This window comes from Lytechinus pictus, unplaced genomic scaffold (assembly GCF_037042905.1).
Source record: "Lytechinus pictus isolate F3 Inbred unplaced genomic scaffold, Lp3.0 scaffold_19, whole genome shotgun sequence".
NCBI classification, from domain to species: domain Eukaryota; kingdom Metazoa; phylum Echinodermata; class Echinoidea; order Temnopleuroida; family Toxopneustidae; genus Lytechinus; species Lytechinus pictus.
The window spans coordinates 2176032-2320210 of NW_026974140.1; the positions used below are offsets into that span (position 1 = coordinate 2176032).

At 36.2% G+C, this 144179-nt stretch overlaps 5 protein-coding genes and 1 long non-coding RNA gene across 10 annotated transcripts in view; 3 read left to right on the forward strand and 3 right to left on the reverse strand.

Annotated features, from left to right (window-relative positions):
- Window positions 1-325, forward strand: part of LOC129260044 (trace amine-associated receptor 7d-like) — an 8931-nt gene extending 8606 nt beyond the window's left edge. Inside the window, exon 3 of one of the 2 annotated variants that reach the window (XM_064114382.1) lies at window positions 1-325. This exon is cut by the window's left edge and continues 2283 nt beyond it. The gene's annotated coding sequence lies outside the window, so the exon portion shown is untranslated. The other variant, XM_054898137.2, reaches the window with a different exon arrangement.
- Window positions 326-3397: 3072 nt separating this feature from the next.
- LOC129261207 (uncharacterized) lies at window positions 3398-25077 on the forward strand. Of its 4 annotated transcripts, none has more exons than XM_064114116.1 (7): window positions 3398-5808; window positions 13346-13592; window positions 15657-15860; window positions 16238-17156; window positions 19274-20060; window positions 20662-20758; window positions 21540-25077. In XM_064114116.1, exons 1-7 carry the CDS (start codon window positions 5751-5753, stop codon window positions 21634-21636), a joined length of 2409 nt encoding a protein of 802 aa, XP_063970186.1. In that variant the 5' UTR covers window positions 3398-5750; the 3' UTR covers window positions 21637-25077. The 4 variants fall into 4 exon arrangements, with proteins under 4 accessions (XP_063970186.1, XP_063970188.1, XP_063970187.1 ...); XM_064114117.1 differs by lacking the exon at window positions 3398-5808 and adding an exon at window positions 9468-9592; XM_064114118.1 differs by lacking the exon at window positions 15657-15860.
- Window positions 25078-25135: 58 nt separating this feature from the next.
- LOC129261042 (zinc finger matrin-type protein 2-like) lies at window positions 25136-38028 on the reverse strand. Its single transcript, XM_054899085.2, has 5 exons — window positions 35282-38028; window positions 34423-34626; window positions 33979-34124; window positions 28430-28568; window positions 25136-27797 (listed from the first exon to the last, which is right to left on the reverse strand). The coding sequence occupies exons 2-5, from the start codon at window positions 34502-34504 to the stop codon at window positions 27793-27795; spliced, it is 372 nt and encodes a 123-aa protein (XP_054755060.2). The 5' UTR covers window positions 34505-34626; window positions 35282-38028; the 3' UTR covers window positions 25136-27792.
- An 8930-nt stretch (window positions 38029-46958) lies between these two features.
- Window positions 46959-80540, reverse strand: LOC129261041 (heat shock protein 75 kDa, mitochondrial-like). Its single transcript, XM_054899084.2, has 16 exons — window positions 80386-80540; window positions 70800-70997; window positions 70129-70211; window positions 66037-66183; window positions 64128-64199; window positions 63317-63480; window positions 60932-61041; window positions 60006-60359; window positions 58452-58521; window positions 57541-57688; window positions 56696-56823; window positions 55916-56106; window positions 55296-55381; window positions 53970-54115; window positions 51918-51990; window positions 46959-51086 (listed from the first exon to the last, which is right to left on the reverse strand). Exons 1-16 carry the CDS (start codon window positions 80522-80524, stop codon window positions 50985-50987), a joined length of 2211 nt encoding a protein of 736 aa, XP_054755059.2. The 5' UTR covers window positions 80525-80540; the 3' UTR covers window positions 46959-50984.
- Window positions 76642-78717, forward strand: LOC135157691 (uncharacterized). The gene is made up of 2 exons (XR_010296653.1): window positions 76642-76729; window positions 77435-78717. It is a non-coding gene; the product is annotated as an uncharacterized LOC135157691 (long non-coding RNA).
- Window positions 80541-83706: 3166 nt separating the features above from the next.
- On the reverse strand, window positions 83707-119732 carry LOC129261040 (TBC1 domain family member 1-like). The gene is made up of 16 exons (XM_054899083.2): window positions 119614-119732; window positions 112170-112261; window positions 108763-108879; window positions 107160-107264; window positions 99731-99787; window positions 98845-99251; window positions 98054-98205; window positions 96990-97178; window positions 96224-96385; window positions 94969-95127; window positions 93351-93502; window positions 92698-92790; window positions 91140-91299; window positions 90472-90641; window positions 89748-89978; window positions 83707-89166 (listed from the first exon to the last, which is right to left on the reverse strand). Exons 1-16 carry the CDS (start codon window positions 119723-119725, stop codon window positions 88753-88755), a joined length of 2772 nt encoding a protein of 923 aa, XP_054755058.2. The 5' UTR covers window positions 119726-119732; the 3' UTR covers window positions 83707-88752.
- Window positions 119733-144179: the final 24447 nt, after the last annotated feature.

Consider the following 144179-nt stretch of genomic DNA (forward strand, 5'->3'; position numbering starts at 1 on the left):
AAAGTTTATGGATATGGTTTATGAATTATGGACATAGGGGTAATCAAGTATCACTGACAAGTCTTAGGTCACATGATCAAGGTCAAATGTCATTTAGGGTCAATGAACGTAGTCGTTAAATGAATGGTGTTTTTGTTAATAATTATTTTATAGTAGTTTTCAAAGTCACCACTGCTGCTATATTGAATCGCGTATTGCAGGTGAGACTGCCATATAGGCGCTCCACTTGTTTGTAGAACTAATTCATATTATATAATAGCGCTTTAGGTTAAAATTATATTGTGTTGATAATTTCAAATTAATAAATTATGAAAAAGTCAACATTACCTTGAGCATAATTAAGAAAATCTTTGATTGAAGTGTGAGTAAAAAGGGACTTAAAGATAAATTTTGTAAGTGGGTGAGGGTGCATGTGGAGACTGGGATGAAAATCGAGGTGTGTGTGTGTGTGTGGGGGGGGTATGCGTGTATATATACAGTAAGTTTGTAATCATGCTTCTGGGGACATTTTCTTACCTATCAACCGCGAGATGTCCTACAGCCGGGGACGTCCCCGATTTTCAGATAACATTGCCAATAATTTTCATCTCATTTAAAATCGTTTCATCTAATCATCTCATGATTTGTAAAAAGCTCCCGTTCAGTCGATTAACCTCAAGTTGTGTATGTAAGGCGGTATCTAAGCGTCCCCCGTTTTGCGGTATATATATGCTCACATAATTTCAAATTCTAATTTAAGAGTGTATAGACCGGAAACACATGTCCCCATACACCTTGGCGATTGACAATGGGTCCCCGATTGCCAAGACGATGTGTTGTCATTAATAAAGAGAGAAAATATGCTGATTAAAAAAGAATGATAATTAAGCCAAAATGAATTTAAGGAAATTGATAGGAGCAAAATTCGGGAAGAGTAATTATCCTTTCGTTTTATTTAAAGACACAGACTAGAGTTGGTGAAAGTATTTTTTAAACAATAACTACCTCACACCCACATATACCCTCCCACAAGGCACACACGTACATACATCACTAAACATAGGCGTCATCAATTTTTACATCGTCCATCAATTTCTGAGAACTATGCGCACAACATCGTATTGAAATAGAATATCCCTCCATTAAAAGAAATTAGTGAAATATTATTCAGTTGGAATCTCCTGTATTTTACCATTCCGTTTGCTTATATTCATGTGTTATCAGAATAATCCGGTGTTCATGGGGTTACGGTTATCTTTTTGGTCTGTTTCACAAACTACATACAACCAGATAATCCGATGTTCAATCGGTCATATGCTTTTCGCTCAAAATAGTGTCGTTAATATTAGTCTTCTCATTTCATAGACCTATACTTGTCAGATATCGGATGTTACACCAGCCGGAAATGCATATTGAGGTGAGAGCATTAAATACTATTTCCGAATAAATAAGATAACTTTAATGTGAACCTTTTTTCCAGAACTACCATATATGCATATGCAATGACATGCATAATGTGTGTATTAGCATGATTAGTGTTGTGTTAAAGAGAGTCTCGGACGAGATTCTTAATAAAAGTCCCGAGCGACCGAAGCGAAAGAAAATTGGTTCATATTTTCACTAAAATCTTTCCTGCGATAGATTTTGACACGATATTCAGAAAAGAACATTATATTTTACACTTTTCAGGTCTTTTTTTCCCCGAGGGGGGGGGGCACTCGACCAAAAAAGTGGTAGGGGTGTGCCGCGGGCGAGACAAAAAACGGGGGCCTTGGAGCGGGCTTATTGTAAAAAGGAGGGTCCTCGGAACGGGCTTCGGAACTACAAATGTTTGTGAAAACGGGGGTCCTATTGGAACGGGTCGCCTGCGCGCGTGTGCATCCCAATGGAACGGGCATACATGCATGCAGCTAGTACGGCGCACGGGCGCCGGCTGCGCTAGCGCAGAGGCGATGGTCGGACAGCGCTCTCCGGCCGCTTTTCACCAAAATTGCGGCATCGTAGCAGATCAATGCGACCGGAACGGCGTAACGGAAAATATGCGAAGCTTTGGAGCGGATATCTTTCTTCTTTTTTCTCGATAAGAAGAAAATGCTATGCTTTGGAGCGGCTTTCTTTATTCTTTTTCTCAATAAGACAAAAATGCTATGCCTTGGAACGGAAATTTGAGTGTAAAAATGGGGGTCCCCTCCGCGGCACATACCCACTATGCATTATATACTGAGTGCCCCCCCCCCGGGTTTTTTTCCTCCTACTCTTTTTGTTCTTGGTCTGACAACTTTTGGTTGCCTTATTTTGTACGACAGTGGCATGTTGGGGCGGATCGAGCCCCCGCCCTCTCGAGATTCAGTCCTTTTGAACCTTAAAGATGGCCGCTATTTTTCAATCAAAATAATCACGGGTATATAGCATTTTCTTTTTTTGCAAAACACATTACTTCAACAAAGTGGCGTAATAAACCAAACATTTTTTTTCGGGGGGTGAGCACAAAACGGGAATATAAAACGGCACGAGCAAGCGAAGTGAACGAGAAAATTGTTGGCCTAGAAGAAATGAGAAATAATCTAAGTAATTTTAGATGAAAGAGGAGATTCTAAGCTTGACAATGGTATAGGTAATTTTTGAATTGCATTTGTGATTAAGTTATGATAAATCATCGATAAATCTCGGTTTCGTTTTTTGTGGGACGCACTGAATATATATATATTATATGTGAAAGAAATGGATGAAGAGAACAATGGTAAAGGTTCCCCAGAGCTATCTGCCATTTGGAAAAATTGGTGATGCCGAAAAAATGTCTCTGCCGGGAGTTGCCAAAGCTGTTGTACATGTATAATTTAGGAATTCATGAAGAGCATACATATCTCACCATATGCTGATTTTGTTAGAATTACAACGAAACACATGAAGCACTTTTTGAAGTCATTGCTATCATGAACATGGTATGCATCTCTCTAATCAAATTAATATTGAGAGCGCGAGCTGAAAATTTTTGAAATTCAGACCTGATGAGGGGTATTCTAAGGCTTTATCTTAAGAATTCCCTAAAACCATACGTATATCTAACAAATCAAAATTGATGCGAGCTGAAAATTCTTGAAATTCAGACCTGAAGAGGCGCATTCTAAGCAGCGGCGTAACAGGGGTCGGTGGCCAGGGGGGGGGGGGGGGGGGCAAGAGCCAAAAAATTCCCGGTCATATCATGGAACAGGCAATGGCGTCATAAGGCAAAAATTTTGAGGGGGCGATATGGCGTATCTGGCAAATATATATATAATAGCAAGCGAAGCGAGCGAGCAAAAAATTTTGACATATTTTTGTGCATATATCAAATTTTGTGATAGATTTTGACATATAAAAAGATGATATATTTCACCCTCCTTTCTTTCCTTTTTTCTCTCTTTTTTTTTGTACGCCACGGGGAACAGGATTTTTGTTATGATTCTGAGCATCAGGGCGAAGCTCTATATGCTCGAGGGGGCCGAGTATGGCGCTTGTGGCAAGAAGTAGCTTAATATAGGTCCCGAGCGAGATAAAAAAAAATCACCTTTTCATGAGAATCTAACATGAAGATAGATTTTAACGTGATATTCACAAAAATATAATATACTTTCCTTTCTTTCCTCATTTTTTGTTTGGTTGTAGAACTTTTGGGGGCCATGGTCCAAACTCATCCATATAACAGTGCTTTATGGGTGGGGTGACCAGGGCAGAGCCCCGGAACTTTTATATCAAAGCCATTTTAAACCTTACAGATGGCCACTTATTTAATCAAATTGCGTGTATATTCATATAGCTTTCACACAACACATAATTCCAATGCAGTTGTGTATCGTAATCATCCAAATATTGTGAGGGGCACACCATAGCAAATGTGGGAAAATTTGTAAAAAAAAGTCGCCAGCGAGCGAAGCGAGCCAGAAAAAATGGCCTGTTAAAATGAAATTCTAATTTGGTGATAGATTTTTACATCATAGCAAATATCATGTCATATATTTTTTTTTCATTCATCTCATTTCGCTGCCTCTTTTATTTCCCCTTGGCTGCGTGGAACCACCACCCTCGTACGCCAGTGCTTCAACGCAAAGCTTATAATGCAGGAAGGGTCCATATAGGGGCCCGTTATAGAACCCATTAAAGGTTACAGATGAAGAGCCTCCACTGCACGGGGTCTTGACTCTTGGACAGAGCCTTTGGAGATTTAGCAAGTTTATGACAGACTTCCATACGACATTATGCTATATACCATCCATTTTTCTTCCCGCTCGTTATATCGATCCTCGGCAGCCCGGTAGTGAACGTTATCTTGTCCCTATTCTTTATTTTCCAATTTAGATTTTGGCTAATTCCATTCTGCCTTTATTTTCCAATTTTGTTTGCCTTTTTGTCATCTTTAATTTATTTCCCTGTCTTACTAATCATGCTAATGTATTTGTATATCGGGGAGAATTGTTCTTCTTTCCTTCCTTTTCCCGTTATCTTTCCGTTTTCCCCTTTTTTATGTTTTCTCTTAGTTTTCTTTTCCCTTTTCCTTTCCCTTTCCCCTTCCCCTTTTTTCTTTCCTTTCCCTTTCCCTTTCTTCCCCCTTTTATTTTTATTTTTCCCGTTTTTTTATTTTCCCGGTGAGCTCCGCCAGGGGGGCAGCTTGCCCCCCTGCCCCCCCCCGCCTGTTACGCCACTGATTCTAAGGCTTGTTTTAAAGAATTCATAAAGAGCAAACATAATCTCACCAATCCAATAATATAATGCGAATGTATTTGCGGACTGGAAATGTTTTTATATTCAGACCTTAAAAGGGGCAATCCCCATCGGAGGCAATCACTTTTAGTAGTCGTGTAAAAAAAGCATATGTCACGAAAAAAATCAATAATAACTCGTAGTGGGAGGATATATATTTGGTATATATTGACATAGAGCTATTAATAGCTCCATGATATTGACGAGAAAAAGGGATGTTTTGTAGTACTGCAGGATCATATCTTATTGAACACCAAGAATGATGAACACAGGCCATAAGCAATAATATTTCATAAAGTTATGAAAAAAAATCTGATGTAAAAATATATAACGTAACATATTGTAATATCCAATAATTTCTTCTTCTCCCACTAAGTTTCTTTTTCTTCACTCTTCTTTTTTCTCCCGGTTTTTATGTCAGCCGATTTGGGGGCACGCGCCCACATGCCCCCCCCCCCCCCGTAGTTACGCCACTGCTTCCTCCGTTGTAATCGGAGATCCTATTTTGTGTTAGATATTTTGACGTGAGAGTATCGAGGCGAGAGAGATGAATCTCATGCAAGAACTTTAGAACAAAATTTTAGGGGTAACGTGAATTTCGTGAAACCCCCTCAAAATACTGGTAACGCTGATCGATTAATTGTAAAATTGCAACATAATATTTGCAATTGATTGCACACATTTTCTTGCAACAGCTCCTAAGTCTAACAATCTATCGATTTCACGGGTAGCCAATCCGAGCCCAATGGTGGGTATATTTGTCTCTATTATAGAAATTAGAAACGTCCCGAGAAACGTGCTGATTTTTTGTGCTTTAATATGATAAGATCATTCAATCACAAGTCATCGTCAACAATAATAAAACACCATTAGGGTAACTGCAAACAAACTGGGTGGGCCTATCAGAAAAATGCCGTTGAACGAATTGCTTTAACATACCGTACGTATACCGGAAACAGGCCACGCCCCAATTGTTTGGCGCGTTTTTAGTAAAATCAGCATGCAGCGCATACCGGTACATATATGCATATTATATGCTCACAATCCAGATTACCCCAACTGAAGCAAGTGAAACTATTTATATCGGGGAAGGTAAGATTTTCCCTTTTAATTATATTTTTAGACCAAAATTGATTTTTGTAGTTTAAGCTATTGTGCAAGTTTAAAGCTAAAATTTAAAAGTGAATGGGTGTATAGCGACTATAGGCCTAATCAGCAGAAGTTTATCGGTAGATCATCTAAACGTTAGACATTAGAGTTAGAACTGGCGCGCGGGCCAACAAGTTAGTGCTACTGTAGTGTTAGGCTAGCCATGGACCTATTGTACCCGGTACTGGCTAGCGCTAGCAGTAGCATGGCTAGACAGGAATAACCGTCGTTTCTGGGGATTTATTCAACAATTTCTGACATTTTACTGTAATCCCCATTAACCGACGGTAGGGTATACGTGTGGGCTCGCATGTTTTCTCATTCCCACCCTTTTGTCAATTCACAGTCCAAAGTTTGATGTAATTTTACACATCGAATTTACAATCTAAGGATGTATAGCCATCAAACTTTTAAACCATGATATTTAGTGAAGACAATATTTTAAACGATATAGATTTAAAAGGCATGAAAAATTATACTTTACCGATGTTTAATTGGGTTGAACACGATCAAAATAGTCAATATGGCAGCCAAACTGTGAAATATTTACAAATGAACGGAGAGGGCGTCAACAATCACGAATGTGATATCGATATTGCTTTCGATATTATACGATCTGCTCCTTATGCGAGCGAAACCGCTACGATCACAAGTAGCAGACGACAATCAAACGATCACTTTAGTTCAAGCAGCATAAACGAAAGGCCTGCATGATGGATGCTGTAGCCAAGGGGATATTTGGGGAACACTTCACTCTCAAGCCTGACCAGCGGGAAGCGCTACAGTGTTTGGAGGACGGGAGAGACCTGTGGGTCCAGCTCCCCACTGGACATGGAAAGTCGGCGATTTTCACCGTCTTTCCGATATGGAAATCAAAGGTTATTAATTTTTTAATAGGCCTACTTTATTATAAAATATTGGGAAAATGATAACTACCGTAGTATTAACTTTGACATTCAAAATGCAGCTTTCATCGTTTAGACCCAGATCTAGGTTTGTGGATCACTTAAATTCAAGCAGTATAAACATATGGCCTATTTATACTACATAATCGTTTCAATTGAATATCAAATGGCACTAAAACACTTATATGATGCTATATCTGCATACTAGTCTAACACTGAACATAAAATGAGTGAAAAAATGATTTTAACAGAAAATATTTTTATAGGTTAGAAGTTCCCATAGACCACTACTCCAACTGACCAGACATACAGTCCCAGTTAAATCAAATACACAATTTATTACGTTTATTTACACCTTATTCTTTCTATTCTTCTTTCATTTTACACTATTTATTTTGTGTTGGGCTATTCTGATGACTGGCCACATTGAATGCATTTGTTTATTTCAATGTTTTTAAATCTTTTCTATGTGAACACTGACTGAAATTAAGTATAACGTCGATTATTGCAATCCACACAGTCAAGTCCTGGATCTTCTCGTATAGGCCTATACGTTCAAATCGCTGTACAGAGTTGCTATGATTGTCGTCTCAGGGGGATATGAGTCAATTTTGAAAAGACATTTCCAACATCTTTATACCTATCATATTTAAATGTCTGATTAAGAAACCTTCAAACACCCCCCCCCCCCCCAAAAAAAAAAAGGGGGAACAAACTCTAAGAAATGATGTTAAAATTCTGCAATAGCTATATCTATTCAAAGTGTTATTTGAGGGCTCCAATTATAGGCTTTATCATCGAACCATTCAAATTTGAAGGAAAGGGGAGTGTCTCCTTTGCGTCGCTATTATCACCACAATAGAGGCTATACTGCTTGTTTAAGACGACTCGTAATATTAGATCCATATTGACCTTTATACTCTCATGTAGGACCTTTAGGTCTAACTATTCTAAAAACGCAAAACTTTAAAGACAATCAGACCAATTAATGCTACACAGAGTGAACGCCAATTCAGATCCACCCAATCGGCTGGCAAGAAAAAAAAGGAGAGAAAGAGAAAGGAAGAAAGAAAGTGGGGTTAAAGAAGAATTATTGTCGACCTATGTTATAATGATAATAATAATGGATGTGTAATGCGCCAAATCCACTCGGCAGGGTGCCCGAGGCGCAGTGAAAGAAAGAAAAACACAGAGAGAAAAATACAAAGTATGTTATAATATATGAAATTATATTACGTGTATTTTTATTTCAGAACTATTTATGAAACATAATTTGCTTAAATGTTAGTCCCTACTGGTGCTTGCGTTGTCTGTTTGATGAGATAAATAATCCTGTTTAAGGAGATTAAATGGTTCTAAATCATCCCGTTTCCAAGTCCATAAATATACACCAAATATATTTCCTTGTATTCGGATTTTTCAAAATTATTGTATGTAGTGACATTGATTTTTTTTAATGACTACTACATTTGCCGCATTTAAGGTCTAAATATAAAACATTTCCAGTCCGTGCTTACGTTGACATTAGTGCATTGGCCATACAGTGGCGTACCGTGTGTCACGGCATGGGGGGACCAGCAAAAAAAAATGAGTATACTAATAGAGGCATTTTAAGGGCAGTGCCATTAAACGGATATGTATATTACTGATAAAAAATAATGCTAGCGCCAAGCGCGAGCTGAAAATCTTTGATATTCAGACCTAAAAAGGGACACAAGCATTTTTTTGTAATTATGATACGTGCCCGTCTCGCTAAACAATGCAAAACTGCTGAAATGTTTGTATTTATTGACCCCAAACAGGGACATTTTAAGGACAATAGGCCTATTTTAGGAATCCATATCCATGTACATATCTCAAAAGCTACGTTTCTCTTCCCTTCTCCCTCTTTTTCTCCTTTTCCCGTTTTTTAAATATTTTTGCCAGCCGAGGGGGGGGGGTGCCCCCATGTCCCCCGTAGTTACTCCACTGATTGGTGAGATATGTCTACTCTTCATGACACGAGCGTAAATCCAGAGGGGGGTGGGGGTATGCATCCCCTCCCCCCCACACTTTTCAACACAGAAAAAAAATATTCTTTAATTATCAAATGGTCAATAACTTTTAGTATGTGGATTTATCTTTAAATGCAGTCAAGGTGCTTAAATTGGCCAAGTTTTTCCATTTTAAAGATGAAAAATTTCTCACTCGGCCGCTCTGCCCCGCGCTTAATCTAATTTGGCCTTGACAATCACTACGTTTAGCTTATTGCAGAGGTTAATTTATATCCACTGCATTGATTCTACTAATTTTCTTTAATTTGGATTTATTTTCAATTACATTTGAATTGCTTTCAGATAATTTTGAAATTATTCTGCAACATCTGTCGCAAATGAATTTTTTTTATTTTTGATCTGGTGTCACTTTAATTCCCAATGATTCGACAGCGTCAGCAGTGGTGTAATCACGGTGATCCAATTTTGCATTCAAAGATCTTCTTTTATTAGGATGATTATTCAAATTACGGTCACAATTACAACACCAGTAGTCAGCCATAATTACTAAAATGAATTAATGAATCAAATAAAATTACCACCAGCAATCAGCACACCTAACGTTATACATGGCAATATACGAATAAAATAATACGATACGATACACTACACGAAGATAAACGATACTAGTTATAATCGCGATAAATCGAGACATGAAAAAGTTAATAACGATAATGACGTCATTCAAGATGGCAACTTGCAAGAAAAACCGTCAGGTCAGGTGAAAATGTCTTAGATGACAGATTTCTCAATCATCCAGAGGATTTTTTTCAATAACTCCGGCCCAAGGTATGCAATTAGCTTAAGTTATCTATATTACACTGATAATGGAAACCATGAAAATGTCAATTTTGCCTAAAAAAAGTTTTAAATCGCGATCTATAAAACGCTAGTTCACTATACGTTGGCTGTAGCCAGGGGCCCCCTCCGCTTCAGTCTATGTATGGTGAGTGAGCCAACGCAGTTCAGCGGAACAACCAAAATACAGAGACTGAAGCTTTTGGTCTATAGCATGGCTAGCAAACAAGCAGCGCAGCACAATTAATTACATGTATATAAGGCTAAGGTAGCCTTAATTTAGATTTAACGTTAGTTAGATCTAGTTAAGCTCTACTTTAGCCTTTAGCTTAACTAAGTACCGTATGTATAGATCTATACAGGAATAACTGTCGTTTCTGGGGATTTCCTTAACAATTTCTGACATTTCACTATTGTGAGTGAGCCAACGCAGTTCAGCGGAACAACCAAAATACAGAGACTGAAGCTTTTGGTCTAGTATAGATCTAGTCTATACATCTTTACTTAGTTACAGTCTAGATTAGATCTAGTCTAGGCCTGCCCTAGTCTAGGGCAAGTCCAAGAAAAGGTCACCCTGTAGAAGACAAAATTTCATCTTCAAGAAATTATCTTTGGTGGGGTAGGTCTAAGAAAGCCCTAATTTGCATAATTGGTAAAATGGGCGTTATATGTATGGGAAAATTACAAAAACTCATAGAAAATCGAAACAAAACTTATGAGATTTAAACATACAGTCAGTCTGCAAGCCCTGAAAAAGTAGCTTCTTTTATCCAAATGATATTCATGACTAGAGGGTTTTTGCATAGTTAATGAGCTTGGTGCGAACCAAAACACATCTTTTTATTCAGCCATTGCTGCTCTAAATATTGACCAAATTTCATGTTTTTGGTATCTTTGTAAAGAAGAAGAATCATTCTTTCAGGTCATGTGTTTGGATTTTCAAAAGAATGTTGTAATATAGGAAAAACTTTTGATCTAAAACATGAAACAAAATATTTTTTTCATGCAACAAAAGTTGTTGTTTTCACACTTAATTTCTGTTTGGGCACAAATGATATTTAAATCATGATAAAGCTGAAGATCTAAGCTTTAATATGATATAATCTTTATAAGAAGATGTATTTTAGATGGGTCAGCAGCCAGCTTTTCATAGGCCAAGTACATTTTGCAGCTCAAAAACAAGAATACTGCGCTCTGATTGGTCATAGAGCCACACACCCACGCAAATTCCAATGTTCCCCACACTGGGCCTCTGCAAGGTCACACTCACCATGTGGTAATCTCTTCAAATTACCCGCACCTGTTTGTTTTGAAAACAGTATTCAGCCAATCAGAACTCTGGATTTTATGTTACTCAGAAATTTCAGAAATCTCGTCTTGCATCTTGATGGACAAAGCTGGCTGCTGACCCATCTAAAAGATGCCACATATCAAGAGTGACATTGTAAGAAAGTATAGAGTTTGAGCTTTCTGATGATATAAATAATGTTGGTGCCTAAAACACAAAATGTTGCACAATTTGCAAGTGAAAACAGAGGAAGAAAATTCTGTTTGATGCATCTTTTCAGGTAAAAAATTCACTTATTTATCAAAATATCTCATTCAAAAGAAATGACCAATATAAAAGAGTAACATTTACTCTTGCCCATGGTACAAAAATAATCAATATTACTCAAGGAGAAAGTGGTTAAATTCTTTGAGAAAGAAAGTCTCACAATTTTACGAGATTTTGCAGGGACCTGAATTCAGCCACGAGAGGACTTGGATAAATCTTGCTCATTTGCTCATTAACACAGGGGCTTGCGGACTGACTGCATAGGTGGGACATGGACCCCCTCATAACATCTAATTACTTTTTTGGGAAAAAATTGGTGTCATTTAATTAAGTATGCAAATTAGGTCTTGTCCAAGGATGAAATGTCCCATACGTAACATTTTGAGGATTTAAAAAAAAAAGTTTCTTAGAATACAATACTTGTAATTTATTTACCTTTTCTTTAGTTTCTAAAGACTGATTTGTTATAAATACTGATAAATTAAAAAGAAGCAAAACAAATTTGAAAATTGAAAAATATGAAGAAAAAAACAATAGAAACACATAAGAAATTCATCAAACCATGAAAAACAAGGAAAAAATGGTTGAAATGGCTAATTTCCTTCTCAGTCATGTAATATATCTCAATAGAACATTTTAATAGAAAATAATTCTTTTTGTTATTTCCATGTTTAGACTATTAGAGTTATTCTGAATTTTAAAATTATGGGGGAAATTGTTAACGTTCTCTATCACTATGGGGACAAAATGTCCCATACGTAACTGTCCCATAAGTAATCATTAACTTGTTTAATTACCGTCTGTAATTAGAGGGTTTTGGCTTATTACATGAAACTTGCCATAGTTATAATAGAGTGTTGTGACTTTTATCACACTAAGTTACAAATTGTCAAATGAAATACTTTCAGAAAATTCTAAACTTGAACATTTTTTGGAAAAAATGTCTTTTTTCTGCGTCCCATACGTAACGGCACGTCTTTTCTTTCTAAAAGTTCAAGGTAAACGTCATATGTCACCATTTTTTGCATGATTGTTCTAGATATTTACCATCATGAGGGTATTCAATCTAATCAAAGTCATTTAACACTATTTTTAAGGTCATTAAAGCCTCTGAAATGTTCCAAACATAACGCGCGCGAATTCTTGGACTTGCCCTCTCACGTAGAATTCCCGGAACCTGCCAATTCTTCGGATGTTACTGTGTCTGTATCCCCAGGAGCTGGAGTATGACATAGACTAGGGTCTAGGACTAACCAAGATGAGTGCCCGGCGGACTTAGAGGACCAGAACAAAGATCCTGCATCCAGGGCTGAACCTTATCATAGGCTAGAGATCTAGATTCTAGATAGATTTTTTCTAGAAAAGACTTTGAATAGATCTAGAATCTAGATGCTATTTAAAATTTAGAATAAGATCTAGGCTAGATCTAGACAATTAGGTAAAATTAGGCCTAACATTATTGTCATTCCCGGGGTTAGCCTAAGATAAGACTCTAGTCTAGATCTAACATTAGTTTTAGATTATTCTTAGATTTGCTCTAGGACTAGGCTAATCTCCATAGTCTTCCACAGATTCAGAACAGACAATTAGATCTAGATCCTAGGCCTACCCAATTTTTATAAGTGTTCTAGATCTAGACCATAAGTTAGAAAAAAATCTAATGATAATCAGATGGATATTATTTCATACTCATAGGTTAGATCTAGGCTGGGCCTGTATGAATTTTGATGCTGACCAATAATCCTGCCAACCTATCTAGATCTTGTTCTCATGATCTAGGTTGAATTCCGGGGGCTACTTTTCACACTACTGCCTGAATCTGCATCTTGCAATGAATGTGGATTTTCCAGGGCTCCTTTTTAGTTTCCTGGGCTCAATAGAGCATTTTGGGGGCATAATTGCCCCGAGCCCCCATGTATTTTGTCCCTGTGCCTCTGGATAGCATTTAAGTTTTTAATCTTCTACATCTTGGCTAGAACTATTTCTATCTGTGTAGGTTAGACCCAGATAGGAAAAATCCATCTACCGGTATTTTGTCTTTTGAGGAGCTTGTTAGAGACATTTTTTTTTTATAGTAAAGTTATATCTAGGATTAGACCTAGATCTAGTAATGTTTTCCCCATTTAGACACGTCCTGATCCCTTGTTGGAAAGAAGCTTGCAATTACATGAATGTGCTTCTTCAAACAGATTCCAAGGCAAAAGGTTCAAGAAAATCCAGCATAAAGATGGCGCCTCCATTGTATCAATCACGAAGGAGACGGTTAGACCAGACCAATTCTGACACAAACTATAACATCTTCTACAACATCAAGAAGACCAAACTGTCTGCCAGGTATCCATTCCTGCCTAAGAAACAGATTGAGAGGAAGATAAAGCATCTATGGGAGAGAGCTTCAGCGGAGAAAAGAGCAGTCCTTTGCTTAACATCATCTGGGTAAGGATTATTCATTGACATCTTTAATATAAACCTGTTAAAGAAACCTTTGCCATCCCTCCAAAATTCACTTTTTAATGATCCTGATCTGCTTTATGTAGTTTTTAGATGATATTGCAACAACTATTTCATTTCATTTTTACAAAACTTGAAGTACCCAATGTTATTTTAAAAAGTATTGTAAAAAGTAATTAAAAACTAACTTAATACTCTTCAGGTCCTAATCTTTTTCTTCACATCTCAATTTCTCCAAAGAACTATTACTCTCCAATTTTAGTTTTACTTTGAATATTAAAGCATTAGCATGCTTCTGAGATGAGAAATAAATTTACAATTATCTGTGCTAGGGGTGGTGGAGCGAAGTTGAAAGTGGGGGGGGGGGGGGGGGGTGTCACAGGGAAAAAAGGGCACCTTTTATTTTAAAAAGGGCACTATCTTAAAACAGAAAAATTTGAATTCTACAGTGGCGTCATGAGGGCAAACATTTTGAGGGGGCTAGATATGTTGTATCACGTAAATTTATAAGCTCTGAGCGAAGCGAGCGAGCAAAATTTCTGACATTTCTATAACGAAAATCAAATTTTGTAGTAGATTTTGACAACTAATATTCAAAATATATCGTATTTTACCCTTCTCTTTTTTTTCTTGGTTTTGAAAAATTTGGGGAGGCCGCAAGAGCCCCCCATTTGTACGGCTTTGCTTAAAAATGAGAATATTGTTTTCTTGTCTCAAAGGGGCACTCGTTAACACGTAAAATAGGTCCTTCTCAGGTGAAAGGGGCACAGAACATGTTCGTGTGGGGCATTTTTCTTGGGTGAAAAGGAGGTACTGATACAAGTAGGCCACTTAATACAACAAGGCAAGGGGCACTTGCTCACAAATAAAACGGGGCACCTTTCTTCGGTAAAAGGGGGCACTGATTCTAGGAAGGGCACTCACAAGAAGGCAAGGGGGCACTTTCTCACACATAAAATGGGTCCATCGTATGTGAAAGGGGCACAGTACATGTTTGTGAGGGGCATTTTCTTGCGTAAAAAAGGGTACTTTTTCAGTGCTTCAAAAAGTGGGGGGGGGCACAGAACCCAACCCCCCCCCCCCCACCCTGATCGCCGCCCCTGTCTAATGTCTGTGTTACCTCACTAAAAACGATTGGTTTAAATGGACATGTTCTTTAAGGATTTCCCACAGTTAAGTTGATATCAATGTAATTTTCACCAAACTTTGCAGAGTTACTTTCGAACCTAGATATAAGCCAAATATGCAAAAAGAAATTTCATGACCATGTGCTTTATGAACTATTGATATATGAAGTTTGCCAAATCGACAGAAAGGTGAAGGAATCAAGGTTTGGACCTCGGATCTTTAGACCTAACAAGATAACAATGTTGACTTAAAAATCCCTACTTTACTTCCAAAATACACGGGGGCATTCTACTTCTTTTGTTAGCAGAGCTGTAATGTCTGGGGGAAATTTTTTTGAAATATTCTTCAAAAGTTTGAAAAGTATAAAGAAAGTTGTACTTCATTCAAAATCCATGTCATTCTCAACAATAATTGCCACCTTGCAGAGAAAGATAAACATATGTATAAGAGGCAGAAGCATTCAAGCATGTACTCGTTTACAATCTATTGCCCCAAAATGCTTGATATCTAGATCTAGATAAATGTGAAATCACTCTCTTATGTATTTTAAATCCTTGTCATGTTACAGAATGTAGAAGCATTTAAAAAGGTGGCTTACACTTTTTTGCCACTCACCAGCTTCATATTTTAACGTAACAGATTGTTAGAATACAAATATAATCATAAGCTAATTCTTACAGCTGATGCTAAGTCATTGTGACATCAACTCATCAGGGTGGAAAAAATATGTGCAGATATTAAGTGCACAATTAAAAATTAGGCCTTCACGTGTTCATTTCTTAATTGTTATATATCTATATTCTGATAGTTAAAAACTCCTTAAGAATGGACATAGAGGGACTTCTGCTTCATCTGAATACTTTGCTAGAAATTTCTGGTTCATTCATGGTGTTTAATTTAAATCTATCTGATTCCTTGTAGCTCTACTGCTAAATCCCCCTTCAAAGGTTCTATACTTCAAGGACTTTGTAAGAAGAAATTACCCCTGGAGCACATCATTTCCAACAGTGCCCATATCCACAATAGTACCCCCACAACAAGCATGGCTGGTTCTGGTCCTGTGCGTACCCTGCATTCAAGCATGAAAGATCCATGGTCTCGAACAAGCAGAAAACAAACTCTCAGGTATCAACTCTCAGGCATTCACTCTCAAAAAGACAATTAGTTTCCCCTCTGGTCATAACTAATCAGCTGTGTTTCATTAAATTGCTATCAATTATAGCTACATGTAATGGAATTATGAGAATGTAATGATGATAATGGTATAACCAAGATTCATTCTGGTGGGCACTGGGCAGGTCATTCTTCTCTTTTCTAAAGAAAAAAGTATTGTCACTTCTAGCAATATGAAGTTATGTTTGGAGACAATCTATGATACTTCTCTGGTGGGATGGAGTCTTAATGAGAGATAGAAGATTTTGTATTTTAAAGAAGACATTTGGTTACAAATCTCTTAACCATGCAGGAGATGAATAACAACTTTCCTCTGTAAATCTTTACAGGAGCTCTTCAAAGAAACATGTTTCAACCAGAAGAGTAAGTTTCAACTTTGATCAATCTCCATTGCCACCAAGACCAAATACAAGGAGCTCTATTAAGGAACAGAAGTCAGAGGAAAGAAAAGTTGAAAAGAACAAAAGAATGAAGCACATATCAACCAAGGATGGTCATTTGAGGAAAAGGGAACTGTCATTTGAAGAGAAACAGATGTATGAGTTTCAGGACGAAGGTTCCAAGTCATGGAATCACTCTGTAGGTAAGGCTCAAGCGGAGTCTGGAAGATTGTCCCACTCAAATCCTGGCATCAAGGAGCACGTGTTTGCACCTGAACAGTACAACATTGAAAGCAGTGCGAATACCAACATATTTACTGGTGACAGTCAGTCTCCCACCATAACACCAGATCAAAGACCTACAGAAACCACACTTAATGATAAATCTTCACAAAACCTTGGCAAAAAAACAAAAACTAGCATCAGGAGGAATACTAAGAGCCTTAAAAATTCTAACAGAAGATTACAAAAGAGCAAGGATGTAAAAAACAATCCCCATATAGGTGAGAAAGGAAAGAAAAAAGATGGTCCTTCCACAGTTGGTAACCTTGATTCCTCACAGAGTGATGATGCTTTGGAAGTACCGTGGCTTGTCAGTGCTCACCGAGACAGTTCCTCGGATGATGCCAGAGATGATTCTTCCGATGACCAAGACCAGGATGCCTTCTACGACTACTATCACAAGAGCAGCAGTGAAAGCAGTGCCCCAACTGTTCCTTCTCTTTCTCAAGAATCTGATGATGCTGGTCCCTCAGAGAACAACACCATGTTCAGTTGGAATGGAGCTTGTTTCACAAAGAAGACTTCTAGTCTAGGAATAGACACATTTGACAGCCAACTGTCTCAGGTTTCAATGGATGCAGCTGAGGTGAGGTTCATACATGTAATGTCTTTATTGTGTTTGGGAGCAAGTTTATGGGGGGTGTGGGTAAAAAGGGAGGGTGTGAGATCTATGGTAGATGTGAAAGGATCAGTTACTAAATACAGCAAAAATATTAAATCATTTGCCTTCCAAAACATAAAGAAGCACATTTCTTTATTAGAACTTTATGCCTATGGAGACTGCATTTAACCAGCTTGGAAAGCTTTTAATGTAATTACTGATACAGGGGGCCATATGTCTTCAGTCTCCATATATCTATGCCCCCGAATATAGAGCACCTGCCTGACCTTGAGATTGATTTCACATTCATTGTACATTGTGTCAATGCAATCAATCATGAGATCATAAGATCAATTGCTAGGGTTTGTGTAAAAGACCTAATATCTTCAGTAGATGTAGAACAAGTAGAAACTTGAAATTCTTTCCTACAACTTCCATGTAAATCATAGATTTGGACCCACTTATACTTTCAGTCATCTCAATATATTTTTTTTCTTGAATGCAGTGTACATGTAGTAATCGCAAAGGGAATGCATGTAGTTGACAAACATATTTTCCTCGATAAATTTGTTCTTTATTGCCACATAGCTATTTTGTAATACTCTGCTTCACATTTTTAGGGGGTAAAATTCATATCCATGTTTTACATGCCTGTCTCTCTGTATGGAGGTTGCTTATGGTAGACATAAATTAATCCCCACCCATCTTTTTTAATCATGATTTCTAGTATCAAACCAAGGAGATATCAAACCTCTAGAGTGGTGTTTCATAATGTTAGAAGTTAGGCACAACTTTATTCAGGAAAATATTCTTACATGTAGGTTCTATCCAGCTACATATTAGCTTAAAAACATTAGTCATGCACAAAGCTGTATGTAATTTACAAACTGCTTTGTGAAACTGCCCATATCTGATCAGCAGTAGATATGAAGTCATCAAGAATTACTCAAAATCAGTGACGTTGTAGATTGATATCTTATTGGCAAATTTGATGATGTTCCGAGTCAACAAAGATCATATTCTACATTATGTTTTCCAGATGGTTGATTTTTGTCTCTCCTGCACAACAGCTGGATATTAGTGTCACTTTTCTGATGGCAACGGCAGTTGCATAAGATTAAGTTATAAGGAAAAGGTTCCTTTTTGTACATGTTATCACTTTGAAAGTACTGTATTTATTGTGTTGCTGATAATTTGGCATGAATTTCAGGTCACCAAAGCAAGGTCAAAGGTCATTTGATATTTGAGGTCATTTGATATTTGAGGTCATTTGATATTTGAGGTCACTAAACTTTGACAAAGTAATGGTAGTTTTGCCATAATTTTGAAATTTTAAGATAATATTGAAATTTGTACTGGTTAAATAAAGTGTCAGCAAAACTACACCTGTACTTGTATGTGAGCTGAACTAAAGGTTGCTGTTTCCATGTACATGATTTCACATGCAAATTTGATTGTGTTAAAAAGGATTAATAACAAGAGAGAATTGTCAATATTTCAGTGTCATTAAGTCAACAATGCTAATATATAAAATGCAAAATACAGGCAAGACAGTGATCGACTTGTATGTATGTAGTTAGGAAGTGATCTGAAGGCATCATTCTAGTAATTGATATTATGAAGGAAAAAAAATGCAATATTTCTTTGTGGTGTATCACTGTCGGATTCATGTATAATTCATAGTAAGACAGGGAACCCCTGCAAATGTATTTCACAGGGGAACTGTGTTGCGTGTGCAAGGGTTGATAAATCCAGTGGCCCGTATTCTGAACTCCGGTTTAAATTAAACCCTGGTTTAAAGTTGTGGTTTAACTATGGAGAGCCAATTGGAGCACAAATATCTATTAGTACATGCTCAGTTTTAATTAACTCTTATGAGTCATAAGAGTATGGCACTCAAAATCATTTATAAATGTCTCAGAATGATAACTGAAATATCTTCATTATGAAAGCAAAGGGAAACAAAATATTAGATATAAGAAATATACAATATAAGCAAAATTTTTGGTTTTTGGCTTAACTTAATTTTAGCAGCAGAGTTAGACCATGGTCTAAGTTAAACCTAACTTCAAATACGGGCCTATGTGTCTTAACTTTGACAGGTTATGTCCGTGTCATCAACCGAGGCCAGCCTGTCTTCCGATAGCCCTCAATTCATATTTGGATTACCAGGGGAAATGATGATGTCCTCACCTCGAGGGTCTGTGACACAAACAGATATCAGAGCAGACTCACCAATGTTACAAAATCAGGAGATGCATCTAGAAGATGGCATGATGATGGAATCACTAAAGAAATCTGGACGTCAACGAGACTGTCATCCATCGCCAGACATCAGAGAAGATTTAGTACCACAGAAACGAAAGAGGCGTCTGCAAGATGGCATATTGATGGACTCGCCTAAAAGCTCTAGACTTCAACAAGACAGTCAAATATCGCCAGACATGAGAGAAGACTCGGCAGTACCACAGAAACGAAAGATGCGTCTACAGGATGGCATGAAGATGGATTCACCTAAGAGCTCTAAGCTTCAAGGACTTGTTTCTCCCACAAGCAGGAAGAGACAAATGAAAGGGCTAGAAGGAGAGGACATGGTTTCCATGACTACTGCAAGAAATACCAAAGAGAACCAGATACAAGTATCACCACCGAAGACTGTAGCATCTCGAGAAGACTCAGTGGTATCAAATGAAAGGAAGGTCTTGGTAGAGATGAATTCAAAACCTACTAAGCCAGCAACGAAGACAAACAGCACCGAAAGAAATAAAGAGGATCATGCACCAAAGGTTCAAAAGAGGACGTCAGGAAGACTGAAAAACAAGGAAAGCTTGGTGAACAGATCCTCGGCAAAGGAAGGTTGTACTGATGAGGGAGGAAATATTGCTCAGGGTAAGAATGATTATATGAAGAAATCCCTACCGTATCAGGGGAGGAGGGGGAGGTAGACCTGTTCTATTAGACCCGCCATTCTAAAGAGAGAAAGTATTCTTATTTTTGAAAAACTTTCCTTTGTTTATATTCACTTTGTCTACAAGCAGGTTTACTTTCTAATACCACATGGGCTAAACTAAATGTTTTTGATCTATCAATTTGATCATGCTATTTGGTCTTCACTACACTTGGTCCAATACCTATTCATCTTATTCTCACTTAGTCTAATGCCAAGATTGACTAATCTCCACTTTGTCTAATCATTCTTTTACAATTGTCAAATGAAAATCTGAATCATTAACAGTTCATCTTACCAGGAATAGGTTGTGTCATACTGAATAGGTATTTTTAGACAAAATGTTTACACTTTACAGCCTTTCTGGAAAATGGAAAGTGGGCCAAATAGCAATTAGACCAAATGGTTAGTAGACTGGGCGTAAATGAACTTGGATTAGACCGTGTGGGATGAAAGGAAACCGAAAGCAGATGAAACTGGTGTAAACCAATCGTCAATTTACCATGACTTGACTACTACTGCTACTGCAATTTGTTTTTGTAGAAATCAAGAAAACCCAGACAACTGAGCAGGAAGAAATCTTGATGAGTGATGGAATTCTTTGTGATCTCTTCCAACCAAACCTTTCTTCTGAAAAGAGGTATGTTATTTATGGTACTACAGAATTATTACAGAACAAGATACATATCAGCAAAAACAATTTGAAATTAATCAGAATCAAAAGAAACTATAGGAAAGTTTGAAATACAATTCAACATTGAATGATTCTTGACTGCATACATTTATAATTTATATATCTGCCATTGCTAGATCTGAAATATATTTGCTTATAACATTAAGAAAACAATCTGATCAGATTATCACTTCCATGGTGATCCATGAATTCTTCTATAGGATCTACAAATCTATGACCTGTGACCATGTGAATCTCTAATCTGATCAGATCATTGTACTCCATTGCATAGAACATACATGTTTGGTTTTAATTCATGTATTAACTGGAGAAAGTCAATATCTAAGTGTACTACTTTCTTAATTCTATGTATGATCAACCTGCGCTTTAACATAATGACCATATTGTTTATCATTCCCCAACTCTCTTATCTCCCATCACACTTTCTATTTATCTTTCTTTCTTTCTTTCCTTCCTTTTTTTTTCTTTATTTTTCTCTCTCTTTCCAACTCTCCCTCTCTTTGCCTCTTCTATCCTCCATACTTTCCTCCACTCTCACAAACCATCTATTCTTGTTCCTCTATCTTTATCCCCTCTATCTGTCTCCTACCCATCTATATACAATAATTATCCCTTTTGTCTCCCTCTCTCTCTCTCTCTCTAACACATTCATATACACTTTCCACATCTTCCCTATATCTGGTCTAACAATATATCCCATTTAATTCTTAATTGTTTATCAATGCAGATCATTCAACCCTCAAGGTGAGACAGAGTTTTATCAGAGTTGCATGGATGATCCAGTTTCAAGTCACTTGTTCCTGGAAGAAAACTTTTTTCTCTAAAGTCTAACCAAGACGTCCAAATGACTATTAACTCTTCCATGGACTGTTTATCCTGAGAAAATACCGTAGATCTCAGGATACTTCCTTAGCTGAGTGTGTGCCGTGTAACGTCATACTAAGTAGACACAATCAATTAGGCCTTTGCAGTCTTTTGATGAGAATCGTACTTACAGATATGTTCAAAAGTTAGTGAACCCTACCATAAAATGCATGTAGACAACACAGGTCCTACGATGTTCGGCGAGCCCAGAGAAACAAACTTTATTGAATGAGATATTTTATCACCTGACTTCATAATTAAATATCTAAAACATGGCAGAACTTGGACACTTTAAAATGTTCATTTTCTAATGATGTTCACTAACATTTGAGCACCACGGTATGTCTCACTTATATCTTTATCAGACTTTATGAACCAATTCTCAGAGAGATTATGTACTAACTGCTACTAAATTCATTGTACCCAAAGCTCTCGGAGGGGAGACTCCCTGAAAATTTCATATACAAAATGTCTTCTCGATATTGTTGCCTAAATTTGTCATGCCTGTTTTATATACGTTTGTTCTTTGAAAAATTCTGTGTTATTTCTCCTGAATTCTCCCTTGAAAGATTTTGCTGAAAGTTTAGTAATTTTATTTTAGAATCGGCAGGTATGCCCTACCGTTCGTGGGTGGGTGCTACTTTATTTGTACACATTTCTTAGAAAATGAATACTATGTACCAGCACTCATTCAATATATCCTAAAACTTTGATAAAGTTTTACAATCAGAATTGTGACAATCGTTTGGTAAAATATATCAAAACTATTAACAAAGATCCATCAATGTCTCATTTTTGCGATGAATATCATTTCCCAAAATGTTTTCCATGCTTCTTACCGGCCCTTTCTATTCAGGTAAATGTAATGTTTTGATGCTGGCCGTTAAATTTTCAAACAGGGTCCTGAATATCATGCAAATACTTCTACGACGATACTCAGCAGGATCCATAGTCAGAATGTAGTGCTAATATCACAAAAGGATAGGGGAATATGTTACACATACTGAACAATTATTATCGCATCAGTATTTTTTAATCAGTGTTGTGTTCCTAAAGGAAAATAATCAATGGAATTCTTAAATTGGTAACACTGGAAATTTAAAAGTCATTGCTTTTAATGATTTTAATGCAAATTGGCAGATTCATCAGTCTATGTTTATTTCTTATGAATGAGGGAAAAGTTTAGCATCGATAGAAAACTAACAATGTACCAGTAAATGCTCGTCAAATAAGGCATTTCATCATTTGCTGTCCCAAATGTGAATAGGGTCTCTTGTACATCTTTTGAAAAAAAATACTGTGTTAAAGAAAATTGTCTTTCTTGCCAAGACAGAGTTGCAATACTGTTTTAAAGGTCTCTTATAATATCTCTAGTTTTAAAATTGAAATACATGTATGTTAAAGGAAACAGACTCTGAAGTGACATATTTGCATTTGGCATATGCACTATGCAGTTTTACTTTTATATATTGCACATACTTCAGACTTCTTGTGAGTAAAGACAATTTCTTTAGGATTGAAAAGTTGTTTTTGCAAGTTTTATTTCATCTTGATCTTACCATAGGATGGCACAACTCTTATTATGGCTGCACATATACCATATGTAATCTTTGGAATACATGTACATGTGATTGTATAAAAAAAAAATGTGTGTTTTTTTTTATAGACTTGAACATTCCTTAAAAAATATTGATATGTGCAAAAGCAATTATTTTTATGTATAAAATATGACTAAATTACGATGTGATTTCTATTGAACATTTCCTTTAGTTTTGTATATCATTGATACAGTGCATCCCACAAAAAAGGAAACCAGTATTCAGAGATAAATTTCAAAATTATCAAAATATTTTTACTATAAATTTAATACTTTTGGTTAGAGTGGAATCTCATCTTTAATTTGTGACCAACAGCATAGCAAATTATTCATGCATAGCAGATTACAAACAACAAATATCAAGGCTTATCACACACAATTTGCAAAAAAACAACTAACATGTTAATCTGTACCCACTCTCATTTCAGGGATCAGTGAGAGAACCTTAAAAGAAGTGCTAATGAGTCAAACATTGAATAAGCAAGGTTGTCTATCGCGAACCAATCTTGTCAAATTTTTGTGCACAATCTGATATTGTCATATTGACATTAAAATTTCAAACTCCTCTTGCTCACTAATGTGTGAAGTGTTTGTCACATGTATATTAGGCATCAAAATGTAGAGGAATAATTGAATTGTATGATATAAATGAAATGTCATTATTAAATCGCCTTTGAAGAAAAAAGATGTGGGAGTCCCAGTTTCCTTTTTTCTGGGACGCACAAGTTTTGTGATCCACCTTAAAGTTAATGAATTATGTTTTCATAATAACATTAAAACTTTTCTATGAATTATTTATTTAATAATGAGCAGATTGAACCCTTTTTTTAGCACTTTCACTTTATTTTTCCCTCTCTCCTAAGCATTTTTCAAGCACTTTTAAACTGGACCTCTCCAGAGAAATTGCGCCCCCCTCCCCTTCAAATGTAAGTTGCTTTTTACAACAGACTATTGTTTTAACATAAACAAAGACCTTTTTACTATTTGATTTCAATGTTTGTCATACAACATTATAAACTTGTAAATTGTTCATGCATTTGTTTTGAAGTTGGTTATAACATTCAGTGTTCGCTTTATAAAATGGAATGAAATAAAATTTCACATTGAAATGTTTCTTCAACATAGCAATTTATGTTCTGCTTGATAAGTTAAGGCTCAGTAAGCATCATCAACAGCGTGAAATTTCATAATTTTATTTTTAAGTGAGCTTCCAAAAAGAATTTGAATAAGGTACTTTGCCTCAGTCAAATATTTTGGGATAACGGCAGATTGCATGAAAGGGTCTTTCCAAGGACCGTCTTTTGTGTCGCCCGTCTTTTATGATGCCCTGTATGTGGGATATTTCTTAAATTTATGACACAATTTGTTAGCTAGCTTTTAAATCAATTTTTATGCAATTTCATGAGATATCACATAATTTTATAAACAATGATTTTGTTTACTTTAATGGACAAATAAAATCTGTTTGCAGGTAATTTATTGAAAATGTGAAAAAAAGAGGTTTGGGGTATTTCACGTAATACTAATAAAGATTTTTTTTTGGGGGGGGGTGTTTCACAAAGAATTTTGTATGACCAAGAGTCTTGCTTAAGTGCCAATGTGAACATTTCATTTAACATTAATTGATGACTTCTCCACTGCATTCACCCCCTCATCATGATCTGACTAATATTGCAAAGTTTATACTTGTAATATAAGTATTAGACTTAAATCATTGTGAAACAACCCCAATCAGACAAACATTTTTCTTAAATAAAAAAAAAGAATTTATCAATGTTAGTGGGGTGGTCAAACCAGAGACCTTCCCCCACAATAAGTATCAGGTTTAATTTGCATTTAAAATAAAACAAGTAAAAAAGACATTAGGGTTTTGTTATTATTTTTATTCTACAGATATTTACACATTTAATATAAACAATAGTTATTAGCATGACGAATGAACACATTGGATGACACTTGGAACAAAAGACCTGACTTAAAACTTGTGGTTTAAAAACAAAAACTCTCAGCAATGTTGACATTCAAACATGCATCCTTAATGCTCACATGGTCAAGCCCCCCCCCCCACCTTCCAAATTAAACTTATTCCACGTATCATTATTTTCAAATATAAATTTAATAGAGAGGGATATGTTGGTGAAAATCATCTCTTCCAGATTTCAATTAGTGGCTCATTTATTAGACTGGAAAAATATCAAAATGACATCCTTGAACCTATTCAAGGATATAAGGTTTAAAAACAATATATAAATGAGTCCCTTAACATACCACCTAACAGCAATTCTAGATTGCACAAAATGTAAACCAGAATGGGGGAGGGGCAGTAATGGAAATGTGTTGTAAAAACTCCACAAGCACTCTCATTTAAAAATAATTCTGAGTGACCTTTTTGCTTTTTGACGTCCTAAATTTAGTCACACCTGGGTAATTAAACAAATCAATCTAAAAGAGAAAAACACTAAAGGATACATAGAACCATCCAATTAAAGGTAGGGTATTGTAATGAAACATGGGGATAACAAAACTATATGGCCTGCATTCTGATGTTCATTTTTATTTCATTTCTGACCTAAAGTGATTTATGCAAGGATAACCAATTAGAATGATATTAGAATTTCATTCCAAAAAGTTTAACCAAAACAAATTTGACCATATGATTCCTGGTAAAGAGATGTTTACTCATTTGGGCCCTGTAATCCAAAAGTCAGAACTAAAAATATGATTGGTCGATATGGGGTATGAATTATCTGCAAATTTAATGATGCAACTCTCATACAATGGAGCCTAAATATTTAGTTTTCTCTCATCTCCAATATAAAAAATGTTTCTTACCAATTTAAAAGTTAGTTACAAAAAAATACCTTGAAAATTTCTCAGAAGTTTCTCTTGAGATAATAGAAAGTTGAATAAAAATTTAGGTCTGTCTAAATACAAGAGACTAAGATTATTTGGTGTATTATAAAAGTGTCTGACTATCAAGGCTTCAAATGCTAGTCTAAAATTGTGCTTGTATTATGGATGGCCAATTGTGACACAAAAACTTAAATTTGACACCCAAAATCATTTTTATCTGGAAATAATAATATAGTTTTCTCCACATGGAAAGAAGAAACTGCATAGACAAAGTTTGACCTTATTTTTTAGCACAGACCTACGCAGTGGCCTCCCAAGTTAAACCGGTCTTCAGAATAACTGCCTGCATGTTTATTGTTCAAAACCTGGAGTAGATGTGGTATTGGTGCAGAATCAAAACCAGTCACAATGACCCACTTCAAGTGAAGCTGGAGTTGGGACTGACATTGTCATTAAGTGCAAAGCTATAGATCAACTAATTAGTATCATATTCTAATCTCATATGGCCATGTTCTTAAGTCGGGTAATAACTGTTAAGAAATAGGGCCCTAAACCATTCTGCCATACTTTGGCAAAAGGAAGCAAGTTGTAAAAGTATAATTTGTTGTAAATGAGCAATCTATGTTTGTCATGTACATGTCAATGCAATTTCACAGCACATTTTCTTCAATATCTTTCCATAGAACGATCATTTCTTCTTCAAATTTTGCCTGAACATGCTACAAACAAAGGGTGTTTTAGAAGGAACAATAACTAAAATTTGACTGATGTGTCACTTGCTTCCTTTTGCCAAAGTTGGGCAGCATTGTTTAGGGCCCTATTTCATAAAAGTTATCATCAGTAACTATGCAATCCAATGATCATTTCCCTGAAATCCTTGATTCTGATTGGCTACTTGTAACCTTGGCAGTTACCTTTGGATGGCAAACATTATAATAGTATTTTTTTATGCAACAAGGACCATCTCTGATACAAAACTAATGACAGATGTTTTAATCATCAGCATGTTTGCAGGGATGCCAGTTTTTTTAGGCAAAAGCCTGAATTCAGGCCCTGGCAATTTATTTTAAGGCCATAGTTTTAGAATTTTTGTGTACAAAATATTATATTCTAGGTGATTTTCATTCCCTCTGATAGATCCAACTGGCATCCCTATGTTTGGCACTAAAACTTTTACTACTCAAGAATGGTAACTATAATCGGTTTTTAAACATAAATGCATTCAGAATCTCAAACCCAAGTGAGAAACCTGAGTGAAACAATCTTCGGACACTGACTTCCGAAGATTTGAGCAGACATGACCATAGCTTGACTTAACTACCAGAGGTCAGAATATCAGCCCGAGTTAGTGTTAGAATTTGGGGCAGCAATCCATGAAACAAGTCAGTGATTTTCACAGCCTATTTGTTATAAGCTACTAATTATCCTTGCATAAATGATTGGCTCAGATTAAATTCGTTTGAAAATCACAGACACAATGCTTCATGATACACTTTCTAGCTCAGTAATCTAATTTATCATCTCATCATCACCCATATCATACTTCAATCATGCAATACTAAGAACATGACAGATTGCACTCTTACAACTGGACTTGGAGCCACCGCTATGCTTGCTTTGTCTCTGATGTTCCACAATCGGATGTGTTCTGTTCTGCAGGTGTTCTTCAGACTGTATTTCAAGAAAAAAAAATCACATGAATAATGTTCGGAGAAATGAACTTGAGTTCATAAAAAGATATACGGAGTATCCCAGAACAAGGGGAAACCTATTTTCAGAATAATTATCACAAACAAACATGTTTGATTAAAGAAACTTGACAATGAGGGTATACAGAGTGAAATATCTTCTCTGCTTTAAAAAACAAGTTCTTAGTGACATGTTCACTTTGGTAGATCACAAACAACCCAGTCTGCTTTTCACCTCCCAGGCATGGGTGATGCCAAACACAAAAAATATATTTTTTTAAAAACAAAACAGAATCTTGATTTTCTTTCTGAGACCCACTATACATGTTATTGATTTTGGATCGTCTGTGACGATATTCAGTCATTAACTTGAAGAGATAAAAAATTATCTCAAGTTTAGATAAAATGCAGGTACTTAAACATAACTATGCCAGTTATTATACCCAAGCATGCTAGCGAGCAAACTAACTCGTTGGCAATAACTACCGCTAAAGTGCATTTAAAAGCTTTAAAAAAGAATTATAAAATGTAGCAAATGCACAACAAATCATGATTTTTGAACTATTCTTTTAATGTATTTACCATGATTTGTTTTCTGTTTATTACATTACTTACATTTCTTTTTATTACTCCCAAATCCAGCAAAACCCATCATAGATGCCATGTCTGGATCCATTCCATCTATCCCTCTATCATCAGCTCTTCTTTTCCTTTCTTTCCTCTTCTCTCTCTGATATGCTTTGTGCTTTTCTTCCTGCAAAAGAATCAACATGTATAACAAGAAATTACACTAACCAAGCAATCATCTCCCACTTCTACCATCAATCCTTCCTCAAAACATTATACCAGAAAATATGATTGAGATGACACATGAGGAAAAATATCTTATTTCATATTCAAAGTAAAACTTTCAAACCAATTTTCCCAAGTACACTATTTCTTCACACAAAGGAATGCAGCCGCAAGGCCAAATTGGCCGGCCTTGGCCTTGAGGCCAAAGTCGATGGGTAAATATTTTCTCCAGCAGCCTCATGACTCGGAAATCTCGGCCTCGACTACAACCCTGGTCATTACAGTCATTATTAGAACAATGTGGCCCGAATTCACAAAGGTGGTTTTGAAAACCCACGGTTCAATCCATGGTTTATGCAGATTTCCTGTATAAATTACGCTTATTTTACCGCGTATCGGGCGCGTATATAAAAAATGTCCAATGCTGATGCGCGCTTTTGTCATATTGCGCCAAATTGACGCCTGTTACCATGGTTAGATACGCTATTTTATTCATGAGTCCACTGTTTGAAGAGTGGACTCATGAATAAAATAGCGTGGATAACCACGGCAACAGGCGTCAATTTGGTGCACTGTGACAAAAGCGCATATCAGCATTGGACATTTTTTACTATACGCGGTAAAATAAGCGCCAATATATGTAATTTTATAGTCGGCTATGTTCAGCCTTGCTTCCAATAAATGATAGAATGACTTTACGCAAACTTATCTGATGTGTTAAATTCCTCTGCTTTGGCGTGGTGGCAGCGTTGGATCTTTACCCAGTCAGTTGAAGTAAGAATTATAGGCCATATCTGGCTACCACATCGACAATCGGATACAGTGGTTGTAGTGATATTTGCGATTGTCTGGCTGTTCATCACTTACGATCAAGTGCTTCAGTACACGGTAAGCACTTTGGATAGCCCCACGTATACATAATTACGATGGCGCAGTCCGCGGAATTAGCGCCCGCACATAGGCGCTTAATGAAGGACGAGACATATGAATCCTTCGTTGGATGGAGGCAGTCCCTGCTCCATTTACTTCAGACCTATTCTGAATTTACACCTTTTCTTGTTCGTGATTGTTCATGGCATAGGAAATCAAAGTTGAAGCCTTTTCGGGGTTTTCATGATGATCCTGTTGACTTGCCGAATCGGAAATCTGCTGCGCAAAAAGCAATATTGTTAGAATGTATGCTTGGCCAGATCTCGATTTATTGCCCTGTCATTTCGCGAGGCCAAATCATCAATTCTTCAACATCTCTTGCTCAAATTTGGTCTATTATATGCATTTATTTTGGGTTCAGCGATGATTGTTGTAACGTCAGTGGTGATGGGATTGACAATGATTGTGAATATGAGACAGATGCAGATATGTCTGTTAATAAAGAAAGTGAATGTGACCCAGATGTATGTGAGCTAGTTACAGGTGAATCAGGAAATGAGTTCATAATGTACAATGAGAATGTGCAGTATGACTATGAGTATGAGACAGGCGTGTGCGAGCTCCGAGTTAGTCAACTTGCTGAGGAGAGTTGCGCAAGCCTTTGTGATTTTCTGATTGAATCTGATCAAGTCAATGAAGACCTTCTTGGTAACTGCAGTGTGACATTTGGCAGTGTATCCAGCAATATCATAGCAAATATTCCAGGCATTAATGTTGTTGGTTGCTCATCGAAGTCAGATGAGATATTTGACATTCCAGAGTATGTCCATGGTTGTGGACCAATAAGTGTCCCCCATTCTGAGCCTAGATTGACGAGTGCTGACACGCCAGTGAATGACTTTGTTGTTCTTGTTGACTTTTCGGGTGACTTTCTAACCAATCCGGGTTGTGGCTCATCAGAGATAGATGAGGATAATAATGACTGCAACGACGAGTTGCACGGTGAATCTTGTAGCAAGGATGACCTGCAGTCCCATCGTGCCTGTCGCGTCGGCATCGAATGCGCACGTGTATCCAGAAACGTTAATCTCAATCAAGCCTCTAGCAATGATACAAGTTATGCTCATGACAGCCGTCTCGATGATATTAATGCAGTCAGTGACACGTTACCTATATGTTCTCAACCAGACGGATCAGTTTCTCAGTTACATCTGTTGCAGGATGTTGTTCCAGACGCTGTCGTACCAGGGTTTCATCCAGTCCCGAGTGATGAACTGCAAGTTCAAGTGTCTTCATCAGTTGGCCCATCGAGAACCATGGACCCAGTTCACATGGTAAAGACGCTCAGACTGATCCCAACAGATGATGTGAAACATCCTGCTCAAGACATTCCCTCGGACATGGCCACCAGTCCTTCCCAAGTGACTCTCCTTCACGTCCCTAGAGAGAGGGCCCTAGCTCCTCCCAGTCGCCCTCCTGATGCCCCCGCAACAACGACCAGTGCTGACTTATCCCACACCCTCTACAATGATGGCAGTGATCACTCCCGTCTTAAGCTTTCGAGGACAATTCATCCTGTTAGCAGTAGCCGTGAAGCGTCAGTCTCTGCACCGGTCGGTGACTTTCGATCTACTTTGGATGACGCCCCTGTCAGTTGCCCCGATGTCCATGCGCCCCATGGTCGCCCACCGGATGAGTGCTACAGCGGTCTGGCAATCCCAATCATCTCTTTCATCACATTGAAGACCCGGAATTGTTTCCTTAGCCGTCCGCTGGCTAATGTGTCATTGCTCCATCCTGACGCGTTTATGGACAGTCATTCCCACAGACTTGTCGTACCTACCTTGACATTTTTGGCACCTTACGTGATGCAACCTGACCAGATGGTGCCTCCCTTACATTCCAACGTACAAGGTCCTGAATTAGCTCCATTCAAACAGCAGACTGTTTACCTCCCAACACCTCCCCCTGCCCCTCCGTTCCCTTACAGCCCACCCCCGTGTCCCATTCTTGCTGTGTAATTGGCCATTCATCCTCAATCTTTGTGAGTCTTCTGCTGAGCTCATAGGACTATTTCTTGACTATGCTTATTTGGACTCATAACTCTTTTCTTATGTCATTTGTACGCCTTTTGTTTTGAATGATTTGGTTTTTTTACTTTTTTTGTCAGCATTTAAGATGACTTGTGATACACTTGATATTTTCTTGTGCATGCCCCCCCCCCTTTTTTTTTCCGATTGCTGTCCATGTAATGTTCCCATCATTTGTTTTTCTTTGCATAGATTTGGTATGCTTATAAGACAATAAAGGACGTTAGACTGGTATCAATATGATTTTGGTTTTGTAATATGTTCCGATGATTGTTGATGTTTATGACGAATGTGATATTTTTATCATTGCCCGCTGTTTATCATTATGTAATACTGCATTTTTTAATGTCAATCAGGTTATTGAAACTATTTGTGATTGCAAATCATATCAAGTCATGTTACTTTTAACGCTTGTTGCCTTATATGATGTTTCAATAGTCTGTCGCCGTCATTTGAAGAATAACTTATTGGGTTTTGTATGATATTATTTGGATATTTGTCTTTAAGCTTAGTTTGAAGCTCAATTTTTTAGTGTTTTATTATTCATGCACTTGGGACAAATACTTTACACATACCTTATGCATGCTTTATGCATTTTCCTTTGAATTGTTATATTTATGAACGGCATATGGATAATATATGTAAACGTGTTTTTGCTATTGCTCTTTAACGATATTTGTTTGTATGCTCCTTTACAGGGATGCTAAAATCATTTTCTTTTTAATTTCTTGGTATATTTTTTTGATTAGTTCATAGAATAGTGGCAATGGTTTTAAGCACTGTCAGTTTGAGTCAAAATGTTTAAGTATTTTCATATAGCTTACATATGTACGAAAAAGTTTTGTATCTTGAAGAGTCACAATGTTTAGTATTTTCATGTAGCTTACGTATACCCAGAAAATTAGAGACAAAGGAGTTAATATGGCAGAAAGAGTTACAAAACGTTAAATGTATACAATATAAGGCTGTCGGAAGATTGTGTGTTGTTGTGTGGTAAGGGAGCCATGCCTTTAATTTGTGTTTAAATTTGGACTACTTTTGACTACTTTGCGCAGAGAAAAGTTAGCATACTATGTGATTGCCCTTTTGAGTCTGTTTCATTATTAATGACTATATGCGCAGAGAAAAATTAACATGTTGTATTACTGTTTTAATTCAGTTGAATTTGAACTAATATTGGTGAATGTATATTAACAGAAAATGAAACAAGCTGCGCAATTGCTTTATGTTGAACTAATATTGATGAGGGTATATATACAGAAAATGAGACAAGCTGCGCAATTGCTTTATTTATTTGTTTATTATTATTATTATTATTATTATACTACATGCTTGAACAGGTTTAGTAAAAAAGATTTTGTTATTTACATGTATTTCGTTGATTGCATCAAATGTGTACAGCATGCATATTGTTATTTTCATGTGAAGAGAATTCTTGGTAAATGTATTTCTTGGATTGTCACACATATATAGAGATATGTAACTTGTTAGTGAAAAGGTGCAAAGATAGCGGTGTAAAAACTTCTACTGTTTGGAATCGAAGTCGACCAAGGCTTTAACTTAATCGTTTTCAACAGAATTTAGAAATGTTAATTGTGATGTTTTGGATTGTGTTATAAGTACATTGTTTCAGTTTTGCTTTTTGCTAGAGGTTTAAAGTTGGAGTTATGTACCATTTATGATTGTACACTGTAATCTATAGTAATTATAACTCAAGATCGAAGGTAGAATACCTCAGGTATAATTAAGTTTCCTACTACTATATGCATGTGTTTGTTAATTTAGGAATTATGATTTATCGATCAGTGAGGGGAAAAGGAAAAATGGATCACGCCAATATATGTAATTTTATAGTCGGCTATGTTCAGCCTTGGTTCCAATAAATGATAGAATGACTTTACGCAAACTTATCTGATGTGTTAAATTCCTCTGCTTTGGCGAAGTGTATTTTATACAGGAAATCTGCAAAAACCATGGACTCAACCGTGGGTTTTCAAAACCACCTTTGTGAATTCGGGCCTGTATGTTTCATTTCATCCAACATTTTTATCACTCCTGAAATCAGAAGTAAAATAAAAGTGTAAATTTTCTAATGGTGGTGGCAATGGCAAAAGCAGCATCGTCAATATCATATCTTAAGCAAGGTTAAGCTTTTAAAATGTCATCACAAAGTGTAATGACCTATTTCATGAAATTTGAACACAAGGTTATTCAAGGGTCACTGGTCATTTAAATTACATTCAAGGTTAGATTAAGGTCAAGGTCTTTTGGCTATTTGTATTCAGCTCTCTTGTATAAAGCTACAAAAGAGATGTTATTACATCTTCACAACATAATATGTAAGAGCTTGATAATGGGATTTCTGTTAATACATATCCACTACACAAAAATCCATGACATTCTAAAACTCACCTCTTCTTTCAGTTCTTGTAACCTGGCTTCAAAATCATAGTCCTTTTTCTTTTCTTCCACTTTTTTCTTGTTCATCTCAAACCGCTTTTTGACTTGATCTAAAGATGACCTCTCGACATTCATTGACATTCCTAAATTTCTTTGATCTGTACAGAATGAAAGGAAATTATTATAGGAGTTTAATTACATGTATCAATACAATTAATTCAATACCACTTTACATACATACCAGTATCATATATCATTTATTTCATAATAAATTAAACTTCAGTTCATGAGGATGGGTTGATAATTTGAAACTTTAAATTGTTCTCATCTGGGATCTTTAATTTTGTTTACTTGCACTAGATTTCATCATTAATGCTTTTAAATCTGGCAAGTATTGTTCATATAAACATATAGATCAGTTGGCACCATATAGACTACAAAGATCAATTGACTTACGTTTTTTGCCATTTATGTGATCCAGGAAGTTGATGGAGTCTTTAACAACACAATCACAAACATCACAGTAGTATCCGCCCATCTGAGAGGAAGGAGTTGTCTTGGTGATGACCTGGGACTTCCCCAGCTTTGAGTCAAGGTCAACCTTGTAATCACGCTGCTTGAGAAGCTCACGCTTGACAACAGGCTCTTTTCTCCTCCTCTCTGAAACATTATGAAGAATGATAGAAACATTTGATTTCATTATTTTTAAGTACAGGATTCCTTATGTTTAGACCAGGGGTTCGCTTCATAAAAGTTGTTATGAAAATGAATATGTAAACAGTTAAAAGCTACTGAAATCGTTCAATTTGATTGGCTGATAGTAAACTTGCTTATGATACAAATTATGCATTTGTAACTAGTCTTTGTTAAACAGTACCCAGCAGATGCTGTATGACTGACACCAAATGGACAAACCCAAGGGGGCTACCCTTGCACAAAATAAAAACCTTTTTGAAAATATTCTTTGGGTTATTTTGTCAGTCATCTACTCACTTGTCAGAGATTTCTGGGACAAAATTTAGAAAGAGTTTTGATTGATCGGAATCAAACTAAAACCGACAAAGAGATTGATCTCATTATGGAATTGTACATTCTTTCAAAATATCAACTTGAGTTCAATTCAGATTAACTTCAACCCTCAGTAGGAGACGGGCGGTGTGTGCCCTTTATAAAATCACACCATCATGATGAGGTTGTGAAAAGTGGGCATCAGGCCCTACATAAGAAGTTGAATTACAATAAATTCTACATACTCTCACAAGGTGTAAATTCAACACCACAAACACAAATTTAAATTAAATGGTGACTATGTTACCTTTCTCAGCCTGAGCTTCAAGCTCCTGATCCAAACGTTCCTTAGCAAGCTTCTCATACTCATCTCGGTCCCACTTTCTCCTGTGGTCCTCAACTCGCTAAAATATAGGAAGGCATTAGTAAGCATAGTTATTTTTCCTTGAAGAGTAAACTGCCCAGAAATCAACGTGTTAAGCTTTTTGCAATCATTTTTGTTCTAAAATGTCTTTTCACAAAATGAAATTTGCATCATTGTTTGTTAATTATATTTGTCTATTTTTAATTGCAATGTTTATCTTCTCTATTCTCAATATTTAGTAAAATCTTGAAATGTAACACCATGACTGACAATCTAACACTGATTCTAGGGAGGGTACCTACTGAACTTACTTTTTCCAAATTGGAAAGATATATCACCACTATGGAACCATATTTTTACTGGCGGAAGAATTAGGGTCATTTCACTCTCTCAAGTGATGAATTTGGTCCCGGCAGGTGTAGTCTTCATAAATGCCGATTTATTTTTTAAATGAGCCGGTCGAGGTACCCTTTTCTGGTCAGATATGGAATGTCAGACATTTATCCTATCCACTGGTAGTAAACATTCAACCCTCGAATTTCCTCCTTATTTTTTATGAATTCTTTTTAAGTGCCACTTTAACACACGAGTCTATGGGAAATGAAATAGGCCTGTGAGCCCTATAGCAAGACTATAGGCCTATTACAAGGGGAATCCCGTAGTGGATGAAACACCAGCCCAAACTCTTCAGTAGCAAATTATTTTCAATTAGTATGCATATTTTTAGCCATCAAGAGGTCCAAAAACTGAACTTAATGGTCATGTGCAAGGCTACAGAGGTGGTATATCAGGTAACAAATTGTGATTAGTAGATCATCTGTGTTTGTATACCGAGGCTAGGCTGTTTTGTAGGCTAACCTTAGTCTCTGCGTTGCATGTTTTCGTGTGTTCTTGTATACCAACGAGCACTGCTGTATTCGTGTATAGCACCCATTTCAGGATACTAAACATTAGATAGGCTTTGATCAATTGCAATTGTGAAATTGCTTCATGGGAAAGGGATGGAGAACAGAGAACTTTAGAATTTGACTGAATAGTGGTGGATTCAAGAGGGAGGGGGGGGGATAGAGAAAAGCATGGTAAGTATGTCTGGGGGGGGGGTGCTGAGAATGAGTGCTACTGCTATCTTGTTCTAACTTTTATTTATTTCTAGCCAGACTAGTCCCCATTCCTTTAGAATACAAGCCATCTAACACCCCTCTCTCCCTCTGTCTCTCTTACACCCCTTGTCATAGGAAGATGTGAATGTATAGTATGCTTGTATGTTAATTCTCATTTCTTTTTATTGTTACATGTATCTCATTTAACTCATGTGAATCTGGTATTTATAATTGTGGGCAGTTCTTGTATCCAGATATGCACACTATGCACATCTACAATTTTGTATTATAGGATGTTGGGCCCTACGTTGCATCCATTGTTGAGCTATATATAGGCAGGTAGGATGTGTGTAAATCCATAGGACACTAGACATTAGGAGTAACATTAAAATTGGTCATTACATAACACATCTGTATATTTCATGCATTTCTTTTTGATAAAGTGAGTGTATAGATGCTTAAGAAAAGCCAGGAAGGTAAATTAAAAAAAAAACTTAATGTGCCATATAATACAGGTCGCACGGACCTAATCACAACTGGCAGGCCATAGATATTCATTCGAGCCAACCCATTGCTCAATTTTTTAATTTGATATTGCTGATTGACAACAAGTGGAATGCCTCTGGCCGTCTCACCTGCATCACGCGATTCAATATAGCAGCAGTGCTGATTTTGAAAACTACTATAACTTGCACAAGATGTTCAGTGATACTTGGTTACTCGTATTTCCACGTTTTATGAACTAGACCAAATACACTTATAGAGATATGATGGCAATTCAACAAATACCCCCAACGTGGCCAAAGTTCTTTGATCTTACATGACCTTTGACCTTGATCATGTGACCTGAAACTCGCACAGGATGTTCAGTGATACTTGATTACTCTTATGTCCAAGTTTTATGAACTAGACCAGCACACTTTCAAATTTATGGCTGTAATTCAACAAATACCCCAATTTGGCCAAAGTTCATTGACCCTAAATGACCTTTGACCTTGATCATGTGACCTGAAACTTGCACAGGATGTTCAGTAATACTTGATTACTATTATGTCCAAGTTTCATGAATCAGATCCATAAAATTTCAAAGTTATGATGGTAATTCAACAGATACCCCCAATTCGGCCAAAGTTCATTGACCCTAAATGACCTTTGACCTTGGTCATGTGACGTGAAACTCATGCAGGATGTTCAGTGATACTTGATTAACCTTATGTATAAGTTTCATGAACTAGGTCCATATATTTTCTAAGTTATGATGACATTTCAAAAACTTAACCTTAGGTTAAGATTTTGATGTTGATTCCCCCAACATGGTCTAAGTTCATTGACCCTAAATGACCTTTGACCTTGGTCATGTGACATGAAACTCAGGCAGGATGTTCAGTAATACTTGATTAACCTTATGGCCAAGTTTCATGAACTAGGTCCATATACTTTCTAAGTTATGCTGTCATTTCAAAAACTTAACCTCAGGTTAAGATTTGGTGTTGACGCCGCTGCCGCCGCCGTCGGAAAAGCGGCGCCTATAGTCTCACTCTGCTATGCAGGTGAGACAAAAATGAATGAATATGACTGACAATCTAACACTGATTCTAGGGAGGGTACCTACTGAACTTAGTCGCGAAACTGGCCCCGTCCAATTCGCTTTTCCCAGCATTCGCGAGTGTGTGGGGCTCGGATGACGGCTATTAGTATACTCGTTATCGAGGCCCCTTACACTGTTATATCATGGAAAGTAACGTGGTTGTGGGACTTGTTTCCCCGGCCGGTGAGAATTATCATGGGCGGCGCTAGGGGGGGGGGGGAGGGCCTCCAATTTATTTTCCAAATAAACAAGGAGAGAGAATAAATATGTGTATGTATTTATACTTCTCCAGAAATTCATTTGTCGATTTACTTATATATTAATAAAGTTATTAATTTTTATTTATTTATTTATCAATCTATTTCTATTGATTAATTAATGTATTTTATTCATCATTTAATTTATTTGTTTTCAGTTTTTTTTTCTTTTGTGATATAGAGAGTCAGAGGTATCATTTTTTTCTATCTATTTTAATTGATTAATTAATCATTTAATTTATTTGTTTTCAGTTTTGTTTTCTTTTGTAATATAGAGAGTAAGAGGTATCATTCGTTTTTAATTCTTTTTATGTGTGGAAGTTCACTTATTTCAATCTATTGTAATTGATTAATTAATGTATTTACATTTATATATAATGTATTTATATTTATTCATTAATCATTTAATTTATTTGTTTTCATTTTTTTGTCTTTTGTGATATAGAGAGTCAGAGGTATCATTCGTTTCTAATTATTTTTATGTGTGGAGGTTGAATACTAGTGCCGATGGATTGAATACTAGTGCCAAAAACCATCGCCGTATAATTCGATCACCCGCTCACACAGTCGACGGGTTGAAGAAAAAAATAACGGAAAAAGAATAACCAGCATTTGCTCTTGGAAATAAGATGGGTCTGAAATTCAGGTTTATTCTATATTTCTATATATTTGAGGAAACTCTCTAAACGGGTTGAATACTAGTGCCCTTACGGTATACTAATAGCCGTCATCCGAGCCCCACACACGTGCGAATGCTGGAAAAAGCGCATTGGACGGGGCCAGTTTCGCGACTATCTTAGGATGCAAGCTTAATAATATACTTGTGATATAGGCCCCGCTACTGTGTTGGAGTGTCTGAAGTGCCGTAGTGCGGGGCCTATATAACGGTTATAGTATATACTCGTGAAACAGGCCCCGCGAACGGACATTCTGAGCCATTCAACACAGCAGCGGGGCCTATCACGAGTATATATAGTGAGCTGAAGTTAGCAACCTAGATATTGAGGTATGATCGATTACAAATTTTTCTCGAGCGAGGCCTATATCACGATTTTGCCGTAAAATGTCATAAATTGGGCATAATCGTGATATAGTCCCCAAATCCCAAAATGGGGATTATTAGAATCACACCTACCAGAACGCATGAAAATATGTGGAGGTCGTGTACACCCAAGCAAAACATCGCCGGCGAACTCGATAAGTCATGTGACCGCCGCCATTTTGCTAGGTCAATTGTTCGAGAACGCGCCGTAGAAGGCAAGATGCAATATGTTTTCTCTATGTATTTCTAGTTCAGTGGTTGAAGCGGGACATTTTAGCACTTTTTAATCTAGCACCGCTCATGATTTTGCCGCCCTCTATACGCGTCACGTAACTAGGTTTCATTAACAAAGGATCAAAGATGGCGATGTCAACAAGCGTAAGTAAACTCTCTTCTACTTTTATTACTTCATATAATTTATTCGTCATTTTGTAACCATTACTATCCATTTTTTGCCAAACGCACTCACACGTATTGCGAGGTTAGTATTAGTATACTAACCTCGCACCACGAACCGCGTTTGGCAGTGGATTTCTAACTAGTGGGTCGCGCGTGCTGGGATCTCACTTCTTGGGTCCACAACACACGACTTCTATGGCTTGAATTTTCTGTGCGCGGCGGCATGTAATGAACCCTTGGGTGTGCCAAACGTTGCCAACCAATATTGTTACCCATGACCACCCATGGGTTCATATCATCTCGCGTGCGAAGGAATATCAGTCATATGCACGTGACACACACGACAAGTCAAAAAGATAGTGGGCTTTTGCCCACATAAAATATCACCAATAATCTGGTATTTCACATTCTGCTATGACACTTACCGAATCATTTAGATCCTTCCGTGACTTCTCCTTGAAGTTTTTTCTTAAAAATATGTATATTTTCTTGATCTTTAGTGAAGATTTCACGGAGATAAAATTTGGTCAATTTTCGCCTAAAGAGGGCGCGCGATTTATATTATATCAAAGACACGACAAGGGAAAGATTAGGAACCTACACTATTTTACACGCAAATCGACGCAAGGCATTACGCGAAGTCCGTGAAGTGTCCAATCTTTTCATTGTATAGACTTTGGTATACCGTGACGTTCGTTAATACTGCTTGTACTGCTGGTTTCGTTCCAGGCATGTGTATTTAAAAAAAAAAAATTATATTAGTCATCGTTTTAAATTAATTGCAACAAAAGTGTTATCATCGCCAATAGTAATCCTGAATTATGTTTTTGAAGGTATTTTATTTATTGGTGCCCATAATTAGTAAATTAATCATAAGAATTGCGCATTCAAAGAATTTAGACACAGTTATAAAATTACCGAGGAGCTGAATCAAGGTTGTGAAATTTATGAGCGCCACCAACGGGCTTCCTTGTATTTCCGTAGAAGAGACAAACGAAGTCACTTGCTTGGCCGAGGTAAGCGAAATTTGCTCTTTTTAAATGAAATGAGTTAAATATCATATGTATAATTTTGTTTTGTATTGCTACTTACCGGAAAGAGTTTGTCTGATGTGATAATTATGTATATTATAACATATTTAAAAAAATACAGGGGGGACCTGATTTCGTGGGGGTGCTCTCTGGGTTAGAGTGAACCATGACATGTACAGCAGTCATCTGGTCGTGACCACTCTAAGCACCAAGGCTATTAATTCCTGTGTTAAAAAAGTGAGTGCACGCGAATTAAATGTTGGACTTAAATTACTAGATCTTACCATGGAGCTCCATGACGAAATCTGTTCTTAAATTAGACTCTAGATATTACTAAATTGAAAAAATGTATAAATAGTACTCGCCTGGTCTTTTCTTGGGGTATTGAAGCCTTTTTGTCCAGAACTTGCTCAACTTTTGCGGCAAATTTTGTTGCCATAGGGTTGTGCACATTCTCGTTTAATACTGGTTGTCACGTGACACGGCAATGTCGTTAGGCTGTTTGGCCTGTATTCAAGGCGTTCTATCCGTTATGATTTTATATTGAATGAAGCTAATTCCATCAGGTATAGGCCCCTATCAAGTCAAAATCGATACAGGGATCGAGAGGGGGGGGGGGTGGAGCCAAAAATTTCCAAGTCACATGGTATGAAAATGATATTTTTTATGATTGTCCACGATCATAAGGGCAAACCCGTGTGTGGCAGTACGGTAGCGTGATGAGTAAAAAAAAAATAAAATAAAAGAAAGAAAGAGGGCCAATGTAGGCATACATGGCGCGTGGGAATAAAGTTGCTTTATATGTTCCAAGCGAGTGAAGCAAGCGAGAAAAAAACTTTTCGTGCAAATCTAAATTTGAGATAGATATCTTAACTTACACTTTTCCTTTTCTTTTCATTAATTCCCTTCATTTCTTTTTTATCTTGGTTGTAGAACTTTTGGGGGCCCCTAGGCCTAACCCTTCCATCGTGTACCCCCAGTGCAATATCAGCAGGTGGGTCTCGATAACTCTGGATATTTAGCAATTAGACCTATTTATAGAAAAACATAACGTTAATGTTTTGACCCCTTCCCCCCCAAAAAAAGGAAAGACAATTATAAACTAAGTTATATACATCCCCCTTTTCTCATTTCGCTTTTTATTTTCTCTATTCCCTCCTTATTTTTTTTTGGGGGGAGGGACCTTTTCGGGGGGCACCGCCCCTAGCTACGCGCCTACCAGATGAAGAGGCGAGCGAGCAAAACCTTTGTCACTTTTATTACAAATATCAATTTTGCAATAGATTTTGACATAACATTCGGAATTATTCTCGCATGCATTTTTCTTTCCTTTTGCTTTTTTATGGCCTTTTATTTCTCTTCCCTTTCTCTTTCTGTCTTTCTTTCTTTCTTTCTTTCTTTCTTTCTTTCTTTCTTTTCCTTCCTTCATTCCTTTTCTCTTATCCCGTTTTTTTTTTGGTGAAATCCACTGGACCGGGGATCAAGGGCCAGCCTGCATGCCCCTGGCGGTTTACGCCTCTGCCGTGGATGTAAGCTATATATACGCATGATCTTAATCTTCATTATGATTCAAACTATATAGAGGCGCATCCAAGATTTTCCAAATTAAGTAGGGGGGGGGCGGGGTGAATTTTCTCAAGTAAAATTTGACAACTCCCAAAAAAGGTTCTTACTAAAAAAAAAAAAACCGGTCATTATATTGTCTCGCGTAAAGTTTGACAAGTTAAAAAAAAATGGTCACTCAAAATGAAAGTCATTTTGTCCGCGTAATATTCGGCAAGCCCCCCCCCCCCCCACAAAAATAAGAAAAGGGAAAGTCATTTTGTCCACGTAATATTTGGCAACCCCCCCCCCAAAAAAAAAAAAAAAAAAAAAAAAAAAAAAAAAGGTTTTAACTATAGCAATGATCGAAGGTCATTTTGTCTCGCGTAAAATTTGACAATTTTTTTATAAAGTTGTCACTAAAAAGAAGGTCATTTTTTCCACCATTGATTATATTTGGCAAGCCCCCAACCCCCACCCCCATAAAAAAAAGTTTGTCCCTAAAAGTGATGTATACATGTAGAAAGTCATATTGTTAATTTGTTCCCAGTAAAATTTTGAATTTGGCAATTAAAAAAAAAGGCAAAAAAGAGAAAAGAATATGAACGAAATATCCCCATTACAAATAATGCTGTACGTGATTCTCATGAGGGGGGGGGGGCACATAACTAGTATTAATAACATATTTAATTCCAAAATGTTTACTATAAATCTCAAAAGGGGGAACGGGCAGAAATGCTCACCCCAACCCCCCCCCCCCCCCCCCCCGCCACTGATTCCAATCAATAATGACTTTTCTCTGCAATACTGATGCTTTGAAATCAAGATACTGAAGATTGATACGCTTAACATAAATTATGAACGTCTGACAAAAAGATAACCAACCGATCACCTGACCGATCAGCTGACCAGTACGCGTATCACTTCGGAGTTGATCACTCGTCGCAGCTGTGTGGAACGCTCACCGAAAATCAACAAAAAGGGCCTGAAATGTAAGTTTAACAATAATCGATTTTAATTTCAACTATTTTTACAACTAAATAAAGGTTTGCCGTCCGAATGAAAGGTATATCGGATAACTCTAACTTGTATTAAGGTGTACATTTACCAAAGTCTTGGGTTGGAAATCAGAACAGCATTGTCCAACCCATAATTTGGGTAATGTCGCCTATGAGGTCCATACATGTTAATGTTTGGACCTCATTGGTACTAGGAGTGGTCGTGACCTCAGATTCTAAACATAACTAGCAGTTTGGCGCATTTTTATAGTTGCCTTTTCCCTCGGTACGTAGGAGTAAGCTTGTAACCGATTTTGCAATTGGCAACCGATTCCATTCGATTTCACCACAATCGGCAATCACTTGCCGATCTTCGATCATGCCCCTTGAAGGAAAAAATCGAAAATAAAAAATTGGCGTAGATCTGGTTACAGTGCGTGATCGCTCAGAACATATTTCAAGATTGTTTTTGAGGTGCTAGCTATTTAGAGGTCGCATTATTCAGGGAGAAAGACGCGGTATTATCTATGGCGATGTTTAAGAGGATAGATATCTTCTCTTCCAACTCATGGTGATAGCGGATGCCGCCGTGAACTTTGAAAGGTCGTATTACCGACGGAGCTCACTGCGTTACTCTCTTACATCGTTTATGATTATATACATTTTATTTTCAACCTCGTGGTGATAGCGGATGCCGCCGTGAACTTTGAAAGGTCGTATTACCGACGGAGCTCACTGCGCTACTCTCTTACCCCCTTTATAATGATATAAATCTTCTCTTCAACCTCGTGGTGATATCGGACCCCGCCATAAACTTTTAAAGACTGTACTATTGACGGAGCTTATTGCGTTACTCTCTTACATCGTTTATGATGATATACATTTTATTTTCAACCTCGTGATGAGAGCGGACCCCGCCGTGAACTTTTAAAGATTGTGCTACTGACGGAGCTCATTGCGTTACTCTCTTACATCGTTTATAATGATATAAATCTTCTCTTCAACCTCGTGGTGATAGCGGACCCCGCCATAAACTTTTAAAGACTGTACTATTGACGGAGCTTATCGAGTTACTCTCTTACATCGTTTATGATGATATACATTTTATTTTCAACCTCGTGGTGATAGCGGATGCCGTGGTGAACTTTGAAAGGTCGTATTACCGACGGAGCTCACTGCGCTACTCTCTTACCCCCTTTATGATGATAGACATCTTCTCTTCAACCTCGTGGTGATAGCGGACCCCGCCGTGAACTTCAAATTGATTTGAAAACGCTAGCTACCCAAAACATTTTAATAACATATTTCAAATCATCGTGCGTGCTTGCGTCTTCTACTTCATTTTAATTGCACTTGCGACTTTAAGATGATGCGTCGTAAGAGATCATTCCAATAATTCTAAATCGCTAGCACCTAAAAATACTTCTAAAAGATGTCCCGCCGATCGTTCATTAACCTGTGATCTATGAGAAATATTTTCATTTTATTTTCCTTTGCGCCTTTGCTCGGAAGATGCGTCTTTCGTTTATCTTTCTAATAAAAATCACTCGGTTTATTTTAAAGCAATAACACCTCAAAACCCCTGGCTTAACATGTTCCAAACGATCGCGCATGTTGGCGACTTCCATTCCAATGCATTCGTCTTTGTGACTTTGTCAGGAAGATGCGCGCGACCGCAAACAACATTTTGATGTATTCCTTTGTTTTTAAACATCGCCGATTCGATTTTCGATTCGATTTCTATTTTAGAAGCTTAACTGCCGATCCGATTTTCGATCTGATTTTTGATCCGATTTACAACATTACGTAGGAGCCTATACATCACAATGCCAGGCGTTAGGGGAGTGACCATACGTACAGTATATTACTTTCACTCCCCAGTCCCAGACGCCTCCAGGCTATGTCAGACTGGGTTACGTATTGAGGAGTTCAACATACCGGTACACAGAATTCGGCGAGTGGGACAACGTTCCAGTTTACAAACAAAGCCTGGCGATAACTTCGCCAATCAAAAAACCACGCAAGTCGTCTACGACCGAGAATTAGAGCATATAACGATGACTTACGAAAGGTTTCATACATGACGATATAGCTATAATCATATGATATATTCAAAGAAATGTATACTTACCGAACCCGAGCTTGTTCCAGCGTAATTCATCGCCATAGTTCACAATTATTTCGGCGAAATGAAAATGAAACATTTATTTCCAATTCCCAGCCCTTACGGTATATACGGTATCCGAGAAAATCGAAAGAAATATAAAAGTAATGACAAATTGATCTACATGTATATCGTCTTTGACCAGGGACGTGAGAGGTCAAAAAGGTTATTATGTTAATCATTTGTCTTAAACCAGTTCATATTTATGAGGGAAACTTGGAGCACTTGTCCCTGAAAAGTTGCTTGAGCCTTGACCGAGAAAATAGCACTGGGAAAACTTGAATATTATCGGCCTATTATAAATCAGGGGCCGCAGAACGGTTTTCAAAGTGGGGGGGGGGGGGGGGGCTGAGCCAAAAGTGGGGGGGCTGACCATGCTAAAAATCACAATCATATGGTCATTTTTAAATTTTTGTACATGGTTTTGGAAAAAAGTGGGGGGGCTGAAGCCCCCCCGGTTCCGCGGCCCCTGTAAATATTACGTAATTGTTTTCCGGATTAAAAATTTAAAGAATTCCCACGAGGCAAAAGACAAGGTTTGTCCACATCAAAATTATTTTTTGTATATCTGCCTTATCGTAGAAACCTTGCTTTCAGTTTCAAAACATGCCCCAATAGCAAGGCTTCACACTCTTTTTCTTGGTGGCCCAATCAGTCCACCAAACTCACCGCAAAGCAAGTTTGATGGCCCTAAATATATAGAGAACATTGCAATTTATAAAAACTTTGGTAGCTTGACGGGAACACACAGTGTGGGCTTCTACTGAAGTTTGGTAGCCCGGCTCTCAATTTAGATTGCCCCGGGCAACCGGGCCACTGCTCATGTCAAGCCCTGCGAACGTGCAGATATTTTTGACATGCATGTGGTTAAAGTGACTACAGCTAGTGCTTGCTTGGGTGTATGTATTTCAATTTAAAGGGGAAAATCACCCTGATGTAAAAATATTAGAAATACAAAAACTGGTGGTTTGAGAAAAATCCATCAAAGATTGGGAATATGTTATTAGAATTTTAAATTTTGTGACATCATATATGAGCAGCTGCCCCATATGTTGTGTAATATACAATGTGTGAATTTCAATTTTTTAATGGTACATGATAATTTAAACCTTTCTTGGTTCATGATAGATACACATCATTTAAATGAAGTGTCGTTAAAGATATTAAATTGTGCGTTGCCCCCCCCCCCCGGATTAAAGACTAATTTTTCAGCTAATCAAAACCAAAGAAAGTTGACAAAACTGACATTCTGTCAGAAATTGAATGTTGATAAAATGCCCCCCCCCCCCCATATTGTATGAATCAACATAATTATAGGCCTATTCTGTTATCAACTTTATATATTTTTACATCAAATATATAGAAAACAGTGGTTTATATTTTTGCATATGCATTTCAAACCAAACCAAGCATCTTAGCAAACAATATAACACCCATATACAATCAACATACTAGTACTTCACATACAGCAAAGCAAACTAAAAATCCACAAAATCAAATTCTTATACATATTTTTTATTATTGGTATGTAATTTCACTCATGCTGTATCAGTATGGTGAAATCACAACATATTGAATGATTTGACATAAAATGTTCATTATGTACTCTGAGAGAACTAGGAACTATTAGACCATAAATGATTGTCCCCAAGCAAGAGTCTGCAATATTTCTTCATTCTTACTGATCTTCATGCTTGGGTTGAGGATTCAGTGTCATGATGTGCCATCTCAGGAAACCTTCTATCAATATAAACTGGGCTCCAAAAGAAACTTATCAAACTTCACAAGTGCACTACACAAATTCCACTCAATCAAAATGAACAAAATTTTGACAAAGGCTAGCTTGAATAATCTTTACTTTACTAAGTACATGTTAATAATTAAGAGATTGGTTCAATCACTGAGAAGCTATAGCCCCTCACATCAATTGGTTCCAAAATCCAAAGTCACAAAATGGCAAAAGGAAGACCAATGAAAATTAGATCAGATCAAACAAATTTACCAGTTTATTAAAGTTCACAATATGACCACCATCATGTTTAATTGATTGCCTCAGTAACTAAGAAGTTATAGGAGGTTAAAATTAACATTTTAAACACACCTATTGAGGTTAAAGAAGCATAATGCATGAATGGCAATAATGACTGGACTCAATAGTAGTCAAGCAAAGTATGATGCTTTAATCCCATCTCATTTTCATTGGTCTTTCTTTTGCCGTTTTGTGACTTTTGATTCTGGAACCAATTGATTTGAAACGCTACAGCCTCTTTGTTATTAAACCAATCTCTTAATTATTGACTAGGTCCTGCAACGTTAGAATTGGTCTAGATGGTTGCACATCAGTAAGGACTAGGTCTGCAAGTTAAAGAGGGATATAAAACAAACATATCAGGCGTTTCCTTCATAAGCATAGTGGGAATTAGTAATCCTTGGTTGGATTGGCAATATAACTATTTTTCCCTAGGGAAAAATAGTTATTGCCAGTCCAACCTCGGATAATCAATTCCCACTATACTTTCTCAAAGCCTGATATATTTGTACAATATGACCCCAACGCCCGTGTGATTAAGGCTAAATCGAGAATCAGGTTTAAATTTCCAAACAGGAATAATAGCAAATGAATCTAATACTATTATTCTTATACAGAATCGAATATTCAGAGCAGCCAATCTTAAGAAATTTTTCAATTTTATTTCTTTTTATCCTATTTTAAAGGCTAAAATCCTATTTTTCTTTAAAATTTTGAAAAAACATACCAAAATATCATCATTCTTACAAGTTTCAAAAATCCCATTTGGTGTCACTTTCCCCCTATCACCCTACTAAATAAGATAAAATACTACTAATTGAAAGCTCTGAATATTGACCACAAAGCAAGTTCATTCTTTCATTCATAACTTTGCCTCAGTGCAATCCCCAGGGGGGGGGGGCACTCAGTATATAATGCATAGTGGGTATGTGCCGCGGAGGGGACCCCCATTTTTACACTCAATTTTCCGTTCCAAGGCATAGCATTTTTGTCTTATTGAGAAAAAGAACAAAGAAAGCCGCTCCAAAGCATAGCATTTTCTTCTTATCGAGAAAAAAGAAGAAAGAAATCCGCTCCGAAGCTTCGCATATTTTCCGTTACGCCGTTCCGGCCATATTGATCTGCTACAATGAGCCGCAATTTTGGTGAAAAGCGGCCGCAGACCGCTGTCCGACCATCGCCTCTGCGCTAGCGCACCCGGCGCCCGTACCGCCGGGCTAGCTGCATGCACGATCCATCATGTCCATAGCTAGGCTAGGGATGCATACGAACTCACACACAGGCGACCCGTTCCAAGGACCCCCGTTTTCACAAACATTTGTAGTTTCGAAGCCCGTTCCGAGGACCCTCCTTTTTACAATAAGCCCGCTCCAAGGCCCCCGTTTTTTGTCTCGCCTGCGGCACACACCTACTACTTTTTTGGTCGAGTGCCCCCCCCCCCCCCCCCCCGGGGTGCAATCCATTGGGACACATAAATCTCTTCAAATTTTGAACAATTAGACTAAGAGGAGGTATGAAACACATTTTTCATAATCTGGTCAAAAATTGCTTTGACTATGGTCATAATGGTGAATATTTGACTTTTGGATAGTTGAATCATTCGTGCAAGTTGACCTGTATTTGAAGTTATGATCAAGTTAATGAATTTTCAAAGGAGATAGAAAATGAGGCAAAGAAGCCAGGAAATTCAATCACATTGCCACATTAATAATTTAACTGACTTTCTTTGGTCACTGAGCATTGATTGATTTGTCCACAGTTAATAATGCTCTCCTTCAACAAATGGAAGCAAGTATTTTAAGTGTCATTCCATGTAAAAATTAATAGGTCTCGGTCATTTACAAAACACCTATGTATAAACAGTGAAACCTGTCTATAGTGATCACCTAAGGGGAAACACAATATGTGGCCTTAATAGAAAGGTGATTGCTATACAGACATGATCTTATACACATACACTGCCTCGATGGGATTCAATTTCAAGTGGTCACTATTCACAGGCTTGACTGTATATAGATTGATGGATGACTATCAACATATCATATAACAGGATAAATTTCACTTGAACATTTTTCCCACAAGAAAGCCTCAATATGTGATATAAACACTCAGTTGATTAAAATGTAACTTGTTTCCCTTTGTCAAAATAGAGCAAAACTTTACTCCATAAAAAGCATAATAAAGTGTGGGTTTTTGTCATTTACAAATACATTATGAAGAGATATTCTACTCATCAACACAGTGCTCAGAACACTATTCGTTTGACAGAAAATATTAACAAAAAAAATACAATCCCAATATAGACAAGCATATTTCTTAAATGGAACACATTTGATGAATGTGTACGCCTTCAAAATAGCACCATCTGCAATGGTCATCTGTATGGCCATGACCTAGCAGCTCACTTATCCACATGGTTCATATAAATAAGCGACTGAAAACACTGTTATGATGAAGAAGCAACACTTCTTTATAAAAGGCAGTATAAGACAAGTAACAGCATGCAACAAGACATGAATATTTCTTTGTAAACAAATCTCTTTTTAAAAAAAAGTATTTTAAGTTGAATTGTTTAGCAAGAATTCATTTTAAATTGGCCCCAAGTGAAACATATAATCACATTGAAAAGGACATCATCATACAAAGTATAAATACTTTTCACTACAGCTAATGATCAAATGTAGGGAGATGCTACATGTACTTAGAGTTATGAAAGTTGTAGCTGTGCTGCTGCCTGTCCCATTTAATAACTTTTGTTGATAATCATGGGTTTCAGTTTAAAAAGTTTGATAAAAAAAGCTTTTAACTCGACATATGAGCATGGCTGGCTGACAAGTGCGCTTTTAAAATTCAGACTAGTATCATGATTATTATAAAATTCAGACTATTTTCTGCCATAGAAAAATAAAAAAACCAAATAGGAAAGGGGTCATTCTAGGTGACCTTTTTTATCCAGCTGAAGTGACAACCCTGATTATTTTCTTTTCATTTATAATCGGTATATGTAATGAACATATAATCATAACCAACATGTGTAAGCTTTATAGAACACAATGACTTAGAGCAATGTCAAATTTTAAATTCATGTATTGACAAAAAAGATTCAATGAAATAATGGAGAATGGTTACAAAATATGATTATTTTACTTTACACAAAGCCCAAGAGAACATGATAATATGATAATGAATGGGGTATTATTCTATGTAAGAACAAACAGACATTTCAGTACAGGCTACGAACGGATGTCTGGAGATACTGCTTGGGTTACCCAATGCATTTGAATGACTTGTGTCTGAAGAGTGCTATGTAGTGTGGTGGTGGGTCATGGCCATCAGCCATAGTTCACATCTGTAAATCCATCTGGGCACAAGAGAATAGTTTGCAGACCATCTACCAGTCTATTGAAGAATGGTAATCCTTTCTCCCGACATCTTCCTTTCACAGGATGACACATTGCATTTGAACTGGTCCACTCAAGAATGGTAATCATTTCATTCAGTATTTCTCCAATGACTTCTCCATGAATGCATAAAACCTATTGAGCATAGGACGGGGGTCTTCTACCAGTCCAGCAGCTATCATTCCATTATCATAAATCTGTAGGTAAAAAGCAAGAAAAAAATTAAATGATACTAGTATCTATCATATTACAACTCTATTACAGAATTGTTAACTTTAGCCTTTTTCAATCAAAGGTAAAGTGCTACAAATCATCTACATTATTAACGAACAAGTTCTCCATCCCAATAAAAAGTTGATTTGAATGAAAAAGGACAATATGAACAACCATAATGCTGAAAAGTTCATCAAAATTGGACATATAATTTAAAAAGTTATGACATTTATGCAGATTTCCTGTATGAATTATGCCTATTTACCGCGTATATTTAAAAAAAGTCCAATGCTGATGCGTGCTTTTGTCACAGTGCACCAAATTGATGCCTGTTGCTGTGGTTAAGTACACTATTTTATTCATGAGTCCACTGTTTTTTATTCATGAGTCCACTGTTTTTTATTCATGAGTCCACTCTTTAAACAGTGGACTCAAGAATACAATAGCATGGATAACCGTGGCAACAGGCATCAATTTGGCACAATGTGACAAAGGCGTGCATCAGCATTGGACATTTTTTAATCTACGCGGTAAATAAGCTTAATTTATACAGGAAATCTGCATAAACCATGGGTTCAATCAATGGTTTTAAAAACCACCTTTGTGAATTCGGGCCACTATGTATACAAATTGGTAGGTTGACAATTGGCATGTAATAATTCAAAAAATAAAACAGAACAGTTCATAACTATGATTCATTGTCTAATCTAAACATGAAATGTCTATCTTCTTAAATGACTTGTTATTGTGTATTAAGATTTGGAAGTATCTGCATGGTGGAAGAAGTCTCTGTACAGAATAGTATTTCATTTTACCTGTTCTGCAAGCATCTTGGCTAAATCTGGATCAGATGTTTTCAAAGTAAATAATTTCTTGACGATTGGATGGCTGTAAAACAAAACAAACAACAACAAAATACAGAATTTTAAAATGACATACTGCATCTGAAAAAGAACACTAGTTGTACACACCTGGAAAACATTATATTTCTGTTGTTACTCTATCATCATTCTAGATGTTGGTATCATTAACAATCTTCTTATTCATTTTTTAAACATAACTGTCAAGATGGGATGCTGGGATTCAACCCATGACTTCCTGTTTGAAAGTGATGAGAGTGAGAAACACCTGTCACAATGCTTCAACTACTCAGTCAATTATGTCTGCTGGTTATACTTGTTAATATTCAAATAAAATGTCAACCTCCAAAGTAGTTAATGCAAATGTTTAACCCTTTCTAGGGCGGGGGGGGGGGGCTCGTCGGAGGCCCCCCCTCAACTATTCGCGCAATATTTCGCTGCGCGAATTTTTTCTGACCGCGCTGCTCGCTGACTTTTTAGTTTTAAGTCTTGCGCAACTTTTGAGACCAATTTTGCATCACCCGGGTACGTGGTTCCGAAATTATGTAGTGCATGTCAGACCAAAAATTGCTCAAAAACGTGATTTTGTGTACAAAGTCAATGCAAATTGTGTTTTCAACCAAAAATCATAAATGTATGATTATTTTTAGTTTTGCTGGTCTAAATGTATTAACTTTATATTTTTTATGATCTCAGAAGATCCCCAACAAATTTCATTGAAAAACAATGAAAAACAAACGGTAAAAAAACAAAGAAATAAATAAGAAATTGCAAAAAACAATATAATACATAAGAAAATGATTTGATATCGCAATTTTGTTCATGTGCACTTGCTAAGAACACCACAAAGAGTTTCAATACCAAAAATTAGAACATTTGGATCTTTATTGACGGAGTTAGAGGAAAAAGTATGATTTCGCATACTAATTATGCATAAATTAGCATAATCACTCAATAGAAATTCACATGAAATAAATTACTATACAACCCGTGTGCCAATTCTCGGCACGATCGCGCGATCCCTGGGAGGCCCCCCCCCCCCCCGGCCATATGAACTCCCAAAATACCCTGGCCTAGATAGGGTTAAAAGAATGGATGACACTTGAATAAGTAACATAATAGTTCACTAAAGAATTGGAACAAGTTAATGAAGTGTACCATTGTTAAATTCACTTTGAAGCCAACAAGATATTTTACATGTATTTTGTCATCTTGAATCCTGCATACAAGACTATGGCCAGTATCCTGATAATTAAACTAGGTTTAACCTGAGTCTCAACTAGAATTCAAACCACATGTCTATGAAATGCTGGGCTTCACAATATTTCTTCCATATTCCTGGCAATTATCATGTATCTATTAATTCATTTAATTCACAATATTTTTGTATTTTCCTATTATTCCCATTTCACAGCTCAATTAATTCTGTGACAACTTCTTGCATCCGGAAAAGAATAATTTTCAATTGGTGAATTAGTTGACAACTGGCACTCCATAAAAGCTTGGTCCAAGTTAACCAAGGTTTTATAACTAAACCATCATATCAGAATACCACCCATATGTTTAATGGAGTGACACGAACAAACAAGCTGTTACCAAGGTACATTCATCTGATTGGTTTATATGTTAAGGTGCCTGTTGAGTTGCAATCAAACGCAACTCTTAAAATCATACACAACAACTTTTTTTTCAACCACTGTAGATCGTGCATTTGAGAATTGGTCTTAATTTCTCTGATTTGCTTTTAAAAGCAACTTTTTCTGCAATAAGACCAAGACTACCCCATGATCCCATCTTGTATCTAGTCTTTAATATCACATTTCATGCAATACCCTTTAATATACAATGTATCTACATTTGCTACATGAACAAATATCAATCATAGTTTTACAAATTATAGAAAAAATACCAGTAATTGTGAATTACAAACTGCTTATGTCTAATATAGAGGGATATACATGTTTATTTATTTGGGTTTTTTTGTAGACACGTTTCTGATCTTTTTACCTTCCATTAAGTTCTAACGTAGGTTGGAGTAGCTGCATCTTTTCTGCTTCAGTACGATTCTTCATAGCTGTTCTGAGGAAGTGTCTAGCAGCACCCATCTCAGCTACTGTTATCATTGCAGGGTACTGCCCCAGTCTCTGTGTTACCTAATATCACCCCCCCAAAAAAAAATCAAAATTGTTTTCTTTTAAGAAACCTATTTGACATACAAATTTATGTAGGGGACACAAAGTTGAGTGTATTATGCAACAGAGGAGCTGAAAGTAATCTTAAAATTAAAAGACAATTCTAGAATTAAATTTGCCAATATATAGGAGGCTGATAGTGTGACACGTTAATTTCAAGATTTTACCCATGGAAATTAGGAGGTGCGATAGCTCAGTCAGTAGAGCGGGGGTTTCGGATTCCGGTGACCCGGGTTCGATTCCCAAGTGGTGCGCTAGTGCCCTTTGGTAAGGCATTTATCCTCATTACCAGGTCCCTCGGAGAGGACCTTAAGCCGTTGGTCCCCTGGTTGCTTACTCACAGGCATTCGTGCTTTCTTAGCAGTCAGGTAAAACAACCTCGGTATAACATAACATAACATATATATTTCTCACTGACATATACTTCAAAAATACATCTGGCTATCAATGTACTCTCTAATTGTAGAAGAAACCACTATGAGCAGCAATTCCAACTTGAAAATTATCCAGAGGTGTGATCAACCAATTTGATTTAAACAATAGAGTAAATGTAAACAAATTTATGTCGTAGTAGTGTTTCTTATGATCAAGATGAAGTTGATTTGAAAACCCATTAAAACATTGAAAAAATCATGGTGCAAACCTCATCAAATCAGATTCCAAACATGAAAGTTAAAGCCTGTATATATATATATATAGATATATTCTATCTTGATCAGGCACCCGATTGAATCAAATTCTGATGTATAATTGGTGAATTTATCCAATAAAACACATTTTCACTTTATATCCTTCACAGAAAATAGTGACATGCACTTTGGGGTAAGCTTACCAAAACTATAAAAGATAGGCTTTAGGACATTTAAAACCCTTGAATAATTTCACAAAATATCTTTATGCATAATAGCTGTGATGTCACATAATCATAACTTCTTTGAAATATAATTACATGAATTGTCAATTAAATAATTTCTTGCTAAATTAATAGATGTTGTGCTGAATCATAAAAAGCTATATTACTGGCCATTTCAAATGCTCCAGGAAGAGTCACAGTATGTTTTATATCATTGGTATGACCATGGGTGTTAAATAAACATCACATATTGATAGGTAGACTATGAAAATAAAATGAGAGTCTGACCTTGACATCATTGACCTTGACCCCTAGATAATCTTTCAAAAATTGGACAAGAGAATCAACTTCCACTGTGGTCAAACTTCCTTCGACTGAAACGTAAAAAAAATCAATGAAATCATATTGTTTAAAACATATACTCATGTTTGCATTAAGAGAGCAGTCGATAACAGTTATAACAAATCCTATTTCCAAATTACCATATGTGATACAGAATTAGCGATAAGTTAAATTTTAAAACAAAGTTTGCAAGGCATTAAAAAATTTGCTTTGTGATGGCCCACAATGATCAGACTTCCAGGTCCAGGAGTAATGTTGAATTTGCCATCATCTATTTGCTTTAATAGTTCAGTGATATCTCCCCATATCATGGTTATAATCTAAGTAGGGGGAGGGTCCATTTATCTCTGACAGAGAGACCAACCGTGTACTACCTACTTTTTGTGGTTTACCCATATTACTACCCTTAACAAATGCTCCAGATAGATTTATATCAAGTACCAGTATAGTAATGTTAAGATGAATTATTTTGTCATAGTTCACTTAAAATTCATGGATGCATATCACAGAGCCAAAGCAATAAGGTAATCCATTGGTTCAGTAGTAAAAAGGTTAAATTATCTTACCATTTTCTTGTGATGATTCTTCACTGGATTCATCTCCTGCCATTTCACTCTCTACCGACCTAAGCAGCTTACGATCAAACTCCCTCAGCTGTAACATAGTGATTTCATCATAGTCATCATAACAGAAGATTACCTCTCGATCTTTCCGCCGGAATGCTTCAAAGTAAGGGGAGCCCTCAGCCAGCTCTCGACTGTCAACAAGATAAAGGCAAATTACATAATGGAATCAAATTCTTAGGGAAAGCTGTTATAGTATTTCAATACGGCCTCACAAGCGAACAACAAGCTAAAACAAAATTTAATCACTGTGGCCATTTCATCTTTCCTCTTAATAAAATAGAATTATTGCAGGTATCAGAGCGAAAAGTTTATGATGATGCTGATGACGAGGAATAGGGAAAGCATAAAGGAATAGAAAGATAATGAGGAAGAAGAATGTGTTGCTGGTGTTCATAACGATGAGTTATTTTTCATTGAACTATGCAAGCATAAGATCCTATCAATATCATGACATTGAAAATTATGACAATGATGCTGATGATGATGATAATGATGATGACAACAGCGATGATGACCATGCTAGTATAAAATGGGAAAATATGCCCATTCATATTTTAATCCCCTTGCAAGAAATCATTTTTGTTTAAAAATTGCAAAAACAAAGTAACGCACATATGATCTTGCCGTATCAATGAAAGTGTTCTCACTGCAAGCAATAACGTCAAGTTTTGGTATCCCTGGAAAAAGTTTCATTTTTAAATTTGAGGTTGGAGGATATACCTTGGTGCACAGATGTAGTATATATTCCTTTCTCCTCCCTTCATCCTTTCTCCGTATTCAATCAGACTGGTTTTCTGTCCCTCTGGTAAGGCTGATGACTCATATCTTAGCAACCTAGCTATCTCCTCCTAGAGAGTGAGAAATGATCAGATTGTGGTAATTTGTTCAAATCCAGAAATCCCTTAAGATAACATATTGCTCAACCACTATACTTAATAATAATAATAAACAAACATAGCATTTGATATGCGTCATTTATCTAGTAAACTATTCCGAAGCGTATCTGGTTGTATACAAAAGAATCAATCATTTACAGATTTCTTATATACCACACAACATAATATAGCTTTATTTCATATTTTCCCATTCTTATCATTATGCATAATTTTTATTTCGCAACAATTATGACGGCCATTATGACAAACTTGGTGTATAATAGATGCTGAAGCGGAATTTGTCATTGCTATGAGCTGCACCAATACGCAATCACGGACAAGCAAACCTAAAAAATAAATGTGCAAAAGGTGTCAACATTTTGTATGCTTTTATAACAGCATCGATGATTGATGGCAAATACCATAACGGCACAATTTATGTAATTCTTCAACTAGTTTATACAAAGAATTTGCTATTGTTATGAAATTGAACTTCACAAAGTTTCCATCATGGACAAGCAGACATACAAAACAGATATGCAGTTTTATATCAATCAAGTTTTGCTTTTCTGACTACTCTTTCTAATAAAATTAAAATACATAATGCAAACAAAATACTGACCCAGGTATATAGTTTTCAGAACTTAGAGTGGTTCTTTTAATGTGATGTTCATAATTGATAAGACTAACCTTCTCTGACTGTTCCTGTGCAGACACAATACCCTCTCGGAGAAACAAACTATACTCATTGGTGAATTCATCATATTTAGCAGGATCTTTCTTAGCTTGGTCAGTAAAGAACTTGACCAATCGAGTGGTCAGTACAGTCCTCAGCTTTCTGAAGCAGAAATGACCAGAACAAGATGAGTTTAATCCTCTCCACACGCAGAATCAAATTTCAAACTAATAAATATATTTCACATTGCATTCCTCCTTATGTGCACAAATTCATTCTTGTATGATTTTTTTTCTCACTTCAATTTGCTTTGACAATCTCAAAAAGTAAATAAAACAGTCTAAAACAGGATTTTTTATATGCTATCGACAAAATGGAACCTTGCGAGACCAAACCTAAGCCTTAGGTGACAAAACCTCCAATGCTCAGGGGGAGAAAAATCAAAGATGGTTGCCCTTATACTGTATCCAATGGGACTGTTTTCTTTTTGACATGGTAAAATGAATGGGACTGTTTTCTTTTTGACATGGTAAAATGAATGGGACTGTTTTCTTTTTGACATGGTAAAATGGCTTATGTTTTCATCAAGATAAAAAGGAGATTGAATCAAGACACAGCACCATTACACTTTCTTGTTAAAGCAAAAAAAAAATTGTTTCTCGTAAATGCAGGGTCTTGTCAGCCCAGCATCAAAATGATCAGAGACACAAACAATTATAACTGGAGAATATAAGCACAGAATAATCAAAATGTGTATGCAACTGTATATTCACAAATAGCAGGTGTCGATATCATACAAGGTTTCATGCACCCACTGCAATGATTTTACATTTTCTCTGATCAGAAATATATGTTGAAGTTGTACATAAGAATGCATGATTCTGTTGTCAATGAAATCTCTATTCAGGGTGATAACTAAGTTTACCTTATAAGGGCACTGTCCTGAAGCAATTCTCTGCTAAGATTCAATGGAATATCTTCACTATCTACAACACCTGTAGTAAAAGTAAAATATATAGGATTGAATTAACAAAGCATCCTTTTATATTTTCTCATCAGTAAATAATCTAATCTAAGCACCTTTTGTTTGGTTGAAACATACTTAAAACATAATTACATGAGTCACAACACTTGTAGGAAGTAACAAGATAAGTTAAACAAATTATGTTGAAATTGAAATATTAAAAAAACTAGCTAAAAAACTTTGTTTCATTTGTTGAATAAAGTCTAGTGTCAGGTGGAATTTCTTGCATTTTTTTTCTTCTTCATAAACCTTGCATTTGCATGAAATACAGAAAGACTAAGCCAATTAGAACAAAAGACAAATTATGAAAAATAAAGGTTGAGAATATTCATGGAGAATCCTTACTTTTCTGTCTCCTTATCATTAATTTTGTTTCTTAAAAAGTTTATAGTTTCCTTCAATTTGCCTACCAAAATGAGCATAGCAAAATTAGGAAACACAGTCTGATCTTAACCTATGAGCATTCTTGTAGAAGCAGGGATAGAACACAGGTCGAGCTCAAGGCCACATTTTGCCGGCCTTGGTTTCGTCTTCGGCCCCTGTCACGTGTACAAAGTCAAATTCAACATCCTTAACCCTAACTAGGCCGGGCTTTTTTGGCTGTTCTGTGGCCGGGGGGGGGGGGGGGGGGGGGGGTTGATTCAACCCCCCCCTGAGATCTCGGCCGCCGATCGCGCGAGGGCCGCAAAAATTTGCACGCTGGTAGTGTGCGATGTAATCTACAAGGCTGTATGGTAAAATTTTCCAAAATAATGAGATTTTATTTTATATGAATTAATTATGCTAATTTATGCATAAATCATACTTTTTGCTCTAATTCACTAAATAAAGCTCCTAGAATGCTAATTTTTTGTGAAAATATTCTTTGTAGCATTCTTAACAATGGCATTTGAAAAAAACTTCGGTTTGGAAATCAATTTCTTATGTATTTTATTGTTTTATGAATTTCTTATGTATTTCTTTGTTTTTCAACACTTTGTTTTTCTTTGTTTTTTTTCACCAGATTTATTGCACAACCTTTTTTAAGCATAATTATGCTAAAATCAATTGCTTTCAGCTGTTTAAAGTAAAAATAATCATATCTTTATGAATAAGATGAGAAAACTCAATTTGCATTGACTTTGTACACAAAATGACGTTTTGGAACAATTTTTGGTCTGTCATGCACTTACAAAATGTTGCGTAATTTCGGAACCGTGTACCCGGGTGTCGTAAATTTGGTCTCAAAAGATGCGCGAGACTTAAAAGTATAAACTCTGCGAGTGGCGCGGTCAAAAAATTTCGCGCGGCGGAATGATCGCAGAAAATGTTGAGGGGGGGGTTGATTCAACCCCCCCCCCCGGCCATTTTAGGGTTAAGATCTGTAGTAAAACACCTTCTGTGACTGGCAACAATTTACAGGATGGAGAAATCTATCACAACCCTAAGCACACTCAATCCTTGTGTGCCACATACCTACAACAAACCGCAACCACTTGGGTAATATTTTCTCCGCCTTGTGCTGGATGAGGATCTTCCGACTATAGAGGGATACTCCACTATCAGCTTGCTGACTGTACTCCCACATCGCCGGTGGTCGATTCGGGACGTAGAACAGACTGCGTATATTGAGAGGGGCGTCGGCCTTGAAGTGGAGGGTGTAACGGGGCGTGTCATAGGTGTTCTTAGTGAGGTATTGGAAGAATTCAGTGTGGTTCTGTTCTGTGATGTTACGGGGTTCCTCAGTCCAGAGGGCCTGGGTTGTGTTGATTAGCGTACCATTGAGAAAGATGGGAACTCCCACAAAGTTACTGTGCTTCAGGAGGATATCTGATACACAGATGAGGATATTAAAAAAAGACATCAGAACTCAGGATAGCAAAACATAAAATCACAACTGAGAACAAAGATATAAATGAGATAGAAAGGAAATTGTTATGATAATGATCACAATATCCTAAACATCTGTGGGCATGTTTTCTTTCAGTTTTAAACATGCTCATTGAACCCCAATATATAAGACTGTAGGAACACCCTAATGATTAATGATATATTTATCTTGCAATTTTCCCCCAAAAACACCCCTAACAAAACATTCTCAGTCATTTTACTTTTTGATTTTCCAAAGTGAGTTTGAGAAATGATGAGATGATGACGACGATGATGATTGTGGTTGTAATGGTGATCATTATAATTAATGATTTTGATGCTGCTGTTTATGATGGTGGTGACAGTAGTGGTGGCGATGGCAGCAATGATGATTTACATTAAGAGAGCCCCTTGGTTAAAGGAATATAAAAAAAACTCTGTGCTGCAATGAAAGGACAAATTTGATTTTTTTTTGTTTAGTTGAATACTGGAATGTCGTATGTAATGGCAGTTTATAGGGCTTGAATACTGACCTTTGACATCTGACTCCATTCCAAACTTCCAGCAATCCTTCTTGAGATGAATCACAATCTTTGTTCCTTTCATCACACCATCAGCCTCACTCATCTCATATTTACCTGACCTAAAAAACAATTGCAAATGTTTTCACTCCAAATCATCACACATATACATGTATATGATTTGTATGCACTACAAGGTTGTTGCAAGTTATCTATTACTTTGGAGGTTGTCTTTCTTACAGAAAATACACTCACCTCCATATAGCAATGTAACAATTGCATCAAGAAATTGTCAAAAAGCCAATACTTGTTACTATCCTTATCCTCCTCCTTATAATCATCATCGCTGTCATCCATCTCCTCCTTATAATCATCATCATTATCATAATCATCATTACCATCATCACCACCATCACCACCACCATCATCATCATTACCATCATCACCACCACCACCACCACCACCATCATCATCATCACCATCACCATCATCACCACCACCACCACCACCATCATCATCATCACCATCACCATCACAGAGCTGCCAAGTTGTATTTTGCATTTTCCGTATTCTTATCCCCCAAAGTCAGTATTTTGAAGAAAAAAAATCAGTATTTTTACCATGTGAGATAAATATGCAGACCTGCCAACCTCTGGGAATGAAAAACTGTATTCTGTGATTAAAACAAGTGGAACGCCTCTGGCAGTCTCGCCTGCATTACGCAATTTAATATAGCAGCAGTGCTAACTTTGAAAACTACTATAAAATAATAATTCACAAAAACATCATTCATATAATGACATAATACCACGTTCATTGACCATAAATGACATTTGAACGGAGACTTAAGACTGTCAACTACACCCATGTCCACATTTCATTCACTCTATCCATAAACTTTCAAAGTTATGATGGCACTTCAACAAATACCCCCAACACGGCCAAAGTTCATTGACCTTAAATGACCTTTGACCATGGTCATGTGACCTGAAACTCGTACAGGATGTTCAGTGATACTTGATTACTCTCATGTCCAAGTTTTATGAACTAGATCCATAAACTTTCAGAGCTAGGATGGTAATTTAACATGTATACCCCCAACACGGCCAAAGTTCATTGACCTTAAATGACCATGTCATGTGACCTGAAACTCGCACAGGATATTCAGTGGTACTTGATTAACCTAATGTCCAAGTTTCATGAACTAAATCCATAAATTTTCAAAGTTATGATGGTAATTCAACAAATACCCCCAACTTGGCCAAAGTTCATTGACCCTAAATGACCTTTGACCTTGGTCACATGACCTGAAACTCGAGCAGGATGTTCACTAATACTTGATTAACCTTATGCCCAAGTTTCATGAACTAGGTCCATATACTTTCTAAGTTATGATGTCATTTCAAAAACTTAACCTTCGGTTAAGATTTTGAAAATAATTTTCCCAACATGGTCTAAGTTCATTGACCCTAAATGACCTTTGACCTTGGTCATGTGACCTGAAACTCAGGCAGGATGTTCAGTAATACTTGATTAACATTATGCCCAAGTTTCATGAACTAGGTCCATATACTTTCTAAGTTATGATGTCATTTCAAAAACTTAACCTTAGGTTAAGATTTGATGTTGACGCCGCCGCCGCCGTCGGAAAAGCGGCGCCTATAGTCTCGCTCTGCTATGCAGGCGAGACAAAAAACTGCATTTTTCCCCAAAAAAAGTGTATTTCATAATAAAATGCTTGGCGCACTCGCTCATCGCGGCGCTCAAGCTGCATGCAAGCTATAATGCGCACTGCTCTTGCAGATGAAAAAAAAACACATTAAAACATGTGTATATCTCCACCCTGGTTTTAACAAAATGATTGAAAAAAAAGAGTTACCTGAAATTACATTGATCTAATAACCATATTTGTGTATGTTTTATGAAATAGAGACATATAGAGATTATTTTTCTCAATAAATTACGATTTTTTTACAAAAACGTACTGCCGTATTTTGGTTGCAAAAACGTACTAGATCCGGCTAAAACGTACTGGTTGACAGGTCTGCCATCATCATCACCACCATCATCATCATCATCACCATCATCATAATCATCATCATCCTTATCTTCCTTCTCCTCCTCCTCCTAATCACCATTATCATCATTAAAAAAACACCTCCTACCTATTACCATTTACCCTCTTCATTATACATAACTTCATAACACTGCAACTTATGGCAGTCATTACTAAGGAGGTTCCAAAGATGAATTAAGTCACTTCTGATGGGTGGGTTATGCAATAAGCCAATTGCACTGCAATGTCACTCCATGAATTCTCTTTACTAGGCATACGTAAAGCCCACCTCTTTCATTTATAAATTGACATACAAACCATCAGGATTGGTTTATACTCACCCATCTGAGCACCAATGCCAAGCTTTAGCATCCTTTTGGTGTGATTTAGAGAAGACTTCTACCTTATCTCCTACCATGAAAGCTGAATAAAAACCCACTCCAAACTGTCCTATAATACTGCCATCAGAACTACCACCCTTCTCTTGCAGTTCTTTGAGGAATGCCTGTAAAAGTACAGATTTCCGTGTTAAACAAGTATATCATTATGAATACATTCAAACCTGTCTATTGTTGCCTTCCAAAGGAAAACAGAAAACATGATCAATGACGGATGGCATACATAACGGGTGTCACATGTTCCAACCAAATGGGAGACAAAATTGGGTGTTTAGGTTCATATATAAGTTGCGCCTTTTTGAGAAACATGATATAATTTGGTTTGTTATTGTTATAATTCTTGTTATTATGTGCTTATTAACAAATACTCTCTAATGTTATTATCAAGCTCTAGAAACAATGGCCCATATTCTGAAGTCGGGTTTAACTTAAACTCTGGTTTTAAGTAGTGGTTTAATTATGGAAAGCCAGTTGTTACATAAATCTGTAACTGTAGTGGTTCAATGTATCAGCTCAGTTGACTCCTAAAACACTATTAACTGCCTGGGAAGGATCAATATGACAATTGTCTTCACCATTAAATAATTAGTGAAGAGCACAGTTAACATGAGAAGCATTCACTGTAAACAAAATTTTGAAATGTTTGGCTTCCCATAATTTTAGCACAGAGTTAGACCACAGTCTAAGTAAAATCAGACTTCAGCATACGGGCCACTGTTGCTGAGTTTGGTCATATGACATGAGTATAACCTACCTTTGACCCTGATCTTGCAATGGTTCCTAGATTCTCAACCATCTCCTCTTTATTCATACCAACACCAGTATCCTGACAAACAAAAACAGAGTGAGAAGAATGGCAATGTATTAATGTCAAACTGCAGAGGAAGTTCATCCTAATAGAGAATTTTCAATAAAAGCAGAAAAATTTAGAAAAAATAAAGATGAAGATTTGCCGAAAATCCATCAAACAATGGGTTATGGATTCTGAAAGATTTCAATTTTTGACGTCATACGCTGGCAGCAGCCCCATATGTCATGTGATTAAGTCCATATATTTTATTTTTTAATGGTTCAAGATGACTAAAAATATTTTTGATATGAAATGGTAAGTCTGATAATGAATGCACAAAGACATTTTTGTCAGTTTTCTATGAAATTTACAATTTATGGAATTTGTATATGAACAAAGGGGAGCTGCTCACATGTGACTTTACAAAATCAAACTTTCAAAATCCCAACCTCTGATTGAATTTCACCAAATCTTCACCCATGTTTTTGTTTTTCTGCTTTTATTAAAACCAACTTCTCACCAGCATGAACTCCCCTTTTAAAAAAATGTGTCTACAAAGAATCTGTTTCAAAAAGCAGACCTTGTCAGACCAGCAATCACACAAATAAAGTCTGATAGCATCACTCATGTGATATCATTCAAGTTCTTAATAAGATACAAATTAAATATTTTTATTCCTACAATAATGAGCATAACTTCGCAAACCAATCTTCTAAATTTTACCCAAAGTCGCATAGAAACCAGATTCTTGCAATTATTATTTCCCAAACCAAACCTTAAAACAACAAACCTAAATAGGTCACTCTCACCCTATGAAAATAAAGTTTTTCTAATGACCACTGGATGATCATCAAAGAAGAACCCTATCACCTTTTCATCAGTGTTTTTGGAGTATTGTCGCAGAAAAGATCAAAGCAATTTCTTTCAACTGCCATGGGTTCATACTTATCCTTAAACAGCTTTCATTACTTCTATTTTCAAAAATTAGTTTCATTCAGGCACTTGTGGAGTATATTGTCTGATGCAGAAGTGCATTTTTTACTCCAGTTCAACTCTATACCAGTCCTATAGTTGTTCTACTCAAATGGTCAAAATACCAATCTGAAGGGTTCATTGTACAATCACGGGTGTAAGAGCAAGATTTTTCAAAAATCTGAAATAAAAAGTGTACATGAAGCGCACACCACAAGCTCAAAGCGCAAAGTCCCAATACGCCAGAGCTTCCAGGGCCCGCCTAGGGTTCTAGATGCTCTTTGGTGAAATCGAGGCTTATTTTAAAAAACATTTTTTACAATTTAAAATTGTTGGTTTGGGGGATAACTTCTTTTTAATCAATTATGGAACTGTTTAATACCTTGATACCTGAGGCTTCAAACTCGACATCTAGAACAACGATGTCATTAGTTAGTGACAGGATGAAATAACAGCAGACAACCATGACAGTTTGTAGTGATATCAAGTTCTTATTGAAAAATGTGTCGGGAAATCACATGTCCATTCCATTGTTCATGCATTCCTTACTTTATTTGGTTATGATTTGTTATCCTTTCTTAGAAACCAAATCAACACCAATGGAATCATGTGTGTATCATTTACCACAAGGAAGGATCACCGGTTGTTTGTTAAGTCGCTCTTAACTTATGAACAGCTTTATGAAACACCCACCAGGGGGCCGTTTCATAAAGCTGTTCGTTAAGTTAAGAGCGACTTTAAGAAGGACTGGTGATCCTAATTACGCGCTAAACCATCTTCAATGAATATGCCATTTACCATAAGAATCACCAGTCGTTCTTAAAGTTGCTCTTAACTTACGAACAGCTTTATGAAACACCCACCAGGATCATCAAGGAGGAGTTACTAACAATCACTGTACCTGTATAGTGAATGTTCCCTTGTCCTGATTGGTTGCTATGTGTATCTCTAATGCTCCAGGTCTCTCAAGGTTATCCTGTGTCAGCTGAAGATATCGAAGCTTCTCAAGGGCATCACTAGCATTGGACACCAGCTCTCTGATGAACACCTGAATAACAGAACCAATCAGGTGTTAGGACTTCAGTAGCTTATAACAGATGTCAGTTAATATCACTAATACTAAGTTCTTGGGTGTTTCAATAGATATTAGTTGGAGTGTACACATTAATGTTATTTGTTCAAAAATTTCCAAAAGCATTGGTGCCATGAATTGCCTTAAGAATATAGTACCAAAACAAGTTTTTTAACTTTGTATTAGTCAATGATCTTGCCACATATAACTTTTTACTCTTATATTGTATGGGGACACTCTGCCAATTACCTATCATGTATTAAAAGTAGAGAAATGTGCCATCCATATCATTAGCAATGGACACACATTTTATCACACTGATCTTTTTAGAGATAAAAAGGATCCTTAAGATCACTGAATTGCATGAACTACAGGTTGCTATATATTCATGTCCTCATGTTTAAAAAACATCTGGCATTCAAATTTCAATTAATGTTTTTGGCTAATAGTAATTTCCATGTTTATGATACAAGGACCAGTAGCCATTTACACTTGCCATTTATACAAATGTGAATTCTATTGTGTAAATTATTTGTTTTTTAAATGTCGATTACATGTGATGTTTTTATTGAGATTATGAACATAACTGGATTGAAGAAAAAAAAAGTTTACTGATAATGCAAAAGGAATGGCTAGAAAGGTTTCCACAACTTCCAGTAGGGTTGGAAGAAAGCAAAGCAACGGGCATAGTAAGCACACCATGCATATTCTATAACGTATTCCTTGCCAGATTTGTGACACAAACTGCCAGACAGGAAATTGTCCCAGAAGGCCATTCTCCAACACATCTCAATCGGTTCAATGACCCTCCATTTTCTATTGATGCTGTACACATTCCCACGTCTTCAATGATCAAGGAGTTGGGCATTGTAATGATTGCGTCCAACCATGTAACATGTGTAAAACTCTCTACTGTGAACAGGGATCCGAGGTGTGTCTACGGAAAGACAAACAAGTCAAATGTCCTTGGCTTCTCCCGCCTTGGCCTCCCCTTTTCATAAAGATCCATTAAATGTAAATGTGCAGGTGGCGAGAGAGCAGTCGAGAGGATGTGGTTGTTTGTCGACTTCATATTACATTAAGTTTCACGGTGTGTCTCAAGGTTGTTGACCGTAAGCTCAATGCTGCGATTGATACGGTAGATAGAGTTACAATCATCTCAGGTAAGGTTTATATGTCGTTAAATCCTAAACCACCTTATTTCAAGATCCTTTATGTTCAACACTGCCAAAAGCAACATGAAGATGGATGGGAAGGTAATGGGTCCTGCAACCATGACAATTGGTGAGTTTACTTTTGAAGATAAAATCTATATTTCTCCCATCGGGAATGATATATTATTGGGATTAGATCTTTTGAACAAACATCAGTCCAAAATTGATTTTCCCAATTTCAATCATTTCACAGTATTGAAACCCCCATGTTTTGGGGGAGAAGTACAACACTACAAATTCCTGTCTTTCACTCCCCTAAGGTCAATATCAAAGGTCTCTTGTAGGATTAAGGTACCTCTTTCACAATTTTTGGTTGAACCTTTTGTCAACTCTAGTAGTCTAAGTCCTAGAACGTTGCAATAATCTCTTGAGGAAATTAAATTTTAGGAACCACCTTAAAAATCCCACTGATCTGAATATACACTGGGCCAAAGATCATACTGTGGGTGAAGCTTCAAGAAGCCCCATCAATAGATCCTAAGATGTATAGGTAACAAGACCATTTGGAAGACAGATTTATCCGATTACCAGGAAATTCCATCCCATCTCCAAGATTTATATAATCACTCTTCTCAAAATCTAGAGGATCAAGATAAACAAATTCTTAGAGATTTACTTATGGAGTATTTGGTAGTTGTTACAAGGACATACTATGATATGGCAAAGTTTACAGAAAGAGAGCATCAACTTGACACCGGAGACGCTTAACCAATAACAGAAAAAAATGCGAAAGACACCTAAGAATTTAGTTCTTGAGATAAAGAGCATCTCAACAAGATGCTAACTGCAGGGGTGATTCAACCCTCAGAGTCGGAATAGGTATCTCCTCTAGTTTGTTCGCAAAAGGGAAGGTGGAGTCAGTTGGTGTATTGATTATAGAAAGTTGAATAATGCCACCAAGAAAGGCGTTTTTCCCATTCAGTGTATTGAGGAGTATTTAGATACATCAGGTGGCCATTCCTGGTATTCTAACTTAGATGCTAATTCTGCATAACGGCAGATCAAAGCAGTCTGAGACAAAACAGCTTTCAAACATGGGCTTTATGACTTTTATTCACATGGGTTTTGGTTAGTGTAATGCTCCCACCTTCTCCAGAGTGATCACTTTGATTCTCCAAGAATTACATGGGGACACTGCACTAGCATTCCTGGATGACGTTGTAGTATTTAGAACTACTGTCCCTTCTCCTTTACTATCTGTGTAATACTAATTTTCCCACTTTCACTACTCTGGGTTGAAGAAACCAAGTATCTCTTCATTCATATTGTAATGTGCAAAAGGACTTCAATATGCTCTCAACATTTTAGCCCAACAACGGTGTACCATGTACCATTGTTGGGAGACATGTAGGAGTGGTTTCTTTGCTGAGTAAAATGAGGAGAACAAAGAGGTTTAAATCAATGAAGAGACTGGAAGGCACAATCTAGAATTTGTAGTTCGATCATTTGTCTCCAAGTTTAGCACAAGGAGATGTGAATTTCCATCCTCTGCATTCCATGATAACAGACTAGAGACAGCAGAATCAGTGAGACGTCGCAGAGAATCTGGATAATATGGCCCAACAATGGAAATACACCTCGAGTGTTTTGTCATGTTAATGGCAAGAGGAAACCCTTTCAGTAAAGACAGACGAAGGCAACGAACAGTCAAAGAGCAATGGTGCTGAAATTAAACATGTGGTATGGATAAATTGAAGCTTAAATTTAGTTTTTATTTTGGAAGGAAGTGGGAAAGATTTATGATATTGATAATGCACCTACATGTATGAATTGGTGTTAATTGTAATGTACTGGAATCTCTAAAATCATAATGAATAAATTTAATCATGCCAAGAGTCACAAGTACCACATGTACACAAATATAAGAATGTTTTGGACTATAAACATATTATCAGTACAACTGTTCAACCTTTTTAGTCATCTTTCAAATTGAGTGTGACAGAGCTGTCAACCTGAACAAGAATATTTCAGTATTTTTAAAGCTGAAAATCAGTATTTTGATGATGACATCGGTATTTTCAAAGAAATACCATAGGACAACACATAAAACTGAAACTTTAGAGATCAGGATTTTGCATGAAACCATTGGTCAGTATTCTTCTCATTTTTTAAGTACATCTAAATACTGAAAATCCGTACTACTTGGCAGCTGTAATGTGTGTGAGAGTTACACTAAACTACCCTTTCGGGTGATACCTGCCAGCAGATCTGTAAGAGATGATGTTTCAACACTTTAAAAAGAAGATCTAAACTTGGCTTGGATTCACCATGTTCGCAACATGAAAGAAAACGAGATAAATATCAAAAGGTCAAAGTAGAATAAATTTGGAATTTAGCCAACATACCACACTTTTGTACATCAGATTAGAGAGTCAAATGAAAGCAAAGAATGAATGACAAAGATGGATATTGCTACACTGCGGTAAATTACACGTCAATGTAAACAACAAGCACAAGAAGATGAAACATGTAGTGCAGCTATAATTGAATCCCACATCTTAACATCTACATGTTCCTCCCAAGTCATCATCAACAGCAATCATTTTAATTTTTTATTGACAAGCTACCTAACAACCAATACAAAGAATATACAGCATTCTGGATGGTAATGTAAATAACCTTCCACCGTGATCTTCAAATGAAATAGTCATAAGTGTGAAGCATAACACTGCAACGAGGTCAGGAAACACCAAGATCTGATACTCACCTCATTCTCTGAATACAAAGACTTAGCAACAATGTCTAAAAGCATTCTGGTCTCAGCTTGAAATTCATGTTCTTGAAAGTCTCCTGCAAGAGAAATGATATATAAGTAAATGCATGTCTTCCCATTACACGACATCAGTTGACTATTACAGTTTAATGGCTTCATATTGAAACTCCTTGAAGCAAATGAAAACATTATCCCAAAACATGCAGTTAAATAATCCTTCGCCACCTTTCATCCCTTTGTAAATGTACTACTATGAATGAACTAATTGGTTCTTCCTTTATTGGGTTTTCTAATAGCTTTGGTAAAAAAATAGATATTCCTTTCAAATAATTTTCTTAATAAATAATCAATTTTTGAGACATTTATAATTTTGAATTATTATCAGTACAAGACAACTGAGCAGATTGATTTTATATCATAATGAAAACCAAACAGAAGTGATATGAATGAAGACAAGCTAAAAAAAAAAGAAGACATTTAACAAATTCTTGGACTTCTTGGACTTTTATTTAAATATACAACCCTCATTGAATTTCAACCTCGGCCAAAGCTTAATCCAATATGATGTTATTTGGAAAATATAAGTAATAACTCTACCAAGGCCTCTTCATATCATGTGCCTCATGAGTTTTTCTAGATAGAAAGCACTAACATGCATGAATTACCTGATGATACCTCTGAATCTTGGATGATGTTGTGTTTGATAGGCTCCTGTTCTGTATTCTCAGTCTCATTTTCAGTGATTCCTGTTATAGGTTCAGAACTTGACTCTGTTTCCGCAGTGTTTGACGAGTACCGTCTGATAATACGGAGATGTCCTCTTCGATGTCTTGAAGTTTCTTGATGGTTAGCTGATGTTGAATCTAAATGCAAAACAGTTTTTTCATAAATGAAATGAAATGAAAAAGAAATGACTTATCAGACTAAAACATAAATTGATCTTGACGGATTAGATTTCATGCAGCCAAAGTTCATGACCAAACAGGTGATGACAAAGCATGCACTGCAATGTCAATTTGCCGATTGCTATGCAAGACAATTGAACCATGCAGTCTTGTCTCACACAGAGTGATCTGCCCATCAACGGTTCAAAGTCTGATTAACACAACTAAACTAGATGGTGGCGTAACCATCAGCAATTTTTTTCTTCTTCCTGTTCCTGAAAGTTCAAGTCCACCCCAGAAAATTGTTGATTTGAATTGATAGAAAAAACCAAACAAGGATAAAGCGGAAAGTTTCATCAAAATCGGATGTAACATAACAGTTGAAAGTATCAAGTTTTGCCTATTTTTCAAAAAACTGTTATATGCACAACTCAGTGATATGCAAATGAGAGAATCAATGATGACCTCTCACTCACTTTTTCACTTTTTCTTTTTTCTTTTTTTTCTTTTTTATTATTTGAATTAAACACATTTAACCAACAAGGACCAACTTGACTTTACCATAAACTTTTAAAATAATGGTAATTCCACATGCTCAGGAGGAATAAAAGTTAGTTTCACATGACAATGAGAAAATCTAAATTTTTCATATTTCTTATAACAAAATACAAATGAAATAATGAGTGGGTGACATCATCAGTCTGCTCATTTGCATATAGCTGTTTTGTAAAATTAAGCGCAGTTTTTAAAAATGTCAAAACTTTATTTTACATCCGATTTTGATGAAATTTTCAGTGTTTTGCTTGTTGGATTTTTCTCCTTTTATTCAAATCAACATTTTGATGGGGTGGTCATGTCCTTTAAAACACTTCTAAAAGAAAAGTCAAACATTAATAACATGCTGACTTGTTATGACACTTTTACAAGGTTGATCGTCAGCCTGCTAGAAAATAGTTTCCATACCTTGTTTACAATGTAAAAGATAGTTATCTTTTGCTTAGCTTCAGGTAAGGGAATGATTTTTGCTCTCCAAAGTTACCTTTTAATATAGCGACTCAGTTTTACCATATCGGGTGCTAACTCGGGGAGCTCAGTGTCATGGATGTGGTCAAGATTCAGCTCCCATTTTCACAACCAAATAAAGACAGTTTGCTAATGAGATTTCTGTCAGAATCGTCAAGCCCTCACAGTAACCAAAGCACCGAAAGCGATTGCAGTTAGTGCCCTTGTCAGTTGCTGTGCGGCCCTTAAATTGTCCCATTCACCGATGGCGGTCCATTGCAGTACCCTTTCATCAACCTGCCGTCGGTGCCCTCTCTTTCTCAGGCTAATTCTCTCCAAACCTGAATTCTCACAATCACTAATCAGACTTAGACCAAATTACCGGAAGTCTGACGATTCACGTAATTCTGTCAAACTTTGTCTTTTTATCTGTATGTGTGCAGCCATATGCCATCTTTTTTTTTTGGTTGACTTTATACATGCTCCAATCCGATCAATCCCATCCATACAGGTATTCCACACACAAGGTATGGGGAAAAAGTCATCATTTAGACCTAGGATTTGCTTGTCAAACGGAGCTTTATTAATATCCCAAATCACCGGAATTGACTAGCTTGACTTGAGTGTGATTGGTGCCTGTGCAGTAAGCTAGCTGCCTAGCCTAAACTCTTGAAAGCATTTTCTCTGTAAAGGCCTCAGCGATTGTAATCAGTTGTCAGTAGAGGCGCACTGCCAATATGGGAGACTGTCTCCCATGAGAGAGATTATCTCCAATATCAGAGACTTTTGTAAAGAATTTTGGGTATCCAATCAGAGACAGTCTCCAGTTTGGAAGACCAATTTCCTTTGTTTACATTTGCTGCAAAAGGATTACCTTAGCGGCAAATAAAAATGTGATAAGCAGATTCCTCATGAAAAATTACCCCTTTTCACCGTCTACTTTAAAAATTCACCGTCTACTTTTGTTTTGATAAGATTAAGGAGTTTTGTTGTCATCCACACACTAAACAAATGGCCTTGGGCTCCGACTCCTGACCTCAGTGAGACAAAAAATTTATGAAAAAATTACGCTCTTGTTGGTGTTTTCTTCTTTTGCAAAGCAAGTCTCCATCAGGGCCTATTTTTTTATTGTCTCCCACATTGGAGTCTCCCATGTTGGACGTGCGCCTTCTACTGGTAGAGCATGCTAAAAATAATGTCTTTTTTTTACATGATGTGTTGTCGTGTTGGCTTTTTTACCAAAAAGTGACAGTGTGTTATGGTTTTTGAGAGCGAGTATTTGTCGCCCCGATGGTTCAGGTAGGTGTATGTATAGTAGCGTAATCCAGGGCCAGGCCATGCGTACTAACACATATTGCGAGGTTAGTATGCTATACTAACCTCTCACTACGACATGTTTACGCAATAGAATTTTGAGTAGTCGGTTAACATCGTTACATAACAGGAATAATGTAAGTCCAAAGTTGGGGGTGCGGTTAATCCACGGGTGCTGTTTATAGTCCGTTACTTACGTTAAATAAAATAAAAAAATCTCTTACCACAAATGCCTATTTAGGGGCAGATCCAAATTTTCAAGGGGGAGGGCGGGGAAGTTTCAAGTTAATGTTATTTATTTCAAATCAAAACATAAAGGATTACAATCAAATTAAATAATTTTTGTTTACAAATTATCACACAAAATGAATGCAAAACAATCCGTTCTATGGCTTTCAAGGGGATAAATAAAAGAAATATTAAAAAAATGGAACGTAAATACGTAATTATGTTCTGTTATATCACTTGAGGTCCTTGCCCCTTTCCATTCTTTTCATATTTCACCCTTCACCCTAACACAGTGGCGTAACAGGCGGGGCAGGGGGGGGCACCTAAGCTGATGGCGCTACAACAATTATTATTGTGTATATTCAAAATAAATATTGAGTGTCAGGGGAGAAAGAGACTTCTACTTCTAGTACTATCGCTGGATCTCGGAGCTTCAAAATAGAAGCATCACCGCAAACTGGTATCTGTGGTGAGAAGCATCTTTATTAGTTTATAGAAGACTGGTAAGTCAAACTCTCTTACTTTTACATTTTTATAACAAATTTTGTCTATGACTTCGCCTCACATACCTCTAGTCCCATCCCCTACCTTTAGCTGTATGGCGAATGAATGGTCGGGGATAACGAGTGTCGTGAGACACAGAATCCTGACATCAAGCCTTTCGAGGCACAAACTGGACCCTCAAAAAAAGAAAAATTCTGTCTCGCGATCTCGTTCGTTCTCCTTCTGTCAAAATTGAAAACAAAATGGCCGATTCTAAGGCTAAGCCGATAGATATACCGAGAACGAACGCGACAGAGGTCTAACTTTTCCTGTATACACGGCGGCACGTAATGCACCCGTACCCCACTCATGGGATCAATGCATCTCGCGTGCGAAGGATTCATATGCACATGGTGCACGCAAATTTTTCACACCCTTTTTACTAAAATAACTATGCCATTCCTTTTAAAATAATGTTTCTAATTGTGCTATGACACTTACCAAACCATATGGATCGTTTCTTGTCTTCTCTTTGGTGTGTTTTTAAGAAAAAAAAAGCATTTTCTCGTGATCTTCACGTAGATACCGCAGGGTCATCGTGGTTGTAAACTTTTGCTTAAAGAGGGCACGCGATATTATTCACAAGATGTTTGTTTACGGTTCTGCAGCTTGTACTGCTAGCTGCATTTTAGACGCTCAGCATTATTTTCCTCTTTCTGTTTTTTTTTTTGCTGTCAAGCGGTATTTTCTATTGTAGCGCCATCAGCGATGATGAAATGTAAAGAGTCGCCTTGAAATGAAGAAAAATTATGTCACATTAATTCGTTAGTTTGTTTCCTATTTTTTTGCACTTTTTTCTTCTTCCTCATCTATGATCAAAGGTGAATACCTTTTTTTGATATCTGTTCTAAAAGCTAGACATTTTAAATATTTTGTTCAAGTAAATAAATCAACAGGATAGTAATAAAAATGCGAAAGAGCTGCCCAAGCTGAAAATTCTGATACAAGGACTTGAAAATAAAACATTCTGAGCACTTTTTATAACCATGATGAGGAGACCTATATATATATATATATATGTATATGAAATAAGCTAACACGAAAAAAAGACGTTTTGGGGACTGTTAAATAAGAATTCATGAGTGGGATAGGTAACTATCTATTCTATTCTTGTTCGTTTTCTATTATTATTTGTGTGTTGTGTTTATTTTTCTTGAAGCACCAAAAGGTGGACATGTCCGCTAAGATATATTAACGAAGTCACCATTATTATCACAAGCTAACGGATCAAAATGCGAGCGTGAAACGTGAGCTTCTTTTTTTCTTAATTCAGTCTTAACGATACTTTTTCATCATATTTTAAAGGTGAATCTCATGATTCAAAATGATAAATGCTTGTCGCACGGGCAGAAATAGCGGGACCAATAGTTATTTTCAATATTCCGAACTGCATTCTGGACGTTGTATAAGCGCCTTTGTATAACAATTAAAAGGGTAGGCCTATTTACCTTACAAATTATGCGAGCGCTGAACTTTTGGACATTTAAACCTCAACAAATGGACATTTTTAAAATATGAACAACATCATAAATGTCACTTACAAAAATGATGCCAGCGCGAAGCTCGTGCTTAGAGTTTTTTATATTGATGACGGGACTGTATCTAAATGAAAAATAATGCGAGGGCATTTGCGCTTAAGATTTAAATTTGGGATTTGAAAAGTCCGACAGATTACCTATACTTTTAAAAGAGGAATGACCTCCAGAATTCAAGCGCGAAGCGCCAGTAGATTTATGTTGAAGTTTAGACCTAGAACAGGGACGTTGAACCTTTATAATCATGAAAAAGATGGTATTTTTATAAATAAAACATGGGAGTCTAATTTTGTTTTAGTGTTAATATTCAGATCTTCAAACTTGACATTTTCCTATCCCCTTCATCATCCCCTCTCCTTCTCCCTTTCCCCATTTTCGTTCTCCCTTCTTTTCTTCTCTCCCTTTCCCTTCCCTTTTTCGCTTTTCCTTTCCCTTCTTTTATTTCCTTTCTCCCTCCCCTACTCTTTTCTCGCTCTTTCCATTTTTCTTTCCCTCTCCCTTCCCCTCTTCCTTTCTTTTGTTTTCTTTCTATTTTATGGTCTCCTTTTCCCTCTCTCTCCTTTACCTTTCCCCCTCCCCTGATCTGTCTTTTCTTGTCTCTCCTTCCCTTTCCCGCCCCCTCCATTCCCTTTCTCGCTTTTTCCTTTCCCTTCTTTTCTTTCCTTTCTCCCTCCCCTACGACTTGAATCGAGAATGCTCGATAGGAAAATTTCGCATTTAGATTGTTGTTTGCGTAATTTCCACCGCAGTATGAGGATGACCAAGGACGGATCGAACGAAGTATCCTGGTTGAGATTTGGAATTGGAGGTAAGCGATAAAAACACCTTAATTAGGTACGCTACTCTAGCGCGAGAGGGCGCGATTTTCGCGTCATCATTTTCGCGTACGAAAATGGCGACAAGCTGCTTCGGGAGCCGGTGCGAGCAATAACGGCAAGCCCTACTTGAGTCTCCTGTCTAGGATGGTAAACGTATATCAATGGGAATGAAAACGATGACATCATCTTCCCAATGCATTCAGCTATACTGCACGGTAAGCTCTTGCGACGGAGGGTCGAGATCGGAACAAAAATTGCACTAAAACAGTCTGTAAGTACAGTTTATGCATCAAATCATCATTATATGTTATTTTCATTGAATTATCAGACATATTACGCTAAAAATACATATGCTACTCGAAAATTGAAGTCGTAAGCTTTCATTTCGTACCTCATTCATGGCAGCATTTCTTGCCACCATTTGCCACGGACGAATGTTAAACGCCCTTGCTATTTGTTTCGTGGGATTTTCGTGGGAAGTTTGGCGACGCGTTTCGCGGGCTAATTTATGGCGGCTGCTAGGGTTTTTGGTTGCCCGCGGTGTGTAGTCCTGCGCATTGGAATTTGTGTAGCAGACCGTCTACCGTGATATGTCTGGTATTTCTTTGATTTAAAAAAACTTTTTCTTTTTTATAAATTAGGAATTGAAAACCAGACACAAATGTAGAAATCAGAAATACATCCCACACTGACACACATTCATTTTGATTGAATAAAATATTGAAAAAAAATGGCAAATGACGCAACAACTTTCTGAATCTTCTCGAACCTAATTTTAGCCTTTACTTTAGGTAATTTACTTTAGTCTTAATTTATTATTTGATGATTATATTCTGTTGAAAATTCATGTAACATGATTTCTTTTGGCCTAATCAAACTTAAATTTTTTATTATTTTAAAAATGAATGGCCTAGATCTAATTTAATTCATTATCATTTTAATTTTCTTTTGTTTTCATATTTTTATTTTCATTCAGATTAATTTCTTACCTCCATTTGAGCACGGCAATACTTACTGATCTGAAGTCGAGGGGCCCAACAATGAACAGACTTGGGCTGCATGAGCCGTCGAATATCTGTGGTTCCAAGAAAGCGTGATGGAAATGCCGCCTTAAAAAAACCAACCCCACCTCTGCCTCTGGGCTTTGTTCTTGGCGATCCTGCATTCCATTCAGACTGCAACTTTAAGCAGGAATTGTTCTACCAACTACTTAATTATTCACAAATGTGAATTGCAGCTTTTAAATTGACAAGAAAGAAACAATTGATTTATCTCACCCCCCCCCCCCCAACTGTCTTCTAACATTTTCTATCACCCCAAACTAACACTTTTTTTCTTGTATGTCTGTTTAAATATTTTTATTTAGACTTTATGTAATTTTTTCATGATTTATTTAAGAAGTATGAGCAAAAAAACAAACAATTTGGCACATGCAGTAGAGAAGAGAAGGAACATAGTGTTGAAAAAGGATACACATACAGATCTGAATATTAAAATAAATTTAAAAAAGAAATGACAAATCCACACTGACACATGAAAGTATTCATTTTATTTTTTTTCCTTGTTGGCATTGGTTACATTAATTAACTCCACATAAAAATATAAATTGGATATTTTAACAGTATTAATGAAGTTGCTCAATAAAATTTAAAATTAGGTATTCTCATTGGAGGTAATGGTTGATACAGATGGGTGGGTGGACCTGCAGCCACTAGCGTACCTATGGGGGGGCAGACTGCCCCCCCCCCCCCCCGACGAGTCACAACCCATGCAAGGGACGTATCCCTGCCCCCCCCCCCTGATGAGCCACCGGTGGCCCCCTCCTTTGAAGTTTAAGACCGAAAGTACGAAATCCTTTATTTGTGGTTGAAGACTTTTTTGCTTGTCAAATTTTTGGGCGGACGATTTTGCCCCCCCCCCCCTGTGGAAAATCCTAGGTACGCTACTGCCTGCAGCTCTATTGTTTTATTAGATTTTCATTTTTTATTGCTGGGGGGGGGGGGGTATTGTGTAGAGCTGAAGCCAAATGATCTTATGAGGCAAGATTCAGTGTACAGCTCAATATGATGCATGTAAAGTGATTTATTAAACTTTTGAAATATCAATTAAGAACTGGAATGATGAATGATATGAATATAAGAAATATATTAAATGCATGTAAAGTGATTTATTAAACTTTTGAAATATCAATTAAGAACTGGAATGATGAATGTTATGAATATAAGAAATCTATTATATGCTAGTTCATCACAACTTTAGCTGGATCTTGCTGCAGAAAGTGCATCGTGTAGTTCTACAAATATCTCGGGTGAGAGGCAGTTTGGCAGAGCGGATGCAATGCTTCATAGGGCCCCTAACATTTCTGTGGTAAGGTCGAATCCAAACTGATGTTTTCATCAAATGATACAGCCTCCTGGCTACAAAAATTTCCTGTAGATGAAAGAGAAAACAAAATAATGAATGCAATGAAATTGGGAAAAAGGTGAGGCTAGAGGAGCAAAAACAAAAGCAAATGGTTGTAAAGTTAGTACAGGAGAGGAACAAAATGAGAAGAAAGGAACTCACAGAAAAGGAAACAAAACAGAGAGACAAACTTGAGACTAGCTCCTTTAAAAAAAGTTCTGTATGGTGTACTATGGATCTGTAAAAATATTTTTAAATTATGTAAAGTTTCAAGGATTGAGCATGCATAGGAAATCACGTAAAGGCAAGGATATCAAGTCACGAATAAAAACAAAAAATGAGGGGGGGGGGAATGGGAATTACATCACCCCCCCCCACCCCGCCTCTCCCCCCCAAAAAAAACGACTTTAATAACTTGTCAAAACTCTATCTAGTATCAGCTTATGTTATTATCCTTTTTAATGTTATAGGGATCGAGAGAAAGGATGAACGCGGGGGGGGGGGGGTGCATTTTTCGGATTCATACTTTCAGGCATCAGTGTACTGAAGGGGAACATTTAACATAGGACTACAAAAAATTGAGGTGGACAGACAAGAAACAAGAAATGATTAAAATGAAAGAAAAAATTCTCGATCTCAAAACAACTTGAAAAAAGAAAGATGCAAAACCAAATGTTATCAACTCACTTACATATTATATTTGAAATCCATCCCAATGGTCTTCCATGTCGTAATTGTGCACTGTAATTCAGATAATCTAGTTAAAACATGTGAAATTAACTTCAAGTCTCAAATCAATCGTCTTGCACACTGTGCCTTGCAAAACAACAAAATACTAGTACTGTACTCCGATATATGCGTATCATGAACGCACATGCATATTTATGAGCGCCGCGAAAATGACCAATCTCATTCACAAATGATGCGCACTTACGCTTCGTCACCATGCCGCGAGAAGCGTTTATGCGCGATGTAAAATCTCCGCCCCGAATTGGCAATCCCCGAATGCGCATGCGCGGTGGTGATTGATACTCGATGGTCGACAATTCGTTCGGAATGGATAATACTTAGAAATCATTTCTTAAAAAAATCATAACTTGAGTTATTCTTCATCATATGTCTTAATCAATGCATCATCGTAATGGGTGACACATTTTCTTTATGTTGAGGTAAGTTTCAACAGATTTGGATGAAGATTTAAATTATCAGTGGCGTACCTACCTTAATAAATAATTTATAATTCCTTTTTCAAATATACTTAAATCATACGATCAAGATTAACATAGTGGACAAATATTGAAAGGCTTGGCGTAGTTTAGTCCCTCACATTCGTGTGATGAATGAAAACGTCAAAATGCACTATGAAATCACATGTGTTGTGCGAGGTTAGTACCGGTACCGTATACTAATACTATACTAATACTCCTCGCATGTTGTGTGAGTGGGCCAGCGCCGCAAGACGGAGCTCGCAGCAGCACATGTTTTCGACCACAAAATTACAAATAAACTGACTTTAACAATTACCATTTTGACTAAATGGTGGTATTCCAGTTGCCTGAGGAATCGCGCCGTGATAGAATCGCTGTGATCTACTAACTTGACCCCTTGAAAGACTGAAAATTCGAGCTAACCGGCACATGCCGACACTCCTGGAGGCTGCCATCTTGAAATTTGATGACGTAGAGGTCAATGAACTCTAGCTTTCGCTGTTTTGCATGCATGGGGGCGGGGGGGGGGGGGGCTCTTTTCAAAGTAAACATTCTTGGTCTGAGAAAACCAAACCAAATCATTCTTCTATCAATTGACTGCAGGGGCAACTTCTAGTTTGCAAATGAATCTATTAAAACAATTTCAATAATATACAGGGGCCGCGGAACGTGGGGGGGGGGGCTGGGGGGGCTTCAGCCCCCCCCCACTTTTTTCCAAAACCATGTACAAAAACGTGAAATTGACCATATGATTGTGATTTTTAGCATGGTCAGCCCCCCCCCCACTTTGAAAACCGTTCCGCGGCCCCTGATATAATTGCTTCAGCATATTCCTTTCCCTTCTTCTGTTAAATGCATTTTGTCATTTATTATACTCATTGGAGAAAATTTTTGCTCTCAGTGGAGAGACCTTTGAAGGAACTTTGAAAGACCAAAATTTGGCAAGGTCTTACAGCAGTCTCCAAGATAACTAGACCAAAAGCTTCAGTCTCTGTATTTTGGTTGTTCCGCTGAACTACGGCTCCACTCACCAATAAATGTCAGAAATTGTTGAATAAATTAATCCCCAGAAACCACGGTTATAATTCCTGTCTACAAGATAACTTGATTTTGTCATCTCTGTGGAATGGCTCAAAAAGACCCCTTAAACTCTGAAAGACCGATAATTGGAGGAGGCGCGATAGCTCAGTCGGTATAGAGCAGGGGTTTCGAATTCCGTTGACCCGGGTTCGATTCCCACTTGGTGCGCTAGTGCCCTTTGGTAAGGCATTAATCCTCATTACCAAGTCCCTCGAAGAGGACCTTAAGCCGTCGGTCCTCTGGTTGCTTGCTTACAAGCATTCATGTTTTTTTAGCAATCAGGTAAAATCACCGTTACCATTACCATTTACTGGACTTAGACTAGTCCTATACTATAGATATCTTTCAATGGTCTTTCAGAGATCTTTTATGCAACAAGTGATCCGTTTCAGAAATCTTTCCATGGACTTTTCCTTGTCTTTCAATGATCTCTCATGAGTCTTACAGTGATCTCAGATCATGGAAAGACTTTGAAAGTTCATCAAAAGACCACTGAAAGACTGCTGAAAGACCATCAAAACACCATGCATTTTCTTGAAAGACTGTTTTGAACCGTTTCAAAAAGTTTTGGGAATCGCGGGGACCACAAAGACCACATGAAAGATTCTTCAGGAATCGTGAAAGACCACCGAGATCTTTGAAAGTTTGTTGAAAGACCCATGAAAGAACAAGCAAGTTTCATGTTCTTACGACAATCTTTCAGAGGTCTTGCTCCCTGTGGAATGAGGGTTTTAAGGTTGTGGTTTAACTATGGAGAGCCAATTGGGGCACAAATCCCCAACAGAACACATCCAATTTATTAACTCATATGACACCCTAATTGTCTGGGAATGATAACTGAAGTATTTTGAAGTAATTTTCATCATTATGAAAGCAAAAGGAAACAAAATAGTAAACTTAAGAAATATACAATATAAGCAGAATGTTAAAATTTTTGGCTCCCCATAACTTTGGCACAGACTTTAGACCACGGTTTAAGTTAAACCTGATTTCAGAATACAGGCCCATGTATTTTTTTATGTTAGCTGTTCCTGTTCATAAAAAATGGCTCCCCCTCCTCCAAAATTAAAAAATTGCTGAATAAAAATATTGCTTTGTGAGTCTCTGTCTCCCCCCTTCTCTCTCTCTCTGTCTCACTCCCTCTTATAGAGCTCTATATATTCTCCACTCTCTTTCAATTTGTTGATTTTATTTCTAGTCATGCAAGGGTTAAATCAATTACATTATTTAATTTTCATTTCTGCATGATTGGAATTTCTCGATTGACTGAAGGGGGGGACATTGCTATTACAAAGTAGACATCATGCATTTTTATTTCACAATCTGCTAATTGTATAGTTTCATTATTATACTAATAGTAATACCAATTCTTGCTACGAGCAACCTACAATGTCCTTCCTTCACCTCACAACCTGAAGAAGTGGGACAAGCCTGAGAATGAGAATTGCTATAGATGTGGGAAAAGGGTTCACTGAGGCACATTCTTTCAAATTGTCAGGTGTCTCTGATGGAAGGCCTATATACATGGAGGCACAGTGAGAACACCATAGAAAAATCAAACCAGACAAAATCATCAAATGCTCCAATGATGATCTCATTTATGAAGGCTGGGACAAGCACTGTAGCCAATAGGAAAGCTAGCCCACAGACAAGTACCGTAGGCTCCTTTGTCTATCAAGAGACTGGCAGTTGGTCTCAGACATGGATGAGCAGATGACCTTACACAGTGAGATTGCAACTACCAACATGCGACCAGATATGGTAGTCTGGTAAAAGTAGTCCAAGTCGGTTATCCTCTGCGAATTGACTGTCCCATGGGAGGAGAACATATAGAGAACGATGGCTCATGAGTACAAAACAACGAAGCATGCCGGACTTACCTTAGAATGTAAGGAGAGGGGATGGGAGGTAGATTACTACCCAGTGGAGATCGGCTGCAGAGGATATGCGACAAAATCTCTCCATTTCTTCCTCTCAAGGATGGGAATAACCAACAGAAGGAAGCTGACTTTGGACTTACTACAAGGTCCTCAGCCTGGATTTGGAATAGATATAAAGCCAACATACCAAACAAGCAGCTGGAGGTGGCATCTCGTCTTGATGCTGCTGGTCCGCCTCCTGCCACATAACCATATCAAGGATAATGGGCCGAAATGGCTGGCAAGAGGACCTCGACTGAGGATCCAGCTGTTCTGGAGGACATTTCTCTGCACAAGGTGCATTTCAACAGTAGTATGCAACTATCTTGCCCCATATACATTGGGCATGTTCTGAATTCATGGAAGGCCTATTAAATATTTTATCGACTTTTATTTTAAGATTAATGCCAATGGCTAAGTAGATAATCTACTAAACATAGTTCTCTGTAGAAATGATAATACAATCCAGCTGAATTGTGAAATGTAATATTTTAAATGAGTCTTATAATATATATGCATTCTTATTCTGTACTGTTTTCATGGTTATAATGTATGTAAAACTTCTTTTTTTATTATTAAATTTGATTTCATAGATTTAGGGATGACACTGATGGAAAGAAACCAAATCAACATACCGGTACCATTCAAGAAATTTTATTGGTAGATTCTTAGTACTTTAATTGAACATGTGTGATGTCATCAAAAGTGAAGAACTTGAATCTGTTTCAACCATTACTTGGCAATGATCAAAATATATACATTTTCTTATTTCATGTACATGTAACGGTTTCTTCAAAGTAAACTCATTATTTATAATTGATCACTGTGCAGTCATATTCATTTCAAGATAAATAGCATAAACCAAAAAATACTTTTATATTAAGAGCAATAATTTCAGTGTTTAGGATTACATTCATATTGACATTAACAGGTTTTCACTTGGTTAAAAATAAAATATGATATGATTACAGAGAAAATACATACAATACACACAAATAATGATCAAATACAATGGCTAAGATATCAGTATTAGCACAATTACATAAATAATACAACTATATCAATCTTTACAAGAATGAGAATGTTCCAAATTAAACAACATTGGCAAAAAAAAACATGTAATTCTCATTCAATTATGTCATACTTTAGCACAAAATAATATGAAAAAAGGCACTCTCAACCTCAATGAAGAAATGCAGTTAACATAATAATTGAATCTATATTGAGATAATTTCTTGTCCCATTTGGATGTAATTAACAAAGAGAAAAAAGTTACCATTATCACAATATTTCCTTCACAAAACATATCAATTATCCATGGTGATTATATCATATAAGCAAATATATATAGTGTGAAAATTTCTTTAAAAAACTCGATCACAGAAAAAAAAAATGTTCTAATTGCACAGGAACAAAACAAACTGAGATGTAATGATAATAATAATATATGTAGGGAAAATCTAACCTTTCAATTCAAGAAAGAGTCACAAGATTTATAGTATACTAGTATAGGAGAACATTTTTTTTAATGAATGAGTAACTATATTGTTTTTGGCTTTCAAACAATACATACATTTCAATATAAACATACAAACTCTTTGTTAATGAAACAAAACTGATAAAGATAAGTGTCACTGTATAGCAAATTGTTCTTTGCTTGGATCTTAGGTAGCGCTGATTTATGACATTTACTATACAACAATCTCAATACTTTTTTATCAAGAATTGAATAAGTTAAGCATTGAAACTGAACATTCAAGTTTCGAAGCACTTCTTTCTACAAATATTGATGAAATAAGAAAATCTATATAAAAAAAAATAGCAGAGCACAATGACAGGTATATTTTACGTGTGATTATCAAAGTACCATGTATGTTTGTTTACTGTTTTAAATGCACACACATAGCCTCCAGCGTGTATTGTCAAGAAAATCCCTTCATAGAAACAAAATAGAAAGAATCATTTACCAAACAAACAAGATAAGATGTGATAATGGTAAAAATACAATGAAAGCAATATAGATGTTCACAATGCTTTGAGTATACATTACAAGCTGTCCATTTAGCAATGGATCATCCTATTCACACAATAGAATATGTTTCTACTTTACACTGTAATTTAATGGAAGTAGATTAATAATAGGTAACATGCATACTTATTCAGCTCATCTTTGCCTGAAATCTATCATTATATGTATTCATACACATTTACATTAATCCACATGAAATAACACCTTTAATACAGATCAAATATTAGCATGGGCCAAAGGGGTAAAAACATCTTAATCTTGTGTACTAACAATCTGCTACTATTGTCTCCTCATCTTTTTTCCTCTCTAGATAATTTTTACTGTTATCATGACTTACAATTACTTTATACAGCATATGAAAGGAAACAAACAATGAGCAATAGATAATAGAAATTCAGCACTGGAATGCCAAGGACATGTCTAACTGTTATCATACTATGGTTTATACTGAGTTCTTCTATTGCTTATTTTACCATATTCCTTTTATCATTCCTAGGTCACCATAAGACAAAGAATATTATATGGTTGCAACATACAAAGACTTCCAAAAATCTTCAGAGATAAAGTAGTCTAAATGACTGAAGCACAAGGATGGTGAGGAGACATTTGCTACTCCAGCCATTGTTTCTGTACTAATATCCCCTAAAGGACATGCTAAGGATAAGAATGTGATGTAGAATGATATTGCAGGGATTTGAGTTTTTGGTTTTGGTTTTTTTATTAGGTTTGTGACCGGCAGGTTTCCATGGGAACAGAAGCACAGGTCATGGAATCACAGGAAGACATCAATGCAGCTCATGGTAGCAAGGAGATACCGAGAAAGAAGAGATGAATGAAAGAATGGAAGAGAATGAGAGGAGGGAAGATAGAGAGAGATAACCAATGAATGACAAGATAGAGGCAAGGAAGAGAAGGAGCAGAAAAAGGATACAAGGGCAGAGAAGAAATAGCAAAAGGAGAAGAGAGGAGAGAATTAAGAAGAGTAGAATAGTGGGTAGGGAACATATGAGAGACAGAATAAAAAAAAAAGTGAAGAGAAACAAAGACATGAAAATTTAAGAGAAGAAAGTAAAAAGAAATAAAAGAAAAGAGAATGAAAAGGGGCAGAAAAGATGAGAGGATTAAAAGATGAAGAGATGATGAGGAAGACAAACAAACCAAATTGAATTTATTTTTAAAAAAAAACTTTGGTACATACCATTGTATGAAAGTATACAAGGTCATCAAATAAAATTGATTTCACAATGATGCTTGAATTCTAAAGCATATATGTGCAGTTATTCTTCAATTTCTTGAAATTACTGTAATATTGTGCTGCACAAGAGTCCATAGGATAATATTAGGGAGAACAATTTTGGGGTATAATAGCTACAAAAATATGTAAAGTCTTAACCTGTAGTTTCAATGAAATAAAGTCTTCAACTTTTTCATTCTGTTGATTGCTGGATTTTGGAATTCTAAAAGAAGTCAACATGTCTCATGCAAGCTTTGCTCTGTTATCTTCTAAACTGTTAAAGGTTTTGTTATCATGGTAACACCATTCATGATAAGCATAATTATCACACAATGTGAGCACTATCTCCAAACCTCAATAATATCCACAAAATGTTTGCAAGAATACACAGGCAAAATTTTAACATCTGGGCAGTTCCACGGTTACGGAGTGACATTCAGAAGCAAGTTTTTAGCATTCAAACAAAGATATCACACATACTGAAGTAGTTATTTGCAAAGAAAATGGTACCTGACAGTAGTTGATGAAACCCACTTTTCAAAATAATAACATTTGTTATTTTGATCCACTGAATTAATGAGATATGAATATTCATAAACATGGTTACGGAGTGACGTAAAATGGACATGCATATTTGAGGAGAAAACATATTGCTCAAACTCTGTGAACTTTAAATTGCTATCACAGTGTTGAGTTATTGATTGGATTCTATGTTGTTCTAGCTTAAATATGCTGCATTACATTAAAAAATTGGAGTATTATTTCATTAATCACGACTTAAAACGTAAGCCCATACCTGGTTACGGAGTGACATCTGAAATATTCACACACAGGCAACTTAAAATGGACTTATATTTTAAAATTTTCTTTTGATATGATGTAAAATGATGGCCTCCAGATTATCCAAAAGAAAATTTTACAAAACAAGCAATAGTTTTCTGTTAAATTGAAATTAAGTAAAAACAATATATGTAGTCCCATGTATAGAATTTTTTGTATGGTTTGGATTCTCCTATAAGGAGATGCGTAAGAAAAAAAATTGTGGCTAATTATGCTCCCCTTGTGTATTTCTGAAATCCCATGTGAGTTTTGATAGAAAAATTTGATCCAGATTTGAAATAGAGCAAATATGAAGTTTTGGAAAATGTCCACTTTTGCTTGGAATTGCCCATCTGTCATAATTAATTTACCTTCTTATAAAAAAGTACACTTACAATCAACAATTCTATTACAGCTTAAATGAATGGTTTGTACATTTATCTAAAGTAAAATGTGTCCAATATTGAAGTAAATTTGCTTTATTCATGTAAACTTAATTACAAACTTTATTAACATCTATTCCTGTAACACAAAGGTTTATAATCACTTGCAAATTAGTGACCAATCAAGATCATCCTGGCATGCACGTTTTGTTCAAAGGCATGACCAACTACCAATCAGAATCATCATTCCAAATAAGCAATTGATTGCAAAAAAATTGTACAGTGCCTTGATAACAGATTTAACTTTGGGATCAATCTTTTGATATAACTATTTAACATGATATATTCTAAAGCTTAATTTTTACTGATCACACACAAATATACATGTAGGCCATCACTTTTAACAAACTGTACCAGTACAGTAGTTGAAATACAGAAAATATTCTTCTAGAAGACATACAGTATGAACATCTATACAAATGCTATTTACAAGTAGAGCTTTATGAAAATAAAACAATTTCCCAAAGAGCTGGTGGATCACCAAAAAGGTTCATCACAAATGCACACAAGGTAGGCATAAGCAAGAAATATCAGATTAAAAAAAAATTATTCTAACTAGGCTCTCTTATTTCAGATCAAATCTTTCTTTCAAGTAAATGGAAGAGCATGTGTTTGAATGGCGTTTCCTGCACATATTAACAAACAGAAAAATACAAAACAAAATGATTTACACAAACACTAATGCCAATCTTAGATTGTAATAGCACAAGAATAAATCTATTTAAAGCTTTAGCTTAATCAATATATTATTTACATTACATTAACAAACAATAAATTTTAATCCTTCATCCTCTTTTAATCTGTACAATGTTGAATTATATTTGTACAGAGCCTACATGAATCTCTTTAGATTTGTTTCAGTCATTCAAGTTTAACAGAGGTATGGTCCTATTGCCTTGCTCAATTCCTCATTTTCATCATCATAAAGTTTATCAGAGGTAGTCTTTCTTGCTTTTACTAATCATTCAAGTTTAACAGAGGAACGGTTGAAGAATCATTCTCAACCCTTCATTTTCACTTTTTCTTCCTTCTGATTAAAACAGAAATCTTCCAAACTATGATTCATCCAGTCCCCTATCTACTGCTTTTAATCCTCATCTCTTCTCATTAATACCTTTGAAATCTCTTTGGTTCTAAAGCCTTCCTCATCAGCTTACTTTCAAAGTGACGACATTGATTTAGTGTCTGTGATCATAATACATGGAATATCTGCCTCGCTTGTATTTGTACTCGCACTCTGCCCGCTTCCAATGCTTCCACCGCTATTATTCCTAGACCTCTCCTCCTTCAGAGCAAGTACTTTGTTGATGGCTGCGACCTCCCCATCGATGTCTTCAATGGAGTCGGTGTCGATGGACAGATTGTCTCCACCCCCGGCGGCACTCTCTATGGTCTGGTGAGAGGATTCACTGTCGTAGCACTTGTAATCTCTCTTTGGTTGAATTAGGTCTAGACTGGCGTTGCTGAGGATATTGTCTGGGATAAGGGCCTGTAACTTAGCGATGGTGTCAAGAAGAGCTGCCCTCTCCAGGTTCAAGTTGCGGATTTCCAATCGCAGATTGTCCTCTGTTGTCTGCAATCACAACCAAAAGAATAAAGTTTCGTTTGCATATCATATTTTTGTACCAGAAAGTTATACACAGTACTTGACTCATGACAATAGCTGTAAAAAGATAAAATAATCTAAATGTAGATTGAATGATGTGAAGCACTTTTTTAATGTAATTTTTCAATATTTTTTTAATTTGCATAAATAATAATTTTACACATTTCTGCAATTATGAAACCCTCACCTTTCTTTACCAGTCATAGAAGAGATGACAGAAAACCAACATGAAAATTTATCCGAAACGTTCTGATGGGTTGAAAATTTATGTGAAATATTGTAATAGACATCATCATAATGAGGATAAATCCATAGTTTTCTAAAAATTATTGACAAGACTTCAAACATAGGGATAAAGGACAGTTCAAGTTGTGAGTTAGACTAGTAATTCAGTACAACCGACCTCAAAATCTTCATACACTATGGATCCAAACTAGCCATTGTGGATTTAGGCCTATGACAGCCATAAAAATAAGGTGGCCACATTTATGATATATTAACAACCACACCCACCATTAAATTCTTCTTCAAATGAATTGATTACCAACCTGTTTTGTTTGCAGTAGAGATCTCTGATTCTGTATTGTATTGTGTGTAGACTGCAGTTGTTCTAACAGCTCGTTATTATGACGACGTAGGTTACGATTACTGAATTCCAGCTGATCGATGTCTCGCTGCATAGACTTTGGTTGGACAGGCGAGGGCAGCATTTCCTCCTGGATCACATGGTACTCGACTTCATAGGCATGAAGTTCCTTTGAAATGTCCAAGTGGTAAGCCTATAAAGACAGAGATCATTGACTATATTGATCTTAAAAGAATTCACCTAAAAACCACAAATAAGAGGTAAAAAAGTTCAGAAACTGTTTAAACAAAAGGTTGTTACTGGAACCATCTCACACAGCCAGGGGGAGGTGGGGGGGGGTGGAATCCACTGTTACTCCATTTTAAATTCTTTGGTTCAACCCTTTCTAATAATCATGATAATAATTATTTTGAGTCAATTGACGAATGCAGGAGGCAAAGTATAGTACTGTGTAGAATGATGATAAAACAATCTATACAAAATGACCTAGAGATAAAACATATGCAAGAGGTAAATTTGATGAGTAAAAAAAAATACCTGAAGTAGACAAAACTAAATGAATACAGATAACTAACATCAATCTAAGAGTTTAAGATTCATAACCCTCTTCAAATATACCATGCAAGTTTTTCATGAAACAAAGGTTGGCAATATGCTTGTGAAGGATATAAGCTGTGATTTCTGACCTTGTTAATGACTTTCTCCATCTGAATGATACCAAGGGATGGTAATTGATTCTTGATGAAGTCAATGATAGATTCAAAGCCATCACATTGTAGGATCAGTTCTTCATGGCTACCAAGGATGACAAGAGCTACCTTGAAGATCACCTCAAACCCTTGAAGGAAGATCAGATCTGAGGGATAGAAAACCCCCAAAATAGAGATTAAGATCAAAGTACGATCTTGAATAGAGATTATTACTGACATTCATGATATTGTGGTATTAATCTGAACTGTCAGAATCACCAGAATATTGAACCATTTTTACAGAACAAAAATATTCTATACCATCAAACATTTATTATGCCAATAAAAACCCTCATGCCACAAACCTGTTTGTATATCCAAGAATTCAGGTATTCAGAACCACTCATTGTTTCCAATATAAATATAAAGTGAGGTGAATCACATGTTGAATAGCCCACAATAATTCCTTCCCTATTATACATGTAGATTGTTGAGAGCTCTAGATTTCTAATCCATGAAGCAGACAATTCTGACTTGGGGCATTCGGACTATAAACTGTGCATGAGTAAGGAGGAAAACGCACAATTACCAAAGACAATATTCTGCAACATGGTTTAGGATGCAAAATCTAAAGCTCTGTAATGGTTTGCATTAAAATAACTCACCAAAGACCTTTGAGACAAAGCCAAGAGGGAACTGAGAGGCAAAGAGTGTAAGGAACCAAGGAGCTGCATAAAGAGATGGAGCTACTTCATTCTGCTCCAGGTGATTGTGGAGACGATGATAGAAGTCATGAAGGAGACGTGAAAGCTGATACATCTGGATCTATACAAGAAGATATGATTTTGACCAAAAATCATTGTCATGATTTTTTAAAGGCCAAGTCCACCCCAGAAAAATGATGATTTGAATAAATAAAGAAAAATCCAACGAGCAAAACTCTAAAAATTTCATCAAAATCGGATGTAAAATAAGAAAGTTATGACATTTTAGAGTTTCGCTTATTTTTCACAAAACAGTTATATGCACATCTCAGTGACATGCAAATGAGACAGTCGATGATGTCCAACACTCACTATTTTTTTTTTTTTTTTTTTTTGAATTATACAATATTTCATTTTTTACAGGTTTGACAATAAGGACCAACTTGACTGAACTATATAGTATTAAAACAATGCTAATTCCACATGTTCAGGGAGGAATTAATCTTTGTTTCACTTGACAATGAGGAGAAAATTAGAATATTTCATATTTCATAAAATGAAATACAAAAGAAATAGTGAGTGGATGACGCCATAAGTCTCCTCATTTGCATACCGACCAGGATGTACATATAACTGTTTTGTGAAATTAAGCAAAACTTTAAAATGTCATAACTTTCTTATTTTACATCTGACTTTGATGAAATTTTCAGTGTTATGCTTGTTGAATTTTTCTTTATCTATTCAAATCAATTAATGGTTGAGGAGGACTTGTCCTTTAAAGCAGTGACACTGTTTTAGAATGGGATGATTTGACTCTCTCTGGCCCAGCCTTACCAGAAGACGAGGAAGAACTCTATATTATGATTCTATGGGACAGCATTAACTGGCTAAGCCCTACAGACACAGCTGTAAAAAAGGTATTTCAGAATTACAAGGGGTACAATGCAATCCCTTAACCATTTTTGGACATCTTTTAAAACTAAATCTTATGAAATATCCACTAATCCAGGCAAAGGGTGTGTAGTTGATCTATTTCTGAGTCAATAATCTTTTGTGTTTTGATGTCATGAATTTTACATTTAAAAAAAAAGAAAATAAACTTTGACATTTAAAATGAGTACAGATTACATAATTAAGATTTTCAATGTCAACTTCAAAACAAGTTTAAACCATGTACACTGCCTCTTGGAATATTATAATTTTTCTACGATTTCAGCAAAATTTCAACAGTGCTATTGCCAATTGAAGAATGCTATATGATCAAAGTTAGCCGCAATCATAGATTTTGACCCGAGCTTGTTTAAACATTTTTGAGAAATCTTGAGGTAATATGATATATTTTTGCTTGGTTTCTTCAAGTGGTGAAAAAGAATATATCCCAGGGAGTGTTTTCATAAAGAATTTTGTGGGTTTTTTTCTAACTAATATGCTCATTGGCCAATCAGATGCAAAGATTTCAGTAGCTTATAACAAGTCAGTAGATATCACTGTTTGTTTCATGAACTACTCCCAAACTTACCTGTAGAGCTGTCATGTCTGGTTTATACTGTCTTCTAAAACCCCAGCTAAACATGAGATAAGTCAACATCTTAAAGGCATCATGTTCTTCCATCTAAAAAAAACAAATACAATATGAACAACAATTGAAGGAAAAATAGGTACAGAATCATTATTTGTTGTGCTGTAATTTCTGGTTTTTATCATGTAAGTTGAAGCAACAGCACCACTGCATGGGCATGTTTTAAATATGCAATATTATTATTAATAAAAATTGGACAACTGAAGTAAGAGATTCTTGTCAGATTTGACTAGCCATAGATAAACCATACATTATGAGCACAAAATGCGTATGACCAAAGTTAAATGAAAACAAATCGTCCATATACATGTATATGAACACCTGTTCACATCAAAATCTTCAATGTTCAATTTTTATTTCCAATCTATGTCATACACTATATTCATATTGTATTTATATACAATGGCATACCCATTACAAGCCAAGATGAGTTGAAAGGTACGTGCATTCTCCTGTTTCAAAATTTATTGTAAATACAATTTCCCCCTCATCATATTTATCAAATAGCTAGGTAATGATCAGATGCTCAATATGCTAAATTGCAACAAATTATATTTGTTATGATTGAAAAATAAATTGAAAACAAAACTCACATGCATGAGAAGAATTCCAGCCACAAAACTGAGGCCTTGGCAGTAACCGACCTCTGCATCAAGGAGTGAATAGGCCTTCAGAAGATTGAAGAGAGACAGCTGACCACGCCCAAGAGCATTGGAGAAATATGGATGGTTTGGGAAAGTGCGTCCTGTCAACAGAAATATAGGTAAATTTGCCTAAGTTGAATCTTTAGGAATTACAAAATTTCTTTTGACTTTGGAGAGACTCCACTTAGAAGAGGTACAGTGGTGCTATAAAGTTAGGGAACACCACAAGAAAATGAACAAATTTATAAGTGTTCAAATTCTGCCATGTTATAGATATTTAATTGTGAAATCAGGTGATAAAGTAGTACATTCAATAAAGTTTGTTTCTCTGGGCTCACCCGGCATTGTAGTGTTGTTGTCTACATTCAACACTCAGCATGAATGAATTCACTCACTATCTAGCACCACTGTACAGAACATGTTTTCAACCTACGCAGAGATGCCAACCGTTACGGATTCGCCGTATTTGATCCGATTTTATTCCTCCAATTACGGTGTTACGGCAACAATAAAAAGGTTACGGAAAAAACAACTACAATACGTGTGTATTGTGTATTGCTTTGCTGTGCATGTGTATATATGCGTGTATTGTGTATTGTGCATGTATATGCGTGTATTGTGTATACATGTATCGTGCATGCAGCGTGTGTGTGGCCAACGGTAAACCAACAGGAGTTTCTCTACTGAGATTTCTATTGCAAGCGCCTCCGCGCGCTGCGGCTGAATACACAGCGAAGTGCGGAGTGCAAGCCGCGGTTCATGCATGCACAATGTCAATGGCGATTGGGTGGTTGAGCGTATAAACGATGCTACTTCGTGGGATGTTCCTGAGAAACTCCCATTTGTTCCTGACAAATATGGTAAATATTCCTGACAACCATCCCTTTAGGTTGGCATCTCTGCCTACGTGTTGAAAACGGTATGTTGGCTCAGTTGATAAAGCGTCGGTCTCACGATTGGGAGGTCGTGGGTTCAAGCACCGGCTGCGTCAGACCAAAAGACGTTAAAAGATGGGAGTTGCTGCTACCCCGTTTGGTGTTCAAACATTCAAGGGATAGAGCTACGTTGATCTGGTGCTGCACAGTCGCTGCAGGGGCCACGATCAATTGGGCCAATGAATTTTCAAAGTATTTTTGTTTCAATTTTGATTTCAAACAATAAAATATGGATTTTCCTTTCCTTTTTATTTTGCATAGTCAAAAAAATTTGCTTTGACTTACGCAAATATTCAACATATGGAAGGTCCATGTATGCAAGTTTAGCTGTAGAATGTGCTAAACCACTTACACATCTCCTTGCATATAAAACAAAACATTAAATCTTACGCATGAATATGATCTGAGAGAGAAAAAAGCAGGGGTATATGCAATGTATTGCAATCCATAATTGATGTATGGAGAATACTGAAGTAAGGTGGACTGAATGTTAATTTTACCCAAGTCAATGGGGATAGCACATTGGTGTGTTGTGATGGAGGGGTTATATAAGATAAACTATTTACCCAAGTCAATGAGGATAGCATGTTGGTGTGTTGTGATGGAGGGGTTATATAAGATAAACTATTTACCCAAGTCAATGAGGATAGCATGTTGGTGTGTTGTGAGTTGTTTTAGAAGCTCTGTGTATGGTTCAGATTCCGGTATCTGAGATGCTCCAGGGACCATTCTTAATAGATGCTGTTCAGATAACATCATCCAAATATCACCTCGTCTCGTCCTCGGTACACCTATAAAGATGGACAAAATTGAAATATAATACCAATTTGTTCAATTTGTCTGTAGCACTCCATACATCAGTAGTATCTCCAAGTTAGAAGAATAAAGTGAAGTTGAATATACAGTGGGGCTAAAAAGTGAACGCCACCAGAAAAGAACATATTTCAATTGTTCAAGTTCTGCCATGTTTTACATATTTAATTGTGAAGTCAGGTGAGAAAATAATACATTCAATACAGTTTGTTTCTCTGGGCTTGCTGAACATTGTGATGTTACTGTTGTCTACAATCAACATTCAGCACGAAGGAGTGCATTTTCTGTTGGGGTTCACTAACTTTTTAGCACCACTGTATATCATAGTGACAGGGTATCAGGATGATTGACAAAACCTCAAAGTGCTGAGTAGGATCTTCCAGGGGAGGGTGGGGTGTTTGTTTGTTAGCTTTCAAAATAATACAACACAGAATATCAAATGTGTTTACATACTATACAAAAAAAATCCATAAAGATAGATTAATGGACGGATTGGGGGTAATGAATAGACTACTATTAAAATGATGCCACGCCACCATGTCAAAGGGAAGAGATATGCCTATCCTCTACTTCCTAGGATTGTTTCATAATACATCATGTCACTATCAATACTGAAATTACTACAATGACTTAGGCATACTACATGTACCAACCACCTACAGAAAGCCTGGATGGAGCAGAAATATCTAAAGGAAAAGTCATATGAAAAATGTATATTGTATATTTTCAAAGACATTTTGGAAAGCAGGAATGCTTTGCCAGTAGCAAGAAGGGTTATAAAACTGAACTCCAAACCTTGTCGTAAGAAAATAATTCACAGATATTTTCAAGACCACAATTTTTTACAAAGATCATATGCAGGTCTGCAGTTTTGTTAACTACGAATTACAAAATGAGAATTAAGTGTCTGGTTCTAATCTATTAATGATAATAATAATGAAACTTGTTATTACATTGCCCAACTCTAATGGTATAAAAGTCTCTGAAGTACTCTGTGATAACGTGGCATAATTTTCTTAGTTGTAGAAGAGTAGCACTTGTGTGCTAACTAACCGAAGATATACATCCCCTTACCTTCTTTGAATAACGTATTGATTTCATCATAAGGTATGATGGTGTTTGCTCTGTTAGGTATAGCAATGAGTTTATCCCATTGCTTTGTGACCTGAACCAGACATGGTGTGATTTCTTCATAGTCCAACTTCATCTTCTTCTCAATCACTGCATCTTGACGCGCTGGTATTGTTAAAAGATATTGTCAAAAGATAATAATAAACAGGTTATTAAAAGAAAGCAATCATCATAAACATCCAGTAAAATTCTATGCATCTAATAGGTTATTGGACAGTATGAGTCTAATTAGCAATTGATACATTTCATTGTAAATATACATTCCAGCCAGATTAGAAACTAGCCAGATTAGAAACAGTTATTTGGACAGGCTCACCTTTGTGCACAAACAATATGGCCTGCAAAATGAAATAATATCTTACCTGGCTACATCCGCTACTGAATTCTGTTACAATACAAAGTCCCTGATCTATCAAATATGATTTCGAGTCTCTATTACTATTGATCACTGAATTCTAAATCCAATATGCTTTCAAAATGGACATTACAATTCCAGTAGGTTCAGAAACTTTGAATGCCTAATTCAAAACTTGATTCATAGACATATGACCTTGTAATCCCTTGTTTTCTTTATCCATATGATTAAGTATAATCTGAAATTGCATCTAACCCAGCAAGATCCGTCACTGAATTCTTTCACAATACAAAATCCCTGTTCTATCAGATAAAATGCTTAATTCAAAACTGAATTCATAGACATAAGACTGACCTTGTATTCTTTTGTTTTCTTTATCCATACGATTGAGTATAATCTGTTCCCTAATGGCTCGTTGCCAGAGCGCCCTCACTGCTAGTCTGGAGGTGAATCTCTTGACGACAGGACTAGATTTAGATTCCTTCTTTTCCTGATTGTCTTCCTCTTCCTCCTCAAATACACTCTCGTTCTGGTCTGGAAAACCTGGGCAGATTCAGTAGAAAGGAGAACATTAGAAAAGGTATGCCATATTTACCTTACATTCTTCTGTGATTGGGGAAAATTTCATGATATATCAGGAGAACACATCACACAAGTAAAATATGTTTCTTCAAAACGTTCTAATAGTTACCATCATCTATGATTCATTATCATAATCATCATTATCGCGGTCATCACCAGCAGCAGGAGCAATATCAGTATTCAAGATTATCATAAAATTTGTACTGTTGTGATTGTTTGAGTAACTCTCCATGTCATTCTTCTAAAAAAACTTCAATTTAGAATAGTATATCTCCATATGTATATCAAACATTAAACTTTCTTCATGTCAATTTTTACCTTGCCTAAGATTGAGAGAATTGAAGGTGACTATAAATCATCTTTATGTCATCTAGAAAGCCCCTCTCTTTGTGTTTCATCTGGATTTATAATATCCATTCATTTTCAGTGACCAGACTTTATTTATGATGGCAATGAGAGATGAGAATTATCTTCGCCTGGCTGGCAGAAAGGCGTTCGTTTATAATGCGCACTGTTCAAAATGTTCAGGGCACCAGAGAGTTTATACTCTTCTGCCTGACCAAAATGAATGGGATTTGACACGCGTATAAATCCTAATATCCTACTGCCAGCCAGAGGAAGATGCACCATTTATTCTGTGATTTGGAATAAATGGGAAAATTGGAATTTGTCAGTTTCACAATTTCCTTGATGTTTTATGTAATGTATAAAGACATACTAATTTGTAGTTGAAACTTTTGTGAGGAATGACACAGAATCTGCCAATAAAAAAAAACATAACCACCATAGTAAATCACTTTAAAGATTAAGAGAACTGATCAAGAAAGTGAACTTACGAGGTGGTGCCTTGCTCTCACTCATCGGTGTCACAACTCGGTTGAAGATTGCCTGACGCCATGAGGTACGGGTACTAGAGGTCATCAGTGGGGTACGGGGGCTATGTCCAGGGGGGCTCAGAAGATGTGCTCTTCCACCTACACTCATTGCCCTACAAGTAGGATAAATTCAGAAGAATTATTTCAAATTTAATGAAATAAACTCAATACTTTTCTACTTCAACTGTCAATTTTGAATTTTAGAAATAGTTATTGACTTTATTCTTTGAGGATACATAAATTTTAGTTCTGTTAATTCACGACGACTTCAAAGGACGGAAACTGAATAATTCTTATTTTAAGTACGTAAAACACGGATCAACCACATGTCTTCAGACAATAATTCATGTAATAATTGATACTGGTTAAATGGCAAGTCCCATCTATTTGCAATTTCTTTTGCTAACAAAGAGGTTAGCCAAACTGGATAGAAAATAAGCAAATTAAATGATATCTAGATCAATTATGTTTCACATAGATATCACAAAATGTTCATTTATACTTACATGTATGTCATAAATGTGATGGAGAAATATGCCGATGTCATTCACTCACTATTATCAATACGTTTTATTAATGATACGTCATAATCTTCCTTTTCACTCACGAGAATCATCTATATCAAAGCTATCTTCCTTATCAGAGCAAGTTACCATTAGGTAATTTGGATAAAAAGATTAAAGCCATGATTTAGTCATCTGAAAGAGTAACAGTTTCTTAATCTAAAAACAAAATAATATTTCTGATCTTACCTGATCAGGGGTGGCTTCTGCTTGGGGGCTCTGAGGGCTTTGAACTGATCCCCTTCAAACTGAAAGGTCCCCCTTGGTGAGGTGGGCGTGGTCGGGGTGAGGGGCGTGTCTCCTAACGTCCTACTCCTCTGCCTCATCGGTTGCGGTGTGATGATGGAAAACTGTGCAGCATCGGCTGATTGCTGCTTGGTAGGGTGATGGGGGTGATTGGGGTTATGGGAGTGGGGCTGGGGGTGATGGGAGGGGTGGGGTGGGGGCCTCCTCCCCTCTGGAATATCTGCATTCTCACCGGAGGTGGTAGAAGAAGCAGTAGACGTGGTAGAAGTGGTTGATGAGGGGCTGGTTAGGGGTGATACAAGGTTGGGTAGTGGGGGTGGGGTGGCGCACGGGGAACCAGTAGGTGAATCCTGGAATAAGAGGAAAGACGGAATATGGTTAACTTTCTGAAAGCCAATTCTACTCGAACATACAGTATACATGTAAATGTGTTGTGGTCTAGAGGTTTTGACTCTCATCTTTCAAACAGATTGTTGTGTGGGTTTGAAGCGAGAAATGTATCAACATTGTGCAGCACACAGGGGAGGTGAATGGGCAATTGGTATAATTAATTCCTTGAATGAACTGAGCGCTGCTGATGAAGCGGCAACTTGAGCTAAAGCTGGGTAATAAGTTGTGCTTTGTATTCTCTGAAAGAAAAATGCAATATAAATCCAGCTATTACTTCGAAACTGAAATAGAGGTAAAGCCAAATATCAATACCTGTCCTTCAAAAATGATTTGAATTCTTTAATACTATGTTGTCTCTCTGTTGTAGTTTATTTGTTAGACTAGATGTTGAAAATTGTTTTCTTATTTCTGTTTATCATTGTTTGATTGTCCCACTTACCTCTCTCCCATTTTGTAGGACAAGCCTGTCAGGACCAGGACTACTTCGATGTTTGTTCTGAAGGGGAAAATAAAGCAGTAAAGCAGGTTGGATTTTCAATATCAGATCCTGGCAAAGGACTGAAGATAAATGGACATTTTTAGATTTGGTATTAAAGGTCAATATGAATGAGATTGGAGTCTATGAATGAAAACAGATAATAAAAATTATTGAACAAGAAGATAATGAAATATGGCAAACGGCATGGTAATAATAAGGGAAATTTCCCTCCTTAGGTATTTTTATATCCATCATAATTTGCCAACTTAGAGACCCTGTATTTGAAACACAAAACAAGGATATGGCAGAGCTGCCAACCTTAAATGTGAAAAAAAATTATTGCTTTTTATCTTATTTTCAAATATAAAATCCTGTTTTTTCTATAAAAATATGAAGAAAAAAAACATACCAAAATCATAATTCTTACAAGTTTCAAAAATCCTATTTCTAGGGGAAAATCTTATTTAGTGTCACTTTAGGTTTATTTCCAATTCGTCTAATTGCCAACTTGTCTACTATCTTTGGTCTACCATCAGTTCGTCCACTCACCACATGGTCTACTTTCATTTAGTCTAACGCCATTCCATCTAATAACCAATTGGTCCAATAGCCATTTAGTCCATATACCATTTAGTCCATATACCATTTGGTCTAATTAAACTAAAGTGTTAATTGTGCAAAATGAATGAAAAGAAAGTGGGTATCAGACCAACTGGTTATTAGACATAATGGTAATAGACGAACTGGTGATTGGACGAATTGATGATTGGACCAAATGGTTATTGGACCACCCCCCCTCAATACTGTGTGAAAAACCATTTATAGTCAGAATATATCACACACACACACAAATTCTGCTCTATAACCTTTGAGTTAATGTGATTTTTTTTCAAGGGTGTATTATCAAGAAAAAGAAACTGTATAAAGGTACCAATCTCGTTCATACATTAGATATAAATTGAATGACCAAATATGAGCCAATTGACTAATGAATTTGTTGTGCCAAATGACCTAATTTATTAATCAAAATAATCATGGTCTGGTTGGCATCTTGCCATTAGTATATAATGCTCAGACATCAAAACAAGGACATTATCTGTGCTCATATAATTAACAGTAACAAATAAATAATACAAAACAGATTATATTTTGAAAATATGCATTTTTCGCATGTAATGCCACAGATCTCAATAAAAACTATTTCATTCAATGCTATCTAACATGGCTCTTCTTTTCAGAACTATTTTTCAAGTAATGTTTGTATTTGATGTCCCCAACAAATTGGGAAATAATTTTATGAATTGGATGTCATTATACTGACAGACATGATTAAGAGTAACAATTAATTTCTCATAAAGGGGGGGGGGGGTTCACAGTTGATTAATAAATACTAAATTAGATCATCTAATAAAAGCAAGAAGCAATTACAAATCATACTATATCAAACTTAAAGCAAAGTGAGCAGTATCTGTGTCCCTTACACTCTAAATTCCAAGGATCTAAAATAAATCCAGATTGGCTGTGAATGGTAACCAGCCAAATTTTGGATTAATTTTTAACCTTAACTTAAGGATTAACTTTTAAATCTCAAATGATTTAAATTCAAATCTTTGAGCTTTATGTTTAAATCCTAATGGTTTAAATCTTACTCTAATATTCGGCTGGTCACTATTCTCAGCCGATCTGGATTTATTTGAAATCCTTGGAATTCAGAGTGTACATGAACATGATTATTAAATTGTTCACATGATTGAGACACTATGACAAAACCAAGACTGCTTCATAGACATGATGCCAACCTTGAAGTAGTCTACAAGCACAGACTCAAATTCTAAACATTTACAAATTATACCATGTCTAGGTTTATAGAGACTACACTGAAGTCTGGTTTAACTTCAAACCATAGTCTAACTCTGTGCTCAAATTACAGGAAGCAAAAAGTGTCAAAATTTAGTTTACATATTACATCTACTGTGCTCTTTTCTTGATTCTTCAACTTACTTATCAGTCATTCCCAGGCAATTAAGAATTGTTTTGAATCAAATGAGTCTATGAGTCTATGAGTATGAGCCGATACATTGGATCTCTACTATTATTTCAGACTTATCACTGTGCAGTATGTGAAAACCAAGGGTATACGCCTACTAAACCTAGAGTGTAAATAATACCTTTGTGGCTAACACATCAAGCCCATAAATAGCATTCAATACCACAAAGCTAACCATGAATTTTACTGGCTACTCCTCAGCTGTCTAACACCCCTTTCATAAACCCATCCTCCAATTAGCCGCCTAAGAGTAATGCGGATAATTCAATAAAAATTGCGTTCACAAACTCCGAAAATAATCTGCACTATTTTTACGAGCGCCCGTCCTGAAAAAGGCTGATAATCGTCATGACAACTATACACGCCCACTCCGATGCGGTTGTGTTGGAAAAGGGTGACCTTGTGACCGCACCATGGCAATTATCCGCATTATTTGGAAACGCGTTCATAAAGTCAAAATCTGGTCCCGATGACGCTATTATGCGGATAATTGCAGCATCAAAATAATGCGGATAACTCTGGTCCTCCTCCGATTTTACGACCAAATTATGCTGCTATTAGCCGCATAATTGGGTTTATGAAAGGGGTATTAATGCTGTATTATTTGTGTAACATCCATGTTTCAATGGATTACTGACAGGGAACAGGATGAAAGGGAGGGTTGGTGGGTCAAAATGGAGGGGGAGGAGAAGATGTGCCTCCCTCCCCCCACCAAAAAAAAAAACCTGCCTGGTTCAATTTTCGCTGTGTTCATAAGATTTAATCTTTTATTTGTTTAAATGACTATTCATTCACAGCCATCTCTGCTTCTCAGACACAGACACCAAGCAGTGAAGCTACACAGACAAATAGTAGGATACCCTCACACAGTAACAATGCATCATCCCTATACGCATGCAAACAGTCAGTAATGGCGTGGCCAACATCTTCGCTTCCAATTTTGTTTCCGTCTACTCACCTCCCCCCCCCCCCCCGCCCTTCAGGAAGATCGAGGGTTAAGTTTTCAAGAAGCATTTGAAATGAAGGATACATGTACATGAAAATCCATTACGTGAAAGGATTCTCCTTTGCTTGGAGTGTGATGTTAACATGTAACTTAAACTCCAAACCCATTCTCCTTCTATCCATCTCATTCAATCATTGATGCCATCCATTCTCTAAACAATAAAGATTGTTGGACACTGTAAGGTTCAGGATGAACTGAAGAAGTTAATTTTGAACATTCCTCACCACCCCCAACAAACACACACACATCATGTTCCATTACAGGGATAAAAGCTTTCACAATTGAACTGTTTCAAATATCTACATAACTCACATGGATTGATACTCCAGATAAATGGTATTACATATCCACTTTTAAGGTAACTCTACTTTATCAAATATAAATAAATGCTCATTCGTTTGAATATCGATCTGAAATGTAATTGCTAAACGGTTTACATTAATTCAGTATTCCTTCAGCAATAATTATTTAGCATATCATCAATCACTTGAAAGGAAGTCTACAGAGCAAAAATTCTTACAAAATAAAAATCATAATTGTCTAAATAACTTTCTCTTTTAATTTGTTGAAAATATTTTAGTTTACCTGCTCTTTAAGGATTTTTTTGTTCACAACTACACACGTGTTGTGGTTTGATATTAATGAAAATAAGTAAATTACATGTACCTTACAATGTTAATCCAGAGCAATCATTGTGAACAGCCTCCGAAAACCACTTCTCTTTGTTTTTATGTAACACTACACTATGCAATGAACTAAAAATGAATAAAGTTACTTGATAGTTGAAAGTTACCTGAATTTACAGTCATTGAATTACCAATATTTGTGAACATTTTATGAAATAGACACATAATTTTCTTCAATTGTATATCATGAAGTAACATGTAATGCCTTAATTGGGTTGCAAAAACTTACTACATATGGCAAATACATAATGGTTGGCAGCCCTGCCCGAGTAATACTCATTCACTAAAGCTGATAATGTACACCACCACAAAAAATTGTGTCATTACATGCAGATAAATCGATCATGATTTCAATCTAGAAACTGGCCTCAGGGCAAGAAGAACACTGTCACAACTGTTTCTCAACGCTTGCTATAAATAAACATTTTAACCCCCCCCCCCCCCATCCTTCATTTTGCAATAAAGAAAATCTTAAAGAGACACTTATGAAAGGTCAACCTATGAAAACAGGATTGCACTAAAAAATGAAGAACAAGAATAGATAAGAATATCCTACCAACTTTGCAGGCATTCAAATACATACTCATCTATTCTTGCGCAATACCATCATAAGCTGTCAAATTGGTAATGAAAAGACAAATAAATACAGTGCAAGGATGATGATGATGGTGGTGGTGGTGGTGGTGATAGAAATGGTGATGGTGATGATGATGATGGTGGTGGTGGTGGTTATAGAAATGGTGATGGTGATGATGATGGTAGTAGTGGTGGTGGTGGTGGTGGTGATAGAAATGGTGATGGTGATGATGATGATGATGATGATGGTGGTGGTGGTGGAAATGGTGATGGTGATGATGATGTTGATGATGATGATGATGATGTTGATGATGGTGATGGAAATGGTGATGGTGAGGATGATGATGACGATGATGATGGTGGTGATGATGACGACAACAACGACAACAATGATGGAGATAATGATGGAGATCAAAATTGTTATGATGATTATTGCAATAATGATTGTGATGATCATGCATATTTACAGCGAGAACGCCAATAAAGGATTCATTCGTTAAAGATGGGTTTCAAACCAATTCCAAAGCTGAGCTAAAACTGAATAGGCAATAGGCAACTAGAAAGGTAGATTACATATTTAATGGTGAATACTTCTGATACTTCCTTTACATGTTTGCCCAATACTGTTACTTGTAGATCAATAAATTGAAAGGTCATGCCTCAAAAGCCTGAAGGACGTTAGATGCAATCAAGATCAAGTGCTTCCAGGCCCCTTTCCACCTAAGAGTATACATGTACCTAGACTATGAATTATACAAAAAAATGCTGCTGTTATATTAAATTCTTTCTTCATTTCTTCAATACCAATCTGGAATTACAGCCATTTGTCCCTATTAATGAGGAAGAAGAGGAGAAACAGAAGAAAAAAAAAGAAAAAAGGAAGATAAGGTGGTGAAGAATTACAAAAAAATCAAATCTGAGGAAGAAGCAGTTAAGAAGAAAAAGACAAATGCGGAGGTGAAGGATGAGGATGTAGAGAAGAAGGAGAAAGAAAATGAGAAAGAGAAGGAGGAAGATTGGCGAAAATATAAAGTAAAAAGAATAACAGTTTCTTAGGTCCTTCACCTAAAGATAATTTATCTTTCTATCCAGCCCCTTTTGAATGTTGGTTTTAAAACCCCGGTGATCCAACGCAAAGATCACTGCACTGGGGATGATCATTCTGTATTAAGACATCAATGGTATACGGGCATGAGTAAACACATCTCTCAAGACATTGATTGTCAAATGACGTTATCTGTTTACGCTGCTGCATACGCAAGCAATAGTATCCAATCAGATGTATCTAATGTGATCTATTCTTGTGATTTTTGGAGACCACTCATCTCATCCCAAGTTTTAAAGGTTGGTAAGGGCAAGGAATCAAAGGGGCAGCTTCCCATTTCATGTTCATTTTTTATGCATGTACTGTAATTATTCTTATACAATCTTAGCCTTTTTAAAAATCTTACTTGTATCTAACTATGTTTCTTTGTTTCCTTGTTTCTGTGTATTTTTGATATTTTTTATATGCTCAATGTATTTTAATGGACTTGAATAAATAAATTTAAAAAATAAAAAAAAAATCAAACATTTCTTTTCTTTCACAATGTATTATTTACTTTTATATTTTCAAAAAATAAAAATAATAAATGAAAAAATGAAATATTTATTTCCTTTAAAATGGGAGGAAATCAAGAAAAAAAAGCAGAGATACAAATAAACTAAGTTTTTATATATATATTTCTGCCAATAATTAATAATATAAAATAAGCTGTGCCTAATCATCTTGAAAATTAATTAACATTCAATAAAATCATTCCATAATTAGGACACAGTTGTTTTCTAATGCTTTTATTATGTTGCTTTATATCTCTTTAATAGCTGACAGCAGATCAATCAGAAAGCTTATTTTGTATTTCTACACGTGTATCTGGTTACTTCCTTTATTTCAAAATAAATTCACAAAACCGTTATTGATGTAAGGTGGAATTCTGGGTGAACAATACACCTCCAAAGGATGATGGAACCTTTAAAATCTGACCTAAAATTGGTTATATACCTGCGAGCACACGCACAGATGCTGCATAAACGCAAGACTAGGAGCAGGGGTAAGTGTCCGGGGGTGGAACACCATTCCTAATGCAAATGTACCCCAAGGCGTTGCTTTTAAGGGTAACACTGGTTGTTTACAATCAGGAAATCAAAGCACCATCAATAATTCATACTTTCTCCCGTCCAAGATTTCTCACCTATTTGAGGTTTTTGTTCGTCTTCAGTACAATACAGTTGAAAGCTTTTGGCACAAGTGATTTTTGCCATTGCACAATTTGCATATTACAGTATTTTCATTGAAAATTGCATTCAGAATAACTCTGCATTTTTTATCGTATCTCTTCTGCCTTCAATTACTCATTTTGCCTTTAAGTAAAATTGGCCATCTAGTTAAAAGCCTTTAAAACATTTCTCTATACTTGGAATGAAATCTACAAAATCTGATTCACAACCTTTTCTTCCACAAGTCACACATAGAAGGCAACATTTCACAACCTTACGGACAATGATCATATGTCAAACATCATGAATAATAAACTGACCAGAATTCAATTTTTAAAGCTTAATTTATTAAACTCCACTTTTGATTCTTGAATATTTCCTGTTTTGAAAAAAAAAAGTCTTCAAATGGTTAGAGTCCCTGCAAAAAGAAAAAAACAATCACCTGGTCCAGTATACACAAGCCTAGCATCTGATCTTACAATTGATTTATAGGATAATAAAGATCAATTAAAAATCAACTACACGATCAATCACTAACATTTGTGTTGGACAGGGCTCTTAATGTACACACTCAACCTCAAAGAAAATAAATCTTAAAATCATTTAATTGATTTGTCACTAAAATAAAGTCAAAGAAATATGGTAACCACTCAAATCTCAAGGTGCCATTGTACCGTAGAGTGGGCGTTTCTGTAGGAAGAAAAGGAGGGTAACTCCTTATGGTCATGTGACCATTAGGGCCATGTGACCTTTAATAGCAGGTGTGTTGGTAGTTGGGTTCTCTATTAGAATTAATAATAAACAATGATTGCTACTCACTCTAGTTAGGAGGTTCTCAAAGGAACTAGTCAAAGACTTCTTGGCTTTCTTCAAAGATTCCAGCTTGGATGTGGTTGGTCTATTGGAATCTGACTTGTATACTTCCTATGAAATTTGAAGAAAAAAAAAGTCCATGAAAGAGCAAAAAAATTTAATTATTTGCAGAAAAAAGTGGTCAAAAATCTTGTGCTCACGTGTTTGAATTTGATATTGACTCTGAAGTAATAATCGCATTCAAATCATCAACGTAAAAATAGAGAAATTTTCAATGAAAATAAAAGTTGAATTGTACATTCCATAGGCCTACCATTTCATTATAACACTCACAACACCCACCAATTAATTAATCAATAAAAGCATGAATTAGATTTCTTTTTAAATGAACAAATGAATGAATAATCAAACACGCCCAGAAGTAAGGAACATACTGTCTGCAATTCAAAAACAAAGAATGAATGTAAAGAGACTTTAAACATTATTATATCATTGACATTTCAGCATAGATAAAACTACAATCTTCAAACATCATTAGGTCTGCCTTGACCACTCCATCTATACTATCCCCACCCCAAGATCAAATTTGTTTGATTATATATTTGATATGGGTGTCACAAAGAGGGTTCATATTTCCATCAAAATACTGCATCATCATGACGGTCCATTTAGCGACTGGTCCTTTGATCCTTCTCATAAGCAGTCTCTTTGCATGATGTATATTGATAGGATGATATGGGTGCTGCTGTGATGGTTACACAGACCCATCAAAATATCGTAAGATATAACCCTACTGCAAAATATCATAAGATATAACCCTACAGCAAAATATCATAAGATATAACCCTACTGCAAAATATCATAAGTCAACCCTACTGCAAAATATCATAAGATATAACCCTACTGCAAAATATCAAAAGATATAACCCTAATGCAAAATATCATAAGATATAACCACATTTCAAAATAAATTTCCAAACTGGTTTCCAACACCACTTATGATCGCTTCCAAGAACGCTGTCAGCATTCACATTAGATGATAAAACTGGTTTCCACTAAACTAGTTTAAGAATGTAGATGAGAATAGGGTCTTAGTTTTACAAGCACAAGAAAATCTAACCCTTGTAACATCTAACTAAACTAAAATGAACCTTATCTCAACAGTCACCACCACCTACCACCACCACCACCATTCATTGGTTAAACACTTCAATCAAAGCATCATTGCATCCATCATTGTTACTACCAACACTACCATCATAACACACCACCATCACTACTATATAACTATATGTGGACGCGTCATGGTCTAGTGGATCTGACTCTTGTCTTTCAAACAGAGGGTTGTAGGTTTGAATCCCAGCCATGGAGTGTTTTCCTACAGCAAAAAATTTATCCACACTGTGCTGCACTCAACCCAGGTGAGATGAATGGGTACCTGGCAGGATTAATTCCTTGCATCCACTGAGCGGCGATGATGGTAGCTCGAGCTATAGCCGGGGTAATTATAGCAAGCGCTTTGTATCCTCAGGCAAAAAGCGCTATATAAATCCAGCTATTATTATCATCATTATTATTAGCACTCCTTCATTCCTTCATTATATCATACCTTTTGTTTGATTTCATCACTAATATGAGTATGGTTCTGTTGTTGTTGCTCACACACTTTCATTAGAAACATCATGGCAAGGTGGTTCTGCTCCTGCTGGCTTGAAACTTGACAATTCTATTATAACAAAAGCACAAATAACAAACAAATGAATGAACAATGATGATTCATTGGTGCTAGATTTATAAGCAAGCATTTAAACCTCTAACTCAATTATGAGAGGATTTCCCTAGAAAGCGATTTGATGAATAGCACAACAATGAATCAATCATTCAAGGATTGGATTCCATAAAGAATATGATTTTGACATTGTGCCATTAATGATGAAAATTAAGCAGTAATTATGTATGTGCAATATAATATTAGATAGTCATTAAAGGAAGCCTTGATAATGAAAAAAAAAACTGTTCAGAATATTGCCTTCAAAATATTTTTTTAGTCAAATCTACACAGTAAAAATACTATTCATGATTTGACTGAAAGCCATGAAACTACATGAACCTTACAGTAGTTGTTTAACAACCATGCCTTAACAATTGTTTAAGGATTAAATATCAAAATTATATTTAAAAAAAAGAACTTTCTTGTTTAAAATTTTAAACACATTTTTAAACACAGTTTAAACTGTTTAAACAACTACTGTAAGGTTTATATTAGTAAACAGCATTGCATAAAAATGTATACAGCATATTTACTGTGTAAATGGCTGCTTTAATGTAATTTTCTATTCAGTTGAAACATATTTTTTACTTGACATTTTTTCCTTTGTTCTTAGACATGATTTATTCCAATCAACCCAAGTGTTTTTTTATCATTATAATCTGTATTGTTCAAAACTAATCACTTATTACATTACACATCCTGTTTTTATGTATCAATATTAAGCAAGACTACATGTAATAATTTTGCAAAAGAGTATCTTCAAATGTATGATCTACTTTTAGTTTATTTTGTACGAGATATCTTGTATACATGTAAGTATAAGCACAAAAAAATCTCCTCTTCAAACATACATGAATTGAATAAATTCAAAATAATAGATTTCCTTTAAAAGAGATATCTCATTTTCAGTTTCAATAATTGATATAAAAAATAGAAACATTCATTATCTGATTATATCAATAAAAAAACATTATCCCTGATATTAATCTCTAATAATGAACACACTAGAATCAAGTACAATATCAGGAGAAAATGTGGAGTACTCACTAAATAAAAGTTTAATGGAAGCTTAAAATAGGAAGAAACAATGCAATGAAACCATGTGATTAAACACTCTTCCGGAACAATTTTTCCATTTGGGTTTTTATTTTTTAATTTTGATTTATTGATAATAATCTGCTTTATTGAAGTGATTAGTGTTTTAACTAAGAGAGAGTAAGACAAGCTGAAAATAGTACTAACTGGATTTACACTAAGTTGCTAAGTAAGATTTTTTTCAATATTTGTCTAGACTCTATCCTAAATAATCAAACTTTTGCCCAACTGATCCGACTATCAAAATACAAGTAAGAAGTGAATGGAATTCATCATATCCAGGCACCTAACAAAAAAGATGCGTTTGATTTAAAGAGGAAAGTAGCTGTTAATATTAGCTTTTTTCAATATTTCTGTAAATCCTTGACATGTTCCCACCTTTATAAACAAACTTTAATTACTTTTGGTATCTGGTTTAGATATTCATTTATTCAAAGGTTTCCTATTTAGGTGCACCACTCAGCCATAAGGCTGGATGTATATGGGTCAGTAAACATCAAGGGTTCCAGTATTTACACTGCATGCATAATCAAATAGCTCAATCTATTTCTGGATTTCTTTCTCTGTCTTTTTTTTGTTTTCCTTTGGCATATTATGTTTTACAGTCACGAGGTAAAACGAACATGGGCGGTATTCTGAGGTCATTTTATCTCTAAAATATTTTATTTTATCTCTTAAAATGAAATTGGTATTCTAAGATGACATTTTATCTCTCAGATAAAATTTGAAGTTTTATCTTGCGCATAAATTTTATCTTTCGTATCTATGATGATACGCAACAGAGCAGTGGCTGCGTAGACATACCCATCGCGTATCTGGCCATTGCAACGTGGGTGATGTGCTTGCGCCAGAGTTACTTTGAAGAAAAAAATAAAATAAACTTAAAAGAGGGTAGGGGCTATTTTATCTCAGCTTCGTTGATTTCGTCAATATTTCTAGGTGAATTAACTCCAAATATTGACATGAAAATGAAGAAAATTTATATACTCCATGAGAACAACACCTCAACATTATTTCTGTACAATCAAGAAGTATTTCATGAGACTTTTCTTGACTAATATTGTCTTTGAAATTATGGTTGAAAAGATGCGATAGACTTCGGAAAAAAAATGAGAGTATTGTCATTTTTGTTAAAAAGAAATCTCTGTAAAGACGCACAAGCGTATAGTGCAAGCGTATTTGAAGTCAACGAATTGACGCAATCTCACTCCTTCGCCACACCTCCTAGCGGAATGGATTTCCATTGGTTGAGTGATATGAGAGAGCTATAAAAGCGCGTTTCTAATTGGATACTGATTAAAAAATAGGTGTGTCTTACAGAGATAAAATTGTTCTCAGAATACCAATTCGGAGATATTTTAAGGGTATTTTATCTTACTGATTTTAACAGAGATAAAATATTTTATTTTATCTGAGATAAAATGGATCTCAGAATACCACCCCATGACTGTTTAAAAAGACATTAATCAATTTCATTGCATTTACATTTTCTCTATTTCCTGTACTCTCCTTCAACCTCAAAGGCGTACTCCAGGCTGAAAATAATTTGATTTGAACAGATGAAGAAAAATCAGACCAACAAACAAAAAAATTGATCATTATCAGAAACGGCATAACAAAGTTGTGACATTTCAAAATTTGCATTATTTCAGTGAAACAGTTCTGTGCACATCTTCGTGAATATTCAATGAGAAAACTGATGATGTCATATCCCCACTTGTTTTTTTTTTTTATTTTAATATATGAAATTATGTTTAATCAATTTTTCCCCCAAGAACTAAAGAAAGTTGGATTGAGAACTGATTTAATGCATTAGATATTCATTTTTTTCAGAAGGGAGACATATCATTCACACTTGCATGAAAACAATTATGATTTCATGTAATAACATAAGAAACAGGAAAGTGGGTATGTGACATCATCAGCCCACCTAATGAATATCCATGACGATGTGCATATAACTGTTTTTACAAAATATTGCTGAACTTTAAAATCTAATAACTTTGTTATTTGTTATCAGATATTGATGAAATTTTCAGCATTTTGCTCAGTGAAGTTTACTCTTCTTATTTAGATATGAATACCCCCTTTAAATGCATGTTCTTCATTCTTATTCAATACATTTTTTGATGTTTTAAAATTGGACTTACTCTCATCTGCAGTGCAAACGTATTTGAAGAAGACACTCCCAAGGCTGATATTTGTTGCTGAAGGCGAGTCCAAACCAGCTCTTCATTTAGACCTAAGATGACCCCCAAAAGAAAACAAAACAAGGGCATTAAAGAGATTATTATATTTATTTATATTATTATTTTTTTTGTTCTATTTATTTTATACTACAGGGTAGGCCTCTTCAGTTCTTAAAACTGCTTTACAAAGGCGCCCTGCAGTTTAAAATACATGTCAAGATAACTATGAACAACAACAACAACAACAAACAACATCAAAAATACAAAATACAAAATATCTAACATCAGAAACAATTAACACCAAAATATAGAGTGGGAAGTGACAATTTAAACATACATAGCATTGTAAATCAATGGAATATCATTTCGCTCTTTATCAATTCGTATGAAAGGCTTTGCATGATTTTTTAAAAACTAACAAGGAGGTACAAACTTGTAAATTTGAAGGAAGTGCATTAAATAATTTGGGTCCGACATATGCGAAAGATTTTCTTTTATGTTCAATTCTAGCTTTGGGAAGCTGAAGGGGGCATCGTAAAGAAAACCGTGTCCTGTATTTCACGGGCTGTTTACATACTAAAGGTTTTAAATAATTTGGAACTAAATCATTCATTATTTTATATACAAGAACACAATACTGATATTTTATACGCTGATCTACTGATTGCCACTTCAGTGACTGCAACAAAGAATTTGTGATGTATTATAATTTTTTTTCAAAAGCATTCTGGCATATTTATTTTGAAGTTTTTGTATCTTATCTAAATGTATTTTTGCACTGCTTCCCCAAGATGTAATACAGTAATCAATGTAAGGTAAAATCATAGAAAAGTACAGCTTCTTCATGATATCAAAGGACAGTAAGTGCTTAATCCGCCTTACACAACCTATTGCCCGAGATATTTTACAAACGATATTAGTAATATGTTCGCATCAAGTCAAGCCCGGATCGAGCATGACACCTAAGTATTTAATCTTTTTTACATTTTCTAATTGTATGTTCCTGAATTTCACTGACAAATGAGCACCCCTCAACTTTTTCTTTTGACCAAATACCATGGCTTTTGTTTTTTGCGGGTGTAAATGCATATTATTTAAGTCTAGCCATTTACTTATTGAATCAAAATCATCTTGCAAATACTTTTGTACCTCCTTAATTGATTCACCGTGATTAAAAATGGCGGTATCATCAGCATAAAGAGAAATTTTAGAATGTACATGCAATTTCAAATTACACATGTCATTAATAAAAATACAAAATATCAATGGACCCAGTATAGATCCTTGTGGGACACCTGATTTTATCTTCAAAAATTCACTGCGACAACTGTTAATCATTACAAATTGCCTTCTGTCTGTTAAATACGATTCCATCCAGTTGTATTCATTGCCAGTAATACCATAGTACTTAAGTTTTGCAAGTATAAAATTGTGAGGAATAACATCAAAAGCTTTGCGTAAGTCCAAGAAAATACCACCAGTAACATGTTTTCGGTCCATTTTATCATACAAAAAGTCTGTAATCTCAGTTAGACAAGTGGCAGTAGAATAAGACGGTCTGAAGCCAGACTGACAATTTGTAAGTAGATCATTTACATTTAAGTACTTATACAATTGATCATGTATTGCTCTCTCTAGTATTTTGGACAGGACTGGAAGCACAGAAATTGGTCTATAATTGTCAATATCAAATGATATGAGATGATTAAATGGCTAGAGGCTCATCCTCATTTTAATTGATAAGAAAAGATGCACTTGATTCAATTCCTCTCAAGCTGTGGGTCCATTAAAGAGGAAAAGGTAGCTAAAAAAATTTCCAAGAAAAAAAAAATCCTCTGCAAATTTATAAGCCTGAAAAACTTACCATCAACTTGCATCCATCAAATTCACAAATAAAGTTAAGTCAAATTATTCGGCTTATTCATTGTCTTTTACTTTCCATCTACTCAGGATTAAAAACTTATTTGACGTTGGTGTTACTTTCCAGGGGGTTATACAACATGGGGGTAAAAAGGACATGAAAGACATTTATCATTATTCAATTGAATTTGTTTGTGTCACTTTGTTTGATTTTTATTGTGTGTTTTGTGTATGAATGGAATCGATTCACTCCTTTGCATATCGACCAGGATGCGCACAAAACTGTTTAGTGACATTTGAGTAATTAGAAGATGAGGCTTATTTTCATTTTGCTGCCTTGCTGATAATGAATATCAATCCAACACCAACACTAAAACTAAATTTGAAAAATCCCAGTGTGGTACAAAGAAAATCAAATGTATCACATCCAATATAAATTCATGCTCATCTGATTAATTGTCCTATTTTATTTTGGGAAGGCCATAGCATAAAGAGAAAATGACCCACAATTTAAAGGTCAGCTTGTTTGTTTCGGTTGATCAAAACTCGTTTCCTCATCAGAGATTCGCTTTGAAATTATCTGGAGTTCACGACCGGCCAAGCATCTCTGTGCTAAATAAACTCATCCATTTTCTATCATGAAACTGAATGACAAAAATCTTACCAATATAATCAACACATAGTGAAATAAAACCAAACCAAGTGGATTTGCCAAATTACACAAGTTGTGAATTAGTTTATGCATTTTTTTTTCATTTTCTTTTCAAATCAAGATTGTGGTGTTTATGACTTAACTCTCTGTTTAAAAAAATATATTTTGATACATAAACCAATGAGTTGTCAGTTCATACGAGTTATGTATAAGGATACCTTTCCTAGCCCCTATCTCCTCTACTCTCCAACCCATTTTTTCCTTGTTTTTATTTCCCAACTCTCCTCACCCCCCCCCCTTCTTCTCATTATCCCCTTCCTTTTATTTTTTTCTTTACAACCGATTTCTCTTTCAGCCTTTTTTCCCCTTCCCTTTCCATTTTCCTTCATCCCCTCTACTTTTTCTCTTTGTCAATTATTTCTTTGTATTTATGTTTTAAAATCCTCACCCTTTATTCCCATTCATTTCCCACCTCTTTTCTCTTTTCTGGATCCACCCTTTTCGCTTCCGTCTTTTTCTTTCTCCTCTTTAAATATCTCCATCTTTCATATTTTCCTTTTTTCCAACTATCTTCTCCTCCTCCCCCCCCCCCTCCCTTCTCCTTCACTAGTTCTTTCTCTTCCTTTCCTCCAAAACAATGCAAGCCCATACTCATCTCCAGTTTGTTACCATAGCAACAGCCCCAGACTGATGCTTGTTTCTCTCACCGTGTTTACACAGTGACTCAGCTCAGCGATTCGACATGTGAGTCGTGCTCAACACAGCAATTTTATGCTGTGTAAACGCGATCAGTGTGATCTGCGAGCTGTGTCGAACAAAGCTTTTTTGATCTGCCAAAATCGTAGGTTTCAACCTGCGAGCTGAGTCAGATTTGAATATTTTTTCATGTGTAATCAGAAAGTCGTGTCGAACTCGCATGACCTGGGTCAAACACGGCACATCTGTGCCCCTGCCTTTGCTTGGTTTTTATAAAAACTTACACTTAAAAATTTGTCTTCAATCCAACTCTTACGTAAAACGTATTTGGAACAGATGTAAAGTTACACCAAAAAATTATATTCCTGAAATCCGTACAGCTAAATTCCAAAGGGCTGAGATTTGTTAAATCCTATGTATTGTAGTAAAAGGTTGCTTCTTCATGATGCAGTCCATGCTGACAGTATTCAGCACAACGGTCCGCGGAACGTGTCGAACTAGCTCTTTTTGTTTCAGTATAAACGCGATCACTTTGCTGTGTTGAGCACGGCTCGCACGTCAAACCCCTGAGCCGAGTCACTTTGTAAACACGGTGTCTGCATTGTGTAATGAATAGGACAGTTTGATCCCAGCCTGGCATTAAGAAATGGTTCACATTACAAATACCGCTTATCTATGTCTTGTCATTCTGACAAGGAAAAGCATGTTCTGCCTGTTGTTAGGCTCATGATATACCAAGGAGCTTCAAACTGTTTGAAGCTCCTTGAATGTACCTACCGTTAAATTAAACATAAATTCATTGTGTAGTGGTAACAAATAGGCGAATAATTTACATGTATACCTGAGACAATATTTATTAAAATGGGACCATAATCAATCTCACAAGCTTATCTGACGTTTACTACAGCCAACTGAACCAGGCTAGCTAGGGCCGTTCAGCTCTAGCTCTGTGCGCATAATATGAGCTTCCATGAGTCAATGATCGTTACATTTACACAAAGAATTATCTGAAGTGTAAGTGAATAATGGTACATAATCAACAAGTTCATATTACATGGTAAATTCTCTCTTTGGAAAAAAATATATTTCTCAAACTATAAGCAAAATTGAATGATGAACATGGATAATTACATAGATTTAGATACCTGTGTGAAAGCTCTGATGTCTGTTTACATGATTTACTTCAATATCAGTGAATTCTTAAGTTGCCTATAGTTTATTGTATTAAACACCCATGTAAAAGCTCTCCAAGGTCTCTACTTCATCAGTGGATCACAAGATTAAAACTAATTGATGACTTCCTTGGTGTGTGTCTGTCTGATGATCCAATCAACAGAGTTTCTCCTCTCAACAAGACTCCTATCACTGATCTGATTCTATTAGTTGCTTCCTCCATTCTACAATACATGGGATATAATTTATCCACCTTGATATGCAAGATTCTGTATTGGTTCATGGGCCATATTCAATCAATGTTTACTACCAGAGAACCATGTTTTTTATTGGCTGGTGAGCCCTGTTTCAAAGGTTTTTACCATTGAAGACAAAGTTGTAACTTGTAATGAAAGTGAATTTTATGCAATGGGGCAAACCATGTACCTACCTACTCTATTGATAGTCGTATCCAAGACACAGGTTTATGCAATCTCAAGAAAGCTGATTTTGCATTTGTTGGTGTTCTAAATATTCAAAATTCTGTAATCACCTTAATTTTTCGCATTCTATGCAAAACAACTTTTTGTTAGGGTGGTCTTCCCCTTTTAAGATACCCCCCCCCCCCCTTTCTTTCTTTTCAGTAAAAATAATGAGAGCAGAAAAATGAACATAAATGAACATGAGCTTCAGAGCTATTATTTGGAGGGTAAAGAAACTTATTGTCTCTTGCAGAATCCTGGCACCAATAATGCAATCTCCAAGAACAGTGGCTTTCTTTAATAAAACAAATTGAAATTTACATTAAAGTCAAATCTTAATCTCGTGTTGTCGTGGGTATTTCTCATATTCTTCTTTTCTGTTGATTTTAGATAACTATATTTGATTACTCTCAGAGCATATATGCATTATTCAGGAAATGGAACATTGAATATCAATTAATCACACAAAATGAAACTGGAGTTAGTCAGAGCTGACAAAGTTTTTTATCAATGTCGGATATAAATGACAAAGATCATATAGCCATATGTAGATACTCCTGCTTACCCCTTCGGAGACTGGCTAATTTTGGTATATTCTATGCAGTTTCCATTGATCCCAGCCCGCATATATACAGGTTCAGTTGAAAATAATGAATTTATCATTTTCATGTAGATACAAACTCTGATCAAAATACGAACTGACAAGCAGAAAGACAGAATAAAGGTTTTTTTTAAGGCAGTTACCTCCTCACCACCTTCCCTTCCCTTCCCCTACCTCCACCATCCTCCAAATACCACTCCCTTCCCTTTCCCTCCCCTTCCCTTCTCCACAATCCCTCCACTTCTCTTCCCTTCTCCCCCCCCCCCCCACCTTCATCCCTCCCTTCATCTCACACTATTTTCATCTTCACTCAGCACCCCACCCCCCTAGATTGGCATTCACACCAATGGTTGCACACCCACTCACTTCACACTATGCTAAACCCTGTTCACACCAGTATCTTCCCATCCTTACACTCTCAACTTCACCTAGTCTTCACCTCCCTATCCTCAAAGTGTTAAAAGGAATACCCAAATCATATTCCTCAAATAATATGCATACATTATCCAGGTCTTGACAAGAATTTCCTTACAAGATAATAATCTCTACAATATTGGGCTTATTCTCTTAATCATGCAAATTCATCATTCACAGTAAAAGTAGTTTTTCCTCTTTATAATGTTTCTATAAACCACCACGCATACATTATTATAATTCAATTGATCTTCTCATTATCCAAACCACAATCACAAAATAATTTATAATAATAAGAGGTGAGTGGCTATGTTAAAGGGGTGGGAAACCTACACTACATGTCCCACACTCATAGGCCCGTATTCTGAAGTCAGGTTTAACTAAGACCATGGTCTAACTCTGTACTAAAATTATGGGAAGCCAATAAAATTTTGTTTACAGTGACTGCTTCTCATGTTAACTGTGCTCTTCACTAATTATTTAATGGTGAAGACAATTGTCATATTTATCTTTCCTAGGCAGTTTATAATGTTTTGGGAGTCAAATGAGCTGATACATTTAACCTCTACTGTTAGAGATTTATGTAACAACTGGCTTTCCATAGTTAAATCACAACTTAAAACCAGAGTTTAAATTAAACCCGATTTCAGAATACAAGCCTTAATATCTAGCTAGCTAGCTGTCCAATACCTATTACAAGTCAGTAACTATGGGATAGCTCTCTTTTTATTTGGGTCCCACATTTGTTAATGATAAATTTAGTTAAAGCTTGATGCATACTAATTAGTAATGTTCATTCCCCCTGTGACTACCCAAACCACACTCTAAAATAATTTTGGTATCAAATTATTTCATGTTTTTTTCATTTCATAAATCGCTTTATTATTTAATAGTTATGACTTCATGTAAACTTCTCTATGAGTTACTAGTACCAAACCACAATATAAAATAAAAATGATGGGAGCCTTTATCTTGAGGGCACACATATAATGAAAATATTACACCACTGAAATATCAATATGATGTAGAATTTTATTTGCAAAAGCTATTAAATCCTTTATAGCTCTGTTGCACAGCGTTAATTTTACATTACACCAAGATGTAGCCATTTCTTTCATCATTATACTTTTCATTTGTAGAGCATTACAGCATTTGGATGTCTGGAGCGAAGAGACAGCATATATATAACATCTCTTTTTAAGACTTCAAGCTCAGAATAACACTTGAGAGTAGCATGTGAGTATTGATTCAAATGAGACACATTGCCATGCACTAGGCTCATCTTTTGGGGATGGTTGGAGAGGGAATAGATGAATACCAAATCAATTCTACTTTGAGGTGAATCAATCTATTCTGGAAGTGAATTTCTGTAAAAACATGTCCCTATAACTGAAAGACTGGGAGGAGCAAGCGTATTATAATACACGAGTATTCTCTGGTGTACATATTACCTTGGAATAGAGCTAGGTAGGTATGGATGAGCACATTGGTTTCTGACCATTTCCATCATGGCCCGGTTTGATTTTGTCAGACCTTGTGCAAACTTACCTTCTACTTCTTGGCAGAACTTATGTAGTTTGTGCATGGGGCAGGTTTCACAGATGATGTGTAGTTTGTTGTGATGAAGAGCCGCATTAAAAGCCTGTCTCAATGTGTTCATTATACATTCAACCTGCAGAAGCAAAAAGACAAAACAAATAGAAGTGGTATTACAAAAACAAGGCATAAGCAGTGTTGTGTCTCGCCCACTTGTAAAAGTAACCAGAAATATTGTGATTTGCCACGGGCACCCAACAGAATTGTATCAAAAGTTCATTGTTAAATAACTGGGATGGAATAACGTTTGTCATAAGAGTCTTGCACTAAACTTTAATGTTGACCTCAAAATGACCTTTGACCTTACCATGTGACCTCTGAACACGATAACATACAGGTCTCTTATGTACAGCTACAACCCAAGTTTGGTTTAAAAATGACCTACGGTTGCGGAGTTATATCACTGATATATTGAATGCTTCGTTCAGCCAGTCGTTCGTACCAGAATGCTGGAAGAAAGCCCATGTAGTTCCTTTGCCGAAAACATCTCAACCATCTGTGAATGATCTAAGACCAGTTTCTTTGACAGATCATTTTGCCAAGGTGGCTGAGAAATTCATAGCGAAATGGACTCTTTCCGATATGGAGAAGTTCATTGATCCTGCACAATTCGGCAACACGAAGGGAATCTCAACCTCGCACTACTTGATCGATTTACTTCAGATGATCCACAGTAACGCAGAAAAGTCGAAAATGATCACCACGATTGTTACAACTGATTTTAGCAAAGCGTTCGACAGGATTAACCACAACATAGCCATTGCCAAGTTGCTTCAAATGAACGTCCGCCCGAGCGCTATCGCGTGGATAGCGGACTTTCTGAACAACAGACAACAGAGCGTAAAGTATCGCACATCTTTCTCTGATTGGCTAGAAGTTAATACAGGTGCTCCACAAGGGACAAGACTTGGCCCCATTGTTTTCCTTGCAATAATCAACGATGCGTGCAACAGTCCTAATCCCCCATCCTACTGGAAGTATGTAGATGACCTCACATTGTTGGAGAGTAGAAAATCGTCCGCTCCATCTAATATCCAATCAAGTGTGACCGAGTTAGAACAATGGACTCTCAATAATAATATGAAACTGAATCCCAAGAAATGTTCAAGTATGACAGTAACGTTCATGCGTAACCCTCCTCTGCCAATAATTTTATTAATTGAGGGTCAAGAAATTACTCAAACAGATTGTATAAAGTTACTAGGGGTTAATGTACAGAGTAATCTTAAATGGTCTTCACATGTAAATGAAATGGTAAGGAAGGCAAACGTGAGACTGCACATGCTGCGAAATCTAATCAGGTTTCGACTGCCAATTGACGATTTGGTTAAAATCTATGTTTCTTACATTCGACCGGTGCTCGAGTATTGCGCTCCCGTGTGGAGCTCGGGCTTAACTTCTACCCAAGTTGTTCAAATTGAACGTATTCAGAAGCGCGCGTGTCGCATGATTCTAGGATTTCAGTACACTTCCTACGAGAATGCTCTCCAGCGGTGCCGTTTGCCAAAACTGAGTCACCGCAGGGAATGCCTCTGTCTCAGCTTCGCGCAGAGACTCTTGGGTCCTAGCGCGAGGTTCAGACATTGGCTTCCCCAAACACGCGGTGAATCACACTCTAAGAATCTCAGAAACAATAACAAATATACCGAAGTGCAATGTAAAACTGTTAGGCATAGAAATAGTCCTTTGCCATATCTAATCCGACTATTGAATTCTCACTGTAATTAATATATTTTCAACCACATGTTGTGAATCAGCTTGCAGTGCATGCGTCTTTCTAATTCTCTCATCCTTTATACGTTTGAATTCCTTTAGTCTTTTTTTTTTTTATCCACTTAATAAGTTTTCATCTTCTCTCTTAATTCAGTCTACATTTCTGTCTGTTCTTCGTTTTTTTTTTCTTTTGGTTTCCTATTTCATTCTTTTCTTTCCCTCTCTTCTTCCAGTTTTCATTAACTTAATTCTTTTAATAATTACTAATTTTTTTCTTCTCTCTGTTTTTTTTTCGTTTCTCTCTCTCCTCCATTTTCTCTTTCTTTCTTTCTTTCCTTTTTTTCTTTCTTTCTATCCCTCTTTCATTCTTTCCTTCTTAAGCTCCCTTTCTTTCTTTCTTTGTTTCTTTCCTTTCTCTCTCTTCCTATCTCCATTTCTTGCTTTACCCTTCTCCATTTTATCCCTTAGATACTTAGCCTTTTATCTATCTCTACTTTCTATGCCTCTTTTTAATTTTTATATATGACGCTTTGCTAAGAATTCATATGTTAAGACTGTTTTACGTTCTTTTGTCTTGCCCTTGGTTACAGGATCCATTTCACAGGCCTCTGTAGCTGTACATTAGGTTCATTTACATGACTGGAGTTACGTTTTTTTGTTTTGTAAATTCTCAAATTTTATATAGGAAGTGCAATCAATCAATAACGTATCCATCTGTTGTACACTCGCAATCTCTCTTTATGACAATCTGTCTTTTTTTACTATCTCAATTCACCTCGTTGCTTTTCTCCTTTCTCTCTCCCTCTTTCCCCTCATTTCTCTCTCTTTGATTTTCGCTCAATTTCTCTCTCTTTCTAATTTCCATTGTAACTCTCTCTGTCCTTTGCTTTGAGTAAACAACTATTATTTCATTATAACATTTTTAATCAGGATTATTACGGGAAAGAAAACAAACGAGTCTTGCCATTCAGATGTTAATTTTTAATTAATCTGTACGATTTTTTAACAACATTTTACAACAAATGCATGTACTATCAGTATCAGTATCAATTTATTATTTAATTTAATTTATATCGTGATATAAGTGTATTTAAGATGTAGAATTCGTGTAAATTCAGTTGTTCTTTGTTTGATTTTGATTGTATTTTTTATGTAAATGATTGTAAAGGGTAATGCAATTCGGCTTTTCAGCCGCTATAGACACCCTTGTTGAATTAAACCGTTTTAAATAAAAAAAAAATAAATAAATATATCATAACAATGACATTTGACCTTATCATGTGACCTCTGACTATGCCATGATATGCAGGTCTCCTAAGTACATCTACAGCCCAAGTTTGGGTGATATGTGACTTACAGTTGCAGAGTTATGTGTCATAAGAGAGACTTGCACGTATAGACTTTAAAGTTGACCTGAAAATGACCTTTGACCTTATCATGTGACCTCCAACTGCAGAATTACATGCAGGTCCTCTAAGTACATCTACCAACCAAGTTTGGTGAAAAGTGACTTACTGTTGCAGAGTTATGTGTCAGAGAGTCTTGCACGTAGACTTTAACTTTGACCTGAAAATGACCTTTGACCTTATCATGTGACCTCTGACTGAAGAATTACATGCAGGTCCTCTAAGTATATCTACCATCCAAATTTGGTTGAAAAGTGACTAATGGTTATATATTTTTTTGAAAAGTGAAATATATTTTTTTTATAAAAGTGAAATATATTTTTTTGAAAAGTGAAATATAAATTTCTTTGAGTGAAATGGTTTAGTAGAAGAGAAACATATTTTTTTCAAGTGAAATATATATTTAATTGATTCCCTATAAGCGTGCCATAAGTACAAATACGTTACCGTTATTGTCATAGGGATTAAAACTGCCTGCATACTCGTTAGTTGAGAAGTCCAGACATACGATCTAACGTTTATAGATCTACTGCCCTGGGCTGGCTGTGCACAGCCAAATCTCAAATTAGTTAGTAATTATTAGTAATACACATTAGTCACCATTAGAGATAAATGATAGGTGGATTGATCAATAGATATATATTAATAAAAGGGATTAATATATAGATAGATATAAACAGATAAATAGGTATTAGATAGATAGACAGATAGACATTAGATAGATATTGATTGATGATAAAAAATACGATGAGGAGGATGATGCTGATGATTGATGGCAAATATGATGATGATGATAACGGTGATTATGATATTATATTTGATATACACATAGATTCAGAGACAGATAAATACATAGATACATACGCAGATAGATAAACAGATGGATAGATATATAGATAGAGAGAAAATAGATTGATATATTTATTGATAGATAGACAGATAGAATAACATATTTAACAGATTTAATAGATAGATATTAAATAGATAAACAGATAAATAAACAGACATGATTATTTGCACAGATCAATATATATTAGATTGAAAGATAAAAGGTAGACATACAGATAGACATACATATTTTGAACAGATAGACTTATAAGATAGATAGATAGATAGATATATAGATAGATAGATAGATAGATAGATAGATAGATAGATAGATAGATAGATAGATAGATAGATAGATAGATAGATAGATAGATAGATAGATAGATAGATAGATAGATAGATAGATAGATAGATAGATAGATAGATAGATAGATAAAGATAAATAGGCAGATAGATAGAAATTAAGACAGATATACAGACATTTAAACAGCCGGATAAATCATTAGATAGATAGATAGATTGAATGATAAATAAACAGATATAGACATATTAAAATAAATAAATAGATATTAGATAGATAAAGAGACAGACAGATAGATAGATAGACAGACATATTTAAACAGATAATTGTTAGATAGATAGAAAAATAAATAGTTCGAGAGATAGATAGATAAATAGACAGACAGATAGATGGAGAAATAGATAGATTTAAACAGATAGATATATATTAGGCAGAGAGATAGATAGATATATCATGTAGGTAGATAGATAGATAGATGAATTTTACGTACGGTCTAATACGGCAGCCGCATGTGATATCCAACAAAAGTGAAAGGATTTGTTTTCTTTCAAAATTAAAATGTAACAAGTGAAATGATTCTTTTCAAAAGTGAAACATATTTTTTTTGGAAAAGTGAAATATATTATTTTTTAAAAAGTGAAATATATTTTTTTGAAAAGTGAAATATATTTTTTTGAAAAGTGAAATATATTTTTTTGAAAAGTGAAATATATTTTTTTTGAAAAGTGAAATATATTTTTTTGAAAAGTGAAATATGTATTTTTTTGAAAAGTGAAATATATTTTTTTGAAAAGTGAAATATATTTTTTTGAAAAGTGAAATATATTTTTTTGAAAAGTGAAATATATTTTTTTGAAAAGTGAAATACATTTTTTTGAAAAGTGAAATATATTTTTTTTGAAAAGTGAAATATATTTTTTTGAAAAGTGAAATATATTTTTTTTATAAAAGTGAAATATATTTTTTTGAAAAGTGAAATATAAATTTCTTTGAGTGAAATGGTTTAGTAGAAGAGAAACATATTTTTTTCAAGTGAAATATATATATAATTGTTTCCCTATGGGCGTGCCATATGTACTTACAGATCATTTTGCATCCTTTATTTGATTCATTCTAATTCTGCCTTGATCGAAAATTCAAAACTTTTACGTAAACAAGCGTAACAGTACATGCGCGATGACATCACAATGACCTTTTCGGACGATAGCTTGTTTACAGTGGATATCGTTTTGATTATCGGGATATCGTTCATGCAGCCCAGTAAAAATTCTTGCATAGCTCTCAACCAATCAGATTGCAGGGATTTTCCCATCCATTCTATAAAAAACAATACGGCATCACAGCCCAGATGTTTGGAACAACCTACCGAATGATATCAAACAAGCTGCATCTCTTATATCATTTAAAGCTTCACTAAAGAGGTACCTTTTATCAAAATACTTATAAATTCTCACCTGCACACGCACTCACTTGCACACACTTCATCTTGCCCCTTTTTCTTCCCCCTTTCCTTTTATTATATTTTAAGCAATATAAGTGACATCACTTTTCAATAATAAAGACCCGGTATTTCAATTATGGTTTTCATGTAGCCTTCTCTTTTCCACTGGCTGCTATTATTTCAAGCTTTCAGCTTTAATACGATAGCTGGCCTCTGCATTTAGATTTATTTGTTATCGTTTACATGAATTATGTCTATATCTACTTAACTACTATACAATTGTCACCTTTGTAACTTGATCATTATGTATGTTTGATGTTATATCATTGTTATAAATTTGTAAAAATACCTGCTTAATGTTTGTGACGGATGGACAGACCACATTAATTTGGATCCCTTAGTCTTGCCTTCACCACTGGTGGGCGAGACAAAAATGGGCCTACATGAACATTTATATTTACGTGCATATATTTTGCATTGAGAGAACATATTTGCTTATTTGTTAACACATTTTCAAGAAAAGGTTTCAGTTGAAAATATTCTTTATCACAATAAATAGAATTGAAGTCCAAAATTATAAATAACCATAAACTGACATTTCTGTACTCTGTACTTAGCCTAATTTTTTATAGACTTAAATTTGAAAGGTCATTTTTATAAAAGGTAAAATAAGTAAAATAAGGTAACATTGTCAGGATAAAGTCCTATTTATTTTTGTATCTTCTCAAGTGATCAATAAAAAAACTATTGTCTCAAGAACACAAAACTGAAATTGAAATATTGATCTTAATTTTCATTTATAAAGCTGTACAGTATGTTGACCAATAGGCCCACACAAGCAAGGGAAGACGAACAAACTGTCTTTGAAACAGGGGTGAACAAAATTATTTTGGTCTCCTTGTTCCCTTAAAGGTTACCATGGCAAGACAATGTATCATTGCATAGTGTACCATGAAGCATAAATTACGACAAGACAACCCGTACTCAAAGGCCTTAGAGCATGAAGCAAAGTAGACTGAGATGACTGTTGCTATGGTATCAGTAATAATTGATAACTTCCCTACAACCCAAATAATGAATTGCACATGCCCCTGACTTTATTTATCATTAGGTGTATCCTGACACCAAAGATTCTGTTTCACATAAAAGATAATGGTAACATTGTCTTCATGGTAGCTACAATGGTAACTGGGCTCAGCAGCCAATCAATATTTCCATTTTAACCATAGGGCAAAGCTATTATGATAGTATTTGTTAGTATGAAACAGACCATAAGTCTCAAAATATGAAAAGAAATTATTTTGTACATTCCCACCTGCCTGAAACAGAAAGTTCTTATAGTCTTGAACCTGCAAACAGACTTTGGCAGCTATTTGCATCGGAACGGATATTCTTCATGGCTCACATCAAAGGTTTTTATAATTTGCTTTCACACTGCAAACACCTTGCCACAGCTTGGAAAAATCCCTGCAAATATCTTGTAATTTTGAAAAGTATCAACTATCTTGTGCATGCATTTCTTTTAGGGACAATACAAGTCCTTTGCTTTCACATGCACAAATACCACATTTTTTATGATCATGTAGGTGTAAAAGCACTTTCTAGAAATAAATGAGGATAAATTGTCACTTGGTCAGGGGGGGGGGGACTGATTGGGCAATTTGTACAGGGTATCAAAACTGCCTATTTCAGGAAAAAGGGTGCACTTTCCAACAACCTTGTGTGCATGGAACATAAAGGTACATTTCAGGGAGTGGAAAATGTGACAAAATATTTAATGGTTTATTTTATACCCCTTTCATAAACCCAATAAAACATATCCTCCAATTAGCCGCCTAAGAGTAATGCGGATAGTTCAATAAAAATTGCGTTCACAAACTCCATAAATTATTTTTACGAGCGCCCGTCCTGAAAAAGGCGGATAATCGTCATGACAACTGGACACGCCCCCTCCAATGCGGTTGTGTTGGAAAAGGGTGACCTTGTGACCGCACCATGGCAATTATCCGCATTATTTGGAAATACGTTCATAAACTCAAAATCTGCGGATAATAGCAGCATCAGAATAATGCGGATAACTCTTGTCCTCCTCTGATTTTACGACCAAATTATGCTGCTATTAGCCGCATAATTGTGTTTTATTGGGTTTATGAAAGGGGTATTAATGTTAGTGATCTCTTATTAGGCGGTGCTGCACCATCCCGTGTTTGCTCAATCTCGAGATTTTAGCCCGATCGGCCCTCTTCGCGATTAATCTCGAGATTCAAGAAACCCCGTCTCCACCATCGCAAGAAGAGCGATTCCTGCTCGAGCGAGGCAACAGGCCGGATATTCCGAGCATACGCACTTTCGGATCTTGGTGTTTCAACGGCGCGCGCTTTTGAATAACTTCCCGCGATATGCAATATGTACTCCTTTCACTATAGCACTTTCGCCAAATTCGACCGGTGTTATGCAACAATCCTCTCAGCTCAGCGAGTGAAGAAGTGATGTATTCTTCGTTAAATATGATGGTTTTAATGTCATGGCGTAGGAGGCAACGACAGAGAGAGAGAGAGAAGAAATGCTATTTGCTCACATATTGTGAAGGGGGTTAACAAACGAACAATCACAATTACTGGAATCTGTACAAAAACGAGCAATGCGTATAATCAACCCACAATTATCGTATACTGAGGCACTCAAAGAATTAAATTTAGAATTGTTATCCGACCGCAGGAAAATCATGTGTAAAAAGCAATTCCTCCAATTGCAAAAGTCATATCTTGAATAACCTCCTTCCATCAAAAGAGTATAAGTATGATTTTAGGAACAGAAAACAATTTCCCTTGCCTCTAAGGCCGTCTGCACCATCCCGAAGTTTCAAATTAGCGCGCTATTTCTGATCCGGCAAATTATCCCGATCTGAAAAATCTCGAGATAGTTGGCGGTGCAGACGCAATTATCGCGCTAGTTCGTAGGATTAATCTCGAGATTGCAATCCCAAGTCAACTCGGGTTTATTTGCAAAATAGCGCGCTATTTTACGAATTATCCCGCTAATTCGTCGGTGCAGACGCACTCGAGATTGGACTCGGGGTAATTTATTCATGACGTCAGTCCATAATGCAATTCGCGTTCCACTTCCGCCTTGGTCAAAACATAAACACGTGCGGAAGTCAACTTTATACATGCGAATAGCGTTCATAAGCAATGATGGTGTCCCACCAGTGAATGGATTTTGGGAGAGACCAGACCGAAGGGGGAGGCGCTCATCGACGATGGTCATATTCAATAACAACACTGACAGCAGTGTTGTCTTATTCCTTCGCAAAATGTGAGCAAATAGCATTTCTTTCCTCCTTCTCTCCCTCTCTCTCTCTCTGTCGTTGCCTCCTACTCCGCCATCATATTTAACGAAGAATACATCACTTCTTCACTCGCTGAGCTGAGAGGATTGTTGCATAACACCGGTTGAATTCGGCGAAAGTGCTAGTGAAAGGAGTACATTGCTTGCATATCGCGGGAAGTTATTCAAAAGCGCGGGCCGTTGAAACTCCAAGATCCGAAAGTGCGCATGCTCGTAATATCGGGCTTGTTGCCTCGCTCGAGCAGGAATCGCTGTCGTGGGATGGTGCAGACGGGGTTTCTTGAATCTCGAGATTAATCGCGAAGAGGGCTGATCGGGCTAAAATCTCGAGATTGAGCAAACTCGGGATGGTGCAGCACCGCCTAATGTGTAAAACAAAGAGGTACAAACAGAGTTTTATCCCCTGGTGTCTGTACAACCTTCAATAACAAGAATAGTCTCTAGCGCATTAGACAATGAGTTTGTTTATTACCCAGTTGAAAGGATCAAGCAGTCTCTTGATGTTATACATAAATTTTTATATTTAAATATTGCGTATTCCCAGATTTGCTATCATGTTAAGTCTGTATACTTGAAAGTGATACAATGTGTAATATCTTCCAGGTTCATTCTTTATGCTCCCTTCCCCTTTTCCTCCTCTTCTCTCCCCCTCTCTCTCCTTCTTTTCTTTCTTTCTTTCTTTCTTTCTTTCTTTCTTTCTTTCTTTCTTTCTTTCTTTCTTTCTTTCTTTCTTTCTTTCTTTCTTTCTTTCTTTCTTTCTTTCTTTCTTTCTTTCTTTCTTTCTTTCTTTCTTTCTTTCTTTCTTTCTTTCTTTCTTTCTTTCTTTCTTTCTTTCTTTCCTCCTTCCTTCTCCTTTTTGACCCCTTACCCTTTTTCATACTCCCCCTCCTCTCTCTACTTCCTTTTTTTCAACTTCCTTTTTTCTCTTCTTCTTTTTCTTCTTCTGCTTCTCCTTCATATTCATCTTCTTCCTTTTCTTCTTCTCCATTCTTTTTTCTTTCTCATATTCCTTATTACTTTCTCACCGTCTCTTCCTCCTTCCCATCCGTATTAACTATCCTGATTTATTCTGAATGATCTGGTTTGACTATTTATAAAGAAATGCGGTTGCCCCCCCCCCCCCCCCCCCCCCCCCCGTTTCATGTGAGTATTTTTTCAACTTTGAATAGATATTCTTGTTTTCATTCCCTGCTTATTCTTCATATTCCGTTTTCCTTTTTATGCTGGTTATTTCCCTGTTTGTTTTGGTATTAATGTACAGTACTATATTGTTACATATTTCTCACCAATTTTTAAATACTTCTTTCATATGTAATTGTGTATTTAATTGTACTACTTTGCATTGTCAATAATCCAACTGTCATGGTTGCAATTAATTTTATGAACAAATTAATGAATAAATAAATAAGACGACACTGCTGTCAGTGTTGTTATTGACTATGACCATCGTCGATAATGAGTGCCTCCCCCCATCGGTCTGGTCTCTCCCAAAATCCATTCACTGGTGGGACACCATAGTTGCTGATTGGGGAAACGATGAACGCTATTTGTAAAAAGTGCATGTGTTCGGTACGATCGCGATGTGTTTATGTTTTGACCAAGGCGGAAGTGGAACGCGAATTGCATTATGGACTGACGTCATGAATAAATTACCCCGAGTCCAATCTCGAGTGCGTCTGCACCTGCGAATTAGCGGGATAATTCGTAAAATAGCGCGCTATTTTGCAAATAAACCCGAGTTGACTTGGGATTGCAATCTCGAGATTAATCCTGCGAACTAGCGCGATAATTGCGTCTGCATTACAAACAATCTCGAGATTTTTCAGATCGGGATAATTTGCCGGATCAGAAATAGCGCGCTAATTTGAAAACTCGGGATGGTGCAGACGGCCCTATTGTGATTCCTAGGTCTTGTATCATAAGTACAAATTGTTTCATCACAAGCTAATCCCCAATGATCCTCATGTCCTCTTGAACAGTAGAAGGTGATTTTGTAAAGCTGGGTGATGGTCATGGTGATGCTATTCATTGTCATGATTGGCACCCATCCATCCCTCCTTCCTCCCTCTCACCTTGTCTCCTCTATCACCTCTCTCATCCCATTACCTTCATCTCCTCTCTCATTCCCTAGGTTCAGACTATTGTCTGAGTGGAGGAGAATCCCCCTGCCTCTTAAAGGCGTGTTTATGCTTCTACTTTTTAGGCCAGAATCAGCAATTTCATACATGATTAGTCCAAAACATGGTTTCGTCCATGCTTACTTTCATTTAAACAATGTTTCAGAATGTTGATCGTAAACTTTAATACAAAAAGGTATGTTTCAAAACGTTGTTTGACCAGAATTAGGGTTTCTGGGGGAGTATAAACAGAACCACAATCGCAAACATATTTAAATGACGTCATTTGGTACATATTTCCAGTGAGATGGGCAAATACAGTCGCATGGCTCTAACAGGGACTTGCCTCCACGAAATTACCATTCATCTCCTTGGTTCTAATCATGACCAATGTACATTTGCATGTGTGATTATTAACTTATGTACGATCACTATAATACTACTCATCTAATTTGTCATCACGATGTATGTTGAGGGATTTACCAAATCCCAAAACATGAGTTATGGTGGAGAGACATCACTGAGCCAGAAGCCAAAGTAGCATGAACAAATAGATGTCTTATTATTTTCTTGCGTATACTTTAATATTCTTTATTTTTTCTTATTACTATCCTCACCATGGTGGAAATTCTATGGCTATGTCAAGTAGCTCCATGCAATTACTGAAAGATCGGAAATTGTTCGAAGTTTAAATAATAGTCGACCATAACAACACTCAGAAAAAAAACTTTCGAAAACTGGCGCGTGCAATTTGACCTCGCTTTCCTGCCCAACGAAAATTACGATGCAAAGCCAGCTGCAAATCGCGATTTTGCCTCTGAAAAACGAAGCATAAATAGCAATCCCAGAACGTTTGTGATCGGCGATCTGAAACAACATTTGAAAGCGCTTATTCTGTCTCCGCAATGGAAGCATAAACACAACCAAAAACTTCTCCTCCAATCTAGAACTCCTACCCCTCTCTCTCTCTTCAAATGAGAGGTACAGAGAAAACTTTGGAGGAGAGAGTGATCTTAGGTGGGAATCTAGGAGGCTGTTCTCACTACATTCCTAAAACTAGTTTACTGGAAACTAGTTTAACGCGTAGTGAGAACGGTCGAAGCGGGTTTGGAAGCGATCTTCCAAACCAGTTTGGAAAACCACCTCGCGATGTAGATTTCAAGATCTCTTTGCCTCGTTAAGCTGGTTTTAGCGTAAGTGAGGACACAACCGTTCTTCGGGAAGCGATCTTCGCACATTTTGAGCGCGCTACTCCACACGACAGGTGTAGAATGCCTATGCTGCGGTTTAGAATTTCACGCGAAATGTGTCACCCCACTGAGAGCGTTTCCATAGCAACAAGAGCACTTTACGTGAAGTGATTTTGAAAACCACTTTCGTGTGATCAAGTGGGAACGCTAGCAAGCGATCTTCCAAAGTGGTTTCCTGAATCGGTTTCCAGTAAACTAGTTTTAGAAAGCGTAATGAGAACGGCCTCAATGAAGCACAGCTGTTTTCATTGAATACCCACATGCACTGAGTGTGATAAATATGTGGCATGCCATTCACGATTGTAGCAGCGGTGCACATTTCCCATAGACACAATTTGCATATTCTTTCCGGGCGGCTAAGATTTCTGGCCGCAAGGACAGGTGTGAACAGTAGGTTATTAAAGAAAAGATCTGAAGAAAATGTCAGCTCCCATTGAACCAGTCTGAACAAGTTCCTCTCTCTCGCTTGCATAAGGTGCTATATCATAACATAGGCAAGGTTCTCATACCATCTCATGATACCAGTGAGTGGTAACCAGATGATACTGGTGATGCTATCCATCATCTTGATCGATATCACATGACCTATCAATGATAATAACTAGGTCATGATGTAACCTTCACAGATGCATGTTTGTGATGTATACAAGTTACACAAGCTTGATATACCGAAGGTCTTGGGTAATTTTAGGTTTGGTGTGAGAAACTGGTGTTTAATAGTTATTGGTGCATAACTAACACAATCAAGCACACTGCACCGAACTAGTCATAAAACTGGTGCTTTGATTGACACCACTATAAGTGTTGGACTTTCAATAATGTGATTGTTATCAAGTTCATAATTGGTTTTGCCTGTTGGACCTTGAATCAGCAGGTGAAATCAACCTCTAATATCAACCAACAGAATAATACCAACATTGTACTTGACGTTGAATCTAATTATCCCCTATGTAGTTTCCATAGGGTGTTTCTTGTTAGCCTGAAGTCGAACTCAAGAAAGGTTGGTAACCTACAGGCCCCCCCCCCCCTTCCGCCACATCTCTGGGAGATGAGACTAGCCAAGAGCCCAAGACTCCAAAGAAAATCAAACTAGTTAAATCTTTTAAAGGTCAAGTCCACCCCTGGAAAATGCTGACTTGAATAAATGGAGAAAAATCAAACTAGCATAGTGCTGAAAATTTCATCAAAATCGGATGTAAAATAAGAAAGTTACAACATTTTAAAGTTCCGCTTATTTTTCACAAAACAGTGATATGCACAACTGGGTGAGTCAGTCGACGATGTCCATCACTCACTATTTCTTTTGTTTTTTATTGTTTGAATGATACAATATTTCATTTTTTAATCTATATATGACAATAAGGACCAACTTGACTGAACCACATAGTATTAAACAATGCTAATTCCACATGTTCAGGGAGGAATTAATCGTTGTATCACTTGACAATTAGGAGAAAATTAGATTATTTTATAATTCATATAATAAAATACAAAAGAAATAGTGAGTGGATGACGTCATAGTCTCCTCATTTGCATACCAGCCAGGATGTGCATATAACTGTTTTGTGAAATCAAGCTTAACTTTAAAATGTCATAACTTTCTTATTTCACATCCGATTTTGATGGGATTTTCAGTGTTATGCTTGTTGGATTTTTCTCTTTTTATTCAAATCAACTTTTTGTTGGGGTGGACTTGTCCTTTAAAGACTTTCCCAGTCTTCAAGGATCAGATCTACATACTATGGGTGCGTTTATCCGCCACTTTTTTACCCTAGAATCATGATTCAAATCATGATTCTGCAGAATCACGATTGCGTTTAGTCGAAATTGAATATAATCATGATTAGAATCACAAACATGAAACACGAAAAAAGGGGCGTTTGGAAAGACGTTTTTGCAGAATCACGTACGAAAATGTTCGAATAAACGATATCGTGATTACAATCATGATTCTATGACCTCACTGTTGTGTCGGGCTGCTGTCGGTTTGACTCTTGCCAAGCTCAAGGCGCTCTATTTGCTCATTGTATGTACATGATTATGTACTACGCATGCATTTCTTGTCATGTTCAAGTTCTGTGTTGGTCATCGCATCGTCCACTACTATTCATTTTTTGGTCATGTCTTCTACTTCAAGTTCTAGTAAATGAATTAACTTAACAGACAATGATCTCAGTTGTTGTTGAGTATATAGAGTATCAATATTAAATTGGATCTACGCTGAAATTCACTTCCGAACACCATTTTGGATAAACTAACAAGATGAATAGAAGCATATGGACCCTATATGATAAAAGTAAACAAAACGAGGTATAGACTGAATTCTGGAAGCAAAAGATTTTTCGAGAGCCGAAACACACGTGCGAAAAACTTCCTCTGTCAAACTGCGCACTAGTGATGCGCACTGGATTGGCCCGAATCTGAGGAGAAACAGCATTGGAATGAAGGTCGTCTAAACGCTGATTCTGTGATATTGTGATTCATGTTTGTGTTTTGAATCATGATTCAAATCATGATTCAAATCATGATTCTGGCTTGAGGTCGCATAAACACAGCCTAAGTCTCTGCAAGAGTGATGGGGCCTTTTCTCAATAGCAAATGACATACCGGTACTCATTTGATAATTATCCATAGAACGTAACATACATTATTCAAAAGCTGATGCCAACCGCTGTTGCTGTTATAAATAGTGCATCAACAGGTTTGTGTCCTGTGAACCAAATAGTGCAGAGATCTTGTCTACCTTTATTAAAGGTAAAAGGAAACCTGTATATGATGGACTCTTGAAAATAACCTAGTGAATTTCTTGACTTTCACACAAAAATTACTATAAAGTTTATTTTCTTTGCATGGAAATAAGCTGTGAATTGTTTGGTGTGAGATCGAGGACTTACCACAGATTCACTCTGGCACTTGAAAACGTAGCACATGTAGTTGAGGCTTGACGACTTCTCCCGACAGATAAACCCAAAGTACTCAGGTTGTTTTATGCCCTAGATATCCATTCAAAGAAAAAAAGAAACAGAATCAGAGAAAAAAAGATTTTTAAAAAAATAGAAATCAGTGATAAAATCCCATATTTTCACAGAAGATGAGAATTTGAGGACAAAGCAGAAGGATATAAAATCACTTTTTTGACAGCTCTGTCTAACTTCAAGGAAAATGTATCATGAAGAGTTACACTCTAAATTTCAGGGATTTAACATAAATCCAGATTGGTTGTGAATACTTACTAGCAAAATCATTAGATTTACATTTACATCATGGATTTAATCCAACGCTAAATGTCTTGAATTCAATTAGTAAATCAGAGTATTTTGAGGTATATATAAAAAAATATATACCTAATAATCAATTTCACATGAAAACATTTGAATTAAACAAAGGTGCTAGTATAAAGCAAAGGTAATATGAAACAATTAATTCAACATGGAATAAATATGGTTCATTTACAGATTACTTTTGAATACCTCAACTTTTTGAAATTGAACCAAATGTAGCATACAAACTGCATGTCCCACTGCTCTCTTATGTTACTCATGCGTAAATGACATTCTGACATTATTAGAAGTTTCCTCATTAGATTGCCTGCTTTCAAAGATATTCCATTTTCAGACTTGCTTTGTCATAGGAAATGAACAGGCATGTATTAAGATACTGTGAAAAAAAAAATGAATAACATTGTATTTTCCTGCATAACCATGATACATATAAATGGATTTTAATGACCAAAAGGACCATGAACAGGCTATTTCAGATACACGGACAAACCATTGAAGGTTGAATTATTATTAATTATAAAGAATCGTGTCCTAAATACATGTAATATAAATTGGTTTTAATTGGATGTTAAATTTAGATGAAATTCAATATAAAAACTATACAGAAGTGAAATCACACTGAAAACAAAAGAATTATAGGTAACAATGTACTAACTGAAAAAAAAATCATTGCCCTTTTCAATTATTATCATTGCTCTTCAAAACAGATTTCTTCAAAAGAGACAATAGATACATGTGTACAAAATAATATTGCACCATGACAAGTTCAAACCAAAACCTCCAAAACAGACATTCAATACAATTCACATGTATTTCATTCTCGGTTAAAAAATATGCATAACACAATATATACAAAATTATTAACAAGCAAAAGTAATAATGAAAATGAAAGGGGGAACTGCAAAAAAAGCCAAGAGGCATTAATTGCATTGTTGAAGCAACTGGACCCTTTTCCATAAAAAAACAAAAATGAGAATTCTGAGATCAATTATAGGCTCAATAATTTATTAATATTATCTATAAAGGAAGTCAACTTGTCAGTGGAGCAACTGTAGGCTTAATACACATCCCCTCATTGAGAAGTGCAGCAAAGTTCATAGCAACAAACAACAAAAAGCGTTTATAGGTGGTCTACATTGTTTTATTTTTTGTATGAAAATCATCACTACTTTAAATTTTAAAAAAGGAGTGAAAATTTTAATTTCATTTTCTGGAGTTTACTAAAAACTTCAACTTGTTTATTCAATTACAACATTTGCTGAAAAATTGTGACTTAGCGAGTAATACAAAAAGTTGAAAAATCAATTCACCTACATGTAGACACTTTGGCAGTATACTATAAGGCCCCTAAAACTTAGATCATGTCAAATAAAATTTTAAAAAAAGATACCAATTATTTATTCTCAGCAGACAGCACTAATAAACGTACAATGCTTTCACTCCAGCACAGATTAAATATATTTCATACTCATTTTGGCATCTCAACTGCAACTCTGCAAGCAGCTATGAAACAAAGGGGGCCATTCAGCTACATACATGTAACTGTACAGATCCATCGTAAACACCCCTAAAAATGCAGGTTTTTCTTGTATCCTAATCACACCTTGCCTTGCTCAAGTGCATACATGTAGGTGCCATGGCCAGGGATCAAACCCAAGACTTTTATGTGTCTTGTCTAGGCACCTTAGAGGCACCTGGACATTTCTAACAGCACCTTTTCTCTTTAAGATTTTTTTTTCTGGCAAGGGATAGCTTTGAAGCTGCTGAAAGGGATTACTCTTCAAGAACGATAGTATAGTCCAGTGCCCCCACCCCCCCCCCCTCCCCAGCTCAGGTTATGAACAAGGCACAATAAAAACATAATCAAGTTGACTAATTACAGACTAAAGTTTATACCTCCATTCAGGTTAATCTCGTCTCCATAAAGTCCAAGTTTATGCCCACCTTTACAGCTTCATGACCAGTAGAGTCCACAAAAACTTTAACTTCTCTGTTATAGCATCATCCCCTCGTTCCAAGCCATAAAACGTGATCTAATTCAACCGACTCCGAGGGAACTAACGAGGGAACTAACGTGATTCTAAGTCATAAGCGACTTGAAGCATTACCCTCGGGTTTAATCTTGTGTTGTAATGTGTTAATTAGAACATTTCCCTACATACATACTAGTCTACTAATCAACGCCACTAGTCTACCTTCCTTCAGCACTATGCAGTCTGATTAATACTAACAGGAGAGTGAGGAGGGGGAAGGAGAAAAGACAGGGACAGGAGACAGTGACGGGGTAAAGGGAGTGGTGAGAAGAGGGTTAGAGGTAGGGAGGGGTAGGGAAGCAGAGAGGGGAAGGGGACAAAAAGAGGAAAGGAGGGAAAGAGGGAGAATGGGAAGGGGGAACACCTCGATTACAGCTTGTGCAAATATAGAAGGGAAAAAATAGACAATTATATTTGACACTACAATGAACCAAGCACAAATATGAAACTCTGTGACTATATGAATTTCATAATAATAATAATAATGATAGCTATCTTTTATATAGCGCTTTTCCCATAATGGCCCAAAGTGCTTTACAGCATATTATTACCCCGGTCATCGGATCCTTGCATGCCCGCATACAATGTACATGTATGCACCTTCTCCACTCCTTGGGGAGCATTCCAACAAGAGTTCCAAGACTCAATTGTTAGGCATACTACATAGGCTTTCGCATCCTACTGGGTACCCATTTAGCCCCTGGGTCGAGAGTGGCAAAGTGTGGATTAATGCCTTGCCAAAGGACGCTAGACTGCGGTGGGATTCGAACACATGACCCCAGTGGCATACCTGGGATTTTTCACAAAAAAAAACAAAAAAAAATTCAAGCTCGTCAGGGGGGGCAAACTGCCCCCTCTGCCCCCCCCCCCCCCCCCCCCCCCGTAGGTACGCTAGTGCATGACCCTCTGTTTTCAAGGCGAGAGTCAGAAACACTACACCACGGCTCTTCCATAAAAGAATTAAAGATTTTTATTTCCAAAAAAGTAGTTTCTTCTCATAGTACTTTTTTTTTTCTTAAAAATGGAAATTCCTTAAAAGAAATGACAACTCAAATTCAACCTTTTGGTAATTAAAATTCTCATCAGGATGGGGAAGCATATATGCCAAAAATATTTTGAAAAGAACAGATACATTGTAACTGTCAACATTGTTATTTCATACACATGAATATGTATGAAATCTAGGCCTACATACATGTAAACCTAAATCACATTAATACTGTACTGTCAGTGCAAAATATATCCTGGTATCGGCTACCAACAAAGTGACACGACTGAAACAGTTTACCTCCATACAAATAACGAACACTTCCTCTACCAGAAAACAGAAAAGAAATCAATAGATAACGTCCTTACAATCATGTTAGAAGGCTATTTCCTGTACATACAGGTGGTGAAAAAACTTTCAAGATAACACAATCATCATATAGTAGATTTCAAGCAATTAAAAATAATATCACTGTTATAATCCTTTCAGGAATCAGGCAGATACTTTCCCATTTACGATCCAAACAGTGCTTAATTTTGCTGTGTATATATCATAGATATTGTGCTATACCATAAATGGGGACATATATAGTAGCGCCTGAAGATAGGGTCCATAATAGGGTGATAAGGTACTGGTACATATTTTATATTGATCCACTTCATTAGAGAAAGATGAAAACTGATCCCAACTCTCTTATCTTACATATAGGATAAATTTCAATATGCACATTTTACTTACATTATTTATAGCGCAGTATACTTTCTTAAGGCAACAATTTTTTAAAGGGTAGAAGTAACAGTATGTCATTTCTATATTACATATTCCATTAAATTGACTTTTCAAGATCTATTAGATTTTTTAAAGATTAATAATACCCAGATGTTTGGGGTTAAGGTTTTTCATTAAAGTGGGTACAAAGGTGAAATTTCATTCATTTGCATTTAGGAGCAAATTGCAAAATTGTTTATCACTGAAAAATATATGACATTAAAGGAGAATGAAACCCTTGAAACCAGCTGAATCCATATCAAAGAGAAAAATCAAAGAAACATATTGTTGAAAGTTTGAGGAAGATTGAATGAATAATAAGTTATGAGCATTTGAATGTCGAGATCACTAATGCCATGTAGATCCTCCCATTGGCAATGCGACCAATATCTGTGATGTCACACACGTACAACTCCCTCATTACTTTAGTACTTATTTCACTTATATTCTCACTTTTATAGAGTCTATCACAAGGTGAGGTGTTCTCTTTTTGAGAGGACAAGTACAGAGGTTTCACAACATTATATCATTGATGAATCATTTGTCATATGATTAGAATGAGCAAAAAGAGATGTTTTGGGGTATATTTTCAGTGTCCAAAAGGGGAGAGTTGTTCATCTGTGACATCATAGATCTTGGTCGCATTGCCAATGGGAGGATCTCCATAGTATTAGTGATCTCGACATTCAAATGCTCATAACTCTTCTATTGCTAGTCCTATTTTACTCAAACTTGTGTTGATCTTATTCTTTGATTTTTCTGCTTTCACAAAAGCTAACTTGCTCCAAGAGTTTCATTCTCCTTTAAAAACTTCCATTCTGTATTCCTTTAATCTCTCTTCTTTTTCCATCCTTCTCTCACTCTCTCATCTTCCATCCTTCCCTGATCACTCTATCAACCTGTACACATCCCTCAAATCATTTCTCAGATCTTCCCCTTTGACCCTCCTTGTCCATCCTCCCTTTTTCCCTCCATCTTTTCCCTCTTTTTTCATTAACTTCATGTTATTTTCCACCTATGATTTCTTTTATCATTATCCTAATTCAGTCTGCCTCCCCCCTCCCCCTCTCCTTTTCTCACACCTCCAGTCCTTATCCATCAGTATCACATTAACCAATCAAGAAAAAATTGAGCAACCATCAATTTCATGGTTGGAAACATGAGTAACTAAAAGTAAAGATGTTTTTTAGGTTACAGTAGCAATGTAATAGAGGGTATTCCTAATGTTATCCATCTCCTACATGGTGTGGACCCAGATGAAATCACTAACAATACATTTCATTTCACAATGTAAAATTTGCGCACACCACTTCAAACAACACAATGATGAAGTACTATTTATCTCAAGCCCCAATTAATACCTACACCCATTATTTACTTTCATTTGAAATCATTCTTGAATCTACATTATAAGCCTGAGTCGAATCGATTTTAAAATCGGTGTTCGATCGATGTCATCGAGCGCCGGTGCAGATTTTGCAAAATCGGTGCATCGGAAAAAAAAAAATGGTCAGCCGCGGCCGATTCGTTTGGTTCACACAATCATCTAAATAAACAGTATTATAAAATAGCTGTATTATTTCAAGCATCGCGATTGGTCAATACGCGTCACATGACATCCAACTTTTTTTGTGCACTGCACGGTAGTGCAAAAGGTGTGCAACGAAAATTGACATTGCACGCTCGAGCAAACCAGTGCGGTAAAGTCCAACAAAACTGTACTGTAACTTTTAAAAAAATTGTTTCTGTGTTGCTATTTTATAAAACAAATAATGCACTTGCTCTGTCGTGCGTAAAAGTAAATGCAGAGAAAGCTCGGTTTCTTCAGATGGAGCACACTGGGCACTCGCCGCAAGCGGCTCGTGCACAGTGCGACTCCTATCTAAAGAAACCTCGCGTGCTCTGCATTTCCACTAACGCACTCGGCTGCATGCATTATTTGTATAATGTCCAACTTGACTACTACTTACTTGATTTATATTCCCCCAAAATGAAACCAATTGTGCAATTATGATGCCTATTCACCATTAATTTGAAGTTTATTACGATGATTTCGATCATAGTTCGAGTCTTACTCGTCTGCTCGTGCCGACATAATTTATGCACGATGAATTCATGAATGGAAGTCATCGCCATCGATCGTGCATGCGCAGTACTGTGCTTTAATCAAACCAGAAAATTGCCGGGAAATCGACGCGATCAACATAAAATATACCTTGCATTCATGAACGATATTAATATAATGACCATAAATAATATTTAATCGTAATATTTAACAATAATTTGCATGTATGATAATCATTAATATGCATTTAGAGCTTGATGTGAAACGTTTGTATTTCGTTTCAATTTTCAATGACGGACATCACATGACAATCGACTTGAGTGAGTGCACTTGTCTAAAAAAAAATTATCACGTCAGGATTGATTTTCGAACATTGTCAACATGCAGAAACTCTTTTCAAGATCGTAATATCACCATATAATAACATTTCACATGACAAAACAGAGAAAATTGCATTTGATTTTTTTTTTCATCAATTTGAAGCTAGTTTGTGCCCAACTTTGGGCTCTGATTTCATGAATGGAAAATATGTCATACGTCATCGAACACGCATGCGCATTGTGCTTCTTTTCTCGGAGACGTCTTGATGGAATAAAAATAAAAATAATGACAGTTTTTATACTTCCATATGAATATAACATACTTTGCTGAAATCGTCAATATTTTTAGTATGACCATAAAATCTTATGAAATCGTAATTATTTAACATCCAATAATAATTTATATGAATTCAGAGCTCGATCCGAGACATTCGAATTTATTTCGATCACATGCTCTTGTGTCTACAATAAAAAAATGGATTATCATATCAGGATTAATTCTCGAATATCGTCATAACTCATATTCCATAATCTTTCCTCACAATCGTTATATCAGCATTAAATACCAATTCAAATGACCATCCAGAGAAAATTACGTATTATATTTATTCTCATCAAATTGGAGCTCATTTTGGATCCAACTGCACGATCTCAGGCAAGTTACAGTGCTCTCCGCTGGGTGCACTTGTTTGCTGGCTGGCAAGCACGCCTGTCGTTTCGGGAGAGGTGTGTGGGAGTCTGGACTGCGAATGCTAGTTGACCGAAAATCATTCGGATCGACTCTGCATGATTCATGTCTTTAATATTGTTTCATTTTAAACTTATGTGTTGTCATCTGAAAATATCATTGTTGAAGATATTTTGGGAAGAATTCTGCTTTGGTCCCCGGCCTTTTTTTGTGTTTTGTGATCATGGAAAATACAAACGAACTTTGCTCCATCGTCAGTGCTAGTGCAATGCGCATCGTGGCCGGAGCAAATAAAATTGACTCTATTTTCCCTGCCTTCAACATTAGATGCATAGATGTTCGATCAAATTAAAGCTGTCGAACACCGTTTTTCAAAATAATCGATATGACTCAGGCTTACTACATTATCGAAAATGAGAGATTCACCTGAAGAAAAAAAATCCTTTAAAGAGGGTTATTTTCCCCATTTTCTGACCATTCTCATGTTAACGCTACAAATAATGATTTCTAAATCAATATGTAGGGTGTCTCGTTTGCATATTCCATTATTTCAGTGATTTGTGTAGAACCTCATACCTCTTACAGTAGGCCTATATCATACTATGTAAGTCATAAAATTCTGAAATACAGAAAGGTCATGCCAAACTAGTCTGCACCATTTCAAAGCTTTGTTCATAAACTACTCCCCTGATGTAGAGGTAAGTGTGCAGTCACCATGACAGTTCGCTCCCTTTCATACCCCTTTCAAACTGGCCTCTTCATTTTTCCCCAGCGAACTTCACCGGCGAACTTCTCTGGCACTCATTCCTCACTTCACCATGACAGTTGGCTACCTTTCAGACTGATTTTAGTGAAATAACCCTTGCTAGAAAAAAGCAGTATATTCTAAATTTCTGAAAGCTAATTTTGATATATTGTGGGGATCAGATGTAAAAGAATTACTGAGAGGTACATGTGTGAGATGACAGGAGCTGAAATCGATTTCAGAATTGTGAATGATTAAACTATTACTGTAAGTCCAGGTATGAACTAGACAGTACAAAAAATATATAAAGGAGATGATTAAAAAATAGCATTTTAATTCGTCATGAGCACGAATTAGGTGATTTGTCTCTGATTTTCATGATCACGAATACAATCACCATGTTTATCGAGATCAATCTGATCATCATGATGAAAACTGAACTTTTCTTACGAATAGAACGTGTTGAATACTCTTGAAAAAGAGGGAAATTAAAAAAGTTTTGTGAAAAAGTGTAGGTCATACACATATGTACATGTACATATTGTATATTAAAAAGGGATTGTAATCTCTTTTATTGTCCAATTTTTTTATATACATTGTAATGGTCATGAAGGACCATTTGTGAAATGTTGAAAAGAAAAAAAAAAAGAAAAAAAAATTCTCATGTTCACCCCTGGGCTCGAACCGTGGACCCTTGAGACCCAAGTCTGATGCCTTACCAATTGAGCTACACTATTTCCCATAGACTTGACACAATAAAAATAAGCAATTTAAGAGGATCTCAAATCCAATTTTGCAATTGAAATACGGGCATGATCCCGGCATCTGATCGGAAAATGGAGACCACATTTGCGATAGCTTAGAATCTCAGCTATACCATACTTAAAGCTGAGAGAAAACCAACAAGAGAAAATGGAGATATGGCTCGCGAAATAGAGGAATGTAGAATCCAGTTTTGAGAAAAAGTCATTTCCCATAGAGATTGCACACAAAATGAGCGAAAATGACATACAACTATAAATTGGCACTTTTTAAGATGATTTGTTCCCTAAAATGTAAAAAAAGCCAACACATTAGCAAGAATATGTCCTCAGCTACAACATATAAGAAACGGAGCGAAAATTGACCAATATTTACGGAGTTACAGTCAAATTTGCATAATTATGATGACGTCATAAGAAGCAAAATGGAAGTTTTGAGTTCCGACGCCATTTTGATGACGTCAT

Bases quoted from the DNA above. Each gene is read 5' to 3' on its own strand.
- LOC129261207 (XM_064114116.1), top strand. From the start codon at position 5,751: ATGCTCACAATCCAGATTACCCCAACTGAAGCAAGTGAAACTATTTAT. The intron at 5,809-13,345 runs GTAAGATTTTCC...TTCTTCAAACAG, and splicing joins AACTATTTATATCGGGGAAG to ATTCCAAGGCAAAAGGTTCA. The intron at 13,593-15,656 runs GTAAGGATTATT...GATTCCTTGTAG, and splicing joins CTTTGCTTAACATCATCTGG to CTCTACTGCTAAATCCCCCT.
- LOC129261042 (XM_054899085.2), bottom strand. From the start codon at position 34,504: ATGGGCGGATACTACTGTGATGTTTGTGATTGTGTTGTTAAAGACTCC. The intron at 34,125-34,422 runs GTAAGTCAATTG...CATTCTGTACAG, and splicing joins TCACATAAATGGCAAAAAAC to ATCAAAGAAATTTAGGAATG. The intron at 28,569-33,978 runs GTGAGTTTTAGA...ATTCTTTTGCAG, and splicing joins TACAAGAACTGAAAGAAGAG to GAAGAAAAGCACAAAGCATA.
- LOC129261041 (XM_054899084.2), bottom strand. From the start codon at position 80,524: ATGGCAGCCTCCAGGAGTGTCGGCATGTGCCGGTTAGCTCGAATTTTC. The intron at 64,200-66,036 runs GTACAGTGATTG...TTTGTTTGTCAG, and splicing joins AGGGAACATTCACTATACAG to GATACTGGTGTTGGTATGAA. The intron at 57,689-58,451 runs GTAAACTTAGTT...TTTCTGCTTCAG, and splicing joins CAGGACAGTGCCCTTATAAG to AAAGCTGAGGACTGTACTGA.
- LOC129261040 (XM_054899083.2), bottom strand. From the start codon at position 119,725: ATGAACACATTGAGACAGGCTTTTAATGCGGCTCTTCATCACAACAAA. The intron at 95,128-96,223 runs GTAAGGGGATGT...CCATCTTTATAG, and splicing joins CAATACGTTATTCAAAGAAG to GTGTACCGAGGACGAGACGA. The intron at 90,642-91,139 runs GTGAGTTATTTT...TCTATCCCTCAG, and splicing joins CTTTGTCTCAAAGGTCTTTG to ATCTGATCTTCCTTCAAGGG.